The 144,179-nt window shown below is 39.4% G+C and overlaps 7 protein-coding genes across 8 annotated transcripts in view; 1 reads left to right on the top strand and 6 right to left on the bottom strand.

Annotated features, from left to right (window-relative positions):
- shrprbck1r (sharpin and rbck1 related) overlaps nt 1-7,521 on the top strand; it is a 26,643-nt gene extending 19,122 nt beyond the window's left edge. The window contains exons 10-14 of the mRNA XM_062994492.1: nt 2,381-2,492; nt 3,458-3,637; nt 4,832-4,930; nt 5,890-6,033; nt 7,378-7,521. Of these exons, the coding sequence (XP_062850562.1) occupies nt 2,381-2,492; nt 3,458-3,637; nt 4,832-4,930; nt 5,890-6,033; nt 7,378-7,458 (616 nt within the window). The 3' untranslated portion in view covers nt 7,459-7,521. The remainder of the gene's footprint in view (nt 1-2,380; nt 2,493-3,457; nt 3,638-4,831; nt 4,931-5,889; nt 6,034-7,377) is intronic.
- Nucleotides 7,522-12,078: 4,557 nt separating this feature from the next.
- On the bottom strand, nt 12,079-18,787 carry LOC134312513 (E3 ubiquitin-protein ligase TRIM39-like). The gene is made up of 6 exons (XM_062994506.1): nt 18,229-18,787; nt 17,996-18,091; nt 17,327-17,560; nt 13,106-13,253; nt 12,912-12,938; nt 12,079-12,810 (listed from the first exon to the last, which is right to left on the bottom strand). Exons 1-6 carry the CDS (start codon nt 18,739-18,741, stop codon nt 12,248-12,250), a joined length of 1,581 nt encoding a protein of 526 aa, XP_062850576.1. The 5' UTR covers nt 18,742-18,787; the 3' UTR covers nt 12,079-12,247.
- A 15,571-nt stretch (nt 18,788-34,358) lies between these two features.
- LOC134312004 (tripartite motif-containing protein 16-like) lies at nt 34,359-44,417 on the bottom strand. The gene is made up of 8 exons (XM_062993652.1): nt 44,308-44,417; nt 42,098-42,566; nt 41,608-41,703; nt 38,030-38,263; nt 37,462-37,621; nt 37,064-37,114; nt 34,948-35,464; nt 34,359-34,431 (listed from the first exon to the last, which is right to left on the bottom strand). Exons 1-8 carry the CDS (start codon nt 44,415-44,417, stop codon nt 34,359-34,361), a joined length of 1,710 nt encoding a protein of 569 aa, XP_062849722.1.
- A 1,577-nt stretch (nt 44,418-45,994) lies between these two features.
- On the bottom strand, nt 45,995-57,591 carry LOC134312003 (E3 ubiquitin-protein ligase TRIM21-like). Its single transcript, XM_062993651.1, has 4 exons — nt 57,361-57,591; nt 56,435-56,579; nt 56,137-56,163; nt 45,995-46,890 (listed from the first exon to the last, which is right to left on the bottom strand). Exons 1-4 carry the CDS (start codon nt 57,589-57,591, stop codon nt 46,268-46,270), a joined length of 1,026 nt encoding a protein of 341 aa, XP_062849721.1. The 3' UTR covers nt 45,995-46,267.
- A 6,949-nt stretch (nt 57,592-64,540) lies between these two features.
- On the bottom strand, nt 64,541-106,751 carry LOC134312002 (uncharacterized). Its single transcript, XM_062993650.1, has 20 exons — nt 106,176-106,751; nt 103,877-103,969; nt 102,694-102,927; nt 101,672-101,831; nt 90,042-90,088; nt 82,874-82,988; nt 80,885-81,474; nt 80,361-80,456; nt 80,057-80,290; nt 79,360-79,507; nt 75,992-76,173; nt 75,676-75,826; nt 71,668-71,675; nt 71,146-71,472; nt 69,457-69,729; nt 68,970-69,065; nt 67,687-67,920; nt 67,114-67,273; nt 66,718-66,768; nt 64,541-65,151 (listed from the first exon to the last, which is right to left on the bottom strand). The coding sequence occupies exons 1-20, from the start codon at nt 106,749-106,751 to the stop codon at nt 64,616-64,618; spliced, it is 4,311 nt and encodes a 1,436-aa protein (XP_062849720.1). The 3' UTR covers nt 64,541-64,615.
- On the bottom strand, nt 73,794-88,212 carry LOC134312512 (E3 ubiquitin-protein ligase TRIM39-like). Of its 2 annotated transcripts, XM_062994504.1 has the most exons (7): nt 88,162-88,212; nt 82,874-82,988; nt 80,885-81,474; nt 80,361-80,456; nt 80,057-80,290; nt 79,360-79,507; nt 73,794-76,173 (listed from the first exon to the last, which is right to left on the bottom strand). In XM_062994504.1, exons 3-7 carry the CDS (start codon nt 81,470-81,472, stop codon nt 75,632-75,634), a joined length of 1,608 nt encoding a protein of 535 aa, XP_062850574.1. In that variant the 5' UTR covers nt 81,473-81,474; nt 82,874-82,988; nt 88,162-88,212; the 3' UTR covers nt 73,794-75,631. The 2 variants fall into 2 exon arrangements, 1 of the variants encoding a protein (XP_062850574.1); XR_010011561.1 differs by lacking the exons at nt 79,360-79,507; nt 80,057-80,290; nt 80,361-80,456; ... (1 more) ...; nt 82,874-82,988; nt 88,162-88,212 and adding an exon at nt 76,313-76,962 and having other exon boundaries at nt 76,086-76,173.
- Nucleotides 106,752-119,397: 12,646 nt separating the features above from the next.
- LOC134312511 (tripartite motif-containing protein 16-like) lies at nt 119,398-138,061 on the bottom strand. Its single transcript, XM_062994503.1, has 6 exons — nt 137,489-138,061; nt 137,119-137,214; nt 129,140-129,373; nt 128,463-128,622; nt 124,051-124,101; nt 119,398-119,982 (listed from the first exon to the last, which is right to left on the bottom strand). The coding sequence occupies exons 1-6, from the start codon at nt 138,059-138,061 to the stop codon at nt 119,447-119,449; spliced, it is 1,650 nt and encodes a 549-aa protein (XP_062850573.1). The 3' UTR covers nt 119,398-119,446.
- Between the last annotated feature and the right edge of the window lie 6,118 nt (nt 138,062-144,179).

Below are 144,179 nucleotides of genomic sequence, written 5' to 3'. Positions count from 1 at the left end.
TGGTGGGTTCGGCGAGAGGAGTGATTGTGCGTATCAATAGAGAGATGACTGACCGCGAGACAAAGCCACGAGCGTTAACGGTGTGCCGTATTGCTAGGCAACATGAGGGGGCGAACATAACAAACTGTTACACTATTTCTTGGACGAAACACTTGCTTAATGATTAAGATGACTGTTTATATTAATCTGGACATTTCCATGTATAGTACATTACTTAAAATAGTGTTCAACCAAGTTTGTACTTTTTCTTTTCAGTGGCGTATTAATATGGAATGATGTGAGGTGGTGACAGGTGCGCTTATATCGGGGATTTTACAGCAGCTTTGAACGCGGCTCAGCCAATCAGATTTTAGGACCGGAACTATCTGTTTTATACATTATTTTATACAACCCCATCAACGTATAATATGCCAATAACAATAGGATTTTTTTTTTCATGGGAACGGATTAATCATTTTCCCTTTATTTTTAATGGGAAGAATTCGTTTGGTATACGTCCTGTTTGATCCAAGGATCTGGAATGGATTAAGGTCGTATATCGAGGTACCACTGTACCTGTGAGCAGACTTTATCGAAGTTTAAACACCTTAAATCTCCAACCAGACTCAGACTCACTCATCAACACTTGGCATGAGTGGCAGTAACAAATATGGAACCTGATGCTGACTGTCTCGTCAGGCAAAAGCAGACTCACAGTTCACACTGATTTTTGGGGAAACACTGTATGAGTTGGGATAATGGAAATGATTAAAATAAATAAAATGTCTGCATTATCATTATGAAGTAAAATTATACTACAGTTATACACAGCAGACAATACATCCAGTATACATAGTAAATAGCTTTTTTTGGGGTGTGTTTACTATTTCATCTGCGGTCCGGCCCCCCGAAACACTGAAGAACAGTAATCCGGCCCTTAAGTTAAAAAGTTTGAGGACCCCTGGGTTAAATAGTGGACATGGGAACTCCTGCCAGGAGGGAGTGGCTTCCATGGAGAGAAATGGCCGAATCTTCCTGATGTTGTAGAGGAGGAACCGGCACGATCTTGTCATGTTGGCTACATGAGGAGAGAAAAGAGCAAAAGCAAAAATGTCAAAGCTGAAATGCTATACAAAAGCTATTTGTGAGGCTGTAGGACTCCACAGAACCACAGTAAAAGCTGTAATCTTCAAACAGTGAAAAGGGTGGCTGCTTTGCTTAAATTTCTTCAAGGGCTCAGCAACAACTTTATGAGGTCAAAGACAATCCCAAATATGAAAGAGACTCTGTCAGAATGGGATTCACAAGAGGGTAGCAAGAAGGAAACCACCAGTGCTAACCACGAGAAACATCAGTGTTAGTGTGACATTTGATTCAACGGACTGAAGAAACATATTTGGGAAACAAGGGTCTCGTTCCATCTGGCAAAAAAACTAACACTGCTTTTTATAGTAAGAAGATGATTCCAGCAGACAGACGTGATGGTAGTGGGATGGAATTTCACTGGCTAATAAAACATTATTGAGAATGTGAGGTCATCTGATGGCGAGATGAAGCTGAAGACAGCATCTAAATGACTGAAAGGAAATGAAATTAAAGTTCTGGAGTGGAGCAGCAAACAGCCAAAAATCTACAGTGTCTCTGATTTTAGGTAGTTTACCCACAAATTGCCAATAGTATGTGGACACCCCTCCTAATAATTAAGTTCAGGCAGCACACAAACCTGGGGAAGGCTCTTTCCTGTCCTTGCATAACTGTGCCCGTGTGCATAGAGAGGCCTGAAAAGTCTGGTGTGGAGGAACTCCAGCAGTTTGCACCGAGCCCTGTTGATTTAATTTTAAAACCAGCATTAGTGCAACATTACTACTGAACAAACACAAATTCTCACAGGCACCCTCCAAAATCACAAGTTAAGACATCCCAGAAGGGATCAGGTTCATCATGACCGCTCATGGGTTTGAAATGGGATATTCGACAAGTTTACGGTCATGTGGCCTTGCTCAGGGGTCCAACAGTGGCAGCTTGATGGTGGTGGAGCATGAACCAGCGATGAACCAGCGATGGCCGCATGACCGTAAGCTTGTCGAACATCCCATTTCAAAACCATGAGCCGTCATGATGAACCTGACCCCGCTCCACTCTTCTGGGATGTCTTAACTTATGATTTTGGAGTGTGCCTGTGAGAATTTGTGTTTGTTCAGTACTACCGTTGCACTAACGTTAGACAAGATAAATAGTTCAGTACCTTAACCACTGAGCTACAAGTGATGTACAGTAGACTCATATTAAACGATGGAATGAGTTTAGTGGGGCAGTTTAGAGGGGCACATACTTTTTCACAGCTCTGGGTTTGCTGTGCTCTTGATCATATGAATGAGGTGATTTCTTTCCTGCGCCGTAGGGAGTGTCTGCGCTCGGTGATCATGCTGTCGGAGGACCCTCAGGTGGCGTGTCCGTACAGGGACGAGGCGTACGCATGTGACTGCACGCTGCAGGAGAGAGAGATCCGAGCTGTAAGAACACCCACAATGCACTGCTGCATTCCCTCTGTGTCATTTAACCTCACGTTAGGCCTGCCGGGGGTCTGAATACATCCGAAAAGTATGTGGACACGTGTCCACTAGCATGTTAAAACATTCCATTCTGAAACCACAGGCATTAACACGTGACCACACCAGCCTTCACTTTCCTTAGAAGGTTTTTCAAGGATTTGAGAGTGTGTCTGTGGGGAGTTTGTGCCCATTTACTCACAAGAGCTTTTGTCTTTAGTCACATGGGCAGTGGTAGCTTAGTGGTTAAGGTACTGAACTAGTAATCAGAGGGTTGCTGGTTCAAGCACCATCGCTGCCAAGCTGTCACTGTTGGGCCCCTGAGCAAGGCCCTTAAACCTCAATTAAATTGCTTTTCTTTCTCATTGACCTACACTAACCATTCTATTCTGGTCAGGGCTGCTGTGGGTCCAGTGCCACCCAGAAACACTAGGCATGGTGTAGGAATACACCCTGCACAAGCCTCCAAGCCAACTAAGTACTTTACTCAGAATTGGGTATTAATAAGAGCAGCCAGTACACCTGCTGGCATGTTTTTAGCCGTGAAAGGACACCAGAGTACCAACCAAAGGTACTCCGCCGACCCACGCTGCTTTGCTGCGCACATACAGACAGTATAGATGTACAGAAAGGGTTACAGAAATAGGAAGCCCAGCTGGTAGAGTGGGTGCCACCTAGCAACATGGGCTCTATAGACCTGGGTTCTGTTCTCACCCCTGGACACTATCTGTGAGGAGTTTTGTATGTTCTTGATGTGTACGGGTGTGGTGCCGAAGGTGGACTGGCTGCTCTAAATGCCCTCCCCAGATTGTATTCTTGTGATGTCTAGGGGTGTTTCAGGTTGGGCTCAGTACCCACCACACACCTGATCAGAATGAATATGTACTACACTATATGAATAAATGTGTGTGTGTGTGTGTGTTTGTTAGCTGGTTTCGGGGGAGGAGTACCAGCGCTGGCTGCAGAGGGGGCTCTCGGTGGCCGAGTCACGGTGCGAGGGCAGTTATCACTGTGCCACCACGGACTGCCTGGGCTGGTGTGTGTATGAGGATACGGTCAATACCTTCCACTGCCCTGTCTGCAGCAAGCACAACTGTCTGCTCTGCAAGGTAACACACACACACACACACACACACACACACACACACACATGGCACATGAAAATCACACCACAGGTGAAGAACGCACGCCAAACAACAGTTGCTGGTGCCACCCAGAGCACATACAGAGAAGCCGGTTCCTCAACCAGACAACAACAAGGCGATACCCCAAACAGCCGTCCCTATCTTAGACACGCCCAATTCTGTGTCTGCAGAGCACCCATACCAGCCTGGCCCGCTAGCATAACGCTTTTGTTTCTGGTTCCAGATCCAGTTTCCCCAGAATCACTGGGCACAATGCAGTAACACATGCCAGAGAGGACGCCAATCCAGCCTGTCCTCCTCAGACAAATCCAATCATGTCTGTATGTAGATGCTCGACTGACTGATAGCACCACTGGCAATTCAAACCCTGAATCCTAGCACTTATGGGCTAGTGTAATTTTGTAACCTGCCACCGGTAGAAGGGTACACAGAAAATAATCAAAGGAAGCTTAGGGCAGCACGGTGGCTAAGTGGGTAGCACTGTCGCCTTACAGCAAGAAGGTCCTGGGTTCGATCCCCAGGTGGGGCGGTCCGGGTCCTTTCTGTGTGAAGTTTTCATGTTCTCCCCGTGTCCACGTGGGTTTACTCCAGGTGCTCCGGTTTCCTCCCACAGTCATGCAAGTGAGGTGAACTGGAGATACAAAATTGTACAAGACTGTGTTTGATAAGCCGCTTCTGTCATGAATGTAACCAAAGTGTAAAACATGACGTTAAAATTCTAATTAACTAACTAACTAACTAAAGGAAGCTTAACTAGGGTGACCAGGTGTCACCGCGGGATATTTCCCTAGCACACCATCGCCGAAACTCGGCATTGCCACCGGTCGGCTGGGCGCCATCTAGCGGGCATAATTATTGAATTATTTATTTATATATTACAGTATTTAACAGTACTTACGCCTGAGTATAAACATAAAACGTTTCTCAGGAAAGGAGTTCCAAGATACTCAAGTTAATCACCAAGCAACAGAGTAGCAAACACTCTTTATCTTCACACAGTTACTCGTTTTCTTTCTGGTGCCCCCTAGTGGAAATCAAAAGAACTGATAAACAGGAACGACATGGTGCTTTAAACCTCTGTTACAATTTATAACTGCACCACGTGAGCACCATTGTGTTTATTATTAATATAAATAATAGAAATTCTGTCTCTCACAGGCAATTCATGAAGGGATGAACTGTAAGCAGTACCAGGATGATCTGGCAGCTCGTGCCATCAATGACACTGCAGCCCGGAGAACCAGGGACCTGCTAAAGGTCACTCGCATTCACACAGTCTCTGGGATTTTATACTGAATGATTTATTAAACAAAATGTCTGAGTAGTTCAACCATTCTGGACCAAATCTGGACCGATGGTCATTTCCTGTAAGAATTATAGAACCAGTCTTGGAGATCACACATCACAGCAGCAGCGGCAAAAAGACCCCATCCGACCCTCCGTCCCTCAGTCATGGTAGATTGTGATTTTGTGGACGCCCAGCCATGATGGTGACTCAGGATGGAGATTCAATCTCACGAGTGCCATCAATATTTTTACCCTGCCCCTCCAACACGAGAGTCACACACTGCTCTCTGTGTTTTTACCATCTCAGTACAAGTGGCATCGACCGGCCAACAAAGGCTGTAATTGCAGCCGTAATAATGACTCCTTTCGACCTGCCCACCCTCAGACACAGCCAATCATGTCCGTGTAGATGCCTGGCCGGCTGATAATAGAGCTGAGATCTCAGCAGTGGTGGGCTACCGTGTTAGACCGTTGTGCCACTCGAACGCCCACTGTATGTATATTCTTGACCCAGGAAATTTTGTCATATTTTTACTATGTGGTCAGAAATATGTTAACGCCTGGCCATGAGCTTTTCCAGTGGTTGACCTTCCAGTTTATCTTCAATGTGTTCAGTGGAGTTGAGAGCAGTTGAGAGGACTGAAGTCACCTCAAACCTTTCATCATAGGCTAAAACATCTGAAAATTTAGGAGTGTCCACATACTTTTGACCATACAGTGTATGTGTTCCAATCATTCCGTCACAAAAAACAGTGAAATCATTAAAATCCCAAGACGTATGTTGAATACTTTAGAGGTCACAACTGGTGTCTTGAACGTTTCACCATGTGCTCCACTGTGTATCAGACGTAAACTGTCATGATTATTAAATTTTATTGGCTTTGTAGGTCAATGCTAATTAAAGTAGCATTTTCTCTGTCCATCCACAGACTCTGGTCAAGTCCGGCGAGGCGATGCACTGTCCCCAGTGCGGCATCATCGTGCAGAAGAAGGAAGGCTGCGATTGGCTGCGCTGCACTGTGTGCCACACAGAGATCTGCTGGGTCACCAGAGGCCCGCGCTGGGGTCCCGGGGTACTTTCACTTTCTCTATCATTTTCTTTTCTTTAGATAGGCTCCTGGTTTCATCACAGTGGGTAAAGGGTGGAACCTGACATTATAAAATGAAGGATGTTTAGTACATTAAACTATATGATAAAAATTATGCTTATATTTTTGTAAAAACGAGGGAGGAAAAGCAAGAAATATAATTTAAAACAGTGGTAGCCTAGTCAGGAGAGCTATGGGGTACCAAATGGAAGGTTGTTGGTTCAAATCCTGGCTCTGCCATGAAGCCACTGTTGGGTTCTTGAGCATCGGTCTCAACCCTCTCTGCTCCAAAGGCGCCTCATAGTGGCTGCGCCTATGCTCAAGCTAGGATATACGGAAAAAGCTTTTTATAGTACTGTACACGTGTAGATGAAATATTCAGTAGGCAGTGAACACCATACTTCCTGCAGAATGGTCCACAATCCTGTAGTATTTCCACAGTGTTAGTGTTCCACATCGCATTCCATGGCATCCCAGATGTGTTCCATAATGTTGAGATTTGGTGGCAAAAACGCAAACTCAGATGAGTGTTCCTTTAACCATAACTTGGCATCTTGGCATCGTCCTGTTGGAAGAGGCCAAACCCAAGTGTAACTCTTTAGAATGGAGGCACACATAACATTCACCTGTCAATGACGCTGTTAGACGTACCAAGGGTCCCATGGAATGCCAGCTAAACAAACCCCATGTCATTATGGAGCCACCACCAGCTGCTACAGTCACCTGTTGTACCAGTTTTTCTGGCACTTCACTGTACACCGATCAGGCATAACATTATGATCCCTGACAGGTGAAGTGAATAACACTGATTATCTCTTAATCACGACACCTGTTAGTGGGGGGGATATATTAGGCAGCAAGTGAACATTTTATCATCATAGTTGATGTTAGAAGCAGGAAAAAAGTCAGACGAGGGCCAAATTGTGAAGGCTAGACGACTGGGTCAGAGCATCTCCAAAACTGCAGCTCTTGTGGGGTCCAAGGAATGAGCAGTGGTAAACCGGCGTCAGGATCATGGGTGGCCAAGGCTCATTGATGCACGTGGGGAGCGAAGGCTGGCCCGTGTGGTCCAATCCAACAGATGAGCGACTGTAGCTCAAACTGCTGAAGAAGTTAATGCTGGTTCTGATAGAAAGGTGTCAGAATAATCACAGTTACAGGGCTGTTTTGGCAGCAAAAGGGGGACCAACACAATATTAGAAAGGTGGTCATAATATAGTCATTTTATTTGAATAGTTTTAAATGATCATCTCAAAAGCAATAATGTGAATGCGTGTACCTGTGTGATGGTCACTTTTAGATCTACGATCTGTATCTCTTTTGTCACAGGGTCCTGGAGATACAAGTGGAGGCTGCCGCTGTAATGTCAATAAGCAGAGATGCCACCTGAAGTGCCAGAACTGCCACTGAGAGTCAAAGCAAAGGATTGAGAGATTGAATTGGACATAATATTGCGTTCACATTACGTCTGTTGTTGGAATTACTATTTTATTTATTTTTATTTTTTTTTATTTATTTTTTTTTTTTTTTATTTTTTTATTTTATTTTTTTTTTTTAAATTTAGCACGTCCAATTTCGTCCCATCTATCATCCTCTCATTAGTGCGGATTCCTGCTCCTGATTGGGGGCTGACGAGGCCGTTCCACGCCTCCTCCGAAACGTGCACAGCCAATCGACCGTCTTATCACCCACACTTGACGAGTGTAGCGTGGCAGAGTATTGTGCACGGAGGATCACACACTGCGCCACACCCCCCTCCCGTCTCCATACAGGCGCCACCAACCAGCCAGCAGAGGGCGCAACCGCCCCGTTCCTGAGAGAGCATCCCCTACGGTCTCAAGTCCCGCCCCCCACCCGGACAACAGGCCAATCGTTGTCCATAGCCGCCCAGCCTCGACCGTGAAGGCAGAGCTGGATTCGAAACGACGCTCCTTCGAAATCCAGCTCTGGTTGCAGCGCGTGTCTTTTTACCGCTGCGCCACCTGAGCGGCCTTGGAATTACTATTTTAAACATGCAAACCATTCACCGCTCAAAGTCAAATATAATTTTATCCCAGTTACCTTGCTATGCAAGTCCCATCACAGGCATCTGGGGAAAGTCCTTCCACACCTACAGTCCTAACACACAGAATGTCTCAAGCAAACAGCAAAGTCTTAATAGTGAATGTTTTAGAAATAGGCCTACCATTTGATTCAGTTCTCTTGGAGGTATTCCTATGCACTTGTACTTTTTGCATTCTTGTTGTATTCGTAAATAGCACAACATTTTGCTCCAATGCACCATCATTCACGTTCACCTCGTACAGAGATTCCTTTTTATGCTACGGTGCAGTTCTGTAGATTAACTTTTACAAATAATAATATTTATTTTGACTGCATTGTTCTTACTTGTGAGGCACGACATGTAATTCGGTGATAACGGGGTGCATGGTGTGGAACTGTAGTGTTCAAAGTGCACTTGACATGTTCAGCACAGTGGTGCGTGATTCGGGACACAGCCACTTTGAATGTTGTTGTACTTTTGACATTGGTTTGTACAACTTAATTCAGGTACTGATAGTAAATGTGGCAGCAGTTAGCTTAATGTCTAAAACCAATCATTGGACAGAAAATGCAATGTGGTTTAGCTAAACGTGTGATACATTAAAAGGAAGTAAAAACATAACATACAGTGTTATAGGGCAGTGGAACAGCAGTTTAGATACTGGACTAGTAATTATATGGTTACCGGTTCAAGCCCGTCTCCTGCCAAGTTGCCACTGTTGGGCCTCTGAGCAAGACCCTTTACCCTCAATTGCTCAAGTTGTATTTGCTTTGTATTCATTTCAAATTGTAAGTCACTTTGGATAAAATCTTCTGCTAAATCCTGGAAATATAAGTATAACGTCTTAGTAAGGCGACCACGAGCCACCAGAACAGATTCACTGTGTCTTGGTATTCATTTTCCAATTATTGGAGGACAAACACAATTCTTCCAGAAAATTGAAGATCACATCATCTGATGTACATCATTTTTATGTTTATTGAACTATTTACTGAGGTGCCCTTTAGATCTTGGCATTTTTTTGGCAGCAGATCATATTTGACCAGTCAGAATAACTTACAGTAGTATTGATTAGCAGTAGGGCGACACGGTGGCTCGGTGGGTAGCACTGGGTTCCTGGGTTCGATCCCCAGGCGGGGTGGTCCGGGTCCTTTCTGTGTGGAGTTTGCGTGTTTTCCCCGTGTCTGCGTGGGTTTTTTCCGGGTGCTCTGGCTTCCTCCCACAGTCCAAAAACATGCAGTCAGGTTAATTGGAGACACTGAATTGCCCTATAGATGAATGGGTGTGTGTGTGTGTGTATGTGTGTCTGCCCTGCTATGGACTGGCGCCCCGTCCAGGGTGTTACTGTGTGCCTTGCACCCATTGAAAAGCTGGGATAGGCTCCAGCACCCCATCGTGACCGTGATTGGATAAACGGTTAAGAAAGTGAGTGATTAGCAGTAACCCTTCTCAAATTCTTATAAAATGCAAAATATTTTATCACCCTACAGTAGAGGAACATTCAGTCCTTTACTGTCCTCATTGTGTACACCACATCTTATGAAGCTCTGGAGTTCCTGCCATTTTCGTGCCTTAATAGTAAATTCTAAAATTCCTTTCTTTTTTTCCTTGTTCCAGATTGGTCATGATGTTCACTTTCTTCGTGTATACCCAATTACTACTTTTCCAATTCCCTAGTACTTTTTCTATACCATGCGCCATACCCATGCTGGCTGAGGGCGTTCTTTCCACCAGCCAGCTGTGGATTCTTACAGAGCGCTTTAACAGAGTAGGAGTTGCTGTTGCAGTGGCTTTATCTGGCATTCTCCCCCTTAGACGTGGCCAATTGTGTTTGTAAAGCGCTTGTTCATGCTGTTGGCAGTGCTAACCAAAGTTAGGCTGGCACAATTATCCTTTTAATACATGCGTTACATACATCCTGTACTACTATAGGATAGTAATTGCTGTGTTACTTATCTATAACTTTTTATAAAAAAAATTTTTTCTTATATTGATCAACCATATGAAAGGCAGAACTTCTCTGTTGACAACCATTTCAGTGAACTGTACATAGGTTGCGCCTGGTGCCCACACAGACATGATTGGCTGTGTCTGAGGGTGGGAGGGCCAACGGATTCCTCATCACTGCTGCAATTACGATGATTACAATGAGATGGGGGACAATGGAGATCAATGTGTGACTCTCCGTACGTGATACTGATTCCTGTGTGGGCATATGCTAGGGTCGGCGTCTGCAGCAGCACAGGAGATACAGCTGGGGAGGTAAATGCGACTAGATTGGAAGAAAAATCAAAAATGCACAAACAGAATAATAACAAAAAAGTAAAACGTTTCATTTTAGTTTTATAAATGAATTTTAAAATCTCTGCTGTTTTCCCCCTTTAACAGTTTCCTTGCACATCTTCACGGTTTGAATATCTCTGCATTAAAAGATGCCAAAGCACAAAAAATGTCCTTATAACACTGGATGAAACATTTGTATGTTTATTTATTTGTTTACCTTATACACATAATTATACACTGCATTATTACAGATATAAAGTGTTCATGTACACAAGTGCCTTATCTGTGTATAGCCATTATTGTGTGCTTTAACTTTGTGTGCTTAGCCACAGTTTTCAGAGCTGCAGATTTTGTTCAATACTAGAAGCAAACTTCATGATCTACTTTTTTTTATGTAAATACAATGTGCATCTACAAGTCCAGGAAAATTGCCATGGTTCCAAAGGCAGCTCCAGTTAAATCAAACCCACAGAAATGATATTCAGTGCCTTATGTTAAGTTTGTAAAGAAGGAAAAACAATTAAAATTGTAGTTTTACATTTATGGTTATTTATTGTACACTTTAAGCTATGTTTTAACTAGACAGCAATAAACACTGTTACATAAACATTAACAGAAGCACCATTGTATCTTTTTTATCATCGTAGTCTAATACAGCCTTTTTCAAACGTTTTTCAAGCGACCCAGGCAACACAAAAACGAGACAAAACAAAATAAACTTCATTAATAAAAATGGTGGCAATCTGGTCCCACTTGTGGTTTGCAAGCCTCCACAAGGGGGTGTTTGTGTACAAGTTCTGTTTGTGTTTTTGTGCCTGTTAAAATTCATTTATATATATATATATTTGGCTCACGACCCTTGGGGTCTAGTAGTTATAAAATCACCAAACTGATTAATTTAAACCATTCAGATAATCTCTTTCAGAAACGTTGGAACACTTCCTAAAAATGCAATAAAAACTGAAATGTGTAATTTGTCAATTCACTTTTCCAAGATTATCCATTTTGGGAACTGGTGACTGATTCACCTGTGAGCATTGTCTACTGGCATTTGGTCTTAGCTATTTCAAAATGATCCTTTATATTGCTCTTTTAAAACAGTATATGTGAACTGAGCTTCAGAAAATACAGACAATAATAAATTATGTTGCGATACGATATTCTTGAGGTCTTGTTGTAGAGACTGGTTGATTTGGCTGTTTAATCCTTCAAATAAATTTCTGACTTTTCTAGATTTTAACTATCAAAGCAGAATCTTTTAACTCTTAAGCACTAAGTAGCTACTGGACGAGGGCCACACATACTATGCTTTGCAGTCTTACCCTTTTATTGTATTGGAATACGACTGTAGTGACCGTCACCTCATCCCCCAACCCGCTTGGAAAACGTATTTTTCTGCTCACTTGAGAGGTAAGGGAGACTCACATATTGACACAGATGTTACTTATCAGATGTTCTTGACTGCAGTCTGGTCTGGGGCAGGTTGCCATTTAAACTTGCTTTTGCGCAGGTTGGCGAACTTAAGGTTTTGGGAAAACAGGATGTTATCAACAATTTCCAGAATAATTGTCTGAGAACAGAGCCGTATTTTCCATGTGTGGATACAAACCACACCGATTGTTTTCAGTTACGTTCAGATTTTACTTGATAGCAAACAACTTTTTTGTCTGAATATTTACAACAATTAATTATAACACAGGTCATTCTTAAAAACCTTTTTATTAATGTTTTATAGATTTCATCATTTAAAAATAAAACAATATAAAATGTTATTGTTACAATATAAAGGCCACAGTAAAAACAAAATAAACTAAAACTATATCAATGTAATCTCTCTAATCTTAATTTAAATTCTGTAATATGTCTATTTATTTATAAACAGTAATTTTGGATTCTGTGAAGAGTAGGTTTGATGACCAGTGGTGCTGAATTTTTACCTTCCTTATGATTACAGGGACTAAAGTACGGATAGAGTTTCTCAGTAAAAGACTGATCAGTAAAACTGTAGATATGAGACCTGGCATCTACGTCATAGAAAGAGACCAAACCCTCCTCGTAATCCACAAACACCCCCACCTTCTGAGGAGCCTGTTTCAGTGTGAGGAGAACCCGGGGATAATCACAAGCCATATATTCAGTCTTATTCCTTAACCACATACACCAGTATCCAGTCTCAGGTGTGAGTGTAATCATCCCTCTCCTGTTAATGGACTCTTTGGCCACTCCTAAAGTCCAGTCAGTTTTCTGGCTGACCTGCACCTCATAGTAAAATCGTCCTGAAGAGAATCGCTGCTTTCCCAGCACATTAACACAATGATTAAACCTCTTTGGATTATCAGGGAGATTCTGTCTGTTGTCTCCATGCTGTACTTGTGTTCCATCTTCAGACAGGATGAGTTTAGGATGAGCTGTATCAGGATCCAGAGTCACGTTCACTGAGAGAAAGAAACACAATTTAAACCATTTTAAACAGAGTACAGTGAAAAATGGTGAATGTGTTTAGATTTAGTCATGTGATCAATGAAAGTTCACATACCTGCATGTTTCTGAATTTTCTTCAGTTCTGTTTGGAAAAAGAATGACGAACAACATAATTTGTATTATTATTTTTTTTTTTACATTTGTTTAATTTTTATTAGATAATAATCATAAACATCTAAGACACCAAACATCAAGAATGTATTTTTAATATCAGAATGTTGTGGAGTTCCAGTAGTTTCCAGTACTAACCAATCTCAACAATCTTCTCCATTTCCATGTTGAGAGTTTCCTGAAGCTGAGACAGAGCTCTCCTCAGAGTCTCCACATTCAGATGAGGATTAATCTTGGTATCAGTCCAGTTCTTGGTGGGTGGAGGACTGCACAGGGATGGGTGAATCTACAGTACAGTAGGACAGAGGAGAAATAGCTTAGTATGGTGAGTTCTGTCCTGACATGTGCTGCATCAGTGCTTCAGTTCTACACAAGTCTATTCACTCCCACAGACATTTATTTCCAGTTATACAAAATCTAAATCTGACCTAACTGTATTAATTGTAATAAAAGAAAAAAACAACATTAGGTCTCTCATAAAGGTGCTGAACCACCACAAGCAATCAGAAAAATATCTGAAATCAAACTGCTTGGATGAAACACATTCCTCCAAATGATCCTAGTTCTAGTCTCTAGTTCTGATAATGTTTCTCCTACTACTGAAAAACAGAGGGACTCTGACCTTTTTCTTTGTTTGTTTTATGGTTTAACGCCATGTTAACACATTGGTTATTCATGGCAGGATCATTGATGTTTTTTATTTATTTACAGTAGACCCTTGACTTATGAATTTAATTGGTTCCAAAAGGCTGTTCTTAAGTCAAAATGTTTGTTAGTTAAACCTATTTCTCCCATGAGAAATAATGTACAGTGTATCACAAAAGTGAGTACACCCCTCACATTTCTGCAGATATTTAAGTATATCTTTTCATGGGACAACACTGACAAAATGACACTTTGACACAATGAAAAGTAGTCTGTGTGCAGCTTATATAACAGTGTAAATGTATTCTTCCCTCAAAATAACTCAATATACAGCCATTAATGTCTAAACCACCGGCAACAAAAGTGAGTACACCCCTTACTGAAAGTTCCTGAAGTGTCAATATTTTGTGTGGCCGCCATTATTTCCCAGAACTGCCTTAACTCTCCTGGGCATGGAGTTTACCAGAGCTTCACAGGTTGCCACTGGAATGCTTTTCCACTCCTCCATGACGACATCACGGAGCTGGCGGATATTCGAGACTTTGCGCTCCTCCACCTTCCGCTTGAGGATGCCCCAAAGATGTTCTATTGGGTTTAGGTCTGGAGACATGCTTGGCCAGTCCATCACCTTTACCCTCAGCCTCTTCAATAAAGCAGTGGTCGTCTTAGAGGTGTGTTTGGGGTCATTATCATGCTGGAACACTGCCCTGCGACCCAGTTTCCGGAGGGAGGGGATCATGCTCTGCTTCAGTATTTCACAGTACATATTGGAGTTCATGTGTCCCTCAATGAAATGTAACTCCCCAACACCTGCTGCACTCATGCAGCCCCAGACCATGGCATTCCCACCACCATGCTTGACTGTAGGCATGACACACTTATCTTTGTACTCCTCACCTGATTGCCGCCACACATGCTTGAGACCATCTGAACCAAACAAATTAATCTTGGTCTCATCAGACCATAGGACATGGTTCCAGTAATCCATGTCCTTTGTTGACATGTCTTCAGCAAACTGTTTGCGGGCTTTCTTGTGTAGAGACTTCAGAAGAGGCTTCCTTCTGGGGTGACAGCCATGCAGACCAATTTGATGTAGTGTGCGGCGTATGGTCTGAGCACTGACAGGCTGACCCCCCACCTTTTCAATCTCTGCAGCAATGCTGACAGCACTCCTGCGCCTATCTTTCAAAGACAGCAGTTGGATGTGACGCTGAGCACGTGCACTCAGCTTCTTTGGACGACCAACGCGAGGTCTGTTCTGAGTGGACCCTGCGCTTTTAAAACGCTGGATGATCTTGGCCACTGTGCTGCAGCTCAGTTTCTGTTAGAGTACGTCCCTTAGCTCTCCATTTTCCCCAAGTCTGGTTATTTTACCCCGGTCCCTTTCTGTGAGTGTGTTGTGTGTGTGTGGGCGTGTGCGGGCTTTCAGGGATCTATTGGTGGAGCGAGTTGTCTTCAGAGCACCAATCAGATCTTCCAGCCACTGCTACCTCTCACCTGATCATCATTACCTCCTCGTTAAGCAGTGCATAAAGACAGCAGCTTTCTCTCCACTCCTTGCCAGATCGTCTGCGCTACGTTGCTGGTATTGTGCTGAAGCACGAAATGCTAAAGCTACCTTTAGGCTCCTATGCTTGTTGTATTTCCTGGTTTGTTCACTGCTCTTGTTTTTTGCCTGTTTCAGTTCCTACCTCCTGCTTAACTCCGTGGTACCACCTCCCAGCTGTGTTCCTCGCCGCCAAGACCTTCCTGTCCTGACTGTCCGTCCAGCTCTGCCCTCCTGGTCCTCTTGCCGTGTTCCCAGCCTCGCCAGCCAGCTCCCTGTTCCCATCTAGTCTCTACCAGTTCCTTTACCTCCCTTGTATTTGCTTTAGTTGTTGTTAATAAACTGATCGCCCCGTACCTGGTCTTAGTCTTATTCTCTGCATTGTGGTTCCATCTTTCTGTCCAGTTGGTCTTAGACCCTAACAGTTTCAGGGTGTTGGCAATCTTCTTGTAGCCTTGGCCATCTTCATGTAGCGCAACAATTCATCTTTTAAGATCCTCAGAGAGTTCTTTGCCATGAGGTGCCATGTTGGAACTTTCAGTGACCAGTATGAGAGAGTGTGAGAGCTGTACTACTAAATTGAACACACCTGCTCCCTATGCACACCTGAGACCTAGTAACACTAACGAGTCACATGACATTTTGGAGGGAAAATGACAAGCAGTGCTCAATTTGGACATTCTTGGACTCAAGTCTCTTAGGGGTGTACTCACTTTTGTTGCCAGTGGTTTAGACATTAATGGCTGTATATTGAGTTATTTTGAGGGAAGAATAAATTTACACTGTTATATAAGCTGCACACAGACTACTTTTCATTGTGTCAAAGTGTCATTTTGTCAGTGTTGTCCCATGAAAAGATATACTTAAATATCTGCAGAAATGTGAGGGGTGTACTCACTTTTGTGATACACTGTAAATGTAATTAATCCGTGCCAGACCGTCCAAACCCCCCCTTACCTAACCTTTCTAATGTCTTAAATGCTCTTTTTTTTGTTATAAATACAAGTATATTTTCCTTAAATCTTACATTATAGAATAGACATTCCTGTAATAAACAATAATGAACAATACACAGTAGTACTGTACATAAACACACATCACATTTCAGTACAGTACGTGTTCTGTAGTATACACCATAATAAATGTCCTTTTTTTATAAAAGGTATCTACCAGAAACAACAATAACTCATATTTCTCTATTATTTTCTTCTTTATTTCAGTAATGTTGTATTTTGTAGGTGTAACTGCACTAAAGAAAGAATACTTTACTGAGCCGAATTCCTTCTTCTCTCTCACTCACTGTCCCCTCTGTCTGATACACAGTGACAGCTACTGGCAGGAGTAATTATACAACACAACAAATAGTGATATTTTCATTGTTTCCACCACTACACTTCCTCTGCACATTCTTTGGGGACATTTTAATATAGAATTTTACAAAATATAAAGAAAACACCGGAAAAACACTGTCCGCTGTGCGAATGTTTGCTCACTGTATATATATATATATATATATATATATATATATATATATATATATATATATATATATATATATATATATATATACATACATACAGAGAGAGAGAGAGAGAGAGAGAGACAGACGGTTAGAGTTAACTTGTTCGTGACGTCATGTGTTTCGCGGATTTCTGATCATAATCCGAAATTTGTTCGTACGTTAAGTTGAAAAAGATCGTTCGCAACCCGAAATGTTCGTATGGCAAACCGTTCGCAACTCAAGGGTCTACTGTATTTACTTTTACAAGTCATAGTCATTCTTGTTTCTTTGTTTTATTTATCTTCATGTGAGAGTCCTCATTTTTATATTCGTGAATGATTGGTTGATTGGGGGGTTTAACGCCATGTCTCCATGAAGTTAATAATCGTGGCTGAAAGGTGTTTTGTTAGTTTTTTAATGTTGTCTGTTTTCACGTTTGTGATTAGTCCAGTATTTGCATGAAATTGTATTACTTTTTTATAGTGTTTAGAGTTGAAAACTTCTATTATATTACTTGGGATTCCTAATTGATTCCTTATTGTACTGTATTTATGACATTCAATAATTATGTGTTTTATTGTTATCATGGGATGACATTTCACATGTTGGTGGGGGTCCCCCTCTCAATAGGTGTGAATGAGTTAAGTGGGTGTGTCCGAACTCTGACCTGTAGACGGTGGAGATGATCCTCAGTTTTGGAGATCTGCTCCAGCTCTGCATTTTTCCTCTTTAGTTCAACAATTTCCTGTTTTAAATCTTTAATGAACTCTTCAGCCTGATGCTCTGCTGCTCTCTGCTTCTCTTCAATCACTTTAAACAGCTCAGCCTGGTTTCTCTCAATGCAGCTCATCAGAGATCTGAACACCTTCATACTGTCGGCTTTCTCCTTCTCTGTGTTTTTCTATAAAAAAAAGAAATTAAAGTGATAAATACATATATAATTATTACTACTATTAAAAAATTTCTAGAATTATGCATATGGTAATAAGAAAATGAGGGAGGTTTAAGAATGTCTAAATATGTGGGCTTTTTGTCAAGAAATCAGAATATTTTCACCTAAATATGGTCACTAAATCGTCCACATTCAGAGTTTAGGGTTAAACACATTGACACTCCCACATTCCTCAATCTACCCACATTTAATCTATCATTCGTATGCAGCTTTTTTTCGGCTTGCAATTTTGTTAATTTTAGGGTTACAAACACAGAAGTGCAGTTACTCCAGCTTTTCACATTTTAAAAAATAAGTAAAGGAAACAAAATCAAAGGGATAAACATTAACAAATCCAGAAGTGCCAGTCAAGCTCTGACTCCATTATTAACCTTTTGTACTCACCTGATTAAGTTCTACAGAGAGTTTAATTTTCTTTATTTTATTTAGATGCTCCACTATCATTTGCTGAACTTCTGCCTGTGTCTTCCTCAGGTTTTTCTGTCAAAGAAAGAAACCAACCAAATTATAATAAAAAAACAACATTTTTTACATCATCAGATCTGACCAATGTCAACACTTCTGAATACTTCTTTCCCAACAGTTTGGGGAGTTCTGCTATCATCTAAAACACTGACCTGGCATACACACATCTGGTCATGTCTACAGAACATCTTCAGATGTTTTTCTTGTTTCTGGCAGATGTAATCCTCCAGGTTCTCCACATGATCGATCAGTTTGTGCCTCTTGAGTTTAGCTACAGTTCTATGAGGCATCGGATGAGTGTTACAGTAAGAAACTCCACAATCCAGACAGGACCTCAGAGACTTTTCTCTAGTGCAGAAAGCACAATTGACATTTTTCGGTTTGGACGGAAGTTGTTCTGCAGCGCTGCTGGATTTCACCTGAACTGATTTCTTAAACTCAAGAGCCAGTCCAGAGATGAAAGTATTTACACGAAGATCAGGCCTTTTAAAGAAGCTCTCCTTACAAACTGGACACTGGCATGTTGAACTAGTGTCCCAGTATTTTTTGATACAGATCATGCAGAAGTTGTGTCCACATGGAGTAGAGACTGGATCAGTGAACACATCCAAACAGATGGAGCACTGGAGCTGATCTTCACAGAGGAAACTGCTGGAGGAAGCCATGACTGGAAAAATACCAAGAAAGAATGATATTTTAAAAATGCTTATTTTACTTAATTACAAAAAATAAAAAATAACAGTTTACAAAAATTAGAGTGAGATAAAAAAATAGAAAATCCCATAATGAATCATACAGGATGAGTAAAACATGCACCAAACCTGTTCTTAAACCTGTTCTTCTACATGTTTACTTCAGTAAAAACATTCTCTAGATTCCAAGGTCACATTTATAAGAAATGTAAACAGACTAAACATTGAAATTAAACTATAAAATAAATGTTAATATTAAATATTCTACAGCATTTTGAACAGCTTGACAGAAAGCCAAAGCAGACATTTAATCTTAGGAATGATTTCTATCCCTAATCTCCCAATTGACATTAAAAATGTACTATAAAATCCAAAGTTTTTTTTTTTTTATTTACTACCTCTGTTCCTCCCCTTCCCTCTTTTCAATTTTTTAAAAAGTTTACCTGAAGTGGTTTTGTGTTGATGGAATAAAATGTGTAGAAGCTTCAGACAGGTGTTCTGTTAAAAGCAACTGAATTCTGACTATGAGCCTTACCTGCACTGACTTTTCATATCGTTTGAATGCCACCCATCCACATTTTTGCATATTTAGCAGGTAGACACAAACAATCTCTCTCTCTCTCTCTCTCTCAGATTTAAATATTAGACAAAGCAATTGTAATATGAGACAACGGTGATTCCCAGGTGGAGCAGTCCGTGTCCTTTTTGTGTGTGCGTGTGTGTTTGCTCTGTGGTGGACTGGCGACCTGGGGGCGTGTCCTACCATTCACCAGGTGAACTGTACCTACCACAACACTGAATAGGATAAAGCAGTGGGAAAACAAACAATAAATAAATGCGGGATTTCATTTATTGAAGGAAAAAATGCTGATCAGTCCTACCTGGCTCAATGTGAAAAAAGTACTTTTCCTCTTTAGCTACTAAATCAACCAGTTAACCAAGTTCAATTGATGATTGGGTTTAATTTCACTAGCCATACCCAGGCATGATTACTGCCAAATCTGCACTGCCCCTAATGAATTTCACCAAATTGGACCGGCACAGTGTATACAACGTGATTAGGATGCGGTAGAGAAGATGGCTTTCACACACTATGAATACAGGGTGATGCCCATCTTCCAGCACTTCAATCATGAAGCACTCCATGAAACACTGGGGCACTACATGTTTGTCTTTCTTAACAAGAATCTTTCACTGTGGCTGGTGGTCCGGATTATTTTTCAGTATTTCCAGACAGATAGGACAGCTGAACACATTCTGAGATATTAAGATACTGGCCTTTGTCATTTTACTGCATTTACACACTGGACAATGGCAGACTGAACTGGTGCCCCACTGGATCTGATCTTCAGAGAGGGAACTGCTGGAGGAAGCCATGACTGGAAAAATACCAAGAAATTAAAACATTCAAAAATGGTCATTTTATGTCCAAAGTTATATCAGTTTTGGCGATCCATTTTCGATGCCCTAACCCTTTCTAAAATTCTGAAAGTACCACTGGACTATTCGCCTTATGTTTCTCTGTTCTGGTGTTCTACCATTAGATGCTCACCTAAATTATTATAAGTGCAACGTACTGGCTTTTTGCACTTTGCTAGCCAGACGACTAATATTGTTTAGGTGGAAAGACCCTCGTCCCCGTCTTACGCCCACTGGATCAGAGAGGTTATGCAATATCTTAAACTAGAGAAGATAAGATACTCTTTAAGGGTCAGTACATAAGTTGTATACAACTTGGCAGCCCTTCTTGACATTTGTGGAAATATGACCTGTTAAGAAGCATTATGTATATAATATACAGTATGTATTTATTTTAAAATGACTGTGTGCCTTGTTATTTCATTGTGTATAAATCTGTGTTTTCTTTCTTTTTTTTTTACGTGTTTATATTTTAGTAAAGTTTTTAATATGTTGAATTTTTTAATGCAGGTCTGGGGGTGGGATTGTTTGTATTCTGTTTATGGTAAAAAAAGACATTAATAAAAAGACTGATAAAAAAAATCCCCATTTTACTTTATTGCAAAGAAAAAAAATAACATCAAACAAAAGTCTGAGATTAAAAATAGAAAATCTCATAATCATACAAGCATGAAATGAATCATACACGACAAGTAAAACATGCACCAAACCTGTTCCTAAACCTGTTCCTCTACATGTTCACTTCAGTGAAAACATTCCCTAGGTTCCAAAGCCGGATCACTTTTCTAAGAAATGTAAACAGACTAGGGTTAGGGTTGAAATTACACTATAAAATAAATAAGCACTTTTTTATTACACAGCATTTTGATCAGCTTGATAAAAAGCCAAAACAGAAAGTTAATGTTTGGAATGTTTTCATGAACACGTCTCCCCATTAACATTGTAATGTAGTTATAAAACCCAATGCATACAAGTAAATTAGGGTGTAGTTGATTCTGGAATGCTGCAGAATCCACCATTTTCATGCCAGGGTCTGTTAATCTCAGGATTTTACAACCCCAAAAGAGAATCTTCCCTCACACTTACAAGCATCCTGCGCCTATGTTGCATTCCCCATTCATGGACCCACAAGGACTAAAAGCCATAAGTGTCACAGCTCCACACACCTCTGTTCTTCTATTTCAAGTGATATCTCAACTTCTTTTACAACCTCTCTCGGGGAAAGGAAGGACAAGCTTAGTTCACCAACTGGTACAAGAGGAACAGACCCCCAATCTGTTTCCTCCTTTGTGCACGCAAATCAATGATTCTTCAGTTCGAAATCCCAACTGGAGACATCTGGACGTTTACAGAAACATGCAAACATATAAACAGATAATTTACTCCCCCAACCAAGCGCACACACACACACACACACCTTAATTCACCTGAATTCCAGTGACCTTAATCAGGGATCTGAGCCATGACCTACCAGATTTGGAAAAAAAACTAAACCAGGTTAATTCTACCAAAGACAATCCAGCAATTGTCTTTAGTCTCCTCATAATTATATCTTTTATGTATCCTTTCTATTTTCTTTACCATATTGACTCAAAAATATAGAATTATGTTATACCAATATCCATAGTAACAGTATACAAGGTTATAGAACATTTCTACTGCATGTCTAAAACAATGAAACAATTTCTTATTGTTGTGAATAAGACCTCTTTAATCTATATACTGGTATACAGATTTTGGTCTGTTATTATGTGAGAGATATTAGGAGTTAACTTACAATCGGATACGTTTCTTGTCAAAACTGAGCTCTTAGCATTATCTACTGACCAAGAGTGGTTAATCACCATAGCGGGCAGCAGGAAAAGTATCCAATTTCGTCAAGTGATTTTAAGAAAAGCTCATCTCCTTCTGGCTACATCCACATCTTACTAAGTCAGGCGGTACAGGGCCAGAGCAAAGAACCAACAGACGCAAGGTGATTCGGATACAGGTCTCTTCCTGCAAATCTTATTTCACTACCCAACAGATACACACGCACATTATGTGCTCAAGAGAGAAGTGCTTGGTTTTGATTTTTATTATCTGCGTCCATTATTAATCAGTGGTATACACTTTATTTAGGCTCGAAACTTTCCAGGTTCTACCCAACATTTAATCCCCTATAGATAATTATGTTTCTTTCCAAGTAATAGTTTGTACAGACAGATTTATACTTTTATCTTTAAACCTTAGTTATTTAGAGTTAGAGTTCAATAAAGATCATAGTTATCCAGCGCTGTGAGTTTGATTCCCTGGGTGAGACAAATAATCGACTTAACCAACTTTGTCCATCATAAAGCGACTGATAAAGCGACTGACTGAATTTGGTTTTCCTTATAAATTCCCCTTGAAGATGCCAGTGGTGCTCCATAATTGATTAACTGACTAATAATTATATAATAAAATAATTCATCTTTAATTTTCAATTCTTTTCCACCTATTAGGCCACTATGAATACAAAGTGATGCCTTTCCGTTTTCCAGAATTTATTAATGAAGTACTTCAGGAGGCAATGGGGTACTACATGTTTGTCTCTCTTTTTTCCCCCCCTTTTTCTCCCCCTTTAGCGCAACCAATTGTTCAGTTTGCATCGTGCTTCCTCCCTATGCCGAACCCTGCCCTAACCGAGGACATCGAAGCTAACCCATATCCCCTCCGAAACATGGGCAGCAGCCGGATGCAATTTTGCCACCCACACATTAATGAGTGTGGCGCCACCTAGCGTTGCATGGGGAGAGACACACCCTAAGGGCACTCTTCCTCATTTCTGTGCAGGCGCCTCTAATCAGCCGGCAGAGGTCGTAATCGCATTCTGACAGAGAGAGACCCACATCCGGTTCTTTGTCCCGCCCCTAACTGAGCAACAGGCCAATCGTTGCTCATACAGACATTCAGCCTCGAACCGGTAAGGCAGAGCTGGATTCAATATGAGGTACTCAGAATCCAGCTCTGGTTGCAGCGCGTGTTTTTACCGCTGTGCCACCTGAGCGGCAATGTGTCTGTCTCTCTTGATGAGAATCTTTCACTGTGACCGCTGTCATTTTACTGCATTAATACACATTGTAACACAAACATCGGTAAACACAGAGAGTCATTTACAGCAGCTCAGTTGATTTACCAGTTAACTGTATACACTACAGTAATAAAACACACTCAAGTATCAAACAAAACTGATGTGAACTCAAACCTATATCAAGAACAAAACTCCAGAGACAAAACAGATCTGCACTTGAACTGAATAAAATCAGATCAGTTTTCACAGCACTGTATAAATGCTTAATACATTTTTTAAATGTCTTAAAAAGAAAATCTTCATAAAGGTATCACTACCTCACATGAGATTCTAAAATCACTCAAACAGTTTAATGTTACACTTTCATGTAAATTTTATATTTAATTTGTTGAATCTGACAGTTTCACTTTTGTTCCGAAACCAACCCAAAACCCCGGGTAGAGGAGCTGAGTGAACGTGGTCTGAACTCTGTGGAGGAGCTTCATTGTATCAGAGACGCTGTAGAAGGACAGAGTTCCTGCTCTGTAATCGACATACACTCCTATTTTAGAGGAACTCGGCATTATGGGAATTTCAGTTATTTTGTTATTGTGCCGGAATAAACATCTGGATGGAGAACAGAACAAAGTCCAGGACGGATTATTATATCCAAACACACACTCAGAATTACGTGCCTTCCTGTTGATGCTTTTATATGACACTGCTATACAAACCCCATTATTCCCACTCCACTCAACCTCCCAGTAACAGCACCCAGTCACACTCTCTCTACACAGAACCTGAGAGTAATAATCAAATCTATCTGGATGATCAGGATACGACTGTTCTGTTCCATTCCAGGTAGCCACTTTGTTCTCCTCAAACAGACTGAGGTGTTTATTTACTGTGTTTAGATCCAGTGTGAACCCACAGAAATCTGATGAAGAGAAACACAACATAAACCAATTAACATAAGTGTGTTTGTGTAGTTGTGTGTAGGTGAGTGTGTGAGATGTCTGTGTAGGGTCCTGAGTCACACACTACAATAACACACCGACACACCACCTACACACACCAACACACCACTACCATACACCTACACACCACTTACACAACACACACCAACACACCACCTACACACACCAACAAAATAAAGACTCAGGAACAGGGAAAATCTGCAAACTTAATTAGAACCAAATGACACAAAAACTCAGAATGAAATATCTGAATTATTGAGAAACTGCAACTAAAGTCCAGAGTGAAATGCAGTTTGTTATTTGTCTCTAAACAGACACTACAGTGCAGCAGATGATCTGAGCACAGTACCCGACTCTCAGTACAGTATAGACGGAGCTGCACTTCCTCACCCAGTGTACCAAATACCACCACATTCAGTCCCAATTCTTCCCCAAATGTAAGTTTAACTCCCTCCCAGACCCAGACAAACTGCCCCACCTACTGGGGGAGCACAGAGAGAGCTGCACAATAGCTACACTCTACACACACACCTACCAGATGAGAGACAGTGGATGACACACACTGACACTGACACACACACACACACACACACCTGCCACCAGATGAGAGACAGTGGATGACACACTGACACTGACACACACACACACACCTGCCACCAGATGAGAAACAGTGGATGACACACACTGACACACACTGACACACACACACACACACACACACACACCTGCCACCAGGTGAGAGACGGTGGATGACACACATACAAAACCAAATTTTTATCATTATTACTACTTACATTTCGTATTATTACTGTTAGTTTTTTCTATTGTTGTTACTATTTGCAGTTATTGATGTGTTTAATGTAACTATTATATATATTGTGTATTGTTAATATTTTTATTATTTTCTTTTTTATTCTGTTTCCTAAACCTGTAAGCTTTGGCAACACGAATGTCCATATTTGCCATGCCAATGAAGCTTCCTTTAAATTTGAACCTGAAAGTGTGTGTGTGTGTGTGTGTGTGTGTGTGTGTGTGTGTGTGTGTGTGTGTGTGTGTGTGTGTGTGTGTGTGTGTGTGTGTAAATGTGTGTACTTAAGTGTTGATATGTGTGTGAGATGTGTGTATCTGTAAGCAGTAAGTACGTGTGGATGAGTGCAAATGTAAGTGTAGATGTGTGTGTATAAAGGTGTACGTGTGTTTGTGTGATAGAAAAACAAAACAACCCCAAATGACAAGAGTAATTGTTTGTTGAAATGACCTAAATGAAATAAAGATTTTGGAGTGACTTAATCAAATCTGGATTTGAACCCAACTGAGCTGCTCTAGTATCTAAAATATAAGTGTGACAAATATGTAAAAATAGAGAGCAAATAGTTTATCACAACACTGTTTATGTTTGTGTGTTTGTAAGAAACTTACATTGTAGAAAATCTTCTCTGATTCGAGGCTCAGGAGGTAAATCATGCTGAGAGCAGATCTGCTCCTGGAGTCGTCTGGAGGCTTTAACCAGCTTGTGCTTCTTAAAAGCAGGAGATTCATAGTGAGGCTGAAGGTGAGATTCACAGTAAGAGGCCAAACACACCAGACAGGATTTTACTGCTTTGCATTTTTTTCCAGTACAGGAATCACACTCCACATCTTCAGGTCCAGTAGGAAGTGGAACTTGAGATTCTCTCTTCTTCAGGTTCTCCACAATTTCAGCCAGAATGATGTTTTTACTCACAACAGGTCTTGGAGTGAAGGTTTTTCTACACTGTGGACAGCTGTATGTTCCTTTATCATCCTCCTGATCCCAGTGTTTAATGATACACACCATACAGAAACTGTGTCCACATGATGTAGTTACTGGATCTTTCAGTGTTTCCAGACAGACTGGACAGCTGAATTTGTCCTGAGTTACTGAAATATTTGACTCAGCCATTTTCTACATGTAAACAGAAACACCAGTAAACACAGCAAGTCATTTACAGCAGCTCAGACTTCCTGGTTTAGTTTGTGAGCGTTATGTTCAAAACAAGTGAGTTTAAATTGAATCAGCAATTTTAACTACATAAAGTAACAATAAACTGTAATAAACAGAAATGATATAAACTCACCTGCAATCAGAAACTTAAATTACCAACAAAACTAGAAGGTGGTGGGAGGAGAGAGAGAGAGAGAGAGAGAGAGAGAGAGAGAGAGAGAGAGTCTATTATTATTGTAACTAGGTGGGCTGATACAAAAGAGACGCACCAGCTGAGAAACTAAAGAAAGGGAAAAGCCCTATAGGGTGGGAACCGCGACCACGTTCAGCCAACCAGCTACTTAATCCAGCAATCAGCTAGAACACAAGCCGAGCTCCTGAAGGTTTATCCTGAAGGTGAGGAATCGACTCGTGAGTCAGATTCGGACAAGAAATCGACTCGCGAGATGATTCACTTTCACCAGAGTAACGTCTTCCAGATAAGGAAACAGAGGTGCTACTTTCTTTTATCTTGAACTCGAAAAAAACACTTTTCTAAATGAAGCAAAGATCAAGATAACGTGCACCTGTCAACTACCTTACCGACCGAGTTAGACTCAACACAGAGGAACGCTCAGGGTTTCATCAGGCGCTGTAATCACCGCTGTGACTTCTGGGAAATGTAGTTCTCTTGTCATTGGAACGGACCAGAAACGTTGGATAATAATACATAATAATAAATTTTATTTATAACGCACTTTACATTTGAAAACAAATCTCAAAGTGCTACAGAAAAAGACCCAGCTAGCACAATCATCTGGCCCAGTTCCTACTTTTCTATCGGCACAGTCGGCTGAGTGTCAGAATCGGCCAGAATCAATGTAGCCAGATCCGGCCCAGTTGTTACCACAGCTGGGTTTGGCTGGTGCTCGTAGAAACGTGTGCGCGCCGACGCTGGTTGTCCGGCTGTGGCCCAGCGTCCAGTCTCTGATTCAGCGCCGGCGGAACAGCGTCACCATAGCAACAGTGCGACGCGAGCCGTTGAAAAAGAGGAATCGTTCGTTCGTGTGAGGTAAATAAACATTTAATCTTAACAACTTTTTACTTAGCGAAAAGTTAGCAGAAAGTCTATTAATGAGTTTTGGATTAAGATAGAGAGCAATTTGGAAATGGAAACGGTTAGGTAATGTTATCTAGTTTCAGGTTAACTAGTAGTCTGAACTGAAACTTTTCAGGTAATGTTAGCTAAAAGGCTAACAGTTTCTAACATTAGACAACAGCTGCTAAATAATTAAAGTTCATTGAATACTGTGGATAACGTTAACTTAAAAGCTACAATAAGCAACAAGAACAACAACAATAATAATAGTAATACAATAATAAGCAACAGACGACCTACCATCTCTGACTACATCCACAAGGTGGACCAACAAAGCAGGTGTGTATAATTTAAGAGTGGACAGTGAGTGGACACGGTATTTGAAAACTCCAGCAGCGCTGCTGTGTCTGATCCACTCATACCAGCACAACACACACTAACACACCACCACCATGTCAGTGTCACTGCAGTGCTGAGAATCATCCACCACCTAAATAATACTTGCTCTGAGGTGGTCCTGGGAGTCCTGACCATTGAAGAATAAGGTAAAAGGGGGCTAACAAAGTATGCAGAGTAACTGATGGACGACAGTGGAACTGTAGAGCTACAAAGTGCTTCTATAGATAGATAACTTTATTAATCCCATAGGGAAAGTCAGTAAATGGTTAGTAAACTGTATGATTAGTGGAGCTGATAGAAAAAGAGTATACATACAAGGAGGTGGTTTTAATGTTATGGCTGATCGTATATAATTTTATAACCCAAAGGTTGTCCCTTGTATTTTTTGTAGATATTCAAGTGTCCACTACCATCACTGAGCCACATTTGCTTATTCACCTCTCATACATGAGTAAAAACTATGAACACTACTCTGCAGCATCTAACATCCGGCGTAGATCATCAGCTAAGGTCACAAGATCCAGCAAGAAGGTCCTGGGTTCGATCCCCAGGTGGGGCAGTCCGGGTCCTTTCTGTGTGGAGTTTGCATGTTCTCCCCATGTCTGCGTAGGTTTCATCCGGGTGCTCCGGTTTCCTCCCACAGTCCAAAGATGTGCAAATGAGGTGAATTGGAAACACTAAATTGTCCATGACTGTGTTCAATATAACCTTGTGAACTGATGAATCTTGTGTAATGAGTAACTACCGTTCCTGTCATGAATGTAACCAAAGTGTAAAACATGCCGTTAAAATCCTAATAAACAAACAAACAAACTGTACTTCTTTATATTGTTTATATATATATATATATATATATATATATATATATATATATATATACAGTGTATCACAAAAGTGAGTACACCCCTCACATTTCTGCAGATATTTAAGTATATCTTTTCATGGGACAACACTGACAAAATGACACTTTGACACAATGAAAAGTAGTCTGTGTGCAGCTTATATAACAGTGTAAATTTATTCTTCCCTCAAAATAACTCAATATACAGCCATTAATGTCTAAACCACCGGCAACAAAAGTGAGTACACCCCTAAGAGACTACACCCCTAAATGTCCAAATTGAGCACTGCTTGTCATTTTCCCTCCAAAATATCATGTGATTTGTTAGTGTTACTAGGTCTCAGGTGTGAATAGGGAGCAGGTGTGTTCAATTTAGTAGTACAGCTCTCACACTCTCTCATACTGGTCACTGAAAGTTCCAACATGGCACCTCATGGCAAAGAACTCTCTGAGGATCTTAAAAGACGAATTGTTGCGCTACATGAAGATGGCCAAGGCTACATGAAGATTGCCAACACCCTGAAACTGAGCTGCAGCACAGTGGCCAAGATCATCCAGCGTTTTAAAAGAGCAGGGTCCACTCAGAACAGACCTCGCGTTGGTCGTCCAAAGAAGCTGAGTGCACGTGCTCAGCGTCACATCCAACTGCTGTCTTTGAAAGATAGGCGCAGGAGTGCTGTCAGCATTGCTGCAGAGATTGAAAAGGTGGGGGGTCAGCCTGTCAGTGCTCAGACCATACGCCGCACACTACATCAAATTGGTCTGCATGGCCGTCACCCCAGAAGGAAGCCTCTTCTGAAGTCTCTACACAAGAAAGCCCACAAACAGTTTGCTGAAGACATGTCAACAAAGGACATGGATTACTGGAACCATGTCCTATGGTCTGATGAGACCAAGATTAATTTGTTTGGTTCAGATGGTCTCAAGCATGTGTGGCGGCAATCAGGTGATGAGTACAAAGATAAGTGTGTCATGCCTACAGTCAAGCATGGTGGTGGGAATGCCATGGTCTGGGGCTGCATGAGTGCAGCAGGTGTTGGGGAGTTACATTTCATTGAGGGACACATGAACTCCAATATGTACTGTGAAATACTGAAGCAGAGCATGATCCCCTCCCTCCGGAAACTGGGTCGCAGGGCAGTGTTCCAGCATGATAATGACCCCAAACACACCTCTAAGACGACCACTGCTTTATTGAAGAGGCTGAGGGTAAAGGTGATGGACTGGCCAAGCATGTCTCCAGACCTAAACCCAATAGAACATCTTTGGGGCATCCTCAAGCGGAAGGTGGAGGAGCGCAAAGTCTCGAATATCCGCCAGCTCCGTGATGTCGTCATGGAGGAGTGGAAAAGCATTCCAGTGGCAACCTGTGAAGCTCTGGTAAACTCCATGCCCAGGAGAGTTAAGGCAGTTCTGGGAAATAATGGTGGCCACACAAAATATTGACACTTCAGGAACTTTCACTAAGGGGTGTACTCACTTTTGTTGCCGGTGGTTTAGACATTAATGGCTGTATATTGAGTTATTTTGAGGGAAGAATAAATATACACTGTCATATAAGCTGCACACAGACTACTTTTCATTGTGTCAAAGTGTCATTTTGTCAGTGTTGTCCCATGAAAAGATATACTTAAATATCTGCAGAAATGTGAGGGGTGTACTCACTTTTGTGATACACTGTATATATATATATATATATATATATATAAAATTATATTGTTCACTTTTATAATTATTATTCTTATAAGCAATTATATGTTATTTTCTATATGTAATGTTCATATAGCTGTCATTTTGGTTCACTTTTATAATTGGTCTTATTTATAATATTCTTCTTATTATTAATTACTTGCTGCAATTATCTTAATAAAATACTTTCGGCTGCACAATCTGTAGTTAATCTGTAGCATAAATGTACTATTTTATCTATGCGAATGTGAAAGGAGAAGAAAACGGGAAATAAATGGTATCACAGTGTTTCGGGGGCAATTCCGGCCCAGTTATGGGAGAGTCGGCAGAGATCTGGCATCCGGATTTGGGCCAGTGTATTTGGCCCGATTCTGGGCAGTCATTCAAAAAGAGTCAGAGCCGACACGGGCTGCCGGCACTGAACCAGATGCGGCAGGCTCGGCTTACAGGAGCTGCGCCGGAATTGGGCCACAATTACAAGGCTAGCTGGGGAGTCATATAAAAAAAAAAAATCATGAAATATTAAACAAATATAAACACCATAGCATCATGAGACATACATCATAAAATCAGCGGTTATTTAAGAGTCGTAACATTTGTTAAAAAGAAAAGTTTTTAGACCATTTTTAAAACTCTCAATCGTCTGTGGTGCCCTCAGATGGTCGGGAAGGGCATTCCATAGACGAGGAGCAGCAGAACAGAAAGCCCGGTCACCCATGGTGCTTAGTTTAGTTCTGGGAATGTGGAGAAGATTTGAGTTTGCAGAACGGAGGGATCGCGATGAAATTTTAGGGGTAAGAAGTTATTTTATGTAGGGCGGTGCATTTCCATAGATGTACTGATATGTAAGGAGAGAAATTTTATATTCTATCCTTGCAGAGACAGGGAGCCAGTGGAGTGAATGAAGGATAGGTGTAATGTGCTCGTGTTTCCGTACTCTCAGCAGGATCCATCCAGCACTATTCTGGATATACTGTAATCTCTGGAGACTCTTGGTATAAATCCCGATGAGAAGTGCATTGCAGTAATCCAGCCTGGAGGAAACAAAAGCGTGAACCAGCTTTTCAGCATCTGAGACTGTGATGGTAGGACGAAGTTTGGCAATGTTTCTGAGATGATGAAAGGAGGTCTTGCATAGATGTTTAATATTGGCTTCAAAAGTGAGTTGAGGGTCAAATTTTATGCCAAGATTGATAACCATTGAAGAGGGAGAAATAGTATGACCAGCCAGTGTAATACTGGTTATAGGGATGGGCCTGGAGTGAGGTGCCAACCAACATGACTTCAGTTTTTGCACTGTTCAGCTGAAGAAAGTTGTGTTTCATCCACAAACTTATCTCCTTTAGGCAGGCAGAGAGTATTGAAAGAGATGCTGATGAAGATGATGATTATGTGGGAGCAGCAGAATGGAGGGAATTTGAGTCAATTTTCATGTAAAGTTGTATATCATCAGCGTAGCAGTGAAATGAAACTCCATAGCGCTTTATAATTTGGCCAAGGGGAAGCATGTATAGGGTGAAAAGGACAGGGCCCAGGACTGACCCCTGGGGGACTCCACATGTCACAGCATATGACTGGGACCTTGCATTTCCAATGGAGATGTACTCTGTTCTGTCGGTAAGATAGGACTGAAACCAAACCAGAGCAGCATCAGTCCAATGGTGTGGTATAACCGGCGTAAGAGCATACCATGGTCAATGGTGTCAAATGCTGCCGATAAATCAAGGAGGACAAGCAGAGAAGGTGAGCCAGCGCCAGCCATCATCAGAAGGTCATTGGTAACTTTAACCAAGGGAATTCCCTCAGATGGAAGAACCCATTTACTGTAATCTACTGTGATGTAGGGGCTGCGCTGTCAGATGAATGGAGAATGAATGCAAGCAGATTAGATAAGTGACAGATAAGTGTCAAAATTATTTTTCCCATCCAACCGGCCCAAACTCGAGATTGACATGAGCCGGCCCATCGGGAATCGTCCCGAATCTCCCGATTAGCCACTCCGGGCTTGGTACCAGCTCACAAATTATCTTTTTTATTCTGCTCGATACTTCATGAGTTTTCTTCATTTAATGGAAACTGCAAACAAATTATATTTTTAGATTTATATTTTTATACTGATATTAGGGCTGGGCGATATATCGAGATTTTATAAAATATCGATATATTTTCATACGCGATATAAGATAAGACAATATCGCGTATATCGATATAGATGTCGCGTTCCATTTAGATCCGACAGTTCGTCTTTCTCTTCTCCCAGTTTGTCTCGACAGTTTGTCTCTGCACATGTTCACCTGCCCCGCCTCTCTCCCTCACTGAACACAACTCGCCCCGCCCCACCGACAATTCTTTCTGCCCTCAGAACACATTTCTGTAAGTAAAACTCCCATGATAGCATGGAGACGGTGGAGGAGCTGCTTAGTAAAAAGAATAATAATGGCTCAGTTATTTGGAGATGGTTCGGATTTAGTGGTGGAGAATTGTCAGGTGAGCAGCAGAATAATGTATTCTGTAGAGAATGCTGAAAACAAGTCCAGACAATAGGTTCCAGCTCAGTGTACCTTTGGTCATTCGTTTTTCACTTCAAATCCCAAAGTTGACAAACAAGAAAACGAGTCGTTATTTGTTTCAAAAACCAATATTGGAAAACGGAAATAAACAAACACAAGCGCATGCACGCGCTGTTTACTTTATATATAAACAATTATACTGGATGATCGCCCGACGTCCGAGACTCATTTATTCATCTTATCACAAATAAACCTGTTAAATAATAATAAAGTGCATAAAGCAGAACGCTGAATAAAATGCATTAAATGTTGTAATAGTTGCACAGTAACATGAAGGATTAGTTCTGCCTGTATTACAGAACTGAGTTCTATACGGTAAAAAAAAAAAATTAATGTAAATGTTAATGTTGAGGCGACTGATGTAAAACCATGTATAAAGTCCAAACATGTGGGGGTGGGGTGGGGTGGGGGGGGGGGGGGTGTTAGAAAACAACAAACTTTTTCTAAGAATAGTTTTTTTGTTTTATTTTTTTTTTAAAAAGTCCCACATGTTTGGACTTTATACATTGTTTTACATCAGTCGCCCCACACACACACACACACACACACACACACACACACACACACACACACACACACACATATATATATATATATATATATATATATGGACACAGAACAAATAATATTAATATTTAACCTGGATACATTAGCATAGTTAGCCAATTTTGGTAGTCTTGGTAGTCTTTTGGTAGCAGTAAATCAAAATACAGCATCCTTACACTAAATCAAGACACCCAGAAAATAACAGCTGGAGTCCAAGAGGTTTGAGTCAGTAACAGTTTTGTACATTATTACGTTTCTCCACAATTAAACAAAATGAGGTTTAAACTCAGCTCCCCAGTTGTTTGGAGTTGTTTGGCACCATTAAACCCAATTTAAATCAGTTTTGTACAGAAAATGATTTGAGATCAGAAAAAGGTAAAAGACTGGATTTTATTTTTCCATAAAATCAAAGTAAATATAGATAAAATACAGAATAATAAGTGATTCTGCTAAAATCTGGAAATTGCAGATATTGCACTCTTTTTATCTATTTAAAAATGAGGGGAAAAATCCAACCTTTAATTAAAGTATTTTTTACTAATAATTGCAGCACAAATTGCTGTATTACGTAAAAATAATGACTTCTTGATAAGTGATTTTCTTGTTGTGGTTCAGTGTGTTACAGTCTCATTAAATTAAGTGTTATGATAAATGAAACCATATAAAAAAGTACCTATACCAAACCTCAACAACCAGACCAAACACAATATAAGATGCAAATCAAGCATTTATTTAGATATTTTACATTGCCATCAGCATGAAGTTAAGTAATTACAAACACAATAAGGATAAACTATGAATTCGGACCAGAACATAACAGGGGTGAGCAAAGATCAACACAACAAATGAAACAGCTAAATTAGGAAAACAAAGAAAACCAAGTACAATGCTAAACCTAACTCCATAAATGAATAATTAGAGATCATAACAGTAAAACAAAATGGCACTCACCCACTACAACATAAGGTCCAACTAATCACTTAAACAAATGCACTACAAAACATAATCAAACAATTGGTTTGGCAGAAGTGAAACAACAGGTGAACAGCCCACAGTCTTTCCAAATCTGCCTCTTCTTCATGTCCTCAAGGTAGCTCTTTTATCTCTGGAGCACCCCCCCTCAAAGCCAATCAGAAGTGCTATGGAAAACCTGGAAATTAAAGACAGGGAGAGACAGAACAAAAGGAAACTTAAACTAACGACCTCTATGGTCGTAACAAGTGTCAGATAAAGCTATTTAACCCGTTTTTACTCATCTTTACAAGGGGGTCCAGTAATTATTGAGGTGACTGTAGCTCCCAGTATATTCAGATAAGCTCAAAATGCCCCGCCCCCACATACTGATGTAAAAAAAATAAAAAAACATGTTCCACTCAGTAACTTGCATAAAGTTGGGATCCATCAGTTGTTAATATTTACTTTTTCACACATGGGCAGTTAGTGTTGGATAATTTTTTTCTTTATTTAATGATCAGTTTGTCTTTTATTTTTCACAGCTCTGTATAAATGGTGCTTAATAATTCTTAAAAATGTCTTCAAATGATTCACTTTTAAAAGAAAATGCAGGCATAAATGTATCACTGCCTCACATGAGATTCTAAAATCACTCAAACAGTTTAATGTTACACTTTCATGTAAATTTTATATTTAATTTGTTGAATCTGACAGTTTCACTTTCGATCCTGGACAAACCCAAAACCCCGGGTAGAGGGGCTGAGTGAACGTGGTCTGAACTCTGTGGAGGAGCTTCATTGTGTCAGAGACGCTGTAGAAGGACAGAGTTCCTGCTCTGTAATCCACATACACTCCTATTCTAGAGGAACTTGGCATTATGGGTATTTCAGTTGTTTTGTTATTGTGCAGGAATAAAAATCTGGATGGAGAACATAACAACCTCCAGGACTGATCGTTATATCCAAACACACACTCATAACCACGTCCCTTCCTGCTGATGCTTTTATATGACACCGCAATATAAACCCCATCATTCCCACTCCACTCAACTTCCAAGTAACAGCGTCCACTCACACTCTCTCTACACAGAACCTGGAGGAAATAATCAAATCTATCTGGATGATCAGGATACGACTGTTCTGATGAACCACAGGTCGCCACTTTGTTCTCCTCAGATGGACTGAGACGTTTATTTACTGTGTTTGGATCCAGTGTGAACCGACAGAAATCTAGAGAGGAAACAACATAAACCAATTAACATAGAAGAGAGTGTGTGTGAGTGTGTGTGAGATGTCTGTGCAGGGTCGTGAGTCACACACTACACTAACACACACTGGCACACCACCTACACACACCAACACACCACTAACACACACCTACACATTAGCTACACACACCAACACACCACTAACACACACCTACACATTTTCTACACACACCAACACACCACTAACACACATTGACACACCACCTACACACACCAATACACCACCTACACACCCCTAAGACACATCGACACACCACTAACACACACGACACTCCACTACAGACATCGACACACCACTAACACACAGCAACACCTACACACACCGACAAACCACCTACACACACGACACACCACTACAGACATCGACACACCTGACACACCACCAACACACCCCGACACACCACCTACACACAGACACACCACTAACACACACCGACACACAATTAACATACACACCACTAACACACACCGACACACCACTAACACACACCACCTAACCACTAACACACCATCTACACACACCGACACTCACACACACCTACACACACTGACACATGACTAACACACACCTACACACCACTAACAGACACCTATACACCACCTACACACCACTTTTGGTTAATTTTGGTTGTTATTTTCTATTTTATTTTGTTTTCTAAATCTGTAAATAAGCTTTGGCCATACAAATGTCTATATTATTCATGCCAATAAGGCTTCATTTGAATTTGTAAGTGTGTGTGTGAGAGCATGTAGGAGCAAAGGACAGTTTTAAAATAATCATTTAAATAATCTGATTTAATAATTCCACTATTAAAAGCAGACTGAGCACAAATAAAATCCATGGGAAAATCACAAGGTAAAATCAACAGTAACTAAGAGGGATATAAAGCCTCATCTCTCATATATCTCTCATACCAATATAAAAACCCTCAATCACCCGTAAGCTTTATGGAATTACATTTACATTTTCAGTATTTAGCAGACGCTTTTATCCAAAGCGTCTTACAGTTATGACTGAACACAATTTTTGAGCAATTAAGGGTTAAGGGCCCAACAGTGGCAACTCAGTGTTGGTGGGGCTTGAACCAGCAACCTTTTGATTACTAGTCCAGTACCTTAACCACTGAGCTATCACTGCCCTATAATGTTCTGTGGAGCTTTTAAAAGACATGGGTCCTATTACTCCTGCAATGAAGCTAAAACAGCATTTTGCAATGAAAACATGTGACTAACAGTCAGTCATGGTGGCGATAGTGTGATGGTGTTGGAATTTTGCTGCTTCAGGGCTGAAAAATATCTGGTCATCAGTTCATAATTTAAAGATCAAACACTTGCGTAATACAAAAAACCAACAATTCAATGAAACCAAAAATAAAATTTTTGTCAAAATGACTGAAAAAACAGTTTAGATTTTAGATAGAACTGATCAAATCTGGATTTGAACCCAATTGAGGTGCTGTAGCATCTGAAAAAGTAAAGTGTAACAATTATGTAAAAACAGAGGTAACTGGGGGGTGCAAATACTTTTTCACAGGCCTGTTTATGTTTGTGAGAAACTTACATTGTAGAAAATCTTCTCTGGTTTGAGGTGGAAGGATCTGAACTTCCTTCACTGCAGAAAGAGTTACAGAACAATCACTAATCACAGTAAATAAATATTAACATCAAAAAGTGTCATGTGTATGGTCAGTAAGAAGTTGCATGTTCTCCCAGTGTTTGTCTAAAGTCTGAGTAATTGACCAAGTGTGAGTGTGTGTCACAATGCAGTGTGTATTCCTACCTTTTAAGCAGTATTTCATTTAACCCTGGACTAGCTATGACCTTAACTAGTTTATGGTAAATGAGTAAATAAAATGTTGTTAGATGTAAAAAGTTCATGTTGGTAAATTTGTATGTTTTGTTTGATATTTGAGTACCGAGCATTTTGGAGACAATGGAACATCGAGGGCTTTAACTCACCTTCATCCGGTATCTTCTTAAACTGCTCTTCCAAGAATTCTTCTACTTTCTCTCTCAGCTGAGATACAGACTTTGTAACTTCATCAAATGAGAGGAAAGAACTGATTGTGATGACGGGTGATTCTGCAGATCTAGCAGGAGCTGAGAGAGACTGGAAACTCTACATCCAGATAAATAATGTTCACAGAGAAACAAGTCAGTAAAAGATTAAATAAAGAGAAGTGAGAGAATATTGAAAGCAGCCTAATGTTGACCTGAAATGAGCAACACATTCAAGATAATGAACATCTATCTCACCCACAGCTCCATCTGGCCAAATAGGGTGGCTGCCCACAAAAAAGCCCTGTTATTTCCCTACCTGTCGACCAGAGCCATTAACACTGAATCTTATCTGTGGCAAGTTTTTTACTATTTCTTATTTTAATGTTACTGTCATCACATTTATCACATTCTAAGTATATTATATATTATTACTCGGATTGGTGCACTAATAATGTTATATAACAATTCCTCACACCTAATAATAAAATCACCCACCTCTCCACCACTGTAGTTTTAGTGCTGTTACCTGGAGGAAATGGATGGGATCCTCTGTGTGTGAAAGCTCCTCCAGTTCAGCATCTTTCTTCTTCAGATCTACAATCTCCTCCTCCAACTGCTTCAGGACTTTTTCAACTTGACTGACTACAGCTTTCTCTCGATCTCTGATCAGTTCTTTCACCTCAGAGCATCTTCTGTTAATTGAGTTGATGAGTTCAGTACAGATCTTCTCAGTGTTCTCCACTGCTGTCTGTGCAGAGCTCTTTTAGAAGATTCAGAGAGAGGAAACGTTTCTCACTCAGATATTCAGAAGTCAACAGTCAGAAGTCAGAAACATTTAAAACAAGTTAGGGATCTAATCATAGAGAAGCATATAAAACACCTCAAAGCATGAGTAATCATAAAGAAACTGACAGTATTAAAACTACAGCCACACTGCCAAGGTCAGGCTCCCCTATTAACTTAATTAAAATTCCAAAAGTAAAAAATCTGAAGTACTATTACTCCAGGAGTCATTCTACTTGTCTTGGAGAATTAAGTGACTGTACATGGTGTTCATGGATTTAGACATGTTGCCAGTATAACCACATGCTGAGGAATTAAAAATGTTACTTTAAAAACACCCCAATTTGTTAGGCTCTGTGGCGTCAGGGGAATCTGCCATCTCTCCCTGATGCCACAGGCCTTACAGAGCAGTAAACGAGCTGGCTTGATATACCTGGCCAGCTCGTTAGGTGCGAACGCGCTGCAGCTGTGCCTCCCCTTATTTAAGGGCAAGGCACAAAGCTCCAGGGGTCGCACCTTCTGCGTTTGTTGGCCATTTTCCCTTTTCTTTCTTTCAGTTTGTTTGGCACTGCGGTGCCCTTTTATGTTTGTTTATTTTAATTCTAGGTTGTGCCGCCGCACTGTGCCGCCGCCGCCGTGCCGCCGCCACCGGGCCACCGCTATTGGGCCGCCACCAGGACGCCGCCGCCGAGCCGCCGCCGCCTCCGTGCCGCCGCCATTGTGCCGCCGCCGGTGAGCCGCCGCCGCCGTGCCGTCGCCGCCTGGTCGCCGCCATTAGGTCGCCAACAGGTCGCCGCCGCCGAGCCGCCGCCGCCATGCCGCCGCCACCTTGATATTCATTAGGACGCCCAGAGGAACGCGACCCCCTCCCAGCGCAAAGCGCTGGTGACAGCGTCGCGTTACGCCCTCTGGAGCGCTGTTAATAAACGGCCACTTCCCAGCCACTCTGGCTGGTGACAGCGCCGTTACATTTAGTCGTTTAAGTCCGCAATTAAATCACACCCGGTAGCTGGCATGGCACTGACCAGCATAAACCGCTGGAGAGCGCCGTGCCACTTATCTACCGGCGGTGTTACCCCCCTTCTCCGGCCAACAGCGCGAGGTTTCCCACCTCGCGAACCCGGTCGCTTCGCCTCTTTAGTGCTGGGAGCGGTTTTGCTTTCAGCGTTGCTGTGGCAGCGTGCTTAAGCTCCCAGCCAGGAGGTGAGCGACCAGGGTTCGCGCCTCGCGCTTCCCCTTTATGTTTTTTCCTTGTTTCTGTCAGCCTGGCGTCTCCGGCTGCCTTCGGGATTCCCTGAAGTGTTTTTTGTTCTTGTTATTTCTTTATTTTATTGTATATTATCTTTATTATTTGTAAAATAAAACCTTTTAATTTAAAATTCTCTGCATCCTTGGGTCCTTCCCCCCACCTCATAACAGCAAGGTGCGACCATTCCAGGACCCAGCAGAGGACCCCGTTCTCTCCCAAAAATTTTTTTGGGGGGGCACTCCCCCAGTGGCTTTCAGCCACTGGTGGGGACGGGACCGCCGGCTGGAGACCTCGGGAGAGGTCTCCTTAAGGAGGGGGTACTGTTAGGCTCTGTGGCGTCAGGGGAATCTGCCATCTCTCCCTGATGCCACAGGCCTTACAGAGCAGTAAACGAGCTGGCTTGATATACCTGGCCAGCTCGTTAGGTGCGAACGCGCTGCAGCTGTGCCTCCCCTTATTTAAGGGCAAGGCACAAAGCTCCAGGGGTCGCACCTTCTGCGTTTGTTGGCCATTTTCCCTTTTCTTTCTTTCAGTTTGTTTGGCACTGCGGTGCCCTTTTATGTTTGTTTATTTTAATTCTAGGTTGTGCCGCCGCACTGTGCCGCCGCCGCCGTGCCGCCGCCACCGGGCCACCGCTATTGGGCCGCCACCAGGACGCCGCCGCCGAGCCGCCGCCGCCGCCTCCGTGCCGCCGCCATTGTGCCGCCGCCGGTGAGCCGCCGCCGCCGTGCCGTCGCCGCCTGGTCGCCGCCATTAGGTCGCCAACAGGTCGCCGCCGCCGAGCCGCCGCCGCCGTGCCGCCGCCACCTTGATATTCATTAGGACGCCCAGAGGAACGCGACCCCCTCCCAGCGCAAAGCGCTGGTGACAGCGTCGCGTTACGCCCTCTGGAGCGCTGTTAATAAACGGCCACTTCCCAGCCACTCTGGCTGGTGACAGCGCCGTTACATTTAGTCGTTTAAGTCCGCAATTAAATCACACCCGGTAGCTGGCATGGCACTGACCAGCATAAACCGCTGGAGAGCGCCGTGCCACTTATCTACCGGCGGTGTTACCCCCCTTCTCCGGCCAACAGCGCGAGGTTTCCCACCTCGCGAACCCGGTCGCTTCGCCTCTTTAGTGCTGGGAGCGGTTTTGCTTTCAGCGTTGCTGTGGCAGCGTGCTTAAGCTCCCAGCCAGGAGGTGAGCGACCAGGGTTCGCGCCTCGCGCTTCCCCTTTTTCCCCTTTATGTTTTTTCCTTGTTTCTTTCAGCCTGGCGTCTCCGGCTGCCTTCGGGATTCCCTGAAGTGTTTTTTGTTCTTGTTATTTCTTTATTTTATTGTATATTATCTTTATTATTTGTAAAATAAAACCTTTTAATTTAAAATTCTCTGCATCCTTGGGTCCTTCCCCCCACCTCATAACACAATTAAATGGCAGGCATCTTTGTGGACTAAAGAGACTAATAAAATGAATACATTAAATAGTTATTTCTAAATTATGTATGTGTATTAATTATTTTAATACTGTAAAATGTACTGGTGGTAGCACACTGTTTCAGAAATTATTTTCAGCAGCAGAAAAATCCCGCCCAGGACGGGTAAAATAAATACAAAGATCTCTCTACCAGAAATCTTACAAAGAAAACAGTTTAAGTGTATTAACCTATGCAAAATTGGATTGGTTTATAATTAAGTACATTTATTTTCATGAGTCATGATCTTATGACCCTATATATAGAGTATATTAAACACCATCAATTACCAACTAATCAGGCAGAATTCGAGGAATTTTGTTAATTTATGCTCAAAAAATTGTTTTGATAATTTGTTACCCAAAATATCAAAAACTATGTCAAAGCTGTATGTAAGATCTGGTTTAAAAATGACTCTACCAATTAGAAAAACAAAATAAATTATTTACAGAGAACATAAGTGTCTGGTCAAAAATGATGATTAAAAATGTTTCTGGTCATATTGACACAAATTCCAAGCTGAAACAGTTGTAAAAATATGTTGTTATACACTGCAGTGTTTGGTTTAATATAGAGGAGTCTGACTGATCCTGAGAACTTTTTGTTTATTTAATTTACCTTGTGAGACTCCACAGCGTTTATCAGCTCATAAAGTTTCTTTTCTCTGTTTTGGATTTTCTTCTGAAATTTTTTCTGGATCTTCAGCAGCTGCTTCTATACAAAATAATAATTCAGAATTTACTTGTATTGTGTACCAGCACCACACAAACAATGTCAGTGTAAATGCTAATCTAAAGCTAATCTGTGATGCTTTCATTTTTGTTATTTGTATTATTAATATTTGATGAATACAGAAAACTTCTCTGATACCAAAAGCACAGAAATCAGAACATCATGTGTGTAGAAAGTCAATGTACAGTAGATGTTAGGTGTACCTGATGACATGATGAATAAGTGTCTGCACAAGTTAAATGTACCTAATAAACTGTACAGTGCGAGACTATAAAAACATTATTTTAATTTAGTTCTGCTTGAGTAAAATGTTTGTAATATAGCAGTAATCACAATCTAGTTGTTACTTGTTAAAGAGAGCTGTATAATATTTTACCTGTTTCTCAGTTCTTTCTGCTGCAGCTGATATTGTATCATGTCCTTTATGATCATCCATGGTACACAACATGCAGATACACTGCTGATCAGTACGACAGTAAACCTCCAGCAGTTTATCATGCTGAGAGCAGATCTGCTCCTGGAGACGTCTGGAGGCTTTAACCAGCTTGTGCTTCTTAAAAGCAGGAGATTCATAGTGGGGCTGGAGGTGAGTTTCACAGTAAGAGGCCAAACACACCAGACAGGATTTAACAGCTTTGTATTTTCTCCCAGTGCAGGAATCACATCCCACATCTTCAGCTCCAGTAGGAAGTGGAACTTTGGATTTTCTCTTCCTCAGGTTCTCCACAACTTCAGCCAGAACAATGTTTTTACTCACAGCAGGTCTTGGAGTGAAGGTTTCTCTACACTGTGGACAGCTGTATGATTCCTTATCATCCTCCTGATCCCAGCAGTTGTTGATACACACCATACAGCAGGGCCGGAGTGGGCCCCTTTTTCAGCCCAGGAGTTTCATGCCCAAACCCGGCCCACTTTTCCCATGGAGGAGGAATTTGAATAAATAAAACAGCAGCTAGCTCTTACAATGCCTTTTTATTGGGTATAAATTCAGGTATATGTTGGTTAGTTAACAGAAAACACTTCACTTAAACATGTTTAATTCAACAATCAGATAAAGATTTAAAAGGTAAAAAAAAATTGATAAAGATGAAAACGTATTTACATTTGTACAGGAGCAATAAGTTGAAATAAAAATAATTTGAAATTAAAATTGCATTTGTTCTCCCAACAGAGAGGTGCTCTATTGTTAGGTTTACACTAAACTCTTAAGTAGCTTCACTACACACATATTTAGTAGGCTACCTACAGCATTAAAAGCCTTCTAAGCAGTGCACTGGTTTCTGTAACTTTATTAATAACGGTGTGATTGTCTGTAGACATGAGAATTTTCTTCTGTGTACATTAACATGAAGGCCTCCAAGAGTTCCTGTTTACCTATTTCATTTGGGCTGATTTTAATGCATTTTCAGCATTCTGAATATCTGGGTACTGGGTATCATTTAGAATCTATCCATCACATCTGTTAGTTTTTTAGTTAATTTTTATCCTCTCTACCTGTCTCTGTAGTCCTGGCCTCTCCATGCCTACTCAGTTCACCAGCAGGATCAGACTGGCTTATTTGCTGCTCTGAGGCTAAAAAAACCCCATTCCATTAAGGGTTAGCCTATTTTGCTGAATAACATAACATGCTTGAAGTTTTCTTTTTTTTTTTTTAAGCCTATATTATTATGGTGTAAAATTGATAGTGATTTAGGCTATTTCTCTCCATTTGTTAAAATAAATTGGGACATCTTTCTGAATGTTTGAACAATTTAACACATATCATGTATATTCTCTACGTTATATTTTACATTAGAAATAACTACCTTAGTTTACATAACTTTGTTAGACTATCCTCTACCTGTCCCTTCAGTAGTCAATAGCTTATCATCAGAAGGTTATCATCAGTACAGTAGCGTCGGAACAAAAACATTCCATTAATGAGTTAGGCTATTTAATATTGTGGCGCCGGCGAGCAGAAAGGATAGCGTCAGGGGCCGCGAGTGAGCTGCCTTTGGCAGTTCATTCAGTGGTTTAGGGACAGACACCCATTCATACACACATACATTCATACAACAGACAAACATATAAGCTACTTACCCAACCCTCACCGCAGCCACCCCACTCCCAACAACGGGATACACGGCTACGGTGAGCTTAGACACCACTGCCGCAAGGCTTTCTGGGTAAAGCCTGTGCCGACGCTACAATATATTACACTTCAAATTATGTTTATTATTTTCAGCTTGAAACTGGATATTTGTGATTAACGGTGTGTATTAGGTTCTACAAAATCCACTGACTGATGGTTTGCGCTATTTTGTTTACTTTTACCGGCGCTCCAGAAAAGACGACTCGTGGGCCAAACCAACTGAAACATTTGGGAGGGGAGAATTCCCTCAGATGGTAGAACCCATCTGATCTACTGTGCTGTATGGGCTGCGCACAGTGCGCAGATGAATGGAGAATCAATGAAAGAAAAAGATTAGATAAGTGACAAATTAGTGTCAGAATTATTTTTCCCATCCAACCGGCCCAAACTCGGGATTGACATGAGCCGGCCCATCGGGAATCCTCCCGAATCTCCCGATTAGCCACTCCGGGCCTGCCATACAGTAACTGTGTCCACATGGAATAGCAACTGGATCCTTTAGTGTTTCCAGACAGACTGGACAGCAAAACTGATCCTGAGTCACTGAATTTTTTGCCTGAGCCATTTTCTGCATGTAAACAAAAACACCAGTAAACACAGCAAGTCATTTACAGCAGCTCAGACTTCCTGGTTTAGTTTGTGAGCATAATGTTCAAAGTTTAAAATAAATCAACAATTCTAACTACATAAAGTAACAATAAACCATAACAAACAGAACTGATATAAACTCACCTGCAATCAGAAACTCAAATTACCAACAAAACTACAAACACAGACATGAAACAGATCTGCACTCGGACCGAACAGGATCAGATCAGTTTCACTTTCATTTCTGCTGAATTAAAGGTGGAAGGAGAGAGAGAGAGAGAGAGAGAGAGAGAGAGAGAGAGAATGACAACATAAAGTTTTTTTTATTTTTACCATCTGGTCAAGGTCGCGGTGGATCTGTCTTGGTAAACCTGGATGCAATTCAGGAATACACGCTGGACAGAGTGCTAGTGATCTGAACCACACCATTTATTATTCAGTTTTGTTTAAAATAATAGACAAACACATATTACAACCACAACCCCAGATCAAAAAAAGTTGGGACAGTATAGGAAATGCAGTGCGTCTTACATTTACTTTGACTTTATTGAATACAGAATTAACCCAGAATATTTCACGTTTTATTGGTTTAACTTTATATCAGTTGTTAATATACATTCATCTCTGCAACAGGCCTGCAACATGGTCCAAAAATCCATGGTCCTTCTCACAACACCTAAGAGATATTTTGGCCCAAGGATACCAAACAATTAAGTGTTTCAGGTGTTATTTAGTCCCATTCACCCTGCAAACATATCTGAAGTACTGAATTGTACAAAAGAGTGACCAGTGGGGATATATAATGTGCTGACCAATACTGTTATACCCACTAGGTGCCTTTTTCCCTTTTAACAGATTAACATGGACGAGACTAAAAGTGCCATGACATAGTGCAAGGTGTAAAACTACATTCTTTTTATGAACAAGCAGAATTTACCTGAGTTATGTTTTAAATGTCACATCTATTAACCAGTACATTTACATTTACATTTTCAGCATTTAGCAGACGCTCTTATCCAGAGTGACTTACAGAAGTGCTTCCATAGTGAACATTTCATTTCTCAAGTTTAGGTAAACAACAGTCAAAAAACACAAATCTGCTAAAAACCTGGTTTTTTTTTTGGTTTTTTTTGGAAATGGAAAAGAATGGAACAAAATGTTAGTAAATAAGTACAAGTCAGCTTAAGTGCTTAATAAAAAGGTGTGTTATAACAGTAGGTGTAAATAAAAAGGTGTGTTATAACAAACCAATAGGTTATAACAGATTCATCTGAAGGTGCTCAGGTTGTGCAGCAGGGAACGGAGCAAAGTCAAGTCATGTCAAATGTATTTGTATGGCGCTTTACAATAGACATCGTCTCAAAGCAACTTTACAGCATCCAGGACCTTGAGAGGAACTCAGCAGGGACCTCCATCCTCCTCGGGTGGCCTGGCGAATAATTTGAATGAATTGGATTTACATACAAAATATTTTAAACAAAAAGTTTAAAAAGTGCAGAAATGATTTAGAATAGAAATAGAATAGAATAGAAAAAAAAAAGTTTGTCCAGTCTGAGATGAAGTAATTTTCAGTGCAGACACGGCAGGTTTCCGTCGTCTAGCAGAAGCTGCATTGCTGCAACAGCAGTCTCAACTTGTAGGCCTCAGCTTCATGTGGGTAAACAGGAGCAGGAAGTTGTAGGAAGTGGGGTGAGGGGTTAAGGGTGGCATTTCTGAACAGTCTAGCCATTGGGAGGTCCTCTTGTGTCTGGCTGCTCTCAGTCCTGGCCCCAAGTTTAGACAGAAATAAAGGGCTGCATCAGGAAGGGCATAAAAAATTGCACCAAATCAGGTATATAAACCAGAATGATCCACTGTGGTGACCAATAATTCACTGCTGTATCTACTTTTGATGACTGCCGTAAAGAAAGAATCTTCGACAGGTGTGATGATCAGTGGTGCTAAGTTTGTACCTCTATAATTGACAGAGGGACAAAAATATGGATAAAGTCCTCCCTTGAAAAACTGATCAGTAAAACTGTAGATATGAGACCTGGCATCTACATCATAGAAGGAGACCAAACCCTGCTCGTAATCCACAAACACCCCCACCTTCTGAGGAGCCTGTTTCAGTGTCAGGAGAACAGGAGGCGAGTCACAAGCCTCATATTCAGTCTTATTCTTCAGCCATACGATCCAGTATCCAAACTTCGGACTGATTATCACCTTCCCCTTTTTGTTAGTGGACACTCTGGTGACTCCTAAAGCCCAGTCTGTCTTTCTACAGACCTGCACCTCATAGTAAAATCTTCCTGAAGAAAATCCCTGCTTTCCCAGTACACAGGGGCAGCTAATGAACCTCTCCTGACTGTCAGGAAAATTCTGTCGTTTGTCTCCGTGTCTCACTTGTTTTCCATCATCAGACAGGATGAGTTTAGAATTTGCTGTATCGGGATCCAGAGTTATGTCCACTGAGAGAAAGAAAACAATAACATGTCTTTTAATGATATGGTTTTACAGTTTATTTCATTTTCATGCTTAACCACTGCACTGGCACTGGGTCCAGTTTCCTGGGAATTACTGGGCGGTTACACATCTCAGACAGGATGCTAATCCATCACACATATTACATAATAAAATAATAAGTTTCAATTAAATGAATCTTTGTTTATTTTTAGTAAGGTCTTAATTTATATTTAAGGTAACAGTGGGTCAGTAGCTACACAGAAACAAGCTAGCATGGCAGTACACACTCAACCCATTGGCAGTCAAGCCCCTGTAAAGCATATTACATAGTACAACAATCTGCAGTTACAGTGTATCACAAAAGTGAGTACACCCCTCACATTTCTGCTGATATTTAAGTATATCTTTTTTTTTTTTTTAATTTTTTATTTTATTTGCACATAAAGTCAGGTTCACAAGTACAGTTATCTTTGGGCATACATGTTAATAATTACCAATATACATGACACAGCAAAAAAAAAACCAACAAAACCAAACTACGAGATAATAGAATGGGTGAATGAATGAGACCAGTAGTTCAAGACAAGTCGAGATAGGACATCAACAGTTGCCATATCTCCCAGAATCTGTGTGTTTTCTGATGTAAGTTATATGTCAGTTGCTCCAGTGGGAGCACTGATGTAACCTGGTTTAGCCAGAAACCAACAGATGGAACCTGGGGAACTGACCATAAAAGTAAAATACATTTCTTAGCAAGAGATACTAAAATAAAAAATAAATGCCTTGTTTTACAGTCAAACACAGAATCTGTATCATGGTTCAACAGAAAAAGAGCAGGACAAAAGGTTAACTGGATCCTCAATATTTTCTCAAGTTCATGGTGCACCCCCTTCCAAAAAGACTGTATCTTGTCACATGACCAAAAACAGTGTAAATATGTCCCCTTTTCTTGTTTACATTTGAAGCAGAGACCAGAATAGTCAGGGGAAATCTTTTGAAGTCGAACTGGAGTGAGGTACATCTTATTAATAAATTTATAGTTGATTTCATGGGTTGATAGTGAGCCTAGTTTAGGATATAGGTCCCGCCATATGGTTTTCCAAGTATCATCATTTATATCTATTTCAAGGTCCCTTTCCCACAAACTCTTTAAGTGAGGTAGTGAAGAGATACAGGCATTAGACAGTAAGTTATATATATGTGAGACAAGTCCTTTTAGATTACAATGATTGTGTAGAAGTTCCTCTATCTCAGTTAGTTCTATTCTAAATTTATCCTTCACCTGTAAAAGTTTGATAAAATGGCGAATTTGCAAATACCTAAAAAATTCAAGTTTAGAAAACCCAAATTCTTCCTGAATCTGTGAGAAGGACTTCAGAACATCACCTGAGAACAATTGTGATATTTGTAAAATGCCTGCAGAACTCCACCTGGAGAGTCCTGTATTTGACAGTTGGTAGGGTATATCAGGGTTGTAGGCAATTGGTGACTTCAGTGATAAATACGGGGGGATCTTAAGGTATGACTTAGCATCTTTCCATGCCAAAAGTGTGTTAGATATTACAAAATTCTCAGAGAGGTGGCTCAATTTATGGAAACTATGTATAAATGGCAGTAGTTTGATTGGTAAGGGTGAACAACTTGTGGACTCTATATTTAGCCATAAAGATTCCCTCCTCTCGCTACCCCAAGTAACCATATTTTTAATCTGCGCGGACCAGTAATATAATTGAAAATTAGGTACACCAGCACCACCTCTATCTCTGGGTTTCATTAGAGTTACAAATTTGATCCTGGGTCTTTTATGATTCCAAATAAACCTAGAAAATACCTTATTGAGGTTTGCAAAAAAAGAAGCTTCCAAGTAGCAAGGTATGGACTGGAATAAGTAAAGAAGTCGTGGAAGGATATTCATTCTCAATACATTTATCCGACCAAAAAATGAAATTGGAAGAGAACACCAATTATTTAGCTCCGTCTTAATTGTGTTTATGAGAGGTGTGTAATTTTTGCTATAAAGATCCTTTAATAATGGACTGACAAATATTCCGAGATATCTAAAACCACTTTGCGTTAATGGAAAGGGACAATACGAGAAATTACTTGTGGCAATATTTAAGGGCATTGCTGAGGATTTGGAGATATTTATTTTATATCCAGAGACATTACCAAATTGTGTAAGGCATTCCAATAGGGCAAAGATTGATTGGGTTGGCTTAGACATATATATCAGAACATCATCAGCATAAAGAGATATTCTATGTTCTTCTTCTCCCACCACAATTCCTGAAAGGTCTTTATTCATCCTAATCATCTGGGCCAAAGGTTCTATTACCAGAGTAAAGAGCAAAGCTGAAAGTGGGCATCCTTGCCTTGTTCCCTTCTCAATTTTAAAGGGCTTTGACAATATGCCATTATTAGTTATTGCTGCGCTTGGATCTATGTATAGATGTCTGACAAGTTTAATAAAGTTATCCCCTAAATTATACCTTCTAAGGACAGTAAATAAAAAGGGCCATTCAACTCTATCGAATGCCTTTTCAGCATCTAGTGAAACTATAAGTGAGGGATTTTTATATCTTTGCACATGATCGATTATATTTAGCAGTCTACGTATATTATCAGATCCATATCTCTTCTTAACGAATCCACACTGATCAGGGTTGATGATTTGGGGTAAAACATTTTCCAATCTTCTGGCTAGTACTTTAGCAAATATCTTACAATCCACATTAAGCAGACTTATAGGTCTATAAGATGAACAGTCTTGTGGATCTTTATCTTTTTTAAGGATTAAGCAAATTGATGCTAATTTCCAAGTGTCTGGGACAGAGCCTTGATCCAACAAATGCTGGAGAGCAGGAAGTAAGATAGGCTGGAGTTCTGGCCAAAATTTTTTATAGAATTCAATTGGATAGCCGTCTGGTCCAGGTGCTTTATTGGAAGGTAAGGACTGGATCGCCTCCCAGACCTCTTCGGGAGTAATAAAGGTATTAAGTACATCCCTGTCTGTGTCTGAAATAGTGGGTAAATTTATATTATTAAGAAATAATGATATCTCATTTTCAGAAACCGCAGTTTGTGATTTATATAGGGACTTGTAGAATTCCCTAAAAGTGTCATTGATTTTTATAGGGTCATACATTATAGTGCCATCCAATCCTGTTAGAGATTTAACAGATTTTTCAGTTTGTTCCTTCCGTATTTGGTGTGCTAATAGTTTACCTGATTTGTTACCAGATTCATAGTATTTTTGTTTTGAGAAAAATAATAGTTTTTTAATATGATTTGTATGTTCCAAATTTAGCTTGGCTCTAGCATTACACAAAGACATCCAGTTGGATTGATTGGGTGATGTTTTATGTAGCTGCTCTAAATTAGTTACCTCCTTTTCCAGTTCTCTGCGTTTTATAGACAGAAGCTTTTTGTGGTATGATGAGTAAGATATTAGACGTCCACGTATTGTAGCTTTAGCAGCTTCCCAGAGCGTAGCAGATGACACTGGTGAATGTTTATTACTTTCCCAGTAATCGACAAGCCACTGTCGTACGTTGTTAACAAAACCATGATTGAGTAACAGAGAGGAATTAAATCTCCATGTTTTGCCACTATATGTGAAATTTGTGAGATTAATATCCATAAATACAGGAGCATGGTCTGATAATACTATTGAGCCTATCTGGCATGAAGATATCAAGTGGATGTAATTATTTGGCATGAAGATATAATCAATCCTTGAATATGAATTGTGAGGATTGGAGTAAAAAGTATAGTCCTTACTTGAGGGATTTAATTCCCTCCAAACATCTGCAATACCAAGCTCTTTACACAACTGATTAAGAATAGAAGAAGACTTAATATTCACAGTAGAATGAGATGTTTTATCCAAATCCTGGTTAAGAACACAGTTAAAATCCCCTGCCATGATGCCAATTCCTTTACAATACTGGTTGAATTGTAAGATAATATTAGACATGAAATGAGGGTTATCCTCATTTGGGGCATAGATGTTAAGCATTGTAATGTGATGTCCATAAAGATGGCCAGTGATTAGGATGAATCTACCCTCAGTATCCACCAGTTGGTGCTCCAGGGTAAATGGTAGATTTTTATGAATTAAAATAGCTGTCCCTCTTCTACTAGGGTTTAGTCTATATGCAGAGAAATATGCCTGTCCCACCCAACCCACACTTAATTTAAGATGTTCTTGTCTTGACAAATGTGTCTCTTGAAGGAAAGCTATCATTACTTTGTCCCTTTTTAAGGATGTGAGAATTTTTTTCCTTTTAATCACGTGTCTCAAACCTTTTACATTCCAGGTAATGAATTTAAGAGAGCTAGCCATGTATATAAAAACGTATCTTACTTAATGCCAGTATGCTCCAACAGAAATGTATTTGTACAACATTGCAAACCTGACGTGCTTTTAAGTTTAGATCGTAGAACTGGGAACAGTGAGAACAACCCCCCCTCCCCCACCCTAGCCCCGACTTCGAACAGCGAGGCACCCTACAGTCTGATTGGTCACAGTGCCCTGTCAGCATTAAATCAGATATTTCTCAAAACAGATGAACAGCAAAAAGCTCCCTCTCTATGTCTGTAAGACAGAATATAGAAGAGAAAGTCCAACTCACCCCAGAAAACTGTCCAGAGGAGAAAAGATATATACATATAAATTGTCCAGAACACAACAGCAAAGGTTAACTGGTTATCCAGCAACAAAAAGTTAGGCTAATCACAATATTATTTCAACAGAACGAAAGTTGCGTTTAGATTAGCCTGAATCTAAAACAGAGTAATTAACAATGTTATGCACCTTGCTCGTAACTTTGAATAAACACATATGAACATTAGTCAAACCTGAAGAAATCTGATTTCTTTTCGTCCGGACAATTTGTGAATCCCTGTCAATCAAATATTCTCAAATATGCCTCCAACATAAAAACCAATGCTCCGATGGTTTCTTAGGACTCCTTAACAGAGTTCAAGAAAGTTTGTACTGCGGCTGGTGATGGAAATACCAACATCTCATTTTTGTGCATGCAGCGCAGCTTCGCAGGATAAACAAATCCTCGGAACATCTTCAGATCTACAAGAGTCTTCCTCACCGCATAGAATTCCCTCCTTTTTCTTAGAACTTCAGATGACAGATCTTGAAAAAACCTTAAGCGGTTGTTTTCATATAAAACATCTCGTTTCGTGAGTGCCGCCCGGAGTACCATCTCTCTATCCGTGTAGCGGAGGAATCGTACCAGCACGCTGCGGGCAGGTGCCCCCGCGGATGGAGCAGGTGCCAGGGAGCGATGTGCCCGTTCTATTTCAAATTGCATGTCGGGTGATAAATCCAACCACTCCGGTAATTTTGTGCTCAGGAATTTGGCGAGAGTCATGCTTCCCTCAGCTTTCTCCGGTAAGCCCACGATTCTGATATTTTTACGTCGTCCTCTGTTTTCTAAGTCATCCAGTTTGGCCTGTAGCTGTGTGATATGGCTTTTCATTACAGAGAGTTGTCCCTCATGAGCTTGTGTACTATCTTCAGTCACCGAGACTCTGGCCTCGGCTTCTGTTAGCCTAGCCTCGTTCGATGCTACTCTCTCGGACAGTCCGATAAGTGATGTTTGCACAGATGATATTGACGTTGTAATGTTGTCTAGACGACTGTCCATGGCATCGAGACGATTTGAAATGGTACTCAATCGGGAGCTGACCTCTCGTATTTCAGCAAGCAAATCGTTGGCAGCTGTAGGTTGCAGCGCGTCCTCTTCGTGGTCAGCGATCTTTTTTTTGGTACTTCTTTGAGGTCTGGAGGATGTAAAAAGTGGGAAATCTCGTGTCTCCTGTGTGTCCGACATTTTGGCTTTACATTAGTTGGAGAACAGCTTGAACAAAAGGATTGCAACAGGGATTAAACTAAAAAATAAAAGTTAACTGGAGCGGAGCTCGCTTTCAGGCAGCCATCTCTCGCAGGGTCACGTGACACACCCCATAAGTATATCTTTTAATGGGACAACACTGACAAAATGACACTTTGACACAATGAAAAGTAGTCTGTGTGCAGCTTATATAACAGTGTAAATGTATTCTTCCCTCAAAATAACTCAATATACAGCCATTTATGTCTAAACCACCGGCAACATAAGTGAGTATACCCCTAAGAGACTACACCCCTAAATGTCCAAATTGAGCACTGCTTGTCATTTTCCCTCCAAAATGTCATGTGACTCGTTAGTGTTACTAGGTCTCAGGTGTGCATAGGGAGCAGGTGTGTTTAATTTAGTAGTACAGCTCTCACACTCTCTCATACTGGTCACTGAAAGTTCCAACATGGCACCTCATGGCAAAGAACTCTCTGAGGATCTTAAAAGACGAATTGTTGCGCTACATGAAGATGGCCAACAGCCTGAAACTGAGCTGCAGCACAGTGGCCAAGATCATCCAGTGTTTTAAAAGAGCAGGGTCCACTCAGAACAGACCTCGCGTTGGTCGTCCAAAGAAGCTGAGTGCACGTGCTCAGCGTCACATCCAACTGCTGTCTTTGAAAGATAGGCGCAGGAGTGCTGTCAGCATTGCTGCAGAGATTGAAAAGGTGGGGGGTCAGCCTGTCAGTGCTCAGTAGAGGTGGGCGATACCGGGAATTTTGGTATCGATCCGATACCAAGTAAATACAGGGCCAGTATCGCCAATATCGATCCGATACCGATAAAGCGGTTTATTTACTTTCATGTAGGGAAGAGCAGTGTGTCATGATTTATGAGGTGAATCATTAATGTGCTTTGACTAATAAATGATTTTGTGTTTATTAGGTAATCATGCACATGTAAAAACCCACTACAGTTTAATAATATTAATATTATATTATTATAATATAATAAATTGTGATGAATTCTCGGGCTTTTGTTGAGAAACAATAATATAATAAGAAAACATAATTCCCCCTCTTACTGCACTCTCTGGCTTTTTGTAAAATAAAGTACAGAAAAATATTGAAGAACGTCATTTCTTTTTTCATAGAAAGTTCTTTTGTTCATAAACAATAATGTAAAAAAAAAAAAATTTGTTTCACTGCACTTCTTCTCTGGCCTTAAACAAATTTAAGTACAACATTAAAACTGAAGAACAAATGTTTTAAAACTTTTTTTTTAATTTACTGATGAAAATATCCACTTCTTTGCATGTATTTTCCATGCTGTATGTAGTGTTGATTAGTCACGTGACGGCACGATGACACAGCGGAGCAGGAAGGAGGAGCAAAGTGTGTGTTAGATGAGAAAAAGCGCCGCACGTGCACACACGCACGCGTCTACTCTTGGAAATAACAGGAGGAACGTACTAAATGTAGCGGAGAAAAAAGTGAAACTAAAGTATAGATCCCATCACGCTAGTATCGATCCGATTCCGATACCAACGTTGGTATCGATACTATCGATATTTGGATCGATCCGCCCACCTCTAGTGCTCAGACCATACGCCGCACACTACATCAAATTGGTCTGCATGGCTGTCACCCCAGAAGGAAGCCTCTTCTGAAGTCTCTACACAAGAAAGACCGCAAACAGTTTGCTGAAGACATGTCAACAAAGGACATGGATAACTGGAACCATGTCCTATGGTCTGATGAGACCAAGATTAATTTGTTTGGTTCAGATGGTCTCAAGCATGTGTGGCGGCAATCAGGTGAGGAGTACAAAGATAAGTGTGTCATGCCTACAGTCAAGCATGGTGGTGGGAATGCCATGGTCTGGGGCTGCATGAGTGTAGCAGGTGTTGGGGAGTTACATTTCATTGAGGGACACATGAACTCCAATATGTACTGTGAAATACTGAAGCAGAGCATGATCCCTTCCCTCCGGAAACTGGGTCGCAGGTCAGTGTTCCAGCATGATAATGACCCCAAACACACCTCTAAGACGACCACTGCTTTATTGAAGAGGCTGAGGGTAAAGGTGATGGACTGGCCAAGCATGTCTCCAGACCTAAACCCAATAGAACATCTTTGGGGCATCCTCAAGCGGAAGGTGGAGGAGCGCAAAGTCTCGAATATCCGCCAGCTCCGTGATGTCGTCATGGAGGAGTGGAAAAGCATTCCAGTGGCAACCTGTGAAGCTCTGGTAAACTCCATGCCCAGGAGAGTTAAGGCAGTTCTGGGAAATAATGGTGGCCACACAAAATATTGACACTTCAGGAACTTTCACTTAGGGGTGTACTCACTTTTGTTGCCGGTGGTTTAGACATTAATGGCTGTATATTGAGTTATTTTGAGGGAAGAATAAATTTACACTGTTATATAAGCTGCACACAGACTACTTTTCATTGTGTCAAAGTGTCATTTTGTCAGTGTTGTCCCATGAAAAGATATACTTAAATATCTGCAGAAATGTGAGGGGTGTACTCACTTTTGTGATACTCTGTATACTATAGTGACTACTGTACTTCAAAAGCTCAAATACTTAAATGGGGCAGGGCCAAATTTACCAACCATCCAAGAGTGTCTTGTGTATTTGGGTAGGAGGAGTGTATTTTACTGAGTTCAATTATTAAGGTTGGTGTATTTCAGAGCTTAGGTTTTGTAAGAAAAAAAAAACATATTGTATTTGATGACCTGCAAATGAGCCAAGTGTAACAAAAAGCCTAAGTTGAATGAAATGATTGGGATGGGCTATACTGCTTTAGGACATCAGCAAGATATGTGGATGCTAAACCGTTTAGGAAATGTACTGTTGTTAGCAGGATTTTTTAAACCATATGGAACTTACCAAGCAGTCAATACATTATACCGGTTGATTGGTGCTGGACTTGCTGGATTTTTCTAGAGTTACACTGGTTGTATGTGCTGTATGTATTTATTTATGTGTATTGCCATCTATTGGTGAAAAGTGTGCACTGCATTCGGCAACTTCAGCTGAAGCGTTTGTAGTTCATGTCATTCTTTCATTTTTACTAACCAATTAAATCTGGTCATAGACGCTGTGGGTTTGGTGCCACCCAGAAGCACTGGGCACAAGTCAAGAACTGGCAGACATGGGGAGGGTTAAAGTAGCCAATTCACCTTCTGCATGTTTTTGGGAGTTTGTAGAAAACCAGAGTACCAAAAAAGACACCAACATAGCCACAAAAGAAAAAAGAAAAGAGAAAGATAGAGAGGAAGAAAGCCAACTTCAGTTTTAAAATTGGATGTCAAGCAAGCTCATATTTAGGGGTTTGCATACTTTTAGCATCACAGTGTATTTTGTAAAAAAATGAGAGCCACTCACCTGCATATTGCTGAATTCTCTTCAGATCTGTTTGAAAAAGAATAATGACGTTTTCATTTTATTTCCATGTGTAAAATGCTTGTGTTGAATAGCAGAGAATTAGACTCACAACAGCAAAAACAAACAGATAGACCACAAAGCAATGACCTTTAGTGAAGGGTTTAAAAAAAGAAACAAATCCAGAATTAATCTGATGCATCAAGTATGTATTTCTGTTTTTAAGACAGCAAATATGTTTAATATCTTCCTTTCTATTATTCAGAATGCACAATTTCCTATTGATTAACTATGTACTTACCATATGTTGTAAACCTCTTTATTTCTTCATCACAAGACTCCAGAAGATGAACCAGTGATGTCTTTAGAGTCTTCACACTCTCATCAGACTTAATACTGGTCTTAGTCCAGTCTTTGGTTGGAGAACTGCGCAGGGACGAGTAAATCTACAGTACAGCAGTAGACAGGATAAATTACTCATCTCATATGCACTTTATTTAGTTCTACAACATGCTAGACTCCATCATTCTTGTTCATCATCATCTGAATCTCTGCTTGTGTTATATACAGCTGATATTCTGTCTGATATTTACATCTAGTCATTCCCAGTTACAGATGAATTTACTGACCCTTGCACTATCACAGATCTGATCCCCAGATCACCACACACCCATTTAGACGAGGGCAGTGATAGCTTAGTGGTTAAGGTCCTGGACTAGTAATCAGAAGGTTGCTGGTTCAAGCCCCTCCACTGCTAGGTTGCCACTGTTGGGCCCCTGAGCAAGGCCCTTAAGCCTCAATTGCTCAAAATTGTGTTAGTGTTAGTCATAATTGTAAGTTTCTTTAGATTAAAAGCATCTGCTAAATGCTGAAAATGTAAATGTAGACGTGTCTGATCTGTGATCGCTTCTTATCACCTGCCAGTGTTGGGTTCCCACACAATACAATAATAATACTAAATAAAATAAACATAATAATAATAATAATAATAATAATAACAACAATAATAAAAATTATTATTATTATTCAATAATAATAATAATTCAATAATAATAAATAGAATAATACAATAAATATTTTATGGGGGCCCTAAGCATGCATGTTTACTGCTTCTTACAAAAAATAATCCTGTTAGTTACACAGAAATGAATTCTTACAAAACCTTTGATTTCTTTGATTTCTAAAAATCTTCATTATATAAGACATTATTTTTTAAGTTTGTCCCACCTTATTAACACGTCTTTCATTTTTGGTAGAAACATCACTGTGGTTCTTGTCTTCTTTGCCACAAAACCTCTCCATGGTGTTCCCGTGTTTCTGATGAAAGTGAATCTCAAAGTTCTCCACATCGTCACTGAGTTTTCCATCACTGAGTTTACCTGAGGGCTTATAAGCCATCATAAGAGTGTTACAGTTAGAAACCACAAAATTTAGACACGACTTTAGAGTCTTAATCATTTCCTGAGCACAGATTCACTCAAGTGCTGCTGGATCTCAGGTAAACGAACTCAGTTCAGAAACCAAAAATTCCACTGAGCATTTAAGGGGATTCCTCATTATGAGCATGACATCAGAAATGTGATTTGTACTAGCGACGCTCGAGAAAGAACAACAGGTGTGCAGGTGGGTGTGTCTATAATAACACAGGTACAGTCTTGTGAAAAAGTATTTGTACCCTTCAAATTTCCTGTATTTATTTTGTAAAGTTCAAACACTAAATGGTCTAAGAGCCTCAAACTAAATGTAATATACAATAAGGAGCACATTAGGAAATACAACACAGTTTATATGAGCATTTTATTATTATAAAAAGCATGTAACTGATATTGTGACCCTTGTGAATAACAGGTTGTCATTTTAGGCAGAAAAAACTGCAACCACTTTCAATGATTAAAAATGAGTCTTTTACATGTTCTTACATTTTAATATTGCTTAGAATTAATTCCATTATAAGAATTTAAAGCATGAACTGGCTTTTAAGTGGCTTCCACAGCATCCCATTATGCCAAGACTTTAACAAAACCATTTGAGCTACTCCCACAGACTTAATATTTTACTTTGTAATATTTTGTTTAAGTAAAATTCCTGTTTTTACTCTTCATGGCAATTAACTCAGCCTATATACATCATGTAACATCATCTTTATCTTTCTATTTCATTTCTACAGAAGGAATTTCAGACTGGAGATCGTGTTCCTCTAAAAGGATGTGGATTCTCGGAAACTGATTTTCATCACCTGTCATTTTCCATCATGCCACCACGCCCAGTTTACTGATCTGTTATTGTGGTTCAGTACCAGTTTTTCTGCACTAAATGGCACAGTTGTTCACAGTGAACTCCAGTGCCAGCGAGTAGACATGTACACATCCAACAGAGCACCATTAAATCCATTATTTAAAAATGACAGGTTTATGGCACGACAGCAACTTTGGCTGGAGGAATCTGTCCACCAAAGCTCAGAGACTATAGTCAGAGAAGCAACCAAGGAGCAAAAGGCAACTCTGGAGAAGTTGAAGAAAATGTAAGTGAATGAGAAAGAGGATTAATCACTGAATCACAGATGGTAGAAGCTTCAGTCACAACAACTGTTGAACTGGCTATTGTTAAGGCACGTTCACGTGTGGTGTACTGTATACCAAGGACAGTACAGGTCTATGTGCATCTAGTGGCACTGCACTGGATTTTACAAAATCCATTTCAGACTGACCTGTTGAACAGTGCTCTGCTCATCATTAAAATACCCCTGAGTGAAGATCTTTTGTTGGAGGGATGGTGTTTTGTTACTACAGTAGAAACAAACATTTGTACACTTCATTATGATTGTAGGTTTTATAATAATATATTTTTATTACTATATAACTTTATTAGTTAGGGTTTCTAATAAAACTATTATTATAGAAATATGAAAAATGATGAAGATGCAAAATTCATTAAATACCCTGCATGACTAAATCATTTTTGTAGTACAGAGGGACCTTGTAACTCAACGTCCTTTAAACTCAAAGTCCTTAAATCTCAACGAGACCCTTATAGCATCTTCATTATTTTTTATATTTGTATATTAATAACTTTATTACATTTGTACCCTTAAACTCGACGTGTGTGCGACAGCCACTCTGTGACCCTTGTGAATAACAGGTTGTCATTTTAGGCAGTAAAAACTGCAACCACTTTCAATCATTAATGTTCATTCACATTTCCTCACATTTCAGTATTGCTTAGAATTAATCCCATTATAAAAACTCATGAACTGGGGCGGCACGGTGGCTTAGTGGGTAGCACTGTCGCCTCACAACAAGAAGGTCCTGGGTTCGATCCCCAGGTGGGGCGGTCCGGGCCCTTTCTGTGCGGAGTTTGCATGTTCTCCCCCTGTCCGCGTGGGTTTCCCCCGGGTACTCCGGTTTCCTCCCACAGTCCAAAAACATGCCACCAGGTTAATTGGAAACACAGAATTGTCCTATAGATACCTAGCCGCTAGATGCACTAGTGCATTGTAGTGCCGGTCCCAAGCCCGGATACATTAGGGAGGGTTGTGTCAGGAAGGGCATCCGGCGTAAAAACTGTGCCAAATCAATGAGCGATCATGAGGATGACTCGCTGTGGCGACCCCTGAAAAAAAAGGGAAAAAGCCGAAAGAAGAAGATAAAAATTCATGAACTGCCCTTTAAAGATCTATCCAGAGTATCATATCATGTTAATCATTTAACAAAACCATATTTAAGCTACTTCCACATACTTTGTGATATTTGGTTTTTACTCTTCATGGCAATTAACTCAGCCTACATACATCATGTAACATCATCTTTATCTTTCTATTTCATTTCCACAAAAGGAATTTCAGACTGGAGATCGTGTTCCTCTAAAAGGATGTGGATTCTCGGAAACTGATTTTCATCACCTGTCATTTTCATCTGAGTTACATCATGCCACCACGCCCAGTTTACTGATCTGTTATTGTGGTTTAGTACCAGTTTTTCTGCACCAGTTGGCACAATTGCTTACAGTGAACTCCAGTGCCAACGAGGGGGATGAGAATGTCCTTCACGATTTAGACACGATGTGCCTTACATGGGTATTTACCTTCTTTCTTTTTATTCTTACATTTTGCAGTATTACAACCTGAAATTAAAATAACCTGAAATGGGATTCATCTGCACAAAATAACCCATAACACTGAAAATAATTAGATAAATCTATTACAAATAAATTACTAAATTAGTTTTGGCTCCAGATACATCAGTGCTGTGTTCCTTAAATAGAGGCTACTTATTTATTTTTAATTATTTTTCTTACTTTTTCTCAATTTTATTACTTTAAAATTTAATTATTAGCAATGTTAAGGTAACTCTTTTGTACAGCTGTGACATACATTGCAATTGTTTGTACTCATAGTATTAGTTTACCAAGGAGCTCATTTCTTCGTTTGGCTGTTTTCTTTTTTTGTATACCAAAAGGACAGTACAAGCTTATGTGCATCTAGTGGCACTGCATTGGATTTTACAAAGTTAAAAACAATTAAAAATGCTCGAACCCAGGACCTTCTTGCTGTGAGGCGACAGTGCTACCCACTTAGCCACCGTGCCGCCCCACATTTATAAAAAATGTAAACATAGGATTAGGGTTGAAATACATAAATTAAACTATAAAATAAATAAGCATTTTTTATTATACAACATTTTGAACAGCTTGATAAAAAGCCACAACAGACAGTTAATGTTTTTATTAACACATCTTTCATTAACATTGAAATACAGTTATAAAACCCAGTGCATACAAGCTGATTAGGGTGTAGTTGATTCCGGAATGTTGCGGAATCCACCATTTTCTCTACATGTCTATTTCATCCTGAGGCCCTCACACATTAAAAGGACCCCTCATGCCAGGGTCTGTTAATCTCAGGATTTTACAACCCCAAAAGAGAATCTCAAGCTTCTTCCCCCACACTTACAAGCATCCTGCGTCTGCTGCATTCCCCATTCATGGACCCACAAGGACTAAAATCCATCAGTATTACAGCTCCACACACCTCAGGCCAAGCTTAGTTCACCAACTGGTACAAGAGGAACAGACCCCCAATCTACTTCCTCCATTGTGCATGCAAAAGCATTCTTCACCACAAAATCCCAACTGGAGACATCTGGACATTCACAGACAACATACAAAAAGATAATTTACTCCCCCCAACCAAGCACACACACACACATTTAGAATTCCAGTCACCAGTGGCCATGACCTACCAGATATGGAAAATAAGAAAGACGGGTCAATTTTACCAATGACAATCCAGCAATTGTCTTTAGTCTCCTCATAATTATACCTGTTATGTGTCATTTATATTCTCTTACTCATATTGACACAAAAATATAGTGTTAAGAATTATGTAAGAGCCTCTGTACCAGCTCACAAAATATCCTGAGCCTTTTTTAATCCGTTTGATACTTCATGACTTTGCTTCATTTCATGGAAACTGCAAATAAATAATATTTTTATATTTATATTTTTATAGAGTTATACAAAGGACTCGATGTTTCAATCCCAAGTAGTACAGTTGAGACCTTGCTAGGACCACCCAGTGATGTTACTCTACACGACACATCGTCAGTTGTGTACCCCAGTATCTTTAGGTGTTTCGGCCATTTATCACAAGACACCCTCCTCTGTGGCAGGCCCACCACAGGCTGATCAGACCTGGGTGTGTGTCGCATAGGAACTGGGTGGTCACTTTGCCCCCCATGCCATTTCCTTTCTTCGCACCCACAGCCAGTGACTACTTCTCTCAGCTGTGGTGGCAAGCTCTTTGATGGTTCTCCTCTGAGCTTGCCCTCTGACACCCACCTCTTTCAGGAGCCTTATGGTGGAGTTAGCCACAAACCCCCTACAGCCCACCTCCACTGGACACACCAGCACTGTCCATCCCCGCTCTTCTACCTGGGCTGCAAGGTCAGAATATCGCAACCTTTTCCTTTCATAAGCCTCATCAATGGCTTCCTCCCAGGGCACCGTGAGCTCGATGATATAAACACGGCGACAGGAGTTGGACCACAAAACCAGGTCTGGGCGCAAGCTTGACACAGCAATGTTCGGTGGAAACACTAGGCTCTTGTCAAGGTCAGCCCGCAATTGCCAGTCCCTGGCAGTACCCATGAGGCTTGAAATTGTGGGAGGGGCTCTGGTTGGTTGTCTTTCACCCTCCCGAATAAAGGCTGTTGACGTTTGGGCCTCTTGATACGCATTAAGTGGAGCAGCATTTGTGGCGGTTCTTTTCTCTTCTATGGCTGAGGCCAGACAACGCAGCACTTGATTGTGGCGCCAGGTGTATCTGCCTTGAGACAGGGAGGTCTTGCAGCCCACAAGAATGTGCTTGAGGCCTGCTGGGGCTGAGTACAAGGAACACGCCGGGTCCTCGCCAAGCCACAGGTGTAAGTTTGCTGGCGTAGGCAGAATGTCATAAGTGGCCTTTATGATAAAGCTTAGCCTGTTAGACTCCATATTCCATAGCTCGCTCCAGGAGATTTTCTTTTTGGCAATTCCATCCCATCTCATCCACCGTCCTTGCTGCGGCTGACTGACTGCTCTGACGCACCTGGATGCTTCCTCTTGCCTTCGAATCTCCTCCACCACCATTCGACGGCGCTCTGCTGGAGAAGCTTTCCCCCAGGTAGGGGGAATATACTGATATTGTGTTCTAAACACCCCAAAAGTTATACACCTCTGTTTGGAGACCCCAGCTAGAATACATGATACATGACCCCAGCTAGAATACATAGAATACAAGTATTCTGTCTGGTGCTGAGGGTACAGCTGACTCCTAGACCTCACACTCACAGACCTTTACAAAATCTTCAACCTCTCCAGTTACTTTCGTTTTTTCCCACACAACACTGCAGTCTCTGAGACCCCAAAGAACAAGGCAGTAAAGTCAACAGAACAAATGATTAATATTTAACCTGGATACATTAGCATAGTTAGCCAGTTTTGGTAGCCTTGAGCAACCAGCAGTAAATCAAAATACAGCATCCTTACACTAAATCAAGATACCCAGAAAATAACACCAGGAGTCCAGGAGGTTTGAGTCAGTAACAGTTTTGTACTTTATTACGTTTCTCCACAATTAAACAAAATGAGGTTTAAACTCAGCTCCCAATTCAAATCAGTTTTGTACAGAAAATGATTTGAGATCAGAAAAAGGTAAAAGACTGGATTTAATTTTTCCATAAAATCAAAGTAAATATAGATAAAATGCAGATCAATAATCAGTGATTCTGCTAAAATCTGGAAATTGCATTTACAGTGACATTGATAATTATTGGCAACCCTGGTCAAAATGTAATGAAATGGTAAACATTTCAGCTTTTGGTGAACCAGTTTTATCTCACACTGAAAAATGAGGGAAAAAAATCCAACCTTTAATTAAAGTACTTTTTGCTAATAATTGCAGCACATATGGGTGTATTACGTTAAAATAATGACTTACTGATAAGTGATTTTCTTGTTGTGGTTCAGTGTGTTACAGCCTCATTAAATTAAGGGTCATGATAAATGAAACCGTACATAAAAGTCATCAGCATGAAGTTAAGTGATTACAAACACAATAAGGATAAACTATGAATTCGGACCAGAACATAACAGGGGTGAGCAAAGATCAACACAACAAACAAAACAGCTAAATTAGGAACCCTCAAACTAACCCTAGAAAATAAAGAAAACAAAGTACAATGCTAAACCTAACTCCATAAATAAATAAACAGAGATCATAACAGTAAAACAAAATGGCACTTACCCCCTACAAAATATGGTCCATCTAATCACTTAACAAATGAATGCACCACAAAACAAAATCAAACAATTGGTTTGGCAGAAGAGCAAAGTGAAGCAACAGGTGAACAGCCCACAGTCTTTCCAAATCTGCCTCTTCTTCATGTCCCCAAGGTAGCTCTTTTATCTCTGGAGCACCCCCCCCCACCAAAGCCAATCAGAAGTGCTATGGAAAACCTGGAATTTAGGGACAGGGAAAGACAGAAGAAAAGGAAACTTAAACTAACGACCTCTAAGGTCGTAACAAGTGTGAGATTAAGCTATTTAACCCGTTTTTACTCATCTTTACTAGAGGGTTCAGTAATTATAGAGGTGACTGTAGCTCCCAAGGACATAATCACAATATACAGTGTATTCAGATGAGCTCAAAATGCCCCGCCCCCACTTACGGATGTAAAAATTATTATTAAAAAAAGTTCCATTTAGTAACTTTGCACAAAGTTGTGATCCATCAGTTGTTAATATTTATTTTTTCACACATGGGCAGTTAGTGTTGGATAGTCTTTTATTTTTCACAGCTCTGTATAAGTAGTGCTTAATAATTCTTAAAAATGTCTTCAAATGTTTCACTTTTAAAAGAAAATCTTCATAAATGTATCACTGCCTCACATGAGATTCTAAAATCACCCAAACAGTTTAATGTTACACTTTCATGTAAATTTTATATTTAATTTGTTGAATCTGACAGTTTCACTGTTGATCCTGGACAAACCCAAAACCCCGGGTAGAGGGGCTGAGTGAACGTGGTCTGAACTCTGTGGAAGAGCTTCATTGTATCAGAGACGCTGTAGTAGGACAGAGTTCCTGCTCTGTAATCCACATACACTCCTATTCTAGAGGAACTTGGCATTATGGGTATTTCAGTTGTTTTGTTATTGTGCAGGAATAAAAATCTGGATGGAGAACGTAACAACCTCCAGGACTGATCGTTATATCCAAACACACACTCATAACCACGTCCCTTCCTGCTGATGCTTTTATATGCCACTGCTATATAAACCCCATCATTCCCACTCCACTCAACCTCCCAGTAACAGCGTCCACTCACACTCTCTCTACACAGAACCTGAGAGTAATGATCAAATCTATCTGGATGATCAGGATACGACTGTTCTGATGTACCACAGGTCGCCACTTTGTTCTCCTCAGATGGACTGAGACGTTCATTTACTGTGTTTGGATCCAGTGTGAACCAACAGAAATCTAGAGATGAAAACAACATAAACCAATTAACATAGAAGAGAGAGTGTGTATGTGTTTGCGTGTGTGTGTGAGAGTGTGTTTGAGTGTGTGTGTGTGATGTCTGTGCAGGGTCGTGAGTCACACACTACACTAACACACACCAACACACCACTAACACACACCTACACATTATCTACACACACCAACACACCAACACACCACCTACACACACCAACACACCACCTACACACACCAACACACCACCTACACACCCCTAACACACTAACACACATCAACACACCACTAACACACACCTACACATTTTCTACACACACCAACACACCACCTACACACACGACACACCACTACAGACACCGACACACCCCGACACACCACTAACACACACCAACACACCACCTACACACATCGACACACCACTAACACACACCGACACACAATTAACACACACCGACACACCACCTAACCACTTTACACACCTTCTACACACACCGACACACCACTAACACACACCTACACACACCACCTACACACACTGACACATCACTAACACACACCTACACACCACCTACACACACTGACACACCACTAACAGACACCAACACACCACCTACACACCACTTTTGGTTAATTTTGGTTGTTATTTTCTATTTTATTTTATTTTGTAAATCTGTATATAAGCTTTGGCCATACAAATGTCTATATTATTCATGCCAATAAGGCTTCCTTTGAATTTGTAAGTGTGTGTGTGAGAGCACATAGGAGCAAAGGACAGTTTTAAAATAATCATTTAAATAATCTGATTTAATAATTCCACTATTAAAAGCAGACTGAGCACAAATAAAATCCATGGGAGAGTCACAAGGTAAAATCAACAGTAACTAAGAGAGACAAAGCCTCGTCTCTCATTTACCAATATAAAAACCCTCAATCACCCCTAAGCTTTATGGAATTACATTTCAGCATTTAGCAGACGCTTTTATCCAAAGCGACTTACAGTTATGAATAAACACAATTTTTGAGCAATTGAGGGGTAAGGGCCTTGCTCAGGGCAACGCGACCCAACAGTGGCAACGCGACGGTAGTGGGGCTTGAACCGGCAACCTTTTGATTACTAGTCCAGTACCTTAACCACTGAGCTATCACTGCCCTGTAATGTTCTGTGGAGCTTTTTAAAAAACTTGGGTCCTGTTACACCTGCAATGAAGCTAAAACAACATTTTGCAATGAAAACATCTGACAAACAGGCAGTCATGGTGGTGATAGTGTGATGGCGTTGGAATGCTTTGCTGCTTCAGGGCTGAAAAATGTCTGGTCATCGGTTCATAATTTAAAGATCAAACACTTGCGTAAAACAAAAACCAACAATTCCAAATAAGATCAAATCGTTGTCAAAATGACTGAAAAAACAGTTTAGATTTTGGATAGAACTGATCAAATCTGGATTTGAACCCAATTGAGGTGCTGTAGCATCTGAAAAAGTGAAGTGTAACAATTATGTAAAAACAGAGGTAACTGGGGGGTGCAAATACTTTTTCACAGACCTGTTTATGTTTGTGAGAAACTTACATTGTAGAAAATCTTCTCTGGTTTGAGGTGGAAGGATCTGAACTTCCTTCACTGCATAAAGAGTTACAGAACAATCACTAATCACAGTAAATAAATATTAACATCAAAAAGTGTTGTGTGTATGGTCAGTAAGAAGTTGCATGTTCTCCCAGTGTTTGTCTAAAGTCTGAGTAACTGACCAAGTGTGAGTGTGTGTCACAATGCAGTGTGTATTCCTACCTTTTGAGCAGTATTTCATTTAACCCTGGACTAGCTGTGACCTTGACTAGTTTATGGTAAATGAGTGAATAGAATGTTGTTAGATGTAAAAAGTTCATGTTGGTAAATTTGTATGTTTTGTTTGATATTTGAGTACCGAGCATTTTGGAGACAATGGAACATTAGGCTTTAACTCACCTTCATCCGGTATCTTCTTAAACTGCTCTTCCAAGAATTCTTCTACTTTCTCTCTCAGCTGAGATACAGACTTTGTAACTTCATCAAATGAGAGGAAAGAACTGATTGTGATGGCGGGTGATTCTGCAGATCTAGCAGGAGCTGAGAGAGACTGGAAACTCTACATCCAGATAAATAATGTTCACAGAGAAACAAGTCAGTAAAAGATTAAATAAAGAGAAGTGAGAGAATATTGAAAGCAGCCTAATGTTGACCTGAAATGAGCAACACATTCAAGATAATGAACATCTATCTCACTCACAGCTCCATCTGGCCAAATAGGGTGGCTGCCCACAAAAAAACTCAGCCCTGTTATTTCCCTACCTGTCGACCAGAGCCATTAACATTGAATCTTATCTGTGACAAGTTTTTTACTATTTCTTATTTTAATGTTACTGTCATCACATTTATCACATTCTAAGTATATTATATATTATTACTCGGATTGGTGCACTAATAATGTTATATAACAATTCCTCACACCTAATAATAAAATCACCCACCTCTCCACCACTGTAGTTTTAGTGCTGTTACCTGGAGGAAATGGATGGGATCCTCTGTGTGTGAAAGCTCCTCCAGTTCAGCATCTTTCTTCTTCAGATCTACAATCTCCTCCTCCAACTGCTTCAGGACTTTTTCAACGTGACTGACTACAGCTTTCTCTCGATCTCTGATCAGTTCTTTCACCTCAGAGCATCTTCTGTTAATTGAGTTGATGAGTTCAGTACAGATCCTCTCAATGTTCTCCACTGCTGTCTGTGCAGAGCTCTTTTAGAAGATTCAGAGAGAGGAAACGTTTCTCACTCAGATATTCAGAAGTCAACAGTCAGAAGTCAGAAACATTTAAAACAAGTTAGGGATCTAATCATAGAGAAGCATATAAAACACCTCAAAGCATGAGTAATCATAAAGAAACTGACAGTATTAAAACTACAGCCACACTGCCAAGGTCAGGCTCCCCTATTAACTTAATTAAAATTCCAAAAGTAAAAAATCAGAATAAGTACTATTACTCCAGGAGCCATTCTAATTGTCTTGGAGAATTAAGTAACTGTACGTGGTGTTCATGGATTTAAACATGTTACCAGTATAATCACATGCTGGAAAAAAGTTTACTTTAAAAAAACACCCCAATTAAATCGTAGAAATCCTTGTGGACTAATGAGACTAATAAAATTACTACATTATAGACTTATTTTTAAATTATGTATGTGTATTAAATATTTTAATACTGTAAAATGTACTGGTGGTAGCACACTGTTTCAGAAATTATTTTCAGCAGCAGAAACATCCTGCCCAGGACGGGTAAAATAAATACAGAGATCTTCTCAAGTTTAAAAACATTTCTCTCTACCAGAAATCTTATGAAGAAAACAGTTTAAGTGTATTAACCTAAGCAAAATTGGATTGGTTTATAATTAAGTACATTTATTTTCATGAGTCATGATCTTATGACCATATATATAGGTTATATTATACACCATCAATCACCAACTAATCAGGCAGAATTCGAGGAATTTTGTTAATTTAAGCTCAAAAAATTGTTTTAATAATTTGTTACCCAAAATATAAAAAACTATGTAAAAGCTGTATGTAAGATATGGTTTAAAAAATGGTTTGAAAAACAAAATAATTTATTTACAGAGAACATAAGTGCCTGATCAAAAATGATGATTGAAAATGTTTCTGGTCATATTGATACAAATTCCAAGCTGAAACAGTTACTGATGTGAAGATATGTTGTTATGCACTGCAGTGTTTGGTTTAATAGAGGAGAGTCTGACTGATCCTGAGAACTTTTTGTTTATTAAATTTACCTTGTGAGACTCCACAGCGTTCATCAGCTCATAAAGTTTCTTCTCTCTGTTTTGGATTTTCTTCTGAATTTTTTTCTGGATCTTCAGCAGCTGCTTCTACACAAAATAATAATTCAGAATTGACTTGTATTGTGTATCAGCACAACACAAACAACGTCAGTGTAAATGCTAATCTAACGCTAATCTGTGATGCTTTCATTTTTGTTATTTGTTTATTATAGGATAAATACAAAAAACTTCTCTGATACAAAAAGCACAGAAATCAGAACATTGTCATGTGTGTAGAAAGTCAATGTAGATGTTAGGTGTACCTGATGTCATGATCAATACGTGTCTGCACAAGTTAAATGTATCTAATAAACTGTACAGTGCGAGAATATAAAAACATTATTTTAATTTAGTTCTGCTTGAGTAAAATGTTTGTAATATAGCAGTAATCACATAAATTAGTTGTTACTTGTTAAAGAGAGCTGTATAATATTTTTACCTGTTTCTCAGTTCTTTCTGCTGCAGCTGATATTGTATCATGTCCTTTATGATCATCCATGATACACAACATGCAGATACACTGCTGATCAGTACGACAGTAAACCTCCAGCAGTTTATCATGCTGAGAGCAGATCTGATCCTGGAGTCGTCTGGAGGCTTTAACCAGCTTGTGCTTCTTAAAAGCAGGAGATTCATAGTGAGGCTGGAGGTGAGTTTCACAGTAAGAGGCCAAACACACCAGACAGGATTTAACTGTTAGGATCCGCCAGCACTTACCTTTTATTTTCGGTTTTTTTCCAGCGTTTTGTTTTTATTCCGGTTTGCATTTTGTTTTTCTCCGTTTTCTTTAGTTTCCCCCGATCGCTTTTGTTCTTGGTGGTGGTTTGCGGTTGTTTTCCCGTTTTGCTCCCTTCTCCCCCTAGCGGCCTGGAGCGGTACTGTTTTCGGAGGTTGCTGCGGAAGCCAGCCAATAGATCGCTGGAGGGCGGACCCCACACACACCTGCGCCTCATTCCTCATCTCATCAACTCCTGCATTTAAACGCCGGCTTTTCCTTCACTCCTCGCCAGATTGTCTGCTCGCCATACGGTACACAGACGGCCGTTCGTCGTGCCTTAAAAGACGTGAGTTACTTCTGTTACCTTCCTCTCCTAACGCATTTTTGTTTGTCATCGCTTCCTAGACCTTCTGGTTCCGCCGCTCCTGGTTCTCCTGTGTTCCTGTGGCTTCCTGTTTTCTGGTCCCATCGTTCCTGGTCTTCCTGCGTTCCTGCCGTTCCGCCGCTCCTGGTTCTCCTGCGTTCCTGTGGCTTCCTGTTTTCTGGTCCCACCGTTCCTGGTCTTCCTGCGTTCCGCCGCTCCTGGTTCTCCTGCGTTCCTGTGGCTTCCTGTTTTCTGGTCCCACCGTTCCTGGTCTTCCTGCGTTCCGCCGCTCCTGGTTCTCCTGCGTTCCTGTGGCTTCCTGTTTTCTGGTCCCACCGCTCCTGGTTCTCCTGCGTTCCTGTGGCTTCCTGTTTTCTGGTCCCACCGTTCCTGGTCTTCCTGTGTTCCTGCCGTTCCGCCGCTCCTGGTTCTCCTGCGTTCCTGCGGCTTCCTGTTTTCTGGTCCCATCGTTCCTGGTCTTCCTGCGTTCCTGCCGTTCCGCCGCTCCTGGTTCTCCTGCGTTCCTGTGGCTTCCTGTTTTCTGGTCCCACCGTTCCTGGTCTTCCTGCGTTCCGCCGCTCCTGGTTCTCCTGCGTTCCTGTGGCTTCCTGTTTTCTGGTCCCACCGTTCCTGGTCTTCCTGTGTTCCTGCCGTTCCGCCGCTCCTGGTTCTCCTGCGTTCCTGTGGCTTCCTGTTTTCTGGTCCCACCGTTCCTGGTCTTCCTGCGTTCCTGCCGTCCTCCTGCATCCGTTCTCCACCTGCGCCCTGCACTCCGGTTCCTCTACTCATCGTTCGTTCCCTGCATCCCGGTTCATCGCTCCTGGTCACCTGTCCGCCCTGCAGTTCCCCGTCGCTACCAGTACCGCTCCTGCCGCTCCCCTCTCGTTTCGGTTATCCTTTTGGTTGTTTGTTTTTGGTCTTCATTTAATATTGTTTAAAATAAACGTTGTGGTGTTACTTCTGGGTTTTGGTTGTTTGTGCACTCGCCTTTTGGGTTCCCCCCTTTCCCGGTCCTTGGTGGGTTACGACCCCACCTTAACATTAACAGCTTTGAATTTTCTCCCAGTGCAGGAATCACATCCCACATCTTCAGGTCCAACAGGAAGTGGAACTTGGAATTTTCTCTTCCTCAGGTTCTCCACAACTTCAGCCAGAATAATGTTTTTACTCACAGCAGGTCTTGGAGCGAAGGTTTGTCTACACTGTGGACAGCTGTATGATCCCTTATCATCCTCCTGATCCCAGCAGTTGTTGATACACACCATACAGAAACTGTGTCCACATGGAATAGCAGCTGGATCCTTCAGTGTTTCCAGACAGACTGGACAGCAAAACTGATCCTGAGTTACTGAATTTTTTACCTCAGCCATTTTCTGCATGTAAACAAAAACACCAGTAAACACAGCAAGTCATTTACAGCAGCTCAGACTTCCTGGTTTAGTTTGTGAGCGTTATGTTCAAAACAAGTGAGTTTAATGTAAATCAGCAATTTTACCTACATAAAATAACAATAAACTGTAATAAACAGAACTGATATAAACTCACCTGCAATCAGAAACTCAAATTACCAACAAAACTACAAACACAGACACGAAACAGATCTGCACTCGGACCGAACAGGATCAGATCAGTTTCACTTTCATTTCTGCTACTATAAACAACACTTTATTTGAGTGACAAATTATCTAACTTTGACAGTGTTGCGTAAACTAAGAATTTTTTTTTACCATTGAATAATCCTAAACGTTATTACACTTTGTCATTACAGCAACTGTTTCCGGATAAAATACACATACACATTTTCCTCTGAAATCAGTGAAAAATATTCATTTGCCTGAAATCCTTCTTTAGAGTCTATTCAGAAGTTTAGGAACAATAATGTAGGAGTAAAGTCGTTGATGTTTTGAGTTATGGGGAAAATTGATGGAAAGCGTTTAAATGAGGACTTTTGTTAACCTGTGGGCCAACCTCCATTTAATTTTAACATACCTCCCTAGTCGTATAAAATAAGGTGACAGACCCCCAATGGCCTGCAGGCACCCCTGTCCAATCCATGATATACACAATAACATGGTGATTGGATGGAAGGGTAAGTGGGCAAGTGCAGGCAGACAGGTCAGCAAAGTCAGTGAATTCAGTGGTTTTTATTAGGTTTTGTATCTGAAGATGTTTACAGCTCGTTTTCACAACATTTTATGGTGTGTCGTTTATTTTAATCTGAGTAGCCTATATTTAAAAGTAGGTAGCCCATTAAATAAGCTTTATTTAACGGACTATTTTTTATTATTATTATTATTTTGTTTTGCTTTTTGAAAGGATAGCAGATGGTGAGAAAAGGTCGTGATGACCCTGGTGTAGGCTTAGTCAGTTTGTCCTGTCTTTATTCTGTTTACTTTTTGCTCGGTTCTCAGACACTGTTATAAGAAGTGTCTGGATCCTGTTATGAGCAATATTCATCTATGTTCTCATGATACTACTGTATAACCTATCCATCATATATCATTGACACATTAAAGCTCATGTACACACACATATAAAAAGGGCCTGCAAACCCAACCTATTTAAACATTCAATAAAGCACTGAATAACACTCTTCGCCTTTGTTGCTTGTCTCCGAGATCTTGTATGAGCTAACCTGAGCCAACAGACCACCAATTCAGATCCAGACGCATAGCAGAACCCTAACAATTTGGTGTCAGAAGTGGGATATCGGAAGGGTGAGTTACTCTTATCCTACAATAAAGTATCTACCGACCGACCGACCGACCGACCGACCGACCTACCTACCTACCTACGCGTTGATTAGAAAAGACACTTTGAGTTTCAAGGTCTTGTTTTTGTATGATAACAATGCTTTGAATTTCCTGGGTGTTGATCATTAAATATTAGTATACGTCTAGATAGTGTTGTACTATTTACTATTGAGAATAAGGACTTGGTAAATATGTTCAAAAAGACAAAGTTCAAAATAATCCATAGGGTTTAATATGATGTCGGCCCACCCTTTGCAGCTATAACAGCTTCAACTCTTCTGGGGTTTTTAGGCTTTCCACAAGGTTTAGGAGTGTGTTCATGGGAATTTCTGACTATTCTTCCAGAAGCGCATTTGTGAGGTCAGACACTAATGTTGGACGAGAAGGCCTGGCTCTCCACTCTAATTTATTTCAAAGGTGTTACAATCACCTGTTTGGAATCACATCATTATTTAGTTTTTTCACCTTATTACTAGCCCTAAATTGCCCCCGTCCCAACTTTTTTTGGAATGTGTTGCAAGTCTGAAATGCAGGAATGGATGTTTATTAACAAATGAAATGAAGTTGAGCAGATAAAACATGAAATATCTCAGGTTCAAACTGTTTGCAATCAAATAGAAGTCAAAGCAAGAAACTCTGTGTTTTTATTTTATTTGCATTTTCCATGCTGTCCCAACTTTTTCTGATTTGGGGTTGTGTATTTATAAACAATCAATTTGGCCAAGAGAATTACCAAATCACAGATTCTTGTTTTAACTGCATTTAACAAAATGGTCTAGTGTAAAATGTAGGGGAAATAATGTTAGCAATTATTTCATTCATAAATTAATTGTTAATAATCAATTATGGAGCATCACTGACATTTTTGATGGGAAATTACCAAGAAATAACAGATCAGTCTCTCTCCTGAAATGAAACTCACAGCGCTAAGTTGTGGATAATTATAATGTTTATTGAACGTTAAAAATATAGCATACACAAAGTGATTCAGGGAATAAAACAACTAAGTAGTAAGAAGAGTAAGATGGATGTGTAGGTACTAAATTAATGCTAAGAACTTACATAACTGACATCAACCTTGGTGGGATCAGGAAAGCACTAGAATCTAATTGGGATGCCTGTTATCAGTCAATAAAACATGTACATTGTAAACAAAGCAACAGAACCAAGACCTTCAAGGAGCATAGAAAAATTGAGTCTACTTCTTATAATAGTATTCAGAAGCCAGCAAAGTTACCTTGCGTCAGAATTTTCAAACTGGTCTCAACAGACATAGCTGGGTTTAAGTTTTCCTCCTCTGTCCCAGATTAGCTCCATGACTCAGAATTTTACACTTTGGCTTCTCAGCAGACGAAATTAGATACCTTTACTGTTGCCCCCCCCCATGAAGACCAACAACTCATGGTCAATAGATGGCGCCTGGTCAATTCATGAACAAAAGAAACGCATCCAATTATTAAAGCTAATTCTTAATACAAACTGCTACAAGACAGATCTAAACACCAGATAGGTTCAACAGCTTATCACACACTTCATTACAACAAACACACTGTCCATTTGGAGAATAATAACAACTTAATAATGAAAACCTGATATAAGCATGCAGTACAAATAAAGTTTAGATTAACATACAGTATATTCATTTTGGATAATAATGCATAATATAATTTCTAACACTATAACTTGGGTTTAAAAAGTTAGACCCTGAGTATGTATAAGAATTAATAATTGTAAGAACATGTATGTAATGTCACCAAAACAATTGCATGAGTGTGTGGGTATGTGTGTGCGTGTGTATAGGTGTGAATAGGTTCTAGCAGTCACAGTAGGTCAAGAGGCCTGGCACCCCTGGTCACCAGGAGAGTCCTTAATAACATCTATAGATGGTCTCTGAAAAATACGCAAAGATCCAGACATCTTCTTGCTGGCAATTCCTGTGTGATAGGAGGTTTGATTTACATGACAGTGGTGAGAGATGAGAGAATATGGCAGATGAGTCTACCATCTGTTTTTGCCTCATCTCCTTTTGGAAAAGGGGTTGTCAACTTTTGATAGGTGTTTCAGTCTAATTCATTGAGAGTCACCCCAGATTTGTGATTCTAGGTGTCTGTTTTTCTTTGCCCTGGTAACAGAGGTTATAAACAGAAGATGAAAGGCTCGAGAGATGTAGGCACAAGACTTGGTCCCCAATCTTCCAGGGATCATAAAACTTTGAAGATAAGGACCTGTATGGAATTCCAAAATCCTAATGTCCGTAGGATCGGTGGAAGTCTGATCCACTACACTGGGTTTAGTTGATAAGCAAAGCTCTACCTTTATACTATGTAACAAAGTTACAAACAGATCCACATGAGCAGAGTTTACCATGTAGTACCATACACCATATTGAAAACAGCTTTACTGTTGTGGTGTTAATGCGTAATAGTTCCACTGTTCATAAACAACCGTTTCATTGTTCATAATTTAAATAAAACAAACAAATGTAAAAGTTAGGACTGCTCCTGTACTTTGTAGCACTTGAAAAACGCTAACTGCTCCTAAACCAAATCAACAGTTATGTGTTGTCAACCAAGTCAACAGTCAAATTTAAATAATCTTTTTAACTGACAGCATTAATAAAACTACTCTGCAGACTATCAATTAATCATTACCTTCTCTAACTAAATATATAAATTGTATTTATTTAATCTCCGTTTCAATTCTTTAAAATCTGGATGCATTAATTTATAAACATTAATGTTTGTGTCTGTGGAAAACAAATCTCAGGATTTATTGAGATTTATTGTTCAACAGATGTGATGATCAGTGGTGCTGAATTTTTACCTCCATAATTGAGGGAAGGACGGAAGTACGGGTAGAGTTTTTCAGTGAAAGACTGAACGATAAAAGTGTAAATATGAGATCTGGCATCTACATCATAGAAGGAGACCAAACCCTCCTCATAATCCACAAACACCCCCACCTTTTGAGGAGCCTGTTTTAGTGAAAGGAGAACAGGGTAACATTCACAAGCCATATATTCAGTATAACTTCTCAGACACACTGTCCAGTATCCATTCTCTGGGGTAAGTGTAATCCTACCCTTTCTGTTAATGGACTGTTTGGCCACTCCTAAAGTCCACTCAGTCTTTCCACTGACCTGCACCTCATAGTAAAATCTTCCTAAAGAGAATCCCTGCTTTCCCAGTACACAGACACAACGATCAAACCTCTCTGGATTATCAGGGAGATTCTGTTGTTTGTCTCCATCTCTCACTTGTTTTCCATCATTTGACAGTATCAGGTAAGAATTTGCTGTATCAGGATCCAGAGTCACGTCCACTGAGAGAAAGAAACACAATTAGAGAACAGTGAATAATAGTGAATGTTTAGATTTAGTCATCATTAATGATCAATGAGAGTCCACATTTACATTTACATTTTTAGCATTTAGCAGACGCTTTTATCCAAAGCGACTTACACAATGAGCAGAACACGATGAGCAATTAAGGGTTAAGGGCCTTGCTCAGGGACCCAACAGTAGCAACTTGGTGGTGGCGGGGCTTGAACCGGCAACCTTCTGTTTACTAGTCCAGTACCTTAACCACTGAGCTATCACTGGCCCTGCATGCTGTTGAATTCTCTTCAGTTCTGTTTAGAAAGTAAAATGGACAATATTTTAGATTACATTTTACTTTTTCTTTATTTTAATAAGATAGTATTTAGAAACAACGCATCTAAGGGACCAATTGTCATGTCATGCCACACTGACGTCATTGCTTTGCATGAGATGGCTACACAGATAGCTCAGCTTTCTCAGATGTCCTCTGTCTCATATCCCATGTAGCAGACTAGCCCCCAATAATGCAATCCACATTATGATGATGTCAGTCCAGCTTATTATTGGTCTTGTGTGGCAGGATGATGTTATTCCAAAGACCTTTTCTTATTTCTCACCAGAAAAGGAATTAATTAATAAGATAACAATGGAGCACCAAAGGTACATTTGTGGTAATACTGGAAACTAAACTCCTAACAAGTAAGTCACTTTTCTCATGGAGTGATGCCCTTTAAGACAATTAGTTTTTCTCACCAGGTAACCAAGTCATTTAATGCAACTAAGTAGTAGTTATGGTAGAATAAACATGCAAAAGCAAGGTATTATATTGTCAGGATTTGTATGTATATTTATCTATATGTGGTTTTTATATGAAATAAATCCCAAGTTAAAAATGGGTGGTGGTGGAACCTGGAAAGTGTAGGACCTATTTGAAATGTATGTTATCAATTAATAATGGAATGTAGTGAATAATAAAATATCAGAACCAAGGCTCTTCAACATAAGCATATGAATGGTCTACCTGCAAGCTGTTTACGAGAGCCAGTAATGTTCACCTCATGCCAGAACTTAAACCAGACTCAGCAGAAAGAAGTATGGTTGAGGTTTTCAGACTTTGCCTCAGGTTTGTTCCACAGCTGCAGAGGAATGAGCTGTTCCATCTCTGTTAAAAGATAATGATCTCCTCTTTATGTTGGAAATGGAGAAGCACTGTGTTTAGACCCATGATATGCGACTCGGAAAAGAGGTTGTGTTCAACCAAATCCAAAATTATAGATTTTAAAACCTTGCCCATGGGGGAGGTCCAAATGCTGATGACTTACGTTTAAATTCAAAAACTTGACCAGGTACTATGAGTGTGAATAATGCCTTAACTTGGAAACCTTACGGAACTAGAAAGCCTCCAGGCTCTATCAGAGTGAAACACAAACCGTGAACTGAACCGACTTGAACTGTGATTTCTGCAAGCAACTGTGAATTGCACAGAACTCTTAACTCCAAACTTTTCCAACCTACTTGGAAGGTGTGTGTAAATGTAGCTAAATAAATAGACTCCTCCTAAACCATGTAATGGTTATCCGATACCCTTTTCCTCGCCTTCACTACACAAAATAACCACATGGTCGCTAGATGGTGTTATAGGCTTAGTTTTGACATGAATATCCTGAAATGAGTTCATATAGAGAAACTTTTGATTATAGACCAGTTGATGCCTACTTACTCATACAAGCTAACTTACAATATATATGGGGGGTTAAAATGCTGAAGCTATCCAGAGTCTAGGATGTGAAGTGCTTTGAAATGCTGTGGATGGCCCACAAGAGGTACAAATGAAGAATAATTTCTGCCCAGTCAATTTTAGAAGCAGTTCCACTAAACTTATCAAGTCCTTCCATATGCCCTGCCATAACCCTGTCTTCAATATTAACATGTGGGTGCCTCATACTTGCCCAACATAACTAGCTGGACTTGTTCAGTAGTTCTATTTCTGTTCTGGCCATCTTGTAAACCTCTTTTTTTTCTTCCTTCACTGTCCAGGCTTCACATACTGTATGTATATAAATTGTATCTAGCTACTGGCCCGACAAATACTTTTATCAATCTTAGCTTGATAATGGAGCTAATTTGACCATCACCGCCATGCCCATTGCTATTCTTGATTTTACTTCACCAGCACAATCTGCCACATTCGATACTCTTACTTTTCAAATATAAGAAAGAGTTCACTTGTTTTAATCTTCTACCGTCCATCATAATCTCCAGTACACCTTTAGTGTTCGTCATTACTTTCATTTTTGCTGCATTTATCAGCTAAATTGCTCAATGGTCTTTTCACCAATCCTGAAACCTCCAGTAAATTCTTTTAGTAGCAAGTTGTTAGCTATACAGATTCCTCAGTATTTGGAAGGGAAAACCCATTTTAAGCATGGTGGTTTATAACTGGTCATGCTGTTCCACGTGAAATGCCTTTGTGAAATCAATAAAAGATAAATATAGTGCCTGGTTCTGTTCTCTGCCTTTCTCCAAGAAAATCTGGAGGTTTGTGATCTAATCCGGCATGGTCCTTCTTGGCCAAAATCCAGCTTGTTCTTGTTGGCTGTACCTACTTGCTTTGCATTCGTTTTAAGATTACTTGCAACACAATCTTGCATGTGAGAGCAGTGCAATGGGCCTGTAGTTGCTGCATTTAACCAAGTCACCTTTCTTATGTAGTGGAATGAAGACATTCTTCTGGCCAAATACCAGTCTCCCATACTTTACTGCAGACCATCTGCAGTCATCTCAAACAAAATGCAAAGTGAACTCAGTAAGAAACTCAGTCCACAGACAAGGTACAAACCAAATGCTCATGAGAAGCTACTGTAGCAACCATGAGAAACTCAAAGAAGAAGAAGCCGTGGCATCTTATGCCTACTTCACTGAACTCTGGTGGTCAAGCCTGAGTTACAGAAAATGAAAAAAAGTATAGCAAAAGACTGACCAGAGCTCAAAGCTGAGTGGCACGAGTGTTTTTAAAGTAACTGCTTTGAACCGTGGTTCTCAGACAACTACAGTACACTTGCATTGACCTGCACTTCCCCTACCAGCTAGCCGATTTGGGCTGGGCAGGTTAGAAGTACAATGTTAATGACTTCCTGTGCTTAAATTCACCACAAATTCCGACAAATCACGTAGTTCCCAGTACTTACTGATCTCAGGAAGGTTGTTCATTTCAGTATCAAGAGATTTCTGAAGCTGAGACAGAGCTCTCCTCAGAGTCTCCACATTCAGATGAGGGTTAATCTTGGTATCAGTCCAGTTCTTGGTGGGTGGAGGACTGCACAGAGATGAGCAAATCTACAGTACAGCAGGACAGAGGAGAAATAGCTTAGTATGGTAAGTTCTGTCCTGTCATGTGCTGCATTACTGCTTCAGTTCTACCCGAGTCTATTCACTCCCACAGACATTTATTTACAATCATAAAAGATCAGAATCTGATTCAACTGTACTTATATGTGGAGAGTTTTATAAACCTGGAACTAAGACCAAGCTGACATTTTGCAAAATCCCTTAAAATTAGATAATAAATATTGTTTTTCCTTTTGCTCACACAATACAAGTTAATCTTACATACAGTAACAATAAAAACAACATAAAGTAATTTAGTGAGGCATTTGGCCAACACAAGCTGCCAGATAAGTCAGCCAGAACTGCACTGGATGAATAGAACAGCATAGTTTCAAAACATCGTCAAATGAGCAGGTGGCTCATTTTGTTGAAGGGTGGGACGTCCAATAATAGAACCAACTTGTTTAACATTAACTTTCTTATACAAATTTCATCCAGTGACCTGTTTCTCCTACTGATAAGGTTTCTGCTGCTACTGATAAACAGATGGACTCTGACCTGTAGAAGGTGGAGATGATTGTCAATGTTGGAGATATGTTCCAGCTCAGTGTTTTTCCGCTTTAGTTCACTGATTTCTAGTCGCAGATCTTTAATGAACTCTTCAGCCTGTTTCTTTGCTGCTTTTTGCTTCTCTTCCATCACTTTAATCAGCTCAGCCTGGTTTCTCTCAATGCAGCTCATCAGAGATCTGAACATCATCATACTGGCGGCTTTCTCCTTCTCTGTGTTTTTCTAACAGGACAGAAATTAAATCAGATATTTTTATTTAAATAAAACCGTTATAGAATAAATTATGACTCACTTTATGAAGTTCTACAGATTTTTGGATTTCCTCAATAGTATTTAGTCGCTCTTGGATCATCTGCTGAAGTTCTGCTCGTATCTCACCAAGCTGGTTCTATACAGGAAAAAATAAGATCACGAATAAGACTTAACAATCTAATAAATGTCAACATTTACATCAAATTATTATGCAATTACAAATTGCATAATAACAAACAGTATGTTTGTAAGGCATAAAAAAACACAAGATCTACACATTTATTGTCATTAAATATTGCAGCATGTATACAGCTCAAAAATCTTACATACACGTCAAAGGTTTACATACACCTACACAGTACATGTATGTCAAGATTTTTTTTTAACTTGTGACTTAATTATTGAGCACATATTTGATGATTTTAATAGCTATCACCAGTTTTTAAAAAATACTTTACATAATTAGAGTCTGCCAATCAAAGTATTTATAATTAAACCATTTAGAGTTCAGTTACGTTTTAAAACAGCAGCTGTTTTCTCTCACTGTGTCACAATGCTCCTCACCTTCTTCACTTCAATCTCCTCCTCTAGAGAAACAGTTCTGTGGTTCTTGTGGTCATCTAATGTACAGAACAAACAAACATATGCCTGGTCGTCTCTACAGAACATCTCCAGAGGTTTCTCATGTTTCTGGCAGATGTAATCCTCCAGGTTCTTTACAGGATCGATCAGTTTGTGTTTCTTGAGTTTAGCTACAGTTCTATGAGGCATCAGATGAGTGTTACAGTAAGAAACTCCACAATCCAGACAGGACTTTACAGCCTCCAGCTTCTCCTCAGTGCAGTAATCACACAGCACACTTTTAGGTTTGGAGGGAAGTTGTTCTGCAGCGCTGCTGGATTTCACCTGAACTGATTTCTTAAACTCAGCAGCCAGACCAGAGATGAAAGTATTTACATTAAGTTCAGGTCTTTTAGAGAAATCTTTTTTACAAACTGGACACTGGCAGACTGAACTGGTGTCCCAGCATTTTTTGAGACAGATCATGCAGAAGTTGTGTCCACATGAAGTAGAGACTGGGTCAGTGAACACATCCAGACAGATGGAGCACTGGAGCTGATCTTCAGACAGGAAACTGCTGGAGAAGGCCATGACTGAAAGAGGTAATAAAGACAGAAACAAGAATAAACTAAAAACAAATTAAATTAACTTTTTTACATTGACCAAATTTCGAGGGCTTTTAATAACCGCTTGCCACACAGTAGGCTTTACTGTAAAAGAGGTGCAAATTCAGCAATATTTTAGCTAAATCATTTTTAATATAAAGATTAAAGTTCCATTACAGTTTTCTACATATTTTAGTCATGCAGATGCTGTTTTGTTGAGCATTAATTCACTGCAGGTGTGAGTTCACAGCCTTACAGGTCATGGACCGAGAAGTGTAACATTGTGATAACGTTGTGATAACCAGTTCTCAGTTTCGTGCTATCCCTATTCTATTCACTTTATCAGTTACAGCTGTGGATAGTTTTGTGTCTTTCAATTGTTACTTTCTTTTCATTATTTTAGCTACCTTATTTATTTCTGTCTCTTTTTTTTCTGACAATCTCCTTTTTTGTTAGTAGCTTTTCGGCCACAGTATTGTTCTACCCTGATCAAGCATCATGCACTTGGGTTCATTTCCATTCTTGCGTGTGCAAGGTGCAGAAATCTTAAATAGTGTAAGTATTGCTGCTACAAAGAATCTTTGTGTAAATGTATGTAATGCATTTTAAATGTGGATGAAGTAGAACTGTGGTTCTAGCATCTACGGTGGCCAGTAGAGTTCAGTGTCACGAGCTCTGTAGCAAGCAAGCTACTTGTACTGGTTTAATTTTAAGTGGAGCTCTAGGTAGATGTTAATGACAATCAATTAATTCATTATTATTAATTTAATAATCTTTTTTTCATAGTATTACATATTTTAAAAGTTTGTTAGATATATTAAGATTTAAACTTGGGTGGCCATATTTTGGTTTTCAAAAAAGAGGACACTTGGCAGGATGGCAGCATGGGCCAAAAGGAAACATGCACTTGGTGGAAGGTTTGGTTTGAGGGCGGCTGAATAGGTTGGATTGGTAATTTCATGTAATGGGTGGCACCATGGCAATATGTATAAAGTAGGGGTTTAAATATTTAACAAATGCATCAATAACCATCCAACTACTATGTTACTGAACCTAAATAAATAAACAGCTATTTTTTTAACAAGACAACTAACAAATGCATTTATGGTCAGATAATCTTATTACTTTTAATTCAGCATTTAGCCCTACACAATAATAACAAATAAAATAGTTCATCAGTAGAGCTTTTTCGGCAGAATGTGGCGCTATCACGGCGTTGACAATAACCTTTGTCTTACTACGCTCACTTGGAAATGTTCTAGAATCAGAGCAAGACTTTTTAACAAGGCACACATGCTGCAGTTCACTGATCTGTAGCTGTTGTGATGCTCCCTGATGTGAAATGCAAAAACTCCCTCTGCAGCAGTAACAACATCTTCTGTTTTACCTGATCTCACAAACTCTCCTTTAGCTGCAGTTTTGTGTTTTTGCTGGACTGGCACCTTCCCAAGGAGCTCGACCCAGAGAAAAAACTGAATTTTTCGGTTATTCCCTGTGAAGAACTGCGAGAAGATAAAAGTGAAATCAGTTCAAAAACACACAAAGAACAGTGCAGACAGACTATAAAAGCCGAATCTCTGACATTTTTGGTCGGACACATTTTCTATGTCCAAAAAAGAGGACTGAGGACTGTCTGGGAAAAAGAGTATGTAGAGATGTAAAATTGTTGTATTTTGTACTACTGGACAAAGTGTAAATAATAATAAAATAAATATTCGGTGTGAATCTAAAATTAAAGTAACAGCAAATAGGTTGTCAAATTGTTGCTGGTTGGTTTATCATAAACCCACAGAAAACAAAAGGGTCACCACAGGTTGATTGGAAGTGAAACATAATGTTTTGTTTTGACCAACCCGAGTTGTAATTTTTGTACTTTTGGTTCTACCATATTCACAACTTAAAAACACAGTGGTAAAATTAGTTTTACATTGGTCATTCGCCTGACATTCGAGTTTCTTTCGGCTCGTTCTCGGCTAATAAACATCCAAAAATTAAGAAAACTGCACGAACTGATTCTGCAATAAACAAGGAACAAACTACAATCAAATATGTTTATTTTTTTATGTTTATAAGTTTTTTCTGTTAATTTTTATTTAACGTTATTTCGTAAATGTGAGGTGCGTCTGCGTTGAAATGCTAAGGAAATGCTAAGGGAGCATCTACAAAGAGCATGAAGCTGAGGTGTAGTAATTACCCAGTGGCATGTACCATTCAATACAACTGTATTAAGTCCTAGAGCAGGGGTCACCAAACTATGGCCGTATACGGCCCGCTGCTGTCATTTGAAAGCACTGTTCATCTTCGAACTCACAGTATTATAGCGGAAAAAATAGTACAGACAGTAATTGGCCACACAGAGTCTCCGTAGATTTTACGGCGGTTAATGCGTAAAAAAACCCCATCGTAATTAATAGCTATAATAGCATTATCTTTATGCTTTTTGTGAATGTTCTGCAAAACCGCATATCTGACGTAATGTCGAAGAAAAGAAAAATTTACTCTGAGTGTAGGATATTCAATCAACATTGGACCTCTGATTACTTTTTTTGTCCAGTGCAAGGAAAGGGCCGTTTGTCTCTTATGTCAGGAGTCAGTCGTTGCGTTTAAGGAATACAACCTGCGCTGCCATTACGAATCGTGTCATAAAAACAAATGACGGGGCAGGCGAGGGCAGATAAAAAATCTAAACTGAAACAAGTACAACTCAGCAAAATTATTTTTTAAAGCAGAAACATCTAAATATATCGCTGGTTCGAGCTAGCCTTCAAGTGGCCAGGCTAATAGCTAGCAGTGTGAAGCCATTCACAGAAGACGAGTTTGTGAAACAGTGCCTGACTTCTGTTGCCATGGAGAAAAAAAGACTTGTTCAATGCTATAAGTCTGTCCGCACCGACAATTACAAGAAGAGTAGAAAAAATAGGAATAATTTGCACATGCAATACCAAACTAAGGTAAAACGTTTTTGCTATATTTCACTGGCACTTGACGAAAGCAACGATGTGCGCGATACGGCACAACTTTTGATTTTCATCCGTGGAATCACTGATAAGTGATAAGTGATAAGTGACTGATAAGTCACAGAGGAGCTTGCTGCACTACAAAGCATCAAAGGAACGACAACGGAAGATACATATACATATACAAAAATGTTTAACAGACCGTGACTGATTTGGGTTTCGACTGTGCTAAGCTAACGAGTGTGACAACCGATGGCGCTTCAAGCATAGTCTGTTCCGCGAGTTTTTGCACGCATCAATAGAGAAATGTGTGACCGTGGCCACTCTCTTCCGATCGCCATACACTGCCTGATCCACCAGCAAGCACTGTGTTGCAAAGCAGTTAAGTGAGATTCCTTTATGAAAGTCGTCGTGCCATGTGTTAATTTCATTAAAGCTAATGCTCTTCACCACAGGCAGTTTCAGGAATTATTATCTGAGCTGAATGCTGCTTATGCAGATGTGCTTTACCACACTCAGATCCGCTGGCTGAGTCGGGGGCGAGTTTGAAACGGTTTAATGATCTTCTTCCCGAGATCAATGCGTTCATGCTGTCTAAAAGCAAAACTGTGCCCGAACTCAACGACGCAGAATGCAAACGGCACCTTGCTTTCTTAACAGATGTAACAGAGCTACTCAACGGCCTTAATGTACAGCTCCAAGGCAAGGAAAGACTCATCTGCGACATGCATTTATATGTAAAAGCATTTGAAGTAAAACTGGGTCTCCTCCTTAAACATGTAAAGGAGGAAAACTTCTGCCATCTCCCCACTACTCGGAAACTGTCAGCTGAGAAGCCATCACTTGCGTTCCTGACTGAAAAGTGTGTTGAGGCCCTGGAAATGTTACAAAGTGCATTTCAGGCCAGATTCCGAGAGCTTCACGTCCACGAAAAGAGATCCAACTTTTACAGAGTCCTTTAGCAGCAGACATTGACTGTGTCGATCCAATTTACCAGATGGAATTGGCAGAATTACAAACTTTTGACAGCCTCAAAGATGCATTCAAGTCAAACACTTGATTTCTATGCCTCTCTCCCCATTGAGAGCTACCCCAATCTCAAAAAACATGCGCTCAAAATTACAACCATTTTCGGGAGCACCTATATCCGTGAGCAGACTTTTTCGAAGTTCAAACACCTCAAATCTCCAACCAGATCCAGACTTACTGATCAACGTTTGCATCACTTATTAAGACAGGCAGTAACAAACATGGAACCTGACGCTGACTGTCTCGTCAGCCAAAAGCAGGCTCACTGTTCACATTGATTTTTGGAGAAACAATGGATGAGGTAGAATAATTAATAAATTATTAAAAATAAAAAACATGTCTGCATTATCACTATGAACTACAAACACACAGTACAAACAATACATCTAGTCCTACAGTAAGGGTACAGCAGTAAATCATATAATTAAAATTTTTATATGATTTATTATGGTACCTGTACTGTAGTGCTCTTTTGTAATGCAGCTGTGGTAAGCAGTACATTCCGCTAAAAGACTACTTTAACCTTTATTTGATCAAAATTTATATTTCTTGATTTTTATTACATTTTTACAATTCATAATTTATTGCTGTACCCATTTTTGTAAGACATTTATTTTGTAATGCACTTGGTGCATTAAACCTTAACAGTATTAAAATGTATTTTTTGTTGTATTTTTGTTTTATATATATATATTATTGGCGGCTGCTGTTCTTTCAAAGAGGGGAAGCTCATTGTCGGCTTACATCATAAAATTTGTCAATTTATTTATACATAAATTCTGCCCTCCGTTCCGTTTCAAGAAAATGGCCTGATTAAGTAGCGGTGATTAGGTGACAGTGTAGATCTCAAAATAGCTGTCAATCAAAACGGGATTCAGCCTTTCGACTGATCCTCCAATCATCTTGCAGAAGCTCAGCGTCCAGACCCCCAGAGACGCTCAGCTTCCGGGGGCGGGACAAAATCATGCAATTTATCCAATGACCGGCAAGTTTCGAAGCACTTCAAAAAACCAATACATATTTTGTAATGTGGCTGTAGCACAACCCACTAGATAACTACCACAACTTTCATTATGTGAAAATGTGCATTTTTAAATTATTAATTTTTGTACATTTTTTTATTACCTACTGTACCTATACTGTAGGACTTGTATGTGTAACTACCTATAATGTGTAATGTGCTTGTACAGGTGTCTAGATAACTACTACAACCTTCGTCATAAAAAAATTTGGGTTTCTACATTTTTGTTATTTTTTATATTTGATTCGTTACTGTACTTATACTGTAAAACCTAATTTGTAATGTTATTGTAGTACCTAGTACAGGTGTCTAGGTAACCACTACAACATTTGTTATATGAACATTTGCGTTTCTCAAATTTTGTTAGTTTTTTTTTAATTCAGAAGAAGAAGAAGATATACTTTATTTGTCACATATATATACAGGTGTACAGTACAATGAAATTCTTTCTTCGCATATCCCAGCTTGTTTGGAAGCTGGGGTCAGAGCGCAGGGTCAGCCACCATACGGCGCCCCTGGAGCAGACAGGTTTAAGGGCCTTGCTCAAGGACCCAACAGTGGCTGCATAGCAGAGCCTGGATTTGAACCCCCAATCTTCCGGTTGATAGACCAAAGCTCTACCCACTAGGCTACCACTGTCCCTATGATGTTACTGTATAAATGCAGTAGGACTTTTAACTTGTAATGTGGTTGTAGTAAGTACAACAAGTGACTAGTTAACTACTACAATCTTTGTTATATCAAAATTTGTGTTTCTTGATTTTTGTTCATTTTTTAAAATTTATGATTCGTTACCGTACACATGCTGTAGGACTTTTAATTTGTAATGTAGTTGTAGTAACTAGTACAGGTGACTAGTTAACTACTACAACCCTCGTTATATGAAAATTTGCATTTTCAATTTTTATTAATCGTCTATATTTTATTATTGCTGTCTCTTTACTGTAGTACATTATATGATTCGTTACTGTACCCATGCTGTATGATTTTTATAATGTGGTTGTAGTAAGTAGTACAAGTGACTAGTTAACTACTACATCCTTGGTTATATGAAAAAGATTATGCTTCTTCATTTTTATTTTTTGTAACTTTTAATTATTTATTACTGTACCCATACTGTAGGGCTTTTTTCTTGTAATTTAAGTGTAGTGGGTTGTACATGTCACTAGGTAACTATTGCATCGTTTATTATATTAAATTTACTTTCATTTTTAGATATTTTTACATTTTACTGTTATCATACTGTAGGACTTAATACAGTTGTATTGAATGGTACAATGGTAATTACTACACCTCAGCTTTATGCACTTTGTAGACGCTCCCTTAGCATTTCAATGCAGACGAACCTCACATTTACGAAATAACGTTAAATAAAAATTAACAGAAAAAACTCTTTTAAACATATTTGATTGTAGTTTGTTCCTTGTTTACTGCTGAATCAGTTCGTGCAGTTTTATTAATTTTTGGATGTTTATTAGCCGAGAACAAGCCGAAAGAAACTCGAGTGTCAGGCGAATGACCAATGTAAAACTAACTTTACCAAGGTCCTAAACCCAAGGTTGTGGGTTTGCTGAAGGTAAGTAAGACAGTAAAACGGTATGATAACATCTTCTGGAGGAACAATAACGAATAAAAAGTTTGTAGAGAGTTTAAACCAAATTGATTTACTTCTGTATTTGAGTTTCAGCTGAAACCCAACACGAGTTACACGAGTTTCCTCCTCCCATCCACCGCAGTGTTTAGTGGCACCATATAAATATGTACTCATTTATTATCCGATCAGAAATAAAAGAAAACTTCTCGATATTAGTTCGTATTCTGTACTGCACAGTTCAGAGTTCTTACTGATTTGTTATAGAGATTAGCATTTTACCGTGAACTCCGTTGAGAGTTTCGAAGTTCGCCCTTTTCACAGAGCCCGATGACGTATTTCCGGTTTCATTTAGCAGGGTAAACAAAGCGCCGCTGTAATGGAGTTCACTGCATCTCTGCATAATTTGTTTGTTGAAATATTGAATTTTGCCTTAAAAATGTACATAAACCAGCACTGAGAATATATTTAGACATTTGTTTGTAGTAATTTGTTTTTGTTAAGTGCACAAAAAGAAACATTTTACCCTTAAATGCACTTCAAAAATAAACATGTTCACTGAGACAATATTAATAGTGTTCTAAAGAATGCATTAGTTTTAATAACCGTAACTGAATTGACAAACAAACAAAAGGCAGAGTAAAAGAAGGTTAAAATGTATTTGATTTATTATATTAGTAAATATTTATAAAAGTATGCAAACTTGAATTACTTGAATTCATTAAAATGATCGTCTTAATTCATGAAGCATTTTTCCATATCCAGTGTTGTTTCAACAGAAGCAACATCAACATACAAAAACATCCTCTAGACAATAACACCTGAACAACTAACCATAGAGAAACCATATTTGCTTGAGGGAGAGTCAAGTCACCTTTATTTCTATAGCACATTTAAAAGACAACGTGTGTCAACCAAAGTGCTGTACATTAAAATCAAGTATAAATAACACTCAATTATGCATATAACATTTAACAAATCATTAACATACATACAAAATAACATACATACGCACCAACATATAAATCAAATAAAACCACTAAAACAAAGATGGCTATGACAACCCAAAAAATATTAAAAACTTATTCATTAAGAAGACTCAAATGCCAAAGAAAACAAATACGTTTTTTAATTTGACTTGAAGGCATCTATTGTGTGGGACTCCTTTATGAAAAGTGGAAGACTATTCCAGAGTCTTGGGGCAGTTACAGAAAAGGCCTTAAACCTCATTTGAGAACGTGGAATAGCTAAGAGCAGCTGGTTAGAGGATCGTAGAGCTCGTGGAGTGGAGTAAACACAGAGAAGGTCAACGATATAGCTCGGAGCCAAGCCATGTAAAGCCTTAAAAACAAATAATAGAACTTTAAATTCTATCCTATATTTGACTGGTAACCAATGCAATGATGCAAGTATGGGGGTAATGCTCTCCCTTTTCTTGGTACCGGTCAGGAGCCTCTCGGCTGCATTTTGAACCAGCTGTAGACGTGACAAGCTTGACTGACTGATTCCCAAGTACAGTGAATTGCAAAAATCGATACGCGAGGAAATAAAAGCATGCACTACTGTTTCCAAATCATTAAAAGAAAGGATACTTTTCACTTTAGCAATGTTCCTAAGTTGAAAGAAACTAGCTCTCACAACAGCATTAACTTGTTTCTCAAACTTAAGAGCGGGATAAAAAATGACACCCAGATTTTTTACATGGCTATTTACATACGATGTTAATGGCCCCAGATCATTAGCTATGGCCCTGAGTGGTTGAGAAAAGTGATGAAAAGGTTTAAGCATGTAAGCAGAGTTTTGTACAAAGTAAATTAGAAAAAATACATGAATCTGAACTGAAATATTCTAGAACCTGAAAATGACTTATTGAATTGTTATTATTATTGAAATAATTCAGCTTAGGTTGGTCTGTCAGAATCAGAATCTGCTTTATTTCATTCTCCAGCTCCATCACCTTGTGCTCCAGCTCCTGTATCCTTGCAGGTGCAGCATCCACTGCACCTGTGACAAAAGAAGGAACACATTACATTACGATATTCTTTTACATTAAATATCTAAAATGAAGTCAAATTATGTGCTGGACATTCATTCAGGCTATATTCTAGACTCTTTAGACTGTTATTCAGGAAGTATTGCATCTTTACACTGTTATTCAGATAAATATAGTATCTTTAGACTGTTATATACGGAGCCCCTTAGGGGTCACTAAGGAAAAAAATATATATGAAGACAAAATCCGTACCCTCGGTTTAGTAATCCGTACCCTCGGTTTAGTAATCCGTACCCTCGGTTTAGTAAACCGTACCCTCGGTTTAGTAATCCGTACCCTCGGTTTAGTAATCCGTACCCTCGGTTTAGTAATCCGTACCCTCGGTTTAGTAAACCGTACCCTCGGTTTAGTAATCCGTACCCTCGGTTTAGTAATCCGTACCCTCGGTTTAGTAAACCGTACCCTCGGTTTAGTAAACCGTACGCACGGATTGTCTGCGCTACAAGTTTTACTGTGCGCCCACACCCCGTTTTACGGTAATACAGTTGCGAAGCATTGAAGAGAATAAAGCATCTTTTTACAGCTGGGGTGATGGGATAGCAAACTTATTAAAAAGTCAAATCAAAATCTTATCAAATGCCACCCCACAATCATAAATAACACGAGTACTCAGCTTGTGATTTGAGAGTATTTTACCTTAGGAATTTAGAATAATAGGATTGCAAACCAATGTAAAGTGAAATGTATAAATGTCTGAGACTCATACAGTCAGTAAGTAGAAGTATTCTTTAAGAGTCTGATGGGGTGATTTGATAATAATTTGATTTGCTTATTTTAGACCTTTCAAATTGGTCTGTAACAATTCCACTTGTTTTAATGGAATTTTAAAATTTTACATTTGCATAATTTTACCATGGTATGTCTTTTGTTGCAAATATATATATATATATATTAGGGCTGTCAAACGATTAAATTTTTTAATCGCGATTAATCTCAGAATTTCATATAGTTAATCGCGATTAATCGCATTAAAAAAAATCTGTGTAAATGTTATAGAAAACAAGGATTTTTATGTGAAATGTTACAATTAAAATGGTGAACACATTTTATGCTAAATGTACTGATGTTAAAAACTGCTGGGACAAGAGAAAACTGTAAGGGAGTTTTATTCACTCACATACTAGGCAGTAAATGTCAGATTGTAGTTTAGAATTTCTCCATCAGCAAACATTGTAGATCAGCGGTGCTTTAGGTGGGATAAGGCGTAGTTATTGTAACAGACTTTTCTGTGGTTGTATTGTGACAATGGTTTGATGGCCGTTTCTACACGAAGTGAGTGTGTTTTGACCCTTTGGGGCTTCCATAGTTCATGGACTAACGTGCTTGACTCAGCTTTCCGGTATTTGGTACCTTAACAGAATAAGTTAATAAAAGTGTTCTGCTCCCGACAACTTGTGAATATAGCGTGTATTTATTTCTTTATAAGTGCATCACTACAACGCTCGGTTACATTATGCTAACAAACCGCAAATGAAAAACGGTGGCAAGTCCGACATTAAAACGTTTGTTTTAACATAATGTTAACATAATGTAACCGAGCGTTGTAGTTCTACCAGTCAAGTCTCAACATTAACTAGAATTTGCGTTAACGGCACTATTATTTTTAATCGCGTTAAATTGAAATCGCGTTAATGCGTTATTATCGCGTTAACTTCGACAGCCCTAATATATATATATATAGTTGCGAAGCATTGAAGAGGATAAAGCATCTTTTTGCAGCTTAATATACTATATTTTAGATATAACACACACACATATACTGTATATATATATATATATATGTGTGTGTGTGTGTGTGTGTTATATCTAATATATAGTATATTAAGCTGCAAAAAGATGCTTTATCCTCTTCAATGCTTCGCAACTATATATATATATATATATATATATATATATATATATATATACAGTGTATCACAAAAGTGAGTACACCCCTCACATTTCTGCAGATATTTAAGTATATCTTTTCATGGGACAACACTGACAAAATGACACTTTGACACAATGAAAAGTAGTCTGTGTGCAGCTTATATAACAGTGTAAATTTATTCTTCCCTCAAAATAACTCAATATACAGCCATTAATGTCTAAACCACCGGCAACAAAAGTGAGTACATCCCTTAGTGAAAGTTTGTGAAGTGTCAATATTTTGGGTGGCCACCATTATTTGCCAGAACTGCCTTAACTCTCCTGGGCATGGAGTTTACCAGAGCTTCACAGGTTGCCACTGGAATGCTTTTCCACTCCTCCATGACGACATCACGGAGCTGGCGGATATTTGAGACTTTGCGCACCTCCACCTTCCGCTTGAGGATGCCCCAAAGATGTTCTATTGGGTTTAGGTCTGGAGACATGCTTGGCCAGTCCATCACCTTTACCCTCAGCCTCTTCAATAAAGCCGTGGTCGTCTTAGAGGTGTGTTTGGGGTCATTATCATGCTGGAACACTGCCCTGCGACCCAGTTTCCGGAGGGAGGGGATCATGCTCTGCTTCAGTATTTCACAGTACATATTGGAGTTCATGTGTCCCTCAATGAAATGTAACTCCCCAACACCTGCTGCACTCATGCAGCCCCAGACCATGGCATTCCCACCACCATGCTTGACTGTAGGCATGACACACTTATCTTTGTACTCCTCACCTGATTGCCGCCACACATGCTTGAGACCATCTGAACCAAACAAATTAATCTTGGTCTCATCAGACCATAGGACATGGTTCCAGTAATCCATGTACTTTGTTGACATGTCTTCAGCAAACTGTTTGCGGGCTTTCTTGTGTAGAGACTTCAGAAGAGGCTTCCTTCTGGGGTGACAGCCATGCAGACCAATTTGATGTAGTGTGCGGCGTATGGTCTGAGCACTGACAGGCTGACCCCGCACCTTTTCAATCTCTGCAGCAATGCTGACAGCACTCCTGCGCCTATCTTTCAAAGACAGCAGTTGGATGTGACGCTGAGCATGTGCACTCAGCTTCTTTGGACGACCAACGCGAGGTCTGTTCTGAGTGGACCCTGCTCTTTTAAAACGCTGGATGATTTTGGCCACTGTGCTGCAGCTCAGTTTCAGGGTGTTGGCAATCTTCTTGTAGCCTTGGCCATCTTCATGTAGCGCAACAATTCGTCTTTTAAGATGCTTAGAGAGTTCTTTGCCATGAGGTGTCATGTTGGAACTTTCAGTGACCAGTATGAGAGAGTGTGAGAGCTGTACTACTAAATTGAACACACCTGCCCCCTATGCACACCTGAGACCTAGTAACACTAACAAATCACATGACATTTTGGAGGGAAAATGACAAGCAGTGCTCAATTTGGACATTTAGGGGTGTAGTCTCTTAGGGGTGTACTCACTTTTGTTGCCGGTGGTTTAGACATTAATGGCTGTATATTGAGTTATTTTGAGGGAAGAATACATTTACACTGTTATATAAGCTGCACACAGACTACTTTTCATTGTGTCAAAGTGTCATTTTGTCAGTGTTGTCCCATGAAAAGATATACTTAAATATCTGCAGAAATGTGAGGGGTGTACTCACTTCTGTGATACACTGTATATATATATATATATATATATATATATATATATATATATATATATATATATATATATATATATATATATATATATATATATATATATATATATATATAGGCAACAAAAGACATACCATGGTAAAATTATGCAAATGTAAAATTTTACAATTCCATTAAAACAAGTGGAATTGTTACAGACCAATCTGAAAGGTCTAAAATAAGCAAATCAAATTATTATCAAAGCACTCCACTTTTTTCTTTAAGAGCATTAACTCTTTTATTAATGGAATACAATTCAGACATCTTTACTGTAGTGATCTGGGGTGATGGGATAGCAAACTTATTAAAAAGTCAAATCAATAACAATAAATAAACAATAAATAAATAAATCAATAAATAACACTAGTACTCATCTTGTGATTTTGAGACTATTTTACCCTAGGAATTTAGAATAATAGGATTGCAAACCAACGTAAAGTAAAATGCAAATCAAATTATTATCAAATCACCCCATCAGACTCTTAAAGAATACTCCTACTTCTACTTACTGACTTTATGAGTCTCAGACATTTATACATTTCACTTTACGTTGGTTTGCAATCCTATTATTCTAAATTCCTAAGGTAAAATACTCTCAAATCACAAGCTGAGTACTCGTGTTATTTATGATTGTGGGGTGGCATTTGATAAGATTTTGATTTGACTTTTTAATAAGTTTGCTATCCCATCACCCCAGCTGTAAAAAGATGCTTTATTCTCTTCAATGCTTCGCAACTGTATAACCGTAAAACGGGGTGTGGGCGCACAGTAAAACTTGTAGCGCAGACAATCCGTGCGTACGGTTTACTAAACTGAGGGTACGGATTACTAAACTGAGGGTACGGATTACTAAACCGAGGGTACGGTTTACTAAACCGAGGGTACGGTTTACTAAACCGAGGGTACGGATTACTAAACCGAGGGTACCCAGATAGCAAAATTATTCTGGCCCAGATTTGGCCCATATCCCCCATTTTCATCTATTTACTATTTCTCACATAGCTCTTTTCCACCAAAAGAACCCCTGTTCTTGAACCGGTTCTGTTCGTGTTTCTTCAAACCTTTTTTGTAGAGAACCGATCCGCGCTTCCACCAGTTTTTGGGAACCAAGCCGCGTCATCAACGGTGGGCGTTACATAAAAAAAGTAAAGAATCTTAACATGATGGTGGAGCGTATAGATTAACTGCGAGTATTTGTGCTGCTGTTACAGATATTTGTTTTTATGCACAAAGCATCGATCAGCTGTTGGTGATAAGAAGACGTGAGGTGTTTGTCTCAGTTGTTGTTTTCTTTAGTTCATTGACGTGACAAGCGTTTTGCGCTTCGCTCTCACCGCGACCCTCGGCATAAATTGCCAATTTGCTCAGCGCTCGACTTGAGCGATAAAACATCACAAAAGTTCCATGACACAAACATCCATCTATGTAAAATAACCATGAAATCCAGTCTAAAAGCTACACATGTATCTGTGTTTAACTGGATTTACATCACGTGTGGTGTTTATGCAGATCGAGGTTCTGAACCCGCAAAAAGCTTAAACTAAATAAAGCGTAACGTGGCTGAATGTACTAAAAGTACTAACAACACTCAACTTCTCTCCATTATTACTGGTTATAAGCGCTTTGCACTGGTTATAAGTGTCTCTGTACTGCCCAAAGTCATCGCTCATTGTTTTAGTACAACTTTCTTTTAACTTTAACGCGAAAAAACTCTTTTAAATGAAGCAAAGATCAAGATAACGTGCACCGGTCAACTACCATACCGACTGAGTTTGACTCAACACAGAGTAACGCTCAGGGTATCCTCAGGTGCTGCGAGTTATTGCTAATCACCGCAGTGGTTTTTGGGAAATGTAGTTCTCTTGCTGTTGGAAAGGACCAATCTACACTTTCTGCTGCAAGAAACACTGGGTAAAGGGAATCAATCCATTACACCTCTGATCAGGGGTGGCGCTAGGGGGGGCTGGGCATCCCCCCCCCCCCCCCCGCCGCAGATTTTCTCATTGCCACCCCAAGCGCAACGCAAGCAAAGGGGACCGTGTACCTTGGTCATTCGTTTTTCACTTTACATTTTTCAATTCAAGATCAAAAGTCAAACAACAAACAAGCAGAAATTAAATAACGGATCATATTTTATTGTACAAATTCAACATTTTCTATCAGTTCAACTGGAAATAAACGTGCAAGCGTGTGCATGCGATGACATGCGTGTTTACTTAATATATAGACAGCGTAAATCAAGCACAAGTGTTGTTTGTTTATTAGGATTTTTACGTCATGTTTTACACTTTGGTTACATTCATGACAGGAACGATAGTTACTCATTACACAAGATTCATTAGTTCACAAGGTTACATCAAACACAGTCATGGACAATTTAGTATCTCCAATTCACGTGACTTAAATGTCTTTGGACTGTGGGAGGAAACCGGAGCCCCCGGAGGAAACTCACGCAGACAGAGGGAGAACATGCAAACTCCACACAGAAAGGACCCGGACCTGGAAATCGAAACTTCTTGCTGTGAGGCGACACCCACTTAGCCACCGTGCCCCCTGCACAAGTGTTGAAAAAGAAATAATAACGTAACAACGCATCTCCTGTTGTTTTGACTTTTGCGTTTGTATATTTGACATGCATATTTTTGCTCTATTTTTGCAATAATGTAAACAATATGGTTAAGCGATTTCCGTACTGGACGTTGTACACCACCGTGTTCATGATAGTTTTATACTGGATGTTCGCTAAGGTCCGAGACGTAATTTATTTATTTTTCTTGTATTATAGTATTTCTTTGTTCTCGGCCAATAAACATCCAAAAATGAATAAAATTTCACAAACTAACTCTGCAGTAAACAAGGAGCAAACAACAATGAAATATACAAATCAGCGTTCTGCCTCATACCCTCTTTAGACGCTTCCTTTTAGACTTTTTTTTTTTTTTTGCAAATGAACTTTGCATTTAAGAAACAGCTTTAACTACAAATTAACCAAATAACTTTTTGAAATACAGTACCAGTCAAAAAACTTTTGACTGGTACTGTATTTCAAAAAGTTATTTGGTTAATTTTTTGTTAAAGCTGTTTCTTAAATGCAAAGTTCATCTGCAAAAAAATAAAAAAAGAACGCTGATTAAAATGCATTAAATGTTGTATTATTTACACAGTGCCATGTACGACTAGTTATGCCTGTATTACAGAATTGAGTCCTACACAGTAAAATAATTATTAATGTAAATTTTAATATTAGGCTATTTTTTTAAATATCTCTGAACCAATCACAAATTTTGTTGCTGGGGTGTACTTCCATGTAAATTTTACATTTAATTTGTTGAATCTGACAGTTTCACTGTTGATCCTGAAGAAACTCTAAATCCTGTGTAGAGGAGCTGAGTGAACGTGGTCTGAACTCTGTGGAGGAGCTTCATTGTATCAGAGACGCTGTAGAAGGACAGAGTTCCTGCTCTGTAATCCACATACACTCCTATTCTAGAGGAACTCGGCATTATGGGAATTTCAGTTTCCTTGTAATTATGCAGGAATGAAAAGCTGGATGGAGAACATAACAAACTCCAGGACTGATCATTACATCCAAACAAACACTCATAACCACCTCCTTTCCTGCTGATGCTTTTATATGACACTACTATATAAGCCCAACCATTTCCACTCAGCTGAACCTCCCAGTAACAGCGTCCACTCACACTCTCTCTACACAGAACCTGAGAGTAATAATCAAATCTATCTGGATGATCAGGATACGACTGGTCTATTCCAATCCAGGTCGCCACTTTGTTCTCCTCAGACAGACTGAGGCGTTTATGTGCTGTGTTTGGATCCAGTGTGAACCAACAGAAATCTGTGGAGAGAAAATGCAACATAAAAAATTGTGTGTGTGAATGTGAGACAGTATGTGTGTAAGCATGTGTGTGTGTATGTGGGTGAAAGACGAATAGGGTGTTCCAAGTACCAAAAAAATACAATGGTTAAATTGTATAATTTTTTCATTTAATATTGTGCACAAATGTGTCACCTATGTAAATATGTATTTTTTTTCTCAGCATTTTGCTTATTTGATAATTTTAGTGTTGTTGACACACAACAAGGGCACAAAAATGTCATTCAGTGCAACGACTAATTTATGACAAAATACACACACAAGGAACAATCTTAGCCATTTCAAATGTATAAGTTTAGTATATCTCTTACAAAAGATTTAAAACCTCAGAAGAAACTGTACTTACTCTGTTTTGAATTTTCTGTGCATTGTTTTCACTCTAATGCGTCTTGGGATTTTGTTTATTTGTATACAAGATGTTTTTGCTACACATTCTATTCTATTTGAAACCTAATCAAACTCTGTTTTCTATGAAGCAGGCCTGGATTCTCTTGCATTCACATGAAAAAAATATATATAATAATTACTTATTACAGTTATTTTAAGCAAATGTTTTTGTTGCACTGTATGATGATTTTATGTTGCACTGAATGACATACTCCAAATTATCCTGTTACATCAGAATATTCATGACTTAATTTGTTTTTAAGTTCTTTATTGATTAAAGTAACAGTAGTAGAATGAAAATATGCCACACCAGTGGCAAGTATGTGTTATAATATTACTACATCATAAAAAAAGTAAGGCAATGAAAAACATAGCTAATGAAGCCATCATAACAACTTGTAAGGCACCAGAACAGTGTGGAAGTTTGGAATTTGTGTCATAACACGTGAAAAAGTTGCTGCAGTAAATCTAAATTCATTCAGCCGTGAAAACCATTTGAAGTCGCATTTTATTTCATGAACTGAACAAATGTTTTCCAGTCTTTTGTTGTTAACCTTGAGGTTTTTGCTGTACATGGCTTTGGTTCTGCGATTATGATTTTGACATCAGACTTAAGGTAGTAAATTTCATCAGGTGGATTTGGCCACACAAAGGAATTTCTGTTTCAATTTTGTAGCATGCAGCTAACTTGCACCTCATCTCCTACAGACAGCAGTACCTGCCCAACGAATGGCAGGTCATCGTACTTGACAAGAACAAAATCTCAGGGACCACTTCATCAAAAACATAATTATTAATATTCATTGTAATTACTGCTCTTATTAAGGAAGACTAGAATGGAAAAAAGTGGTTTTAATATTTAAAAATTATTTTAAAACATTATAAAGTCAGTATAACAATGTCATTGTCAATTTAGTGCAACAGGGAAATTCTGTTGCACTGAATGACTGTTGTTGTACTGAATGACAGAAATTTTACTTTAGCACATTTTACAGTTATCCCAGTGGTTAGCAAAAGCTAACATTGACCTTAGCTCAAAGACATTTCTACACATATTCACATTTAAATGTTAATAACCTTGTTTGTTTACAAGATTAACTGTAATATTACGTTTTCTGTGTTGTACTGAATGACACTCAGTTTTGTTCTTTAATGTACTGTGTCAGTAAAAAGACATTTTTATCAAATAACGTTAAAATGCATTGACCTCGAGTGTGCTGAAGGGTCCCCAGGAGTCTTCTTTTGTTGTTATAATTGGTCACATGACTGCAGTAGCTTGATTGCATATTAAAATAAGGCTTTTTATTAACGTTGTACTGAATGACAACTGAAGATTGGGAAAATGGGGACTGAAAGTATCCTGAATATTATTAATATTAAAAAACACATCTGATTGAATATTATTTAATATGTCACACATGACATTTGTACAATTATGCCAAAGCAGTAAATTTTAAGTTTTACTTAAGATTAATTAGTTTTTTCTTAATGTTTTATTACTTAAAGAGGTAGGGGGACCGTTGCACTGAATGACATTTTGGGGGTTTCAAGGGTTATTTTTTCAAAAATCATACATTTTCCGTAAAAATTACTTTAGGTTTCAGTAAAGATGTACAAATGGAGTAGATTGAAGGTATATCCACTTATATTAATATAATTGTACATTATTTATCAAGTGGGGACACTAAAAAGTTACGTCTCGTCTTTGACCCATGTATGTGTGTGCAGGCTAGTGTGTGTGTGGATGCGACAGTATGTGTGTAAGTGTGTGTATGTTTGTGTGTATAAGCAAGTGTGCACCCACACAACATACTTTTTGGGACAAATGTCAGACTAATTAGTGGGTAAAATGAGTGCAAATGGAGACGAACACTCACATCCCCAATAGTAAAGCTCCCATTTTTTCATCAAATCCTCCCCTCATTGCATCGCATTGTATCTGATTAAAGTGCCACCTGTTCTTAAGTAAACACCAGAGAGAAGCCTGCACATGCACTATGGTGTGGTGTGGAGAAATGAGGGACAACAAGCAGTACGTAACACAAATCAGTGTGGTGGCAGGAAGAAGAGCGTCGGCATCTCTCAGAGGCAAGTTCAATTCAGGCTATAAGGACTGAAGTCAGTGTGAGCCCTGAAGTTTCGCATATCATAAAGAATGACTGATGCTTTTTACAACTGGGTGAATATGTGTTGAGTCAAAATGGCATCAGAAACGAGCAAACATTACTATATTAGGCAAAAAGTAAGAGAAGTCACTAGACTTCATTAAGAAGCAAGAAAAGGCCCCACTTATAAGGATAGAACACCTCATTGTCCCTGCCAACCTCCCACATGTCATCAGCCATAAAAGCTGTTTGTACACACAATAAACAGAAAAACTCACATTCACTTAAAAAATGTCTTATACAAGAAATCCATGCTGAAATCATTGAATAATGTAGCACCTTTAAGACCACAGAAAAAGAAATGTAAGCATATAAAACTGCACAAGCACATATAGTTTTACTACTGCCTGGTTGCCCTGCAATATCTTTTGGCTTTATTTTTAGCAATGCCCAAAAGATGGGAAGTAGACAAGGAGAAAGTCGTCGAGATACATTAGATACACTCGTCGAGATCTCATTAAATACACTACCACTTGCACTACCACAAAGGAAAACATGCAAGAACCCAGACAAACATTTAAGAAACCACAAGAATTGCCTAACTTAAATTACATCTGGCTGCAAGGTAAAATCACTGCAAACAAAGAGGAACATAAAGCCTCGCCTTTCATTTGCCAATATAAAAAACTCTTGATGATACCCAAGCCATTTAGAATAGTGTTCTGTGGAGCTTTTTAAAAGATGTGGGTCCTGTTACACCTGCAATGAAGCTAAAACAGCATTTTGCAATGACAACATCTGACTAACAGTCAGTCATGATGGTGATAGTGTGATGGTGCTGGAATGCTTTGCTGCTTCAGGGCTGAAGAAGAATGTCTGGTCATCAGTTCATAATTTAGAGCTCAAACACAATTAATACAAAACAACAACAACAATTCCAAATAAGAGTAAATCTTTGTCAAAATGACTCAATAGAAATAAAGTTGAAATTTTGGATTGAGACCCAACAGATCTGCTGTAGCATCTGAACTAGTGAAGTGTGACAAATATTAAAATATACGGAGCTGCATATAGTTCTTCACAGCACTGTTTATGTTTGTGTATTTTTTAAAAACTTACATTGTAGAAAATCGTCTCTGATTTCAGGTTCAGTAGGTGGAGTAATCCGGACTTTCTTCACTACAGAAAGAGTTACAGTACAATCACTAATCACAGTAAATAAATAATAACATCAGAAAGTGTTGTGGGCAAAGTGGTTGTGCAGCTAACAAGGCCCACAGCAAGATGCATCCTGGGTTTGATCATTGCTTCTGGTTACAGCCTGTAAGAAGTTTGACATGTTCTCCCAGTATATATACTTCCACTTTGTCACTTTGTCACTTTGTGTGTATTCCTACCTTTTGAGCAGTATGTCATTTTACACTGAACTCACTGTAACTCTGACCACAATAGGGTGGTTTATAAAACAAGTGTTGTTAAATGTAGTAAGTTAAATGTTGGTGGATTTGTATGTTTTGTTTGATATTTGAGTACTGAGCATTTAGGAAACAATGGAACATTGAGGGCTTTAACTCACCTTCATTTGGTATCTTCTCAAACTGCTCTTCCCAGAATTCTTCTACTTTCTCTCTCAGCTGAGATACAGACTCTGTAACATCATCAAATGAGAGGAAAGGACTGATTGTGATGGCGGGTGATTCTGCAGATCCAGCAGGAGTCAAGAGAGACTGAAAGCTCTACATCCGGATAAATAATGTTCACCGAGAAACAACAAGATGATGATCAAACACAAATGATGGATGACACACGAAGCACAGTGATGTTTCTCTAAATAACATTACAACAAAAAATAAATAACAACAAAGGAACCTTACTTCCAGATAATTTCCTTTGATCCATTTTGAACAACTTGACCAGATATGTATTGAATTACCTTATTAACTTTATTAATTTATGTAAATATTTAATCATTCTGAAACTAATACCTGTAAAGCATTTCAATACTGTGATCACTGTAAAATGTTTCAAAAACATCTTAAACAGATAATACAATTATGTTTATAAGACCAGTCCATTATGGTCAACAACTGGTTGAGGCTCCAAAAATGAAATGAGTCAGCAAATAATCTTACAGTTTAAACACAATGGGTTGGTTTCACAGACAGGGATTAAGCCTAGTCCTAGACTACACAGCATTTTGAATTGAGATTCTCCATTATCCCTGTCTGGGAAACCAACCCAAAGTGTTTCAACGAGTAACACCAGCCCTGTTATTTCACTACCTGTCCACCAGAGACCGCCATTACCCAAGCATTGAACCTAATTTGTCTGCATCACTTGTTTGTTGTTTGCCCTGTTTATTTAAAGACCAGTGTCTGAATTTGGTAGCCTTTTTTATTTGTCCTGTCTGGACTGTTACCCACTATTTATAAACTCTGTTTGTTATTGTTAGTTATTGTGAAACAGGTTTTTATTATGGGCTTAATGTTTAAGCTTAAATGTAATTAGCATGACATTTAAGCTGTTAATATGCAAGTCAACTAAAGTGTATCTGAACTGTCTATCCACCTTTCCACCAGTGTTTTTTAGTGCTGTTACCTGGAGGAAATGGATGGGATCCTCTGTGTGTGAAAGCTGCTCCAGTTCAGCATCTTTCTTCTTCAGATCTTCAATTTCCTGCTCCAATTGCTTCAGGACCCTTTCAGCTTGACTGACTTCAGCTTTCTCTCGATCTCTGATCAGTTCTTTCACCTCGGAGTATCTTTTCCTAATTGAGTTGATTAGTTCAGTACAGATCCTCTCAATGTTCTCCACTGCTGTCTGTGCAGAACACTGTTAGATGATTCAGAAACAACAAACAACAAGAAAGTGGAAACATTAGAAATAAAAATGAAATCAGAAAACATTTAAAATAATTGATATAGTCATAGAGAAGCTCAGAGCTCAAGTTCAGTCTATCATAAAGAAAGTAACAAAATTAAAACTACAGCCACACTGCCTAGGAAAGACACTTCAAATCGCTTAGTTAAAAAACCAAAATGTAAAAGATCTGAATTACTACTGTGACACCAAAAGTCATTCTGATTGCCTTGGAATAGTAAATGACAATGTAAGGTTCATAGCTCTTTGTTACAAATAAACACACTCATTGAGGAATTTAAAAATGTTAAATGGCAAAAATCTTTTCACATAATGGCCTCAATTATAAATTATATGACTATCCATACTGTCCTCAAAACACTATCCATACTATGCTGGTGGTAGCATACTGTTTCAGAAATTCTTTTCAGCAGGAAATAACAGTCTGGCAAGTACAGTACTAGGAAAATTACTATAGTCGTCTTCTAGACTTCTAGAAGTCTTATAGAAAACATTTGGTTTTTTTTACCAGAAAACCTATACAATAAATAATTTTAAGCATCTCGACCCAAAGCAACAATGTACTGGTTTTCAATAAAGTAAATTCATTTCCTTTAGTGGCCCAGTCTTGATTGTATCACCCTTATAATCATTAGCAAGACCTCAGAATTGCTGTACAGCATCAATCACCAACTAATCAGGCAGAATTTAATGAATTTTGTTGTTATGCACAAAAAGCTCCATCACTTGCAAATATACCTGAGACTCTGTAGAGTCTGTCTTAATGATGTTTCTTACCAGTTACAAAACAATGAAAAAGTAAATGTGTTTCATTCATCATTCAAAAAATTACAGTTTTTAGTCATATTCCGAGTTTTAACAATCACTAATATCCTGAGAGCTTTTTGTTTATCAAATCTACCTTGTGAGACTCGACAGCGTTTATCAGCTCATTAAGTTTCTTCTCTCTGTTCTGGATTTCCTTCTGGAATTTTCTCTGGATCTCCAGCAGCTGCTTCTACACAGAATAATAATTCAGAATTTACTTGTACTGTGTACCAGCACTACACAAACAACCACACGTCAGTGTAAACGCTAATCTAACACTAATCTGTAACGCTTTAATTTTTGTTTACTACACTGCTCAAAAAATTAAGGGAACACTTAATCATCGCAGTATAACACAAAGTCAGTTAAACCTCAGGGATATCAATCTACCCAGTTAGAAAGCATAAGTGATTGTAAACAAAGTTTACCTGCTTTGGTGCAAATAAAAGTGACAATAGGTGCATCGGAGAGGCAACAGCAAGACAATCCCAAAAAGGGAATGATTTTGCAGGTGGTTACCACAGACAAATACTCTCTCCTTCCTTACTGATTCTTCTCTAGTTTTACATTTTGCTAGTGTCCTTGTCACTGCTGGTAGCAGGAGGCGATACCTGCAGCCCTTTCAGGTTGCACAGGGAATCCAGCTACTCCAGGATGGCACATCCATACGTGCTGTCACAAGAAGGTTTGCTGTGTTTCCCAGCACAGTCTCAAGAGCATGGAGGAGATACCAGGACACAGGGCATTCCCCAAGAAGAGTAGGACAGGGCCGTAGAAGGGCATCAACCCAGCAGCAGGATGTGCGAGGAGAAACAGTCAGAGCACTGCCAGAGCCCTACAAAGTGACCTCCAGCGGGCTACTGTCAGAAACAGACTCCATGAGTGGGGCATGAGAGCCTTTATGGGACTTTATGTATCGGTGCATCCGATGCCACCAAGTCATGCCACAAATTGTCCAGGAGCTCACTGATGCCCTGAACCAGGTCTGGGAGGACACCCCCCAGGATACCATCCGCTGTCTCATCAGTAGCATGCCCACATTTTGCTGGAGTGCATACAGGCACATTTGGGCCATACACACTACTGAGTAACATTATGAGTTGCCGTGATAAAATTCACGGATATTGAATGAGCCTATTATTTCAATGTTTTTCTTTGATTTTTGATATGAATTTTAGTTCAGCCCTCCATTGGGTTGATGATTTTGGTTTCCATTGACTGTTATGTCATTTTGTTCTTAACACTAATTACACAATTTATATCAGTAAAGATTTTCACTTTGAATCTTTTGTTCATCAAGATCCGATGTATGATTTAAGTGTTCCCTTAATTTTTTTGAGCAGTGTATTATACACTAAATATACAACCCCAAATCAGAAAAAGTTGGGACAGTATGGAAAATGCAAATAATAAAAAACACAGTGTTTCTTACATTTACATTGACTTTTATTTGATGTCAGACAGGATGAAACTGAGATATTTCATGTTTTATCTGCTCAACTTCATTTCATTTATTAATAAACATCCATTCCTGCATTTCAGGCCTGCATTGCATTCCAAAAAATTTTGGGACAGTAAAGCATTTACCACTTTGTAATGTTGCCATTCCTTTTCACCACACTTAAAAGACTGAGGAGACCAAGTGATTTAGTGTTTCAGCTTTTATTTTGTCTCATTTTACCTGCAAACACGTCTTAAGATGTACAACAGTACGGGGTTGTCGTTTTCGCATTTTTCGTTTCAAAATTCTCCACACGTTCTCTATTGAGGACAGGTCAGAACTGCAGACAGGCCAGTCCAGTACCTGTACCCTCTTCATCCGCAGCCATGCCTTTGTAATGTTTGCAGCAGGTGGTTTTGCACCGTCTTGTTAAAAAATGCTGGATGTCCCTGGAAAAGACGACGTCTTGAAGGCAGAACATGTTGCTGAGATCTCAGTGTACTTTTCTGCATTAATGCTGCATCACAGAAGTGTTAATGACTTTTGCCAATGGCACTGACACACCCCCATACCATGACAGACCCTGGCTTTTGGACTTGTTGCTGATAACAGTCAAAGTCAAATGTAAGGAACACTGCATTTTTATTTTATTTGCTTTTTTCCATACTGTCCCAACTTTTTCTGATTTAGGGTTGTAGAAAATTTCACTGATACAAATGCAGAGATCAGAAAACTTTCATGTGTGTACAAAATCACCCACAGCAGATGTTAGGTGTACCAGATGTCATGATCATTAAGTGTCTGCACAAGGTAAATCTACCTAATAATCTGTACAGTGTGAGAATATAAAAACATTATTTTAATTTAGTTCAGCTTGAGTAAAATGTTAGTAATAAAGCAGCAATCATATAAATTAGTTGTTTATCTTAAAGAGAGCTGTATAATATTTTACCTGTTTCTCAGTTCTTTCTCCTGCAGCTGATATTGTATCATGTCCTTTATGTTCATCCATGGTGCACAACATGCAGATACACTGCTGATCAGTACGACAGTAAACCTCCAGCAGTTTATCATGCTGAGAGCAGATCTGCTCCTGGAGTCGTCTGGAGGCTTTAACCAGCTTGTGCTTCTTAAAAGCAGGAGATTCATAGTGAGGCTGGAGGTGAGTTTCACAGAAAGAGGCCAAACACACCAGACAGGATTTAACAGCTTTGTATTTTCTCCCAGTACAGGAATCACACTCCACATCTTCAGGTCCAGGAAGTGGAACTTGGGATTCTCTCTTCTTCAGGTTCCCCACAACTTCAGCCAGAATGATGCTTTTACTCACAACAGGTCTTGAAGTGAAAGTTTGTCTACACTGTGGACAGCTGTATGTTCTCTTATCATCCTCCTGATCCCAGCAGTTGTTGATACACACCATACAGAAACTGTGTCCACATGATGTAGTTACTGGATCCTTCAGTATTTCCAGACAGATTGAACAGCTGAACTGGTCCTGAGTTACTGAAATATTTGTCTCAGCCATTTTCTGCATGTAAACAAAAACATCAGTAAACACAGCAAGTCATTTACAGCAGCTCAGACTTCCTGGTTTAGTTTGTGAGCGTTATGGTCAAAACAAGTGAGTTTAAAGTAAATCAGCAATTTTAACTACATAAAGTAACAATAAACTGTAATAAACAGAACTGATATAAACTCACCTGCAATCAGAAACTCAAATTACCAACAAAACTACAAACACAGACATGAAACAGATCTGCACTCGGACTGAACAGGATCAGATCAGTTTCACTTTCATTTCTGCTGAACTAAAGGTGGGAGGAGAGAGAGAGAGAGAGAGAGAGAGAGAGAGAGAGAGCGAGATAGAGAGAGAGAGAGAGAATGACAACATAAAGTTTTTTTATTTTTACCATCTGGTCAAGGTCGTGGTGGGTCTGTCTTGGTAAACCTGGATGCAGTTCAGGAATACACGCTGGACAGAGTGCTAGTGATCTGAACCACACCATTTATTATTCAGTTTTGTTTAAAATAATAGACAAACACATATTACAACCACAAACCCTGATCAGAAAAAGTTGAGACAGTATGGGAAATTCAAATAAAAAACTGCAGTGCTTCTTACATTTACTTTGACTTTATTGAATACAGAATTAACTCAGAATATTTCATGTTTTATTGGTTTATTTTCATATCATTTGTTAATATACATTCATTTTTGCAACAGGCCTGCTTCCAAAAATGTTTGTAATGTTGCTTCTTCCTTCTCTCTTTGGCCAAGGATACCAAACAATGAAGTGTTTCAGGTATTATTTAGTCCCATTCATCCTGCAAACATATCTGAAGTACTGAATTGTACAATAGAGTGACCAGTAGGGATATATAGTGTGCTGACCAATACTGTTCCCTTTTAGCCGATTAACATGGACGAGACTAAAAGTGCCATCACATAGTGCAAGGTGTAAAACTACATTCTCTTTATGAACAAAGAGAATTGACCTAAAATATGTAACAATACAGTAGTACAATTTCAAACCTCACATCTATTAACCAGTAGGTTATAACAGATTAATCTGAAGATGCCTGAGTTGTGCAGCAGGGAACGGAGCAAAGTCAAGTCAAGTCAAATTTATTTGTATAGCGCTTTACAATAGACATTGTTTTAAAGCAGCTTTACAGCATCCAGAACCTTGAAGGAACCAGACTCAGCCAGGACCCCCATCCTCCTCGGGTGGCCTGGCGAATAATTTGAATTAATTGGATTTATATACAAAATATTTTAAACAAAAAGTTATAACTACAGAAATAGATAAAAAAAGATTCAGTTTGTCCAGTCTGAAATACTGTAAGTTGTGAGTTCTAGACATTTTCAGTGCAGACACGGCAGGTTTCCGTCATCTAGCAGGAGCTGCATTGTTGCCACAGCAGTCTCAACTTGTAGGCCTCAGCTTAATGTGGGTAAACAGGAGCAGGAAGCAGTAGTGGTGGTGGTGGGAAGTGGGGTGGGGGGTTAAGGGTGGCATTTCTGAACAGTCTAGCCATTGGGAGGTCCTCTTGTCTGGGTGCTCTCAGTCCTGGCCCCAAGTTTAGACAGAAATAAAGGGCTGCATCAGGAAGGGCATAAAAAATTGCGCCAAATCAGGTATGAGAACCAGAATGATCCACTGTGGTGACCAATAATCCACTGCTTTATCTACCTAAGATGACTTCTGTAAGAAAAGAATCTTCATGGTTGACAGGTGTGATGATCAGTGGTGCTGAGTTTGTACTTCTATAATTGACAGAGGGACAAAAATATGGATAAAGTCCTCCCTTGAAAGATTGATCAGTAAAACTGTAGATATGAGACCTGGCATCTACATCATAGAAGGAGACCAAACCCTCCTTATAATCCACAAACACCCCCACCTTCTGAGGAGCCTGTTTCAATGACAGAAGAACAGGAAGCGAGTCACAAGACTCATATTCAGTCTTATTCCTCAGCCATACGATCCAGTATCCAAACGTCGGACTGAATATCACCTTCCCCGTCCTGTTAATGGACCCTCTGGTGACTCCTAAAGCCCAGTCTGTCTTTCCACAGACCTGCACCTCATAGTAAAATCTTCCTGAAGAGAATCCCTGCTTTCCCAGTACACAGGGGCAGCTAATGAACCTCTCCTGACTATCAGGGAGATTCTGTCGTTTGTCTCCATGTGTTACTTGTTTTTCATCATCAGACAGGATGAGATTACAATTTGCTGTATCGGGATCCAGAGTCACGTCCACTGAGAGAAAGAAAACAATAACATGTATTTTAATTATAAGGTTTTACAGTTTATTTTATTTTCATTCTTAACCACTGCTTAATCCTGGACTGGCACTGGGTCCAGTTTCCTGGGAATTACTTGGCGGTTACACACCTCAGACAGGATGCTAATCCATCACACATATTATATTAAAATAATAAGTTTTAATTAAATGTATCTTTGTTTATTTTTTAGTAAGGTCTTAATTTATATTTAAGGTAACAGTGGGTAGCTACACAGAAACATGCTAGCATGGCAGTACACACTCAATTTACTCACTCACACCCATTGGCAGTCAATCACTTTAAAGCATATTACATAGTACAACAATCTGCAGTTATACTGTAGTGACTGCAGTACTTCAAAGGGTCAAATACTTGAATGGGGCAGGGCCAAATTCACCTACCATCCAAAAATGTCTTGTGTATTTGGGTTGGAGGAGTGTATTTTACTGGGTTCAATTATCTAGGTTGGTGTATTTCAGAGCTTAGGTTTTATAAGAAAAAACATATTTTATTTGATGACCTGCAAATGAGCCAAGTGTAACAAAAAGCCTGAGTTGAATGAAGTGATTGGGATGGGCTATACTGCTTTAGGAAATCAGCAAGATATGTGGATGCTAAACGGTTTAGGAAATGTACTGTTGTTAGCAGGATTTTCTTAACCATATGGAACTTACCAAGCAGTCAATACAACTGCGGTAGAATTATACTGGTTGATTAGTGCTGGACTTTCTGGATTTTTCTAGAGCTACACTGGTTGTATGTGCGGTATGTATTCATTTGTATGTAGTGCCATCTATTGGTAAAAAGTGTGCACTGCATTCAGCAACTTCAGCTGAAGCGTTTGTAGTTCATGTCATCCTTTAATTTTTACTAACCAATTAATCCTGGTCATAGACGCTGTGGGTTTGGTGCCACCCAGAAGCACTGGGCACAAGTCAAGAACTAGCAGACATGGGGAGGGTTAGAGTAGCCAATTCACCTTCTGCATGTTTTTGGGAGTTTGTATAAAACCAGAGTACCAAGAAGACACCAACATAGCCACAAAATGCATATAGTTTTGAAATTGAATGTCCAACAAGCTCACATTTAGGGGTTTGCATACTTTTAGTAACACAGTGTATACAGTATTTTGTCAAAAAATGAGAGCCACTCACCTGTATATTGCTGAATTCTCTTCAGATCTGTTTAAAAAAGAATAATGACATTTTCATATTATTTCCATGTGTAAAATATTTGTGTTGAATAGCAGAGAATTAGACTCACAACAACAAAAACAGACAGCTAGACCACAAAGCAATGACCATAAGCAAGGGGTTTAAAATCCAGAAACAAATCCAGAATTAATCTAATGCATCAAGAATGTATTTCTGTTACTAAGACAGCAAATAAATTTAAATATCTTCCTTTCTATTATTCAGAATGCACAATTTCCTATTGATTAACTGTGTACTTACCATACGTTGTAAACCTCTTTATTTCCTCATCACAAGACTCCAGAAGATGAACCAGGGATCACTTTAGAGTCTTCACACTCTCACCAGACTTAATACTGGTCTTAGTCCAGTTTTTGCTGGTTGGAGAACTGCACAGGGATGAGTAAATCTACAGTACAGCAGTAGACAGGGAAAATCACTCATCTCATATGCACTTTATTTAGTTCTACAGCATGCTAGACTCCATCATCCATCATTCTTGTTCATCATCATCTGAATCTCTGCTTGTGTCATATATAGCTGATATTATTTCTGATATTTACATTTAGTCATTCCCAGTTACAAATGAATTTACTGACACTTGCACAATCACAGATCTGATACTCAGATCCCCACACACCCATTTAGACGAGGGCAGTGATAGCTCAGTGGTTAAGGTACTGGACTAGTAATCAGAAGGTTGCTGGTTCACGCCCCACCACTGCCAGGTTGCCACTGTTGGGGCCCTTAACCCTCAGTTGCTCAAAATTGTGTTAGTGTTCAGTCATAATTGTAAGTTGCTTTGGATTCAAAGCGTCTGCTAAATGCTGAAAATGTAAATGTAGACGTGTCTGATCTGTGATCGCTTCTTATCACCTGCCAGTGTTGGGTTCCCACACAATACAATAATAATACTAAATAAAATAAACATAATAATAATAACAACAACAACAAAAATAATAATAATTATTATTACATTTTCAGCATTTAGCAGACGCTTTTATCCAAAGCGACTTATACAATGAGCTGAACACGATGAGGGTTAAGGGCCTTGCTCAGGGACCCAACAGTGGCAACTTGGTGGTGGCAGGGCTTGAACCGGCAACCTTCTGTTTACTAGTCCAGTACCTTAACCACTGAGCTATCACTGCCCTATTCAATAATGCCATTGTTTAATAATAATAATTCAATAATAATAAATATAATAATACAATAAATATTTCATGGGGGCCCTAAGCACGCATATTTACAGCTTCTTACAAGAAAGAATCCTGTCGGTTACACAGAAATGAATTCTTACAAAACCACACATTGATTTCTAAAAATCTTCATTATATAAAACATTATTTTTTTTAAGTTTGTCCCACCTTATTAACACGTCTTTCATTTTTAGTAGAAACATCACTGTGGTTCTTGTCTTCTTTGCCACAAAACCTCTCCATGGTGTTCCCGTGTTTCTGATGGATGTAAATCTCAAGGTTTTCCTCATCGTCACTGAGTTTCCGTTTCCTGAGTTTACCTGAGGGCTTATAAGCCATCATAAGAGTGTTACAGTAAGAAACCACACAATTTAGACACGACTTTAGAGTCTCCATCGTTTCCTGAGCGCAGATTCACTCAAGTGCTGCTGGATCTCAGGTAAACGAACTCATTATTATCTAGTTCAGAAACAACAAAATTTTGGGGAAATTCCACTGAGCATTTAAGGGGATTCCTCATTATGAGCATGACATCAGAAATGTGATTTGTACTAGCGACGCTCGAGAAAGAACAACAGGTGAGTGCAGGTAGGTGTGTCTATAATAACACAGGTACAGTCTTGTGAAAAAGTATTTGTACCCTTTAAATCTCCTGTATTTATTTTGTTAAGTTTCCACACTAACATGTCTAAGAGCCTCAAACTAAATGTAATATACAATAAGAATCACATGAGGAAACACAACACCGTTTATATGAGCATTTTACCAATATTACCATTGTGACCCTTGTGAATAATAATTTTTAGCAGTAAAAACTGCAACCACTTTCAATCATTAACGCTCATTCACGTTTCAGTATTGCTAAGAATTAATCCCATTATAAGAATTTAAAGCATGAACTGGCTTTTAAGTGGCTTTCACAGCATCCCATTATGCCAAGACTTTGACAAAACCATTTATTTTACTTTGTAATATTTAATAAGTTTAAGCAAAATTCCTGTTTTTACTCTTCATGGCAATTTACTCAGCCTACACACATCATGTAACATCATCTTTATCTATTTCATTTCTACAGAAGGAATTTCAGACTGGAGATCGTGTTCCTGTAAAAGGATGTGGATTCTCGGAAACTGATTTTCATCACCTGTCATTTTCATCTGAGTTACATCATGCCACCACGCCCAGTTTACTGAGTTGTTCCTGTGGTTCAGTACCAGTTTTTCTGCACCAGATGGCACAATTGCTCACAGTGAACTCCAGTGCCAACGAGGGGGATGAGAATATCCTTCTATATATACAGTATAACTACAGTCTATACAGGCAATATACAGATATGCAATTTAGCAGCATGTGTAAATATTCCAAATTGCATATATGTATATTGCCTGTATATAGTCTCATAGTTTGTATATTTTTGTGTTTAATGTTTAATGTATACATTGCTTGTACACTGTATTAATACTAGAGATATAACATCAGCAAAAACATCAGCAATAACATCAGCATAAACATCAGCGAAAACAAATTCCTTGTGTGTATCCACATACTTGGCAAATAAATCTGATTCTGATTCACGATTTAGACATGATGTGCATTGTATGGGTATTTACTGTCTTTCATTTTTCTAACATTTTGCGGTGTTACAACCTGAAATTAAAATAACCTGAAATGGGATTCATCTGCACAAAATAACCCATAACACTGAAAATAATTAGATAAAATAATTACAAATAAAAAATCTAAATTGTCTGTGCAAACTTACGTATCCTCATTGCTGTAAAATTACTAAATTAGTTTTGGCTTCGGACACATCAGTATTGTGCTCCTTAAACAGAGGCTAGTTTTTGGTTTGGCTGTTTTTCCCCCTATCTGCCTATTCACTTACTTTCTTACTTACAATTTATTATTGTTGTTATTATCTAGTAAGGAATTTGCATCACCGTTTTGTTGCACTTTTACAAAGACAATAATAATATTCATGTATCTCAATATAAAGACACGAAGGCCCCAGAATTCGTTAAAGAAAATGAATATCCCAAAATTAAAACATCCAACAGAGTGCCATTAAATTCATTATTTAAAAATAACAAGTTTATGGCACAACAGCAACTTTGGCTGGAGGAATCTGTCCACAGAAGCTCAGAGTCAATAGACAATAGTCAGACAATAGTTTTGCAACCAAGAGGCAAAAGGCAACTCTGGAGAAGTTGAAGAAATTTCAAAATGTGACAGGGCAAAGCTTGATAAAAAGTAAAAGAAAAATGACGAGGAAAATGTAAGTGAATGAGAAAGAGGATTAATCACTAAATAACAGATGGTAGAAGCTTCAGTCACAACAACTGCTGAATTGTCTAGTGTTTTAATGGAACAAGTTCACGTATGGTGTACACCAAAAGGACAGTAGAGGCTTATGTGCATCTAGTGGCACTGCACTGGATTTTACAGAGTTAATTTCAGACTGACCAGTTGAACAGTACTCTGCTCATCATTAAAATACCCCTAAGTAAAGATCTTTTGTTGGAGGGGTGGTGTTCCTTTACTACAGTACAGTTTAAAGATGTCTAGAAGCTGATGGTGGCCCCTTGTGACACGGCACCTTAGTAATACACTTGCTGGTTTCTTTTTGCTGGTTTTACAATAATATTATTTTATTACTATATAACTTTATTAGTTAGGGTTTCTAAGAAAATTATTAATATACAGATATGAAAAATGATGAAGGGTATTCAATAAATACCCTGCATGACTAATACATTTTATATAGTACATTGGTACCTTGTAACTCGACTTCCCTTAAATTCAAAGTCTTTAAAACTCGATGCCCCTCGTCGAGAAATTTGTACCCTTAAACTCGATGTGTACTTTTTGCATAAGTTTTGTCCACATGTAGTAGAGACTGGCTTGATGAACACATCCAAACAGATCAAGCACTGGAGCTGATCTTCAGAGAGGGAACTGCTGGAGGAAGCCATGACTGGAAAAATACCAAGAAGTGAAAACAATTAAAAATGCTCGAACCCAGGACCTTCTTGTTGTGAGGTGACAGGGCTACAAACGTAGCCACCGTGCCGCCCCACATTTATAAAAAATGTAAACATAGGATTAGGGTTGAACTACATAAATTAAACTATAACTATAAAATAAAGAAGCATTTTTTATTATACAACATTTTGAACAGCTTGATAAAAAGCCACAACAGCCAGTTAATGTTTTTATTAACACATCTCCTCATTAACATTGAAATACAGTTATAAAACCCAGTGCATACATGTTGATTAGGGTGTAGTTAATTCCGGAATGCAGCAGAATCCACCATTTTCTCTACATGTCTATTTCATCCTGAGGCCCTCACACATTAAAAGGACCCCTCATGCCAGGGTCTGTTAATCTCAGGATTTTACAACCCCAAAAGAGAATCTCAACCTGCTTCCCTCACACTTACAAGCATCCTGCGTCTATGTTGCATTCCCCATTCATGGACCCACAAGGACTAAAAGCCATCAGTGTTACAGCTTCACACACCTCAGGACAAGCTTAGTTCACCAACTGGTACAAGAGGAACAGACCCCCAATCTACATCCTCCATTGTGCATGCAAATAAAGCATTCTTCACCACAAAATCCCAACTAGAGACATCTGGACATTCACAGACAACATACAAACAGATAATTTACTCCCCCAAACCAAGCACACACACACATACAAACACACACACACACACACACACACACACACACACACACACACACACACATTTAGAATTCCAGTGACCAGTGGCCATGACCTACCACATATGGAAAATAAGTAAGCCAGGTTCATTTTACCAATGACAATCCAGCAATTGTCTTTAATCCCATCATAATTATATCTTTTATGTATCCTTTCTATTTTCTTACTCATATTGACTCAAAAATATAGTGTCAAGAATTACAGTGAGGAAAATAAGTATTTGATACACTGCCGATTTTGCAAGTTTTCCCACCTACAAAGAATGGAGAGGTCTGTAATTTTTATCGTAGGAACACTTCAACTGTGAGAGACAGAATCTAAAAAAAATTCCAGATAATCACATTGTATGATAATTAAATAATTAATTTGCTTTTTATTGCATGAAATAAGTATTTGATCACCTACCAACAAGCAAGAATTCTGGCTCTTACAGACCTGTTAGTTTTTCTTTAAGAAGCTCCTCCTATTCTGCACTCATTACCTGTATTTATTACATCTGTTTGAACTCGTAACCTGTATAAAAGACACCTGTCCACACACTCAATCAATCACACTCCAACCTCTTCACCAAAGAGCTGTCTAAGGACACCAGGGACAAAATTGTAGACCTGCACAAGGCTGGGATGGGCTACAGGACAACAGCAAGCAGCTTGGTGAGAAGGCAACAACTGTTGGCGCAATTATTAGAAAATGGAAGAAACACAAGATGACTGTCAATCTTCCTCGGTCTGCTGCTCCATGCAAGATCTCACCTCGTGGGGTAAGGATGATCCTGAGAAAGGTCAGGAATCAGCCCAGAACCACATGGTCAATGACGTGAAGAGAGCTGGGACCACAGTCTCAAAAATTACTGTTAGTAACACACTACGCCGCCATGGATTAAAATCTTGCAGGGCACGCAAGGTCCCCCTGCTCACGCCAGCACATGTCCAGGCTCATTTGAAGTTCGCCAGTGACCATCTGGATGATCCAGAGGAGGCATGGGAGAAGGTCATGTGGTCAGATGAGACCAAAATAGAGCTTTTTGGTATAAACTCCACTCGCCATGTTTGGAGGAAAAAGATGGATAAGTATAACCGTCCCAACCGTGAAGCATGGGGGTGGAAACATCTTACTTTGGGGGTGCTTTTCTGCAAAAGGGACAGGACGACTGCACTGTATTGAAGGGAGGATGGATGGGGTCATGTATAGCGAGATTTTGGCCAACAACCTTCTTCCCTCAGTAGGAGCATTAAAGATGGGTCGTGGCTGGGTCTTCCAGCATGACAATGACCTGAAACACACAGCCAGGGCAACTAAGGAGTGGCTCCGTAAGAAGCATTTCAAGGTCCTGGAGTGGCCTAGCCAGTCTCCAGACCTGAACCCAATAGAAAATCTTTGGAGGGAGTTGAAACTCAATGTTGCCCAGCGACAGCCCCGAAACCTGAAAGATCAGGAGAAGATCTGTATGGAGGATTGGGCCAAAATCCCTGCTGCAGTGTGTGCAAACTTGGTCAAGAACTACAGGAAACGTCTGACCTCTGTAAAGGTTTCTGTACCAAATATTAGGTTCTGTTTTTCCATTGTATCAAATACTTATTTAATGCAATAAAATGCAAATTAATTATTTAAAAATCATACAATGTGATTATCTGGATTTTTGTTTTAGATTCTGTCTCTCACAGTTGAAGTGTGCCTACGATAAAAATTACAGACCTCTCCATTCTTTGTAGGTGGGAAAACTTGCAAAATCAGCAGTGTATCAAATACTTATTTTCCCCACTGTATGTAAGAGCCTCTGTAACAGCTCACAAAATATCCTGTCTTTTTTAATTTGTTTGATACTTTATGACTTTGCTTCATTTCATGGAAACTGCAAATAAACAATATTTTTATATTTATATTCTTATACTGATATTGTGTTCCAAACACCCCCAAATTTATACACCTCTGTTTGGAGACCCCAGCTAGAATACATGATTATAGGCAGCTGATTTTTAGTTTTAGTTTCTGTCTGGTGCTGAGGGTACAGCTGACTCCTACACACACACACACACACACACACACACACACACACACACACAACTTTAAATAATCTCTCACCTCTCTCTCCAGTTACTTTGGTTAATTAATTTGTTAATTTTGTCTTTCCCCACACAACACTGGGATCTCTGGGACCCCAAAGAACAAGACAGTAAAGTCAGTATCAACCCAGGAAATAACACCAGGAGTCCAGGAGGTTTGGGTCAGTAACAACTTCTGTACTTTATTAAGCTTCTCCAAAAAAAACAAGACTGAAATTTTAGTTCTAATTATTTTTTGTTTTACAGGAACAATAAACACTAATATACAAATCAAAACATCTCATTTATGACCTAAAAACTATCAGCAGCCTGACACACCATGACCCTGACCAGGATGAAGCAGCTAGCAAAAATAAAAATTGAATTAATAAAGTTATAAACATGAAACAAAGGGGGCACGGTGGCTAAGTGGGTAGCACTGTCGCCTCACAGCAAGAAGTTCCTGGGTTTGATCCCCAGGCGGGGCGGTCCGGGTCCTTTCTGTGTAAAGTTTGCATGTTCTCCCCTTGTCTACATGGGTTTCCTCCCACAGTCCAAAAACATGCAGCCAGTCTAATTGGAGACACTGAATTGTCCTATAGGTACCCGGCAGCTAGAATGCATAAACCGGCGCATTGTAGCGCAGGTCCCAAGCCCGGATAAATAGAGAAGGTCGTGTCAGGAAGGGCATCCGGCGTAAAAACGGCGTAAAATTAATAATGCGGATCACGATTCGCCTGCGACCCCTAACAGGAGCAGCCGAGGAAACAGATAGATAAACATGAAGTAAAGAAAAAAACACAGATGCGGTGTAGGATTAAACCCAGGACAGGGTACCAAATAATCACAGGAAAACATACTAACAGATTTACTCACTCAGACAGAAGGAATTTAGAGCAACCAATCCACCTACTGGATTTTTTTAAGGTATGTGTGAAATTTGGACAGAAAATGATTTGAGATCAGAAAAAGATAAAAGCCTGTGTAGGTACAATAAAAACAGCTGTAAACAAAGTGAATTTACTGTAAATGTTTTGTTTAATGTAGATCATTATTTTAGCATTAAATAATCAGTGATTCTGCTAAAATTGAGAAATTGCATCTACAGTCACTTCCATAATTATTGGCATCCCTGGTCAAAATGTAAAAAAAAAATTTTTTAATGACCAATGAGAAAAAAATTCAACCCTTAATTAATTAAAGTATTTCTTACTAATAACTGCAGCACATATGGTTGTATTATGTAAAATAATGACTTCCTGATGCATAATTTTCTTGTTGTGGTTCAGTGTGAGATGAAGTTATTTAACCCTTTTTACTCATCTTTACCAGGGGGTTTAATAATTATGGAGGTGACTGTAGCTCCCCAGGACATAATCACAATATACAGTATATTCAGATAAGCTCAAAATGCCCCACCCCTAATATACTGATGTAAAAAACATATATCCATACAGTACCAGTCAAAAGTTTAGACACCTTCTCATTCCTGTGGTTTTTCTTGATTTTTTTTTTTTTTTCTACATTATAGATTAATACTGAAGACATCCAAACTATGAAGGAACACATATGGAATTATGTAGTAAACAAAGAAAGTGTTAAACAAACCAGAATATGTTTTATATTTTATATTCTTTAAAGTAGCTATTTTTTGCTCTGATGACAGCTTTGCACACTCTTGGCATTTTCTCAATCAGCTTCATGAGGTAGCCACCTGGAATGGTTTTCAATTAACGTTTGTGCCTTGTCAAGAGTTAATTTCTGGAATTTCTTGCTTTTTAAATGTGTTTGAGACCATCAGTTGTGTTGTGCAGAGGTAGAGTTGGTAAAATATAAAACATATTCTGGTTTGTTTAACACTTTTTTGTTCACTACATAATTCCACATGTGTTCCTTCATAGTTGAATGTCTTCACTATTAATCTACAATGTAGAAAATAAAAATAATCAAGAAAAACCATTGAAGAGAAGGTGTGTCCAAACTTTTGACTGGTACTGTATAAACATATTCCACTCAGTAACTTTGCATAATATTGGGATCCAACAGTTGTTAATATTTACTTTTTCACACATGGGCAGTTGGTGTTGGATATTTTTTTTCTTTAATATTATTTAATAATCAGTTTGTCTTTTATTTTTCACAGCTCTGTATATATTCTAAATGTTTTATTTTAAAAGAAAATGCAGGCATAAATGTATCACTGCTTCACATGAGATCCTAAAATCACTCAAACAGTTTAATGTTACACTTTCATGTAAATTTTAAATTTAATTTGTTGAATCTGACAGTTTCACTTTTGATCCTGAACAAACCAAAAACCCCGGGTAGAGGAGCTGAGTGAACGTGGTCTGAGCTCTGTGGAGGAGCTTCATTGTATCAGAGACGCTGTAGAAGGACAGAGTTCCTGCTCTGTAATCCACATACACTCCTATTCTAGAGGAACTCGGCATTATGGGAGTTTCAGTTATTTTGTTATTGTGCAGGAACAAAAATCTGGATATAGAAAAGAACAAAATCCAGGACTGATTATTACGTCCAAACACACACTCATAATCACGTCCCTTCCTGCTGATGCTTTTATATGAAACTGCTATATAAGCCCAATTATTCCCACTCCACTCAACCTCCCAGTAACAGCGTCCAGTCACACTCTCTCTACATAGAACCTGGGGGTAACAATCAAATCTATCTGGATGATCAGGATACGACTGTTCTGTTCCACTGTTGGTCCCCACTTTGCTCCCCTCAGACAGATGGAGGTTTTTATTTACTGTGTTTGGATCCAGTGTGAACCGACAGAAATCTGCAGAGGAAACAACATAAACCAATTAACATAGAAGAGTGTGTGTGTGTGTGTGTGTGTGTGTACATGTAAGATGTCTGAGTGAGGTCCTGAGTCACACACAGACACACCACTAACACACACTTACACACACAACTACACGCACACACTCTCTCACACACAGAAATACCACTAACACACACCTACACAAACAGACACACCCCTAACACACACCTACACACACAGACACACCACCAACACACACCTACACACTGACACACCACTAACACACACACACACCACTAACACACACCTGCACACCACCTACACACCACTAACACACACATACACACCACTAACAAACACCTCCATACACACACACCACTAACACACACCTACAAACACAGACACACCACTAACACACACAGACACACCACTAACACACACCTGCACACCACCTACACACCACTAACACACACAGACACACCACTAACAAACACCTCCATACACAGACACACCACTAACACACACCTGCACACTAACTACACACCACTAACACACACAGACACACCACTAACAAACACCTCCATACACAGACACACCACTAACACACACCTGCACACCACCTACACACCACTAACACACACAGACACACCACTAACAAACACCTCCATATACAGACACACCACTAACACACCACCTCCATACACACACACCACTAACACACACCTACACACACAGACACACCACTAACACACACCTACACACCACTAACAAACACCTCCATACACACACACCACTAACACACACCTACACACACAGACACACCACTAACACACACCTACACACACAGACACACCACTAACACACACCTGCACACCACCTACACACCACTAACACACACAGACACACCACTAACAAACACCTCCATACACAGACACACCACTAACACACACATACACACACTGACACACACAGACACACCACTAACACACACTGACACACACCTACACACACACGACACGCCACTAACACACACCTACACACCACTAATACACACCGACACACCACCTACACACACCAACACACCACTAACACACACATATACACCACCTACACACACTGACACACACAGACACACCACTAACACACACTGACACACACAGACACACCACTAACACACACCTACACACACTGACACACACCTACACACACACGACACGCCACTAACACACACCAACACACCACTAACACACACTGACACACACACTAGCACACACCAACACACACAAAGACACACCACTAACACACACACCCACACACACTAACACACACAAACACACACCTACACACACCTACACACACTAACACAGACCTACACACACCCACACACAACAATACACCACAAACACACACCAACACACCACTAACACACACGCACACACACCAACACACCACTAACACACACCGTCACACCACTAACACACACCGTCACACCACTAACACACACCTACACACACTAACACACACCCACCCACACTAACACACACCACCTACACACACTAACACACTGACACACACACCAACACACCACTAACACACACCGTCACACCACTAACACACACCTACACACACTAACACACACCCACCCACACTAACACACACCACGTACACACACCAACACACCACTAACACAGACCCACAAACACTAACACACCCACACACCACCTACACACCACTAACACACACTGACACACACCAACACAACACTAACACACACCAACACAACACTAACACACACTGACACAACACTAACACACACTGACACACCACTTACACACACCCACACACACTAACACACCACCTACACACCACTAACACACACTGACACACACCAACACAACACTAACACACACTGACACAACACTAACACACACCAACACAACACTAACACACACCGACACACCACCTACACACACCAACATAACACCTACACACACCACTAACACACACTGACACACCACCTACACACCACTAATACACACCGACACACCACCTACACACACCCACACACACTAACACACCACTAACACACCTACACACCACTAATACACACAGACACACCACTAACACACACCAACACACCACCTACACACACCAACACACCACCTACACACACCAACACCACTAACACACACCCACACACCATCTACACACACCAACACACCATCAATACACACGACACACCACCTCCACACACCGACACACCAACTACACACACCACTAACATACACCAACACACCACTAACACACACTGACACACCACCTACACACCACCTACACACACAGACACACCACTAACACATGCCTACACACACCAACACACCACTAACACACTCCAACACACCACTAACACACACCAACACACCACTAACACACACCTACACACAGAAACAGTACCTACACACCACAAACACACACCTACACACAGACACACCACTAACACACACCTACACACCACTAACACACCTACACATCATTAACACACACCTACACACACTGACACACCACCTACACACCACTAAAACACCACCGACACACCACTAACACACACCGACACACACCCTACACACCACTAACACACACCTACACACAGTGACACACAACCTTCACACCACTAACACACCACCGACACACCACTAACACACACCTACACACCCCCTACACACCACTAACACACACCTACACACACTGACACACCACCTTCACACCACTAACACACCACCGACACACCACCTACACACCCCCTACACACCACTAACACACACCTACACACACCGACACACCACTAACACACCATCTACACACACCTACACACTGACACACCACCTACACACACTGACACACAATCTACACACACTGACACACCACCAACACACCACTAACACACACCTACACACATCACCGACACACTACCTACACACTAGCAACACACACCTACACACACCGACACACCACCTACACACAACTAACACACACCGACACACACTGACACACCACCTACACACCACTAATACACACCACTAATACACATCAACACACCACTAATACACACCAACACACATCAACACACCACTAAAACACACCGACACATCAGTAACATACACTGACACACCACCTACACACACCACTTTTGGTTAATTTTGGTTATTATTTTCTTTTTTATGTAGTTTTCTAAATTTGCAAATCTACAAATGTCTATATTATTCATGCCAATAAAGTTTTCTTTGAATTTGTATGTGTGTGTGTGAGAGAGCATGTAGGAGTTAAAGCAAAGGACAGTTTTTAAATAATCATTTAAATAATTAATGAATATCAACCAATAACCAAATGTAATTAATAATTGAGTTTAATTAGACTAAGATTGCTTCAAGAGCACATCAATGTCTCATCAAGGAAACCATGCAAGAACCCAGATAAACATTAAAGAAACCACAAGACTTGCTTAACTTAAATTACATCTGATTTAATGATTCCACTATTAGAAGGAGACTGAGCACAAATAAAATTCATGGGAGAGTCGCTGGGTAAAATCAACAATAACTAAGAGGAACATGAAGCCACGTCTCTCATTTCCCAATATAAAACCCCTCAATCACCCCTAAGCTTTATGGATTAAAGTTCTGTGGAGCTTTTTAAAGGACGTGGGTCCTGTTATACCTGCAATGAAGCCAAAACAGCATTTTGCAATAAAAACATCTGACTAACAGTCAGTCATGGTGGTGATAGTGTGATGGTGTTGGAATGCTTTGCTGCTTCAGGGCTGAAAAATGTCTGTTCATCAGTTCATAATTTAAAGGTCAAACTCTTGTGTAATACAAAAACAAAACAATTCCATATAAAATCTTTGTCTAAATGACTGAAAAAACAGTTTAGATTTTGGATTAAACTGATCAAATCTGGATTTGAACCCAACTGAGGTGCTGTGGCATCTGAAAAAGTGAAGTGTAACAATTATGTAAAAACAGAGGTAACTGGGGGGGTGCAAATACTTTTTCACAGGCCTGTTTATGTTTGTGAGTAACTTACATTGTAGAAAATCTTCTCTGGTTTGAGGTGGAAGGATCTGAACTTCCTTCACTGCAGAAAGAGTTACAGTACAATCACTAATCACAGTAAATAAATATTAACATCAAAAAGTGTCGTCTGTACGGTCAGTAAGAAGTTGCATGTTCTCCCAGTGTTTGTTTAAAGTCTGAGTAATTGACCAGGTCAAGTCAAGTCAAGTCAACTTTATTTATATAGCGCTTTTTACAATAGACATTGTCTCAAAGCAACTTTACAAAATCCAGAACCAACAGATACAAAAACCCCTGTTGATCAAGCCGAGGGCGACTGTGGCAAGGAAAAACTCCCTGAAAATTACAGGAAGAAACCTTGAGACGAACCAGACTCAGCAGGGCCCATCCTTCTTGGGTGATCCGGAGGAAACTTTAAATAAATAGGATTTACACAAATCATACAAACACAGAATTAAATGAACTAAAAGTTATAACTGGCACTGCATCGTTGGCACTGCAGTCTTGACTTTAATCCTTAACCTCGGCAAGAGGTTTCCATCAGAATGCCCTTGGGGTAAAACAATAGAGAATGTAGTTAATAATGTACAATGCTAGTTGAGTAAAACAGTTTTACAGAGAGATTTAGACTCCGGCAGCCCTAATTATTACAGCATAACTAAAAGGGAGAGCGAGCAGGTAACAAGGTCATGAAGGCTTTCACAGGACATCAGCGCCCATCTCCCCCACCGTCATCAAACCTGAGTGATCGGACAAGAGAGGCAGAACGACAGCAACCCAACATCCTTGATCACCACAAGTTTCTATGACCAAGAACCCCCAAGCTCTGCGCCTTTGTCTATACTAATCAAAAGCCTGAGAAAATAAATATGTTTTCAGTCTAGACTTAAACATTGAGACTGTGTCCGAATCCCGAACAGAGGCAGGAAGATTATTCCAGAGTTGTGGAGCTTTGTAAGAAAACGCTCTTCCACCAGCCGTGATCTTTTTAATTCTAGGAACTATAAGTAACCCTGCATCTTGTGAACGAAGTGGACGCGCTGGGTTGTAGTGATTAAAAAGCTCACTCAGATACTGTGGAGCCAGACCATGTAGCGCTTTATAGGTTAGTAAAAGTATTTTGTAATTAATGCAGAATTTAACTGACAGTCAGTGAAGAGATGATAGAACAGGAGTAATATGATCAAATTTTTTAGTTCTGGTTAGCACTCGAGCTGCTGCATTTTGAACTAACTGGAGTTTGTTTATGGATCTACCAGAGCATCCAGTTAGAAGAGCATTACAATAATCTAACCCAGAAGTTATAAACGCATGGATCAGTTTTTCGGCGTCATTAACAGATAGTATATTTCTTATTTTAGAAATGTTACGCAAATGATAGAAAGCAACTCTAGTAATATTATTAACGTGTGTATCAAATGAGAGATCTGAATCTATTGTGACACCTAAGTTTTTTACATCTGGGCTAGGAGTAACAGAGAAAGTGTTTAGGTTTAGCACCAGGTTAGACAACTTGTCTCTTGCAGCTTTAGAGCCAGAAAGTAAAACCTCTGTTTTATCTGAATTAAGTAAAAGAAAATGACCTGACATCCAGTTTTTTATGTTGTTTACACAATCCTCTATCTTACTGATTGTGTCAGTATCACCTTTAACACCTACTGTATTTTCTAGCCTCTTCAGTAAAATGTTATGATCGACCGTATCAAACGCTGCATTAAGATCTAATAGAACAAGAAAAGAAACACATCCATTATCAGAAGACATTAACAACTCGTTAACTACTCTAATTAATGCGGTTTCGGTACTATGGTTGGGTCTAAATCCAGATTGAAACTGAATACAGTTTTCATTCAAATAAGAGCATAACTGTTTGGAAACTACTTTTTCTAATATCTTAGAGACAAAAGGAAGGTTTGAAATTGGTCTATAATTAGCTAGAACATGTGGATCAAGATTAGGTTTTTTAATCAGGGGTTTAATAACAGCACTTTTAAACAATTTAGGTACATATCCAAGGCTAAGGGATGCATTGATTAATGTAAGCAGGGGCTCTACAATAGCTGGGAGTAAATCTTTAAGTAAACGAGTTGGAACAGGATCGAGTATACACGATGATGACTTCGATGATTTAATCAACACAGTTAGTTCTTATTCTGTGGTACAATTACCAGGTTGTCTATGTTCATACCATAAGTAAGTATTAAATCTAAGGTATGTTTACAGCGGTGAGTGGGTCCTGTTACATTTTGGGTGATGCCTAAAGATTCTAAAATAGAGTCAAACGCAGTTTTGAGTGGATTACATTTATCCTCATAATGGATATTAAAGTCACCAACAATTAAAGCTTTTTTAGTTGATAAAACTAATTTAGAAAGAAAATCGGCAAATTCGTTAAGAAATTCTGAGTAAGGACCAGGGGGTCGATAAACAGTAACCAGCTTAAACATACTAGTTTTATCAGATGAACATTTATTGGCTATATCAGAGATAAGAACTTCAAACGAGTTTGTTATGGGAGATGATTTTACAGTAAGACCTATGTCTTTATCATAAATTGTGGCTATTCCTCCACCACGACCGCTAAGACGTGGCTTATGTTCATAACTGTAACCCGGAGGAGATGCTTCATTTAAACCTAGATACTCATCAGGTCTAGCCCAGGTCTCAGTTAAACAAAGTGCACTAAGACAATTATCTGTAATTATTTCATTTACAATTACTGTTTTGCATGCAAGTGACCTGATGTTTAGAAGTCCTAACTTTAGTTTAGCCTTACTAGGGCTTTCATGATGCTCATTTAGATTAATTTTAATTAAGTTATTATGACATACTTTTTGATTTTAGGCTTACACCTGCCACGGTAAACAGACACAGTCTCAATGGTTTGTGACCTAAGGATTTCGGGTGACGTCCGATGGCGACTCGCAGACAGTCGGTTAGGCCTGTTTGTCTGCTGCCTGGTCTTGGCTCTGGATAGTCATTTAACACTATCTGCCGCTACACTAACGCGGTGGTAAAGCCTGTCACCTATGCTGCAAGAAATGCGAGCAGCACCCTCCCACGTGGGGTGGACACCATCCCGCTTCAAAAGACCAGGCCTTCCCTCAAAATTGGACCAATTATCTACAAAATCAATGCAGTTTTCTGAGCACCATTTAGACATCCAGCAGTTCAGCGACAACAACCTGCTGTAGGTTTCGCCACTGGGTCGAATCGGTAAGGGGCCAGAGCACACTACTGCCTCAGACATCGACCTAGCTAACTCACACACCTCTTTAACATTACTCTTAGTAACCTCAGACTGCCGTAAACGAACATCATTAGTGCCAACGTGGATAACAATCTTCGAAAATCTACGATTAGCATTAGCCAGCACTTTCAGATTTGCTCTGATGTCAGGCGCCCTGGCCCCCGGAATACAGGTGACTATGTCTCTATGGGGATTGCAATACGCACATGTCGGAGCTGAGAATCTCCTATAACCAGAGCACTTACATTAACAGGCTTCTCAGCGGGTGGGTCACTGAGTGGGGAAAACCTGTTGGACACGTGCAACTGAGATGGTTGGTGCTTTGCCCTACGACTATGTCGCCGAGACGTCACCCAGTCGCCCCGCTGTGAGGGCTCTAATGCCGGAGTCTGGGGTTCTGTACCTGAACTGCTGGCATTCGGGACTGCTACAGCTGAATCTAAGCACTCACTAGTAGTAGTCTGTTCTAACGCCCGAATGCGCCAAAGGTGTTTAAGCACTATAGTACAAAAACAACCAAAAACAACCAAACACAAACGCGCTTCGTGCGGACAGAAAACGGTTTTAATTCTGGATGAATAAGATGTTTATGCGCTGAAATACAAAACAAACAAACTAAAACAGGCTTCGTTCGGATGCCGGTAGCAGAAGTTTCGTACTTCGAAAACAAGCACGGACTTACGTTAGTAAACACAAGCGTAAACACAAGCGCTTTTTTACGATAGACAAAATAACACTCTATATCAACTCAGCGTGAAAGATTAACGTTTTTGTGAGTGTGTGTCATAATGCAGTGCCAGGCCAGTGATAGCTCAGTGGTGAAGGTACTGGACTAGTAAACAGAAGGTTGCCGGTTCAAGCCCCGCCACCACCAAGTTGCCACTGTTGGGTCCCTGAGCAAGGCCCTTAACCCTCAATTGCTCATCATGTTCAGCTCATTGTGTAAGTCGCTTTGGATAAAAGCGTCTGGTAAATGTAAATGTGTATTTCTACCTTTTGAGCAGTATTTCATTTAACCCTGGACTAGCTGTGACCTTGACTAGTTTATGGTAAATGAGTAAATAAAATGTTGTTAGATGTAAAAAGTTCATGTTGGTGAATTTGTATGTTTTGTTTGATATTTGAGTACCGAGCATTTTGGAGACAGTGGAACATTGAGGGCTTTAACTCACCTTCATCTGGTATCTTCTCAAACGGCTCTTTCCAGAATTCTTCTACTTTCTCTCTCAGCTGAGATACAGACTCTGTAACATCATCAAATGAGAGGAAAGGACTGATTGTGATGATGGGTGATTCTGCAGATCCAGCAGGGGTCGAGAGAGACTGGAAACTCTACATCCAGATAAATAATGTTCACAGAGAAACAACAAGATGATGATGAAACACTAATGATGAACCATCAGATGTCCCGTCAGTAAAAGATTAACTAAAGAGAAGTGAGAGAAGATTAAAAACAGCCTAATGTTCACCTGCAATAAGCAACACATAATGAACATCTATCTCACCCACAGCTCCATCTGGCCAATTAGAGTGACAAAAAAACTCAGCCCTGTTATTTCCCTACCTGTCCACCAGAGACCGCCATCAATATTAAATCTAATCTCTCAGTATCTGTGGCAAGTTTTTTACTATTTCTTATTTTTATGTTACTGTCTTCAATTTTATCACATTCTGAATACATTTTATTACTCAGACTGGTGCACTAATAATGTTATTATATAATAATTTCTATTTATGGTTATAATTTATGCACATCCTCTACATCTACATTTTGGTATAATCTGTGTTAGCCCACATCTAATAATAAAATCACCCACTTTTCCACCACTGTAGTGTTTAGTGCTGTTACCTGGAGGAAATGGATGGGATCCTCTGTGAGTGAAAGCTTCTCCAGTTCAGCAGCTTTCTTCTTCAGATCTACAATCTCCCGCTTCAGCTGAGTCATGACATTTTCAGCTTGACTCACTACAACTTTCTCTCGATCTCTGATCAGTTCTTTCACCTCAGAGCATCGTCTGTTAATTGAGTTGATCAGTTCAGTACAGATCCTCTCAATGTTCTCCACTGCTGTCTGTGCAGAACACTGTTAGAAGATTCAGAAGAAGGAAATGTTTCTCACTCAGATATTTAGAAGTCAACAGTCAGAAGTCAGAAAACATTTAAAACAAGTTAGGGATCTAATCATAGAGAAGCTCAGATGTAATAACACCTTCAAGTAATCATAAAGAAAGTCACACTATTAAAACTACAGCCACACTGCCGAGGTCAGGCTCCTCTATTAACTTAATAAACCAAAAGGTAAAAAATCTGAATAAGTACTGTTACCCAAGGAATCATTATAACAAGAAATATGAAAAAAGCAATGAATGATATTGGGGTACAAAACGTGGGCTGCATCGCCCATACGCTTCAGCTGGTTGTACACGAGGGGCTGCTTTCTCAGCGCAGCATCACAGACACACTGGCTAACGCAAGGAAGATCGTAGGTCATTTTAAGCACTCACCACAGGCCTACGCACATCTGGAGGATATACAGATTGATATGAAAATGCCAGTCAAGTGCCTACGACAGGATGTGCAAGTTAGATGGAACAGCACTATATGATGCAGAGCCTTTTGGAGCAAAAGCGCCTTCTCAGTGTCTATACAGCTGACCACAACCTTCCAGCTACACTGACGGTAAACCAGTGGACACTAATGGAGAAGTCGGTTGAGGTTTTAGCTCCCTTTGAAGAACTGACGAGGGTAGTGAGCGCTGAGACTGCAACTGCAGCTGATGTGATCTCTGCCATAACAGTCCTTAAGCGTGTTCTTTCTCAAGTGCACAGCACTGACCAGGGAATGAAGACAACAAAAAACACTCCTCTGGAGGCAGTGGATAGACGCTTCAGCCAGATTGAGACTGAGCCACTCTACTGCATTGACACTTTAGTGGATCCCAGATACAAAGACAGGCAAGTCCAGTAAATGCACTTGTCCAATGCTATGATAAAATACTGCTTTACAATTAATCAAATGTAAATCACCAGTATCATTTAAAACTATTTAGCTTTTTAGCTATTTTTATCTAGATTTAGTTCAGTTAATGGTTATGACTTTTTATTTAAGTACACCATTTATCTCTTTTCAGATACTTTACAAATTCAGATAACCTGAGGCATTCTAAGGATGCTCTCATTCAAGAGGTGGAGAAGATGGAGTTAAGGAGGGCCACCAGTGAATTGTCAGAGACAGAGCCTGTGAAAAAGGCACCACGTCAAACCACAGCAAGCAGCAGCCTTGGCAGTGTCTTTGATGAGATCTTAGAAGAGAGTGAGACAGAGACAGGGTCTGTGAGCACCTCATCAGCAGTTATCCAAGTGCAGAGTTACCAGCACTGATCATTCAGCCTTCACTTCCCCCCCCAACCACACAGACCCATCATCTTTGGGTTCCAGTCACACCTCTCCTGCCACACCTCTCCAGCTATCAGTACCACCTTTGTGTTCCTGTCACACCTCTTCAGTCATCAGTACCAACAATTCACACATCTCCTCTACACCCTTCACTTGTACTTGTACATTGGACTTAAAATCTCTTCAATCTTCACCCCCCTCCACGTCTCACACAACTGAGCCTTCCAGTACACCCTCCCCCTGTCTGTTTGTTTCCAGCAGCCAGGTGAAGAGACAGCTGGAAAGACTACGTTGGAACAAAGCTCCTGGTCCAGATGGCATAAGCCCCAGAGTCCTGAGAACCTGCGCGGACCAGCTATGTGGGGTTCTGCAGCACATCTTTAATCTGAGCCTGCGTCTCATGAAGGTTCCAGTGCTGTGGAAGACATTGTGCCTCGTTCCAGTACCAAAGAAGTCTTCTCCTTCTGCCCTCAACGACTACAGACAGATTGCCTTAACATCACACATTATGAAGGCAATGGAGAGACTTGTTCTGGCCCATCTCAGACCCCAGGTGACCACCTCCCTGGACCCACTGCAGTTCGCCTACCGCCATGAGGTTGGTGTTGAAGACGCCATCATCTACTTGCTACAACGAGCACACTCGCATTTGGATCTAGCTGGCAGCTCTGTGAGGATTATATTCTTTGATTTCTCCAGTGCTTTTAACACCATCCAGCCTTTGATGCTTAAAGAGAAGCTTCAATTAATGCAAGTGGACACCTTCACTTCCTCTTGGATTACTGACTACCTGACAGACAGACCGCAGTTTGTGCGACTGAAAGGAGGTGTTTCTGATCAGGTGGTTAGCAACATAGGAGCACCGCAGGGGACTGTTCTCTCACCTTTTCTCTTTACCCTGTATACCTCAGATTTCCAGTACAACTCTGAGTCCTGTCATCTACAAAAGTTCTCAGATGACTCAGCAGTGGTGGGGTGTATCAGGGGTGGAGATGAGAGTGAGTACAGGGATCTGGTTGACCGCTTTGTCTCGTGGTCAAGGAACAACCACCTTCTTTTAAATGTGACCAAGACAAAAGAGATGGTCCTAGACTTCAGGAAGACCAGGGCTGCTTTGAAACCCCTCTGTATCCTGGGGGAGGATGTGGAGGTGGTGGAAAGTTACAAATACCTTGGTGTCCATCTTGACAACAGACTGGACTGGAAGTGCAACACCGAGGTTGTCTACAAAAAAGGCCAGAGCAGACTTTATTTCTTAAGGAGGCTCAGGTCCTTCAATGTATGCAGCAAGATGCTACACATTTTTTACCAGTCTGTAGTCGAAAGTGCAATTTTCTATGCAGCCATCTGCTGGGGGAGCAGCATTAGAGCCAAAGACTCCAAAAAGCTTAACAAGCTTATCAGGAAGGCTGGTTCTGTGCTGGGTTTTGCTCTGGAGCCCCTAGAGCTGGTTATTGAGCAGAGAATTTTGCACAAGCTGCTCAACGTAATGGACAATACCACACACCCGTTACACGACCTGCTAATTAAACAGCAAAGTGCCTTCAGTGGAAGGTTCCGCCAACTTCGCTGCAACAAAGAGCGCTATAGGAAGTCATTTCTGCCCACAGCGGTGGCAACCTATAATAACTCTCACTGGTGCAAGAGAAGGACTCAGAACCTATAACACCCACAAAAGACAATTAAACTACAATTTGCACAGGGTACTGTTTTTAGTTTTTAGTTTTTATTTAAAAATTTCAAATTGCACAACGTCTGTAACTGCACCTTCAGCCCCCCCCCTTTTAGTTTCTTTTGTTCTTGTCCTGTTAGATGTTTTTTTTATATTATATTATTATTTTTTATGTTATTATTTTTTATTTTTTTATTTTATTTTATTTTATTTTATTTTCTTCATATATGTATATTTTTAGATTTTATATCTATATTTTTAGATTTTATATCTTACTTGTATTTACATTTGTACTCATTTTTTGATTCTTTATTTACCTCATTGTAATGTCACTGTGTGATGTTTTTTGTCATAATTGTTATTGCTGCTGCGACACCATAATTTCCCTTCGGGGATTAATAAAGTACTCAATCAATCAATCAATCAATCAATCAATCAATCAGAGCAAACCATGCCAAGGTCAGACAATCCATTACAGTACTGGAGGGCACATTCTACACAGTTTCCCTCACTGGCTGCTACTACAACCACATTTCTATGTGCCCCCTGCACAAGTGTGGACAGTGAGAGACTCTTTAGTGGAGTCTCAAACATCATTGATGAGAAGAGGAACCGGCTGTCCGCTAACACTGCAGAGATGCTAATTTTCCTCAAAAAGAACCTTCACTTTATTTTGAAGTGAGAGTAGGAGTATAGATAACAGTGAGAGAAAAGACAACTGTAGCAGCTCAAATCAAAGCACTTTAGGAACTGGCTTTCCTTGATAACAAAAGAGTGCCTTGCGATTTTATTTTGGTATTTAGGTTTTACTGTAATGCTGTTAAGTAACTTATTTGTTTTTTTATATTTAAGTTAAGCTGCTACACCACTTTCGAGTGGAGATTTCTGTTCATTTTTAGTGTATCACTGCATTAAACAGAATTGTGTTCTTTTTCAGTGTTCTAGTTTTACTACTACAATGCTGCACTAAGTCAGTTTACTTTTATTTTGTAAAAACAAAAGAACATTAAGCAATAGCTTGGATGCAGGCAATTTTTCTTAAAGCACTGCAGAGCTATTCAGTTGTTAAACATGTACATTGGATTAATTTGATATCGGAAGACACTCCAAATTAATGACTCGGATCGGGATCGGGAACAAAAACACTTGATCGGGACATCCGTAATTTTAACTGTCTTGGAGAATTAAGTGACTGTACGTGGTGTTCATGGTTTTAAACATGTTGTCAGTAAAATCACATGCTGAGGAATTTAAGAACATTACTTTAGAAACACCCCAATTAAGTGGCAGAAATCCTTGTGGACTAATGAAATTAATACATTATGGCCTTAATTTTAAATTAAACATGTGGATTAAAGCTTTTAATTCTGTAAAATGTGCTGGTGGTAGCACATTGTTTCAGAAATTCTTTTCAGCAGCAGAAACTTACATCCTGCCCAGGACTGAAAAATAATTATAGAGAGATCTACTCAAGTTTAAAAACATTTCTCTCTACCAGAAATCACAGCAGGATACGTTACTATCAGCCCTTTGAGGGCCACCATAATGCAGACATGGCTCTCTGTGAAAATGAGTTTGACACCCCTATTATAGAGAAACGGTTTAAGTGAATTAACATAAGAAATATTGGATTGGTTTATAATTAAGTACATTTATTTTCTTGAGTCCTGATCTCATCACCCTTATAATCATTTTCAAGATCTCAATTGCTGTGCAGCATCAATCACCAACTAATCAGGCAGAATTTAAGGAATTTTGTTAATTCATGTTAAAAATGCTTCACTTTTTTACCTAAATTATTAAAAACTGTTGTATGTAAAGTCTGGTTTAAAGATGACTCTGCCATGTACAAAACAAATAATAAAATAAATTATTTACAAAGAACATATGTGTCTGATCAAAAAATTAGTTTCTAGTCATGTTACAGTTTTTCTGAATTGCTAAAACACATTTTCTGAATTGTCCTCTCCTTTTCTCAAAACATTAAACACAAAACCCAAAATGTAAGCTACTTTCACAAAACCTCTGACTTGTCTTGCAAAATCAATCAATCAACTCAAAACTATTTTATCTTTGCTCAAAACCAAACACTGCCGTCAAAATACACACAAATCCAGCCAATGCATGAACACTACAGCAGTTATAACACACTACATACAACAATACAAAACACTGTGCTTTTATCATAGCAAAACCAAATATCTTTATTCTGGAATTCTGGAATGTTTTTTGTTTACATGAAAACATATTTACTAATGTGTTTATGTACGTATATACTAGAGCAGGGGTTCTCAACTGGTCTCAGCCCGGGACCCACATTTTCTCATGGTCATTAAGTCGCGACACACTTTTATAGATTACAAACCAAACAATAGCCTTCAAAAACACATTTAAACATACATATGCATGCAAAGTGAATTTAAAAGCAATTTTTTTAAGAAACTGAGGAGGACCATGCCAACTGCATGTATAAAAGTTACTACAATAAAATTAAATATCAAAACTGCACAAAATAAATAAGGCTACAAAATTTGATATTTTACTTCTCTGCATATCTCTGCATTCAGAGTACATTAGTAAGAAACTGAGGAGGACCATGCCAACTGCATGTATAAAAGTTACTACAATAAATGTAAATATCAAAACTGCATAAAATAAATAAGGCTACAAAACAAGATGCTTTCATTTAACCTGTCTTTTGTGGAAGTCAGTGAGACAGTTGGGCATGTACTTTACTTCTGATCAGAGTTTCAAAGTCTGGGGTGACAGTAGACAGAGTTACTCTCTTTGAAAAAACTCCACCGGCTTGTCTTTACATGCGGGATGTTTCGTTTGTAAATGTCGCATTAGTTTGGATGGTTTCATGCTCTCATGTGCCAGCACTTCATTACAAATAACACACTGGGGTTTCTGTCCGTGTTTGTCCTCAATGAACGAAAATCCACATTTCAAATACTCCGGGTTATATTTGCGTTTCGACATCTTGCCTCCGAACATCATCACAAATTTAAAGAGAAGGGTAACCGGCAAACTAATGGTGGTTACCATGGCAACGAGAATGCTGCGCGCGTCTGATGCGTGCCTCTCTCTGTCTCTTTGTTTCCAGATAAAAGACGATTACAAAATCAGATAAGCATTCATTATTTTTAATTTTTTAAGAATGTATTTATTTTTTACAAGCTGTCTGCGACCCGCCCAGAACGTGTCCGTGACCCACTTTTGGGTCGCGACCCACCAGTTGAGAATCGCTGTACTAGAGAACCAACAAAGAAATACGGTATATGAACTGCAATATATTTATTTATTGTATATACAGTTTGCAATGTTTTGCGATCATTTATTCTGTCTCAGGATCATATCTCTGGGCTCCGTCAGGCCACAGGACTTATCTAGACAACGCAAAAAAAATACAAATCCTTTTGCATGCAGAATCCAGGCTTAAGAAGAATCCATTCTAATGTCATCACATGTTGCATCCATTGACTGGAGTAGATTTTCCTGGGTATGCTGAGAAGAATTCCTCAATCGGGTTTAGAACGAGAGAGTGTGCTGGAAGGTTATTGATAAACCCTCACATACATTTGGACAATGGTGAAAGCTCACATTGTCCCAAACGACAACGCACACAAGATGCTTTCTCAGCTCAGGATCCCCCACTCAAGTCCAAGCAAAGCATCTTGTAGACCATCCAGAAATGTTAGATGTTCTGTATTGTAGGTCCCTGATGTAACCTGATGCAGAACCCCACTGCTGTTGATGGCTATACACAAACATTTTCAGCAATAAGCAGATGCTTTTATCCAAAGCAACTTACAGTACACAGTCTAAGCAACTGAGGGTTAAGAGACTTGCTCAAACAGTGGCAACCTGGCAGTGGTGGGGTTTGAACCTGCAACCCTCTGCTTACTAGTCCAGCACCTTAACCAATAGGCTACATGGTCACATTGCCACTATGATGGACAGGCATTTCTATAATTGCAGGTTGATCAGTTATGTTGAGACCTCTTCTCCACCTTTGTGAGACTGAATCCAGCTTTGTCCAAATATAAACATTCATGGGGCCTCTCCTTGGGTTTTAGCTTAAATGTGACACATCATGACAGACCTCATGTTGTTTTATACATGTGCTGCTTTACACAGAATACAGTATTTGATATGACTGCTCTTGTTCTTGGTCATCCTCATCTTTCTCTACTTCACCACACTCTCCTCTTCTTCTTCTATTGTTGCCTCCATTGATAAAGTCACAATACAGCTCAGAAATGCCACCTGCATTTGAACTGACTTTTATCTTGTTTACGTACTTATTTTAACCCTTTTTACTAATATGACACGTGTGTGCACAGTTTTTACCTGTAGTGTGTTAACGATGACAACAGTGTGTTTGTTGTGTTTAACTTTTGCGGCAAGTGTGTGCCATTTTGCATCAAAGTGCGCTACCATGAGGAATGTGTGTTAGTCAGTGAGAATGTGTTTAGAGTTTTGCAAAACGGTTGAATCAGGTATGAAATGGTGTCAAACTGGGAGAAAATGGTTTAAGGTTTTGTAAAAAGAGTGAGTAATTCAATAGACACGTTTTGGCAGTTGACAGTTGTGTTCCAAAAATGGGGTTTAGTGTTTTAGCGATTGAGAAAAACTGTAATACAAATTCCAAGCTGTAAAAATCATTAATATGATAAAATGTTTTTAATGCACTGCAGTGTTTGGTTAAATGGAAGAGAGTCTGACTGATCCTGAGAGCTTTTTGTTTATCAGACTTACCTTGTGAGACTCCACAGCGTTTATCAGCTCATAAAGTTTCTTCTCTCTGTTCTGGATATTCTTCTGGAATTCTCTCTGGATCTCCAGCAGCTGCGTCTATACAGAATAATAATTCAGAATTTACTTGTATTGTGTACCAGCACCACACAAACAACAACGTCAGTGTAAATGCTAATCTAACGCTAATCTGTAACACCTAACCTACAGTAGATGTTAGGTGTACCTGATGTCATGAGCAATACGTGTCTGCACAAGGTAAATGTAGCTAATAAACTGTACAGTGTAAGAATATAAAAACATTACTTTAATTTAGTTCTGCTTTCACATAAATTAGTTGTTACTTGTTAAAGAGAGCTGTATAATATTTTACCTGTTTCTCAGTTCTTTCTGCTGCAGCTGATATTGTATCATGTCCTTTATGATCATCCATGATGCACAACATGCAGATACACTGCTGATCAGTACGACAGTAAACCTCCAGCAGTTTATCATGCTGAGAGCAGATCTGATCTTGGAGTCGTCTGGAGGCTTTAACCAGCTTGTGCTTCTTAAAAGCAGGAGATTCATAGTGAGGCTGGAGGTGAGTTTCACAGTAAGAGGCCAAACACACCAGACAGGATTTAACAGCTTTGTATTTTCTCCCAGTACAGAAATCACACTCCACATCTTCAGGTCCAGTAGGAAGTGCAACTTGGGATTCTCTCATCTTCAGGTTTTCCACAACTTCAGCCAGAATAATGTTTTTACTCACAGCAGGTCTTGGAGTGAAGGTTTGTCTACACTGTGGACAGCTGTATGATCCCTTATCATCCTCCTGATCCCAGCAGTTGTTGATACACACCATACAGAAACTGTGTCCACATGATGTAGTTACTGGATCCTTCAGTGTTTCCAGACAGACTGGACAGCAAAACTGATCCTGAGTTACTGAATTTTCTGCCATTTTCTGCATGTGAACACAAACACCAGTAAACACAGCAAGTCATTTACTACAACGGCATATTAGGGCCACTATAAATACTGTATATATACTGTATATATATATATATACATATATACAGTGGGGCCAAAAGTTTTTAGTCAGCCACTGATTGTGCAGGTTCTCCTACTTAGAAAGATGAGAGAGGTCTGTAATTTTCATCATAGGTACACTTCAACTATGAGAGACAAAATGAGAAAAAAAAAATCCACAAACAAGCAAGATTTCTGGCTCTCACAGACCTGTAACTTCTTCTTTAAGAAGCTCTTCTGTCCTCCACTCGTTACCTGTATTAATTGCACCTGTTTGACCTCATTATCTGTATAAAAGACACCTGTCCACAGCCTCAAACGATCAGACTCCAAACTCAACCATGGCCAAGACCAAAGAGCTGCCGAAGGACACCAGGAAGAAAATTGTAGACCTGCACCAGGCTGGGAAGAGTGAATCTACAATAGGCAAGCAGGTTGGTGTGAATAAATCAACTGTGGGAGCAATTGTAAGAAAACTGAAGACATACAAGACCATTGATAATCTCCCTTGGGGTCAAGATCTCATCCCGTGGGGTCAAAATGATCATGAGAACGGTGAGCAAAAATCCCAGAACTACACGGAGGGACCTGATGAATACCTGCAGAGAGCTGGGACCAAAGTAACAAAGGCTACCATCAGTAACACACTACGCCGAGAGGGACTCAAATCCTGCAGTGCCAGGCGTGTCCCCCTGCTTAAGCCAGTACATGTCCAGGCCCGTCTGAAGTTTGCCAGAGAGCATATGGATGATCCAGAAGAGGATTGGGAGAATATCATGTGGTCAGATGAAACCAAAATGGAACTTTCTGGTAAAAACTCAACTCGTCGTGTTTGGAGGAAGAAGAAACCGCTCGGGCAACGAAGGAGTGGCTCCGTAAAAAGCATTTCAAGGTCCTGGAGTGGCCTAGCCAGTCTCCACACCTCAACCCCATAGAAAATTTGTGGAGTCTGTGTTGCCCAGCGACAGCCCCGAAACATCACTGCTCTAGAGGAGATCTGCATGGAGGAATGGGCCAAAATACCAGCTACAGTGTGTGCAAACCTGGTGAAGACTTACAGGAAACGTTTGACCTCTGTCATTGCCAACAAAGGTTATGTTACAAAGTATTGAGTTGAACTTTTGTTATTGACCAAATACTTATTTTCCACCATAATTTACAAATAAATTCTTTTATTCTTTCTGTGATTTCCTGGATTTTTTTTTTCTCATTTTGTCTCTCATAGTTGAAGTGTACCTATGATGACAATTACAGACCTCTCTCATCTTTCTAAGTAGGAGAACTTGCACAATCAGTGGCTGACTAAATACTTTTTGGCCCCACTGCATATAGGAATTGGCTGGCTTTCTAAAAATAATTTACATTAAATAATTTTATCATAATTTTATAAATTTTTTATTGGTAAACGTTCTTGCTTCATAAAAATGTGTATAACTGTTCAAACTGTGTTATTTTTGCACGCGATTAATGGTGTTTATTTGCTTCTTTTTATTCGCGATTAATCTCGATTAAAAATTTTAATCGCATGACAGCCCTAATTATATATATACAGTGCCATCAGTATTCACACCCCTTCACTTTTTCCACATTTTGTTACGTTACAGACATATTCGAAATCCGATTAGAGAATAGTTTTCTTTTAAACAATCTACATGAAATAGCCCATAATGATAAAGTAAAAACATGTTTTCAGACATTTTTGTAAATCTTTTAAAAAGTAAACATTTAAACGTAATAGGTACATAGGTATTCACACCCTTTGCTGTGACGCTCAAAATTGAGCTCAGGTGCATCCAGTTTACACTGATCATCCTTGAGATGCTTCTACAACTTGATTGGGGACCACCTGTGATAAATTCAGTTGATTGAACATAATTTGGAATGACACACACTTGTCTATAAAAGGTCTCACAGTTGACAGTGAATATCAGAGCAGAAACCAAGCAATTAAGTGAAAGGAATTGTCTTTAGACCTCCGAGACCGGATTGTGTCAAGGAACAAATCTGGGGAAGGATACAAAAAAATTTGGCAGCATTAAAGGTCCCAAAAAGCACTGTGGTCTCCAATATTCGGAAATGGAAGAAGTTTGGAACCACCAGAAAAGGTGGGGGAAAAGGGCCTTGGTCAGAGAGGTCACCAAGAACCCAATGGTCACTAAGGCAGAGCTCCAGTGTTCCCTTGTGGAGATAGGACAACCATCCAGTAGGTCAACCATTGCTAACACACTCCACCAATCAGGCATTTATGGTAGAGTGGCCAGATGGCACATGGCAGCCCGCTTGGAGTTTGCCAAAAAGCACCATAAGGATTCTCAGACCAGAGGAATCAAAATTCTCTGGTCTGATGAAACCAAAATAGAACTTTTTGGCCTGAACTACAAGCGTCATGTCTGGAGAAAAACAGGCACTGCTCATCGCCTGGCTAACACCATCCCTACTGTGAAGCATGGTGGTGGCAGCATCATGCTGTGGGGATGTTTTTCTGCGGCAGGAACTGGGCGACTAGAGGGTAAGATGACAGCAGCCAAATATAGAGAGATTCTTTAAGAAAACCTGCTCCAGAGTGCTCTGGAACTCAGACTAGGGCGACGATTCATCTTCCAACACGACAATGACCCAAAGCACACAAAGGAGTGGCTTCAGGAGCAGTCTGTGAATGTCCTTGAGTGGCCCAGCCAGAGCCCGGACTTAAATCCAATTGAACATCTCTGGAAAGACCCAAAAATAGTCTACAGACACTACCCATCCAGCCTGACTGAGCTTGAGAGGATCTGCAGAGAAGAATGGGAGAAAATGCCCAAAAACAGATGTGCCAAGATTGTACAGACATACCCAAGAAGACTTGAGGCTGTGATTGCTGCCAAAGGTGCTTCAACAAAATATTAAGCCATGGGTGTGAATACTTATGTACCTATTATGTTTAAATATTTACATTTGTAATAAATTTACAAAAATGTCTGAAAACATGTTTTCACTTTGTCATTATGGGCTATTTCATGTAGATTTTTTAAAAGAAAACTATACTCACATCGGTTTTCAAATATGTCTGTAACGTAACAAAATGTGGAAAAACGGAAGGGTGTGAATACTTTCTGATGGCACTGTATATACAGTATATATATATATATATATATATATATATATATATATATATATATATATATATATATATATATATATATATGTTAAAGAATAAAGTCATATAAGTCGAGCATAAAGTCATAAGTTTCGATTTCGAGATTAAAGTCGAAATGAAATACTGTAAGGGATGTTCATGATTTGGTTATATTTGGTTATATATAGTTATATTTTTGTATCAGTTTTACAAATAAAGAAATCACCTCATAACATATGTACTCGTATGATAAACTAAGTAACAAACAAAAGTAATTGCGGCTTACAGGATAACCACAGTAACAGTGGAGGCTGCTCTCTGCACTTGAGTGCCGATGTTCTGTAGATTTGTCCAACCCTATCGAAATTTCCTACCGTAGCGCAGATTTATAGATCTATCTGTCGATTTGTCCTACCTTATCGAAATTCAAGTTTTATCGATCTATTCTTATTAAAATTATGTCTATATCTTATTATAAACTATAGGTAGCACATCTCGATAGGTCTGTATCTTATTATAACTAGTGGTAGCACATCTCGATAGGTCTATATCTTATTATAAACTATAGGTAGCACATCTCGATATGTCTGTATCTTATTATAACTAGTGGTAGCACATCTTGATTGGTCTATATCATATTATAAACTATAGGTAGCACATCTCGATAGGTCTGTATCTTATTATAAACTATAGGTAGCTCATCTCGATAGGTATATATCTTATTATAAACTATAGGTAGCACATCTCGATAGCTCTATATCTTATTATAAATTATAGGTAGCGCATCTCGATAGATCTATATCTTATTATAAACTATAGGTAGCACATCTCGATAGATCTATATCTTATTATAAACTATAGGTAGCGCATCTCGATAGCTCTATATCTTATTATAAATTATAGGTAGCGCATCTCGATAGATCTATATCTTATTATAAACTATAGGTAGCGCATCTCGATAGATCTATATCTTATTATAAACTATAGGTAGCACATCTCGATAGGTCTATATCATATTATAAACTATAGGTAGCGCATCTCGATAGATCTATATCTTATTATAAACTATAGGTAGCACATCTCGATAGGTCTATATCATATTATAAACTATAGGTAGCGCATCTCGATAGATCTATATCTTATTATAAACTATAGGTAGCACATCTCGATAGATCTATATCTTATTATAAACTATAGGTAGCGCATCTCGATAGATCTATATCTTATTATAAACTATAGGTAGCACATCTCGATAGGTCTATATCATATTATAAACTATAGGTAGCGCATCTCGATAGATCTATATCTTATTATAAACTATAGGTAGCACATCTCGATAGGTCTATATCATATTATAAACTATAGGTAGCACATCTCGATAGGTCTGTATCTTATTATAACTATAGGTAGCGCATCTCGATAGATCTATATCTTATTATAAACTATAGGTAGCACATCTCGATAGGTCTATATCATATTATAAACTATAGGTAGCACATCTCGATAGGTCTGTATCTTATTATAAACTATAGGTAGCACATCTCGATAGATCTATATCTTATTATAACTTGTGGTAGCACATCTCGATAGGTCTATATCTTATTATAAATTATAGGTAGCACATCTCGATAGGTCTATATCTTATTATAAACTATAGGTAGCACATCTCGATAGCTCTGTATATTATTATAACTAGTGGTAGCACATCTCGATTGGTCTATATCATATTATAAACTATAGGTAGCACATCTCGATAGGTCTGTATCTTATTATAACTAGTGGTAGCACATCTCGATAGGTCTATATCTTATTATAAACTATAGGTAGCTCATCTCGATAGGTCTATATCTTATTATAAACTATAGGTAGCACATCTCGATTGGTCTATATCATATTATAAACTATAGGTAGCACATCTCGATATGTCTGTATCTTATTATAACTAGTGGTAGCACATCTCGATTGGTCTATATCATATTATAAACTATAGGTAGCACATCTCGATAGGTCTGTATCTTATTATAACTAGTGGTAGCACATCTCGATAGGTCTATATCTTATTATAAACTATAGGTAGCTCATCTCGATAGGTCTATATCTTATTATAAACTATAGGTAGCACATCTCGATTGGTCTATATCATATTATAAACTATAGGTAGCACATCTCGATAGGTCTGTATCTTATTATAACTTGTGGTAGCACATCTCGATAGATCTATATCTTATTATAAACTATAGGTAGCACATCTCGATAGCTTTATATCTTATTATAAATTATAGGTAGCACATCTCAATAGATCTATATCTTATTATAAACTATAGGTAGCACATCTCGATAGCTCTATATCTTATTATAAACTATAGGTAGCACATCTCGATAGGTCTGTATCTTATTATAACTATAGGTAGCACATCTCGATAGGTCTGTATCTTATTATAAACTATAGGTAGCACATCTCGATAGATCTATATCTTATTATAAACTATAGGTAGCACATCTCGATAGGTCTGTATCTTAATATAAACTATAGGTAGCACATCTCGATAGATCTATATCTTATTATAACTTGTGGTAAAAAGACCTCCTCTATGGTTTTACCACCCTTGGCTTCCATGTTACAGTTCCATCTACGTACATTCACAATAAGAACATTGAAATTACAGATCTGTATTAACAGAACATCTTGTGTATTAGCCAGCATACAAAACATTTTGTAGTAAATAATATATTAACCCTTTATGAGGAATCAGATCTTATCTATAGCTAAAAAATATGGAATAAGGAACAAATTAGAACAGAACTGACAGCCGCTCAGGTGGCGCAGCGGTAAAAAGAGACGCGCTGCAACCAGGGCTGGATTCTGAGAACGTGGTATCGAATCCAGCCTTGCTTTACCGGTTTGAAGCTGAGTGGCTATATGAGCAACGATTGG

The sequence above is a fragment of the Trichomycterus rosablanca genome, chromosome 4 (assembly GCF_030014385.1).
Source record: "Trichomycterus rosablanca isolate fTriRos1 chromosome 4, fTriRos1.hap1, whole genome shotgun sequence".
In the NCBI taxonomy this organism is placed as follows: Eukaryota; Metazoa; Chordata; class Actinopteri; order Siluriformes; family Trichomycteridae; genus Trichomycterus; species Trichomycterus rosablanca.
Note: the sequence above shows the minus strand (reverse complement) of the source record. Positions and strands in the feature narration are given on the sequence as shown.

What these genes read in the sequence shown, in the direction of transcription:
- LOC134312004 (XM_062993652.1), bottom strand. Translation starts at nt 44,417, where the DNA reads ATGGCTCAGGCAAAAAATTCAGTGACTCAGGATCAGTTTTGCTGTCCA. An exon ending in GGACACAGTTACTGTATGGC is followed by an intron (nt 42,567 to 44,307) that starts AGGCCCGGAGTG and finishes CTGCTGTATGGT; the next exon opens with GTGTATCAACAACTGCTGGG. An exon ending in ACGCTGTGGAGTCTCACAAG is followed by an intron (nt 38,264 to 41,607) that starts GTAAATTAAATA and finishes ATCTTCTAAAAG; the next exon opens with AGCTCTGCACAGACAGCAGT.
- LOC134312513 (XM_062994506.1), bottom strand. Translation starts at nt 18,741, where the DNA reads ATGGCTTCCTCCAGCAGTTTCCTCTGTGAAGATCAGCTCCAGTGCTCC. An exon ending in TCTCTGTAGAACTTAATCAG is followed by an intron (nt 17,561 to 17,995) that starts GTGAGTACAAAA and finishes TTTTTTTTATAG; the next exon opens with AAAAACACAGAGAAGGAGAA. An exon ending in GAAAATTCAGAAACATGCAG is followed by an intron (nt 12,811 to 12,911) that starts GTATGTGAACTT and finishes TCTTTCTCTCAG; the next exon opens with TGAACGTGACTCTGGATCCT.
- LOC134312511 (XM_062994503.1), bottom strand. Translation starts at nt 138,061, where the DNA reads ATGGCAGAAAATTCAGTAACTCAGGATCAGTTTTGCTGTCCAGTCTGT. An exon ending in ACGCTGTGGAGTCTCACAAG is followed by an intron (nt 129,374 to 137,118) that starts GTAAGTCTGATA and finishes ATCTTCTAACAG; the next exon opens with TGTTCTGCACAGACAGCAGT. An exon ending in TGAGAAGATACCAGATGAAG is followed by an intron (nt 124,102 to 128,462) that starts GTGAGTTAAAGC and finishes CTCTTTCTGCAG; the next exon opens with TGAAGGAAGTTCAGATCCTT.
- LOC134312003 (XM_062993651.1), bottom strand. Translation starts at nt 57,591, where the DNA reads ATGATTAAGACTCTAAAGTCGTGTCTAAATTTTGTGGTTTCTAACTGT. An exon ending in ATGAAAGACGTGTTAATAAG is followed by an intron (nt 56,580 to 57,360) that starts GTGGGACAAACT and finishes GCTGTACTGTAG; the next exon opens with ATTTACTCGTCCCTGCGCAG. An exon ending in GAGAATTCAGCAATATGCAG is followed by an intron (nt 46,891 to 56,136) that starts GTGAGTGGCTCT and finishes TCTTTCTCTCAG; the next exon opens with TGGACATAACTCTGGATCCC.
- LOC134312512 (XM_062994504.1), bottom strand. Translation starts at nt 81,472, where the DNA reads ATGGCCTTCTCCAGCAGTTTCCTGTCTGAAGATCAGCTCCAGTGCTCC. An exon ending in AATCTGTAGAACTTCATAAA is followed by an intron (nt 80,291 to 80,360) that starts GTGAGTCATAAT and finishes CTGTCCTGTTAG; the next exon opens with AAAAACACAGAGAAGGAGAA. An exon ending in ATCATCTCCACCTTCTACAG is followed by an intron (nt 79,508 to 80,056) that starts GTCAGAGTCCAT and finishes GCTGTACTGTAG; the next exon opens with ATTTGCTCATCTCTGTGCAG.
- LOC134312002 (XM_062993650.1), bottom strand. Translation starts at nt 106,751, where the DNA reads ATGGCTGAGACAAATATTTCAGTAACTCAGGACCAGTTCAGCTGTTCA. An exon ending in AGGAGATTGAAGTGAAGAAG is followed by an intron (nt 80,457 to 80,884) that starts GTGAGGAGCATT and finishes TTTCCTGTATAG; the next exon opens with AACCAGCTTGGTGAGATACG. An exon ending in ATCCCATCCATTTCCTCCAG is followed by an intron (nt 67,274 to 67,686) that starts GTAACAGCACTA and finishes ATCTGGATGTAG; the next exon opens with AGTTTCCAGTCTCTCTCAGC.